Here is a 121896-nt window from a genome sequence, read left to right as displayed (position 1 = left end):
CCCAGCGCTTGCCTGGGAGCCGCAGTCCTACCTGGTCCCCACGAGGGCGGCGGGCGGTGTCGCCGAGGCTGGCTCCCCGGCTGCCTTATCGCGGCCTGGCCGGGGGATGCGGTGGAAGCCTTTGCCTGGTACAACCGGCCTCTGCAACACAGCCCAGGAATTCTGCCTTGAATAATTTTTAACTTCTGCCTGGGAGAAAACCAAGGTTGTGTGCAGTGCCTGTCTACACAGGATGCCAGGGGGCTTTCGCTCAGGAGCAAAGCCCTCAACAACAACAGGGAAGCCTGCCTTGGCTAAAAAAGAGAAGGAAGAAGGGAAGAAGTGGCTACAGGGCTCGGGGAGCCTACTGGCGCCCAGGCGAGCAGCCGGCCGGTCTCGCCTCATTCTCTGGACGTGAAGCCGCCTTGGCGGCAGCTCTCCCGCCCACAGCGCCCACCTCCCTGGCCTCTAAACCCGCACCGGTTCTGTGATTTCTTCCAACAGCCTCATATTTCAAACTGCTGGAGCCGAGCCGTGCCACCCCTGCACCCTGCACGCTCGCTTCCAGCCCGGGGTTAGCTCTGTGCGCGTCCAAGATTGGACCCGTGACCCTGCAGCAGCACGTGGCAGGGGCCGCTCGAGCTCCTGTGGGCCCTGTGGCCACTACGGGGGTGGGGCAGTCTGGCCGCCCCCCTGCCCCCCCAGGATGGCCTTCACACAGTGAGCTGGGAGACCAGGGCTTTCCTTTAAAAAGACCTCGATTTTCTCCAGCTCTGGGACAGGAGTGACTGATGCTCAAGGTGGCCCAGGCAAGGCCCACTGACCCCGTGAGGGAGGGCACTGGACTCCCCAGGACACGAGATCACCAGCACCAGAGGACGGGGTTCCAGGTGGCCCAGCTCTGCGCCGCCACGTGGGCCCTGGGCTCAGAGCCCCAGGACCCGCCCTAGGGAGCCCTGCACGTTGGAGGCTGAGCTTGGTGGGGGGCTGGGGGTGAGGCTCCCGTGCAGCAGCCAGAGGTGAGGTGAGCAGGGAGGCCAGACACGAGGGGCCTGGGAAGGTGGGGCAGGAGAGGGGCTCCCGCCACCCCGCCCGACTGGGGTCCCCACATTCCTCCGGTAGCGTGTGACCCCTGCACACCGCAGGCTCTACTCAGGGACAGCGGGCAATCAGGAGGGTGCATTGGGCAACCACAGGCCCATGCTGGGAATAAACCCCAGGGACACACGTGCTGGGGAGGCCCTTCAGGGCCTGCCTGCTGATGTGGTGGTCACCCAGGGGGCAGTGAGGAAAGAGGGGACCTGGGCAAGGCCGCACGGCCAGGACCCCTGACCGCCGGTGCAGCCGGTCGGGTGCGCGTGGCTGGGGCTCCTCGGGCAAGAGGGCTTCGGTCCTTCCGACCTCAGACGAGGGGTGCCGGTCCCGCCCCCCCCGCCCCATCCTGCCTGTAGGGGGCTCCCCACGGGCTGCACTGGTTGTTTTGGGTGCCGGCACTGCTGACCCCACATTCCTCCCATCCCCCCATTCACTCAGCATCGGATTTCAGGAGGCACCTGTGTAGCCCTGAGCTTCCAGAACCTGTGAGTTGCCCTCCTCAGGCTGCCCCCCCATACATGCCTGCCACCCCCATACAGCTCTCTGGGGATGCCCTCACCCAGCTGGCCACATCCCCAGCCGGGCTGCCCCCCCACACCTGCCCACCCTGTCTACACTCACCCATGGGCCCCATGCCCGCACACACTCCAGCGCTCCATGTCAGGCAGGCTGATGGTGAGACGGCCCCTCCTCGTGACTCACGTGTGTTTCTCTAACTGCTAATGGGCTTGAAGGTGTCCCCACACGAGGTCTTCTGAAACATGATCATTTTCTCACTTTTTTGCTAGGATTCCTCTCCTTTCCTGTTAAATTGCAGAGTTCCTTGTATATCCCAGATAACAGTCCCTACGGATGGGCACATTCAATGATCTTCTCCAGTTCTGCCTATCCATTGATCAGAAATCCTGGTTTTTATAATCAAATGCATCCCTTGTTTGCCCGAGGGTTCGTGAGTTTGAGGTTGTGTCTAAGGCCTCCTTCCCCGTCTCTCCCAGGCCACCGGGTGTCACTGATGGGTTCTCCCTGGACCACCTGTCTTGCACGTGCTCTATACCGTAAGCCTGCTTCCCATCCCCATCCCGGTTACTCCATCTGGCCCTGTCATCGCACACTAAACACACATGACTGTAAGGTCTGTGCCTGCAACCCGTCCCGTCCCTCTGCCTACATGTCGTTTCTGCCTGGTTTGTGTGACTGTCACCTTGCCATGTGCCCCAACATCTGGAAGAGCTAGCTCTCCTCTTCCCTCTTTTTTTAAATGTTTACCTCATTATTCACGACTTTTTCTCCCATGAATTTTAGAGTAAATTTGTCTAGTCCCTGTGAAACTCCAACTGTAATTTTGACTAGGATCGCATGGACCTTACAGATTAATTAGGAAGAGGCAATGTCTGTGTAACGTTGCTCTTGCGCCCAGGAAGGCAGAAGACCTCTCCACTGACCCAGATCAGCACCCGCAGCCTTTACCTCAGTTTACAGTTCTCTCCATTCAGGTTGTGTATATTCTTGCCTGAGTTGATTCCTAGATACTCTATTTTCTTCCTTGCTATTGTGAATTCTCTTTCTCCTAATGGGTTATTGCTGGTATAGAGCAATATTATTGATTTTTTCATTAAAAAAATTGAGGTGCAATTTACCTGACATAAAGTTAACCATTTTAAAGCGCACGTTCCAGTGGCCGTCAGCACATTCACGATGTTGTGCATCCGCACCCCCTCTACGTGCAGCTGCTGAACACTGTCACCGCCGCAAGGGAGCCCCGCACCCGTTACACAGCGACTCCCTGTTCTCCTTGGCAACCTCCAGTCTGCTTTCCGTTTCTACGGAGTTGCCTATTTTGGGTATTTCATAGAAATGGACTCATACAACGTGCGACTTTTGCCACTTGTCTGGCTTCATTCCTATACTATTGTTTTTTTATTTTGATAAAATACACCTAACATAAAATTCACTATTTAACCTTTTTAAGTGCAGCTCAGGGATATTGAGTACGTTCACGTTGTTATGCAACCGTCACCACCATCCACCTCCAGAACCTTTTCATCTTCCCAAATTGAAACTCTGTCCCCACTAAAAACTCACTCCCCCCCTCCCCCAGCCTTTGGTACCCACCCTCCTACTTCCAGTCTTCGAGTTTCACTCCTCCAGGGACCTCATATGAGTGGAATCATAATTGTTTGTCCCTTTGTGACTGGTTTATCTCACTCAGCCTAATGTTCTAATCAATACTATTGATTTTTTGTAGATTGGTCATTTATTCAGCAATCTTATTGGACTCTTATGCTACAGTTTTCCCATCTGTTCTACTGTTTTTTCTAGATAGATGATTGTATCTTCTGCAACTAATGTTGATTTTTCATCTTTTCTTATAATCATATGCCTCATTTATTTTTCTTTCTTTATCATGTTGGCCATGATCTCCAGTCCTATGTTAGGCAGTATCCACTATATGGGCGCACCCTTGACCTCATCCAGATCTTAAAGAGAATGCATTGGAAGTTTCTCCAGTTAGTGTAAAGTTTGCTATGATGTTTTGATGTGTGAACTTTATCGTGTTAGTGAACTTCACTTTATTTATTCATTTATTTGTTTTTAAATTTATTTGGCTCCGCCGGGTCTTAGTTGCAGCGCGTGCAATCTAGTTCCCTGACCAGGGATCAAACCCGGGCCTCCTGCATTGGGAGCGTGGAGTCTTAACTGCTGGACCACCAGGGAAGTCCCGAACTTCACTTTTTTTTTTTTTTTTCCGAACTTCACTTTTAATGCAAGTTTTTTAAAAGGTGATTTTAAAAATCACTATTAGGTTTTGAAATTTATTTAAAGTTTTTCTGAATCAAATAAGGTAACCACATTTTCTCCTTTAATCTATTGAATTCCTGTTACAAGCCCATCTGGTCATGATGTACTAGTTTTACTACACTGTTGCATTTCATTAGTTGCAGAGAGGATCTTGATGTTAAGAGACAAACCCTACAAGCCCCTTCACTGCAAGTCCGCACAGCAGGGCACACCTCACAGTGCCGCTTGACCTTCCTCAGCCCTGACCTCCCTTAGCCTTTGCTCATCTGTGGGAAGGTGTGCAAGGCACAGGAGTCAGGGGTGGCCCAAGACACAGCACACTGAGCACCAAGCTTCCAAACACGAGGAAGACTGCCTGCTGCCCACATTCTCTGTGCTGGGCGCCAGGGTCCAGCAGCGGACACAGTGGGCAGGTCCCTTCCCTGACATCCGGCTGCATCCTGAGGCCCCTTTGGAGCTAGAGGGACCATTGGTGGAGTCCTCACAGGGACTCAGGTGTTAGCTTGTAGGACGTGAATTCTACTGGCATTTAAGATGCTCACGCAGTTCTCAGACAGAGAATCCAGGCAAGGGGAGTAGAGACAGCATATCAGAAGACAAATCATCATATGCAGGGAAGAAGGAACACGTCTCATCATTTCCAATGGAAAACATGACAGGAAAAGAGCTTACTGTCCCAACATATAAGATATATGAGGGAATTCCCTGGCGGTCCAGTGTTTAGGGCTCCTTGCTCCCACGGCAGGGGGCGCGGGTTCAATCCCCGGTTGGGGAACTAAGATCCCACAAGGCATGTGGCTCGGCCAAAAAAAAAAAGATGTTTGAAGAACTGACACATTAGAATCCTCTGGCCTCAAGGTAACATCTTTTCACAAGGGAATCACCTCCAGGAAGCTGTGCTTAGGCAAGCATCTAGCACCAAGAATCAGAGAAACATGAGAAACAGCATCGAGAGGTGAATTTGGTTCAGACTCGTAACATTGCTGGGGGAGCCAGGGCACCACCAGAGAAACAGGTGAAGAGCACAAACCCAAGGGGTGCAGATGCAGGAGCTTGGGGGGTGTGCTTGCTCCTTTCACCCAGTTTGGGGGAAATTTATGTCCGGGGGAGCAGGAACTGGAAGGACCATTGGTGGAGCATGCGGTATCAGATCTGCGGGGAAACCACGCGTGTACGGGAGCTGGCGAAGGATGAGGCGCCCTCACCCGGGAAGGAGTGACAAGTGGCAGCAGCAGACAAAGACCAAGAGGGGCCCCGCTGCCCGGGGGCAGGTCTGAGTTTGGGGGTGCCCAGCAGGTCCAGGCCAGGGAGGGTGGGAGGGAGGCCACGGTGCTGGAACCATGACCACGACCCCCAACAGCGGGGGTCAGTGGTGTCCCTGGAACAAAGCACTGGGTCAGGGGGAGGGTCTGACCCCAGACAGGGGAGCCCGGGCCGCCCTGCACCAGGGCTGGTGTCAGAGCTGGACCCCATCAGCCTCCACGTGGTGACAGCCTCCCCACGTCCAGCTTTCTGTCCTGTGCCTCTGGGGCGATCACCTCTGCTTGCAGGGACAGCTCAGATGCCCAGAGTAGAAAAGGGCAGCGCTGACCATGAGGCTCTTTCAGCCCTTGGGGGCACCGGGAGACGGCTTCCCGTGTCCACCAGTGTGTGTGGTGGCAGGGCACTGATGGGTGGCCGGCAGGACCTCCTCGGAGCGTGTGCACATGTGTGCGTGTGCCCGTGTTGCCCCACCCACCACCGGGAAGTGACTGAGGACCAGGTCCAGCCCTGCTGAGGACACAGCCTGGCCCTCGGCTGGGAAGGTGCGCCTGGAGAGGCATGTCCAGGTCCAGGCCGTCAGAAGTTTAGGGGGCCTGGGGTCGGCCCAGGGTCAGAACCCTTAGAGTCCGAAGTCTGGCGAGCTCCCAGGCCCGTACCAGCCAGCGGGGCGCCCCCCTCCACCAGGCACCAGCCCGCTCGAGTCCCAGGGCCCAGGCAGGGGCCTGCAAGGCCAGAGTGGCAGCCGAGGGCTCTGGTGATGGAGAAGGCCTTGCCCGCGAGGCCCTGCGAGCTGGTTTCTGCAACTTCGGAAGGCCAACAGCCAGGCTCTCTCCCCAGGGTGAGAGGGATGCAGTGACGCAGCATCAGCTCCGCAGTGTTTCCTTCTGGGGTGAAATGTGGACTCGAGAAGCCCATGGGCTGGAACCTGCGACCACCCCCAGCTCTCTCTGAAGAGCGGTGAGCGCCGGGCCCTCCAGCCCGTGCAGGCGCTGGGCAGTGCAGCAGCCGGAGGCCAGGCCTTGGGACTGCAAGACAGAGCCGAGGCCGTGGGAGATGAGAAGAGAGCCAGCCGTGCCCAGCACTTCGCTGCCGCCAGAAACGCTCGACAAGTGCTGTTCTCCATGGCTCCCGCTGCGCGGTCCGCCCCAGGGTGGGGGGCTCGGTGGGCCCCTGGGTGGGAGGCACCGGCTCTTAAAAGTGGTTGGCAATTCCCGTGTTTAAGCAAGGGGCCCTTGGCAGTGAGCCAGGCAGTGGGAGGCAACTGCGGGGTGCCCACGGGCCCACTCACACAGAAAGAGCTGGGGAGCCGCACCGCGGGCAGGAGATCACCGGCACGCGGCAGGGTTTTCCCTGGCGACCAAGCCAGTACTCATGGGGGAAGATGCGCTGGACTGTGGGAAGGAGCCGCCAGCAGCACCACCCCACACGGAAGGCGCTGGCATCTCCGTACGCTTCCTTACAAACGTTTTCCTATGCACTGATGTAGGTAAATCCAAGTAAATAAATACTGGGTTAAAAACCCAATCACGCTCGTTCCATCCAAGGCCATGTTGTGTCTTCTCACTCTGCCTTATGACGCCTCCCTGACGGGGCGTGGCGGCCGCACAGCCTAATGTCAGCACACTAGGCTTCATTGCGTTTCGCGGACACTGTGTCTCACAAATTGAAGGTGTGTGGCAACCCTGCGTTGTCAGGTGACAGCATTTCTTAGCAATAAAGTATTTTTAAATTACGGTGTGCACGTTGGTTCTCTTAGACATAATGCTATTGCACACTTAATAAACTACAGTGCAGTGTAAATATAACTTATATGCTCTGGGAAAGCAAACACGTGATTCACTTTATTGTGACATTCGCCATGTTGGGTGGTCTGGAACGGAACCCACAGAGGTCGGCCTGTATTATCTGTGCATAACAAGTTGGTTTTGGGGGCACTGGGTGAGCGCCCTGCTGCCTGTTTCTGATCAGAATTCCAGGGATGAGCTCAGAGAGCCAGTGGCCTGGTAGGTGACTGCCCCACTGGTGTCCCCGGCTCACGTCCACTCTGCAGATGAGCCACAGGGAGGCCTCCTGGCTCCTCCCAGATCCAGTCAGAAGTAGGTGGAGAACCGGCCCCCAGGCTCTGCAGGCTGGCCGCATCCTGGGCCACATGGAAGGCCAGGCACTGTGGTCCCTTTGGTGTTGCTCCCCGGGGACACTGGGACCACGCTGCAGGCCAACACTCCAGGGTGGCCGGAGAGGGGGGCTTTCCCCAGTCAGAACTGTGGGGCCTCCCCGGCCCCCCTGGCCTGTGTCCCCCTCCTCCCCTCCCACCGCCCCCCTTGCTGTCCATCCTCACCAGCTGCACGCGTGTGCTCATGCCCTGGGGGCTGAGGGGCCCTGCCAGGATCTGCCACGGCCATGCTTCACATTTCTGCCTGGGACCCTGGGGCTCTCTTTCAGCTGGCGGCCAGCCCTTGACTGGGACAAGGCCCATCACTCCCTGGATGGCTCAGCTCTATGTGGACCGGGCTCTGTGGTGTGTGGCCCCTCTATGCACCTGACCGCAGGCCCAGCGCCCAGAGAGCAGAGGGGAACAGGGTCTGCCTGGGTGGCACCTGCACCTGCCCAGGAGATTCCTGGGGGTCGGTGAGGGGACCGAGGCTAGACCGAGGACACAGCCCCCGCCCAGCTTCTCCCTCCAGGGCACCCCGAGGGCCTGGGCAGGAGGTGTCCTGGCTGGAATCCAGGCGGAAGCCAGCTCTGGGCCCAGCCCTGCCCACGCTGCCGCTGTGGTCGGGAGAGACAGGCCACAGCCCCCTTCCTGGCCTTCGAGCCTGCCCGGCTGAGGCCCCTGCAGGACACGCCATACCCACCATGGCCCCTCCACGGTGAGCAAGGGCTGGAGGTGGTGCCGTCAGGAGCGGCCTGCAGCAGTCCCACTGCTGTACCCGAGCTCCGGGGCAAGGGCACCGTTCCACCCCCAGGCTGGGAGCTCTGCGACCTTCGGGCGTGTCTCCAGGCCTCGGCCCCCGCAGGGTACAGGCGCTTCCGGTCCCGCTACTGGGGCCTCAGTACACTGCGGCCGGGCACTGGGACACGTCCTGTGCGGGCTGCCCACGCCCCCTGCACTGGGGATGGACGTCCAAAGCCCTTCAAGCGTGGCCTCCTGCTGGGTGGGGCGTTGCTGTGGAGTGGCCCGAAGTCCCCAAGGTGCAGCCAGCTCGCCTCCCACGGCCCAGGCCCCCACGCCGATGACCCCTCTCCTCCCCGCCAGCCGGCCACTGCGGTTTACTCCTGTGCCTCTGCGGCTGTGAGAACCTTCCGTGGCCTTCGTCCCGGTGAGCCCTTAATTGCCAGATAAATATTTGCCCAGGGCGGGGCTTGGTGCTCAGGGTTAAGTGTTACATGGGCTGAAAGGCGGAGGCCCCCGTGGCCGCCCTGGAGGGCCCGGGGGGCGTGGGGATGCTGGCCCGGCCGCGTTCCCAGCCACCCTGTCCAGATGGGAAGGCAGAGCTGACCCTGGCCCGGGGCAAAGGCCAGCCCAGGGACCGAGGAGGACAGAGGCAGGGGAAATCCTGGGAATGCGAGGTGCAAGGGAAGGCTCTGTCCACCCAGAGGTCAGCCAGGACGTGGCTGGTCCTGAGCAACGGGGGACAAGGCAGGAAAAGGCACTTCCAGACCAACCCCGCGTCAGTCAGGTGCTGCTGCGTAACAGGTGGCCCCAGCACGGTGCCTGGAAACAGCAGTGTCTCTGCCTTTCTGTGGCTGGGAACCCAGAGTGGCTGGTGTGGCACAAGGCTCCACGGGGAGGGTCCCGCCGCTGTCTGCGAGGGTGGCCGCAGCCGCCTGATGACCAGCCCTGGACGTGCCGCCTCCCTCTTCCTCACACTGCGTCCACTGAGCAGTGAGTCGGGAGTCGGAGGGGAGGGCTGCTCGGGGCCGTGGGATCCCGGGGCACTGGTCGGGATCAGTGCATCTGGTTTGTGTCCTGGAAGCCGCTTGCCCCTTGTGGGCGTTTGCTGTTTCTGCTGATGGGCTGGCGGTTGGTCGGTTAAGACTATAAAGTGGGAGGAGCTTTGAAAAGACACACATTTGGAGCCAACCTAACTCCTAGGAACGCCAGGCCGCGCGCAGCCGGCCCTGCGGCGGTTCCTGCCATCCTGGGAATCGTGGGGACACGTGTCCTCCACCAGGCTTTCCAAGCATTCAATCTGCTTTTCACGGGCACATGTGTGCACTCATCTTATGCGTTTGTCACTCTTTGCAGCAGCTCCGACGCAGTCCCAAGTCCCCACAGCAAGCCAGGGTCTGGGCTGATTTAGTGTCAGCTGGGCTGGGCCACGGGGAGCCCAGGTATGCGTCCAGACCTCGTCCCAGGCGTTTTTCCATGAGATTAACACAATCGGTGGGCAGAGGAAAGCAGATGGCCCTCCTGTGAGGGTGGGCCTTGTCTGATATGTCAAGGGCCTGAATGGAACAAGGAGGCCGGTCCTCCCCACTAAGGGGATGCCTCCAGCCTCTGGCCCAGAGCGACCCTGCGCTCTCGGGGCCTCCAGCTGGCCGACTGCACACCCCGGGGCTCTCGGCCTCCATGCCCGCCCTCATAATGAATCTCTGTCTGTCCACGTGCGTCCTGCTCGTCTCTTTCTGGAGACCCTGACTCGCGTGTCTGGGTGAATGGGTAGCTGTGGCCACGCGGGCTTCGGTGGGTGGGGGCAGCCTGGGTGTGGGTCAGGGAGGAGGTGTGCCACTGGGGGTCCCAGCGTCCAGGCCCAGGAACCGACCGGGACCCTCCCATGGCGAGGGCGAGGGGCTGTGTGATCGGATGGAAGGGGGGGTCTGAGGTCTGAGATGAGGTACAGGAACACGGCTGCAGGGGAAGGAACAGCCCCTCCAAGTCCCAGGGACGACACAGAAAATGAGGGCGGGGACCTGTGTGCTGGGCAGGCCTGAGAGCCCGAGTTTGCTGGGGCTGTCCCAGCGCTGCTCCCAGTTTTGGGGACCCCAGGCAGCCATGGGTGGGGGGTCTTCGGGTTCCTGGAACAGGGAGGCACTGGGTGGCGCTGGTCGAGGCGGGGTCCCCTTCTTCTCCCCCAGGGAACGGGGCTTCAGTGCCAGCCCAGGAGCGCACCCACACACCTTTCTGCGCCTCCAGGAAAGGGTCCAGGCCCAGGCTGGCTCCCTGCCATCCGAGGGCCTGGGGCAGCTGAGGCGCTGGCCGCCGCCTGCTGCACAAGGGCGCCACCTGCAGGCTGGCTTGGGAACGCGCCATCCCCAGGGCCCCAGCCAGGGATGGTTGAGCCCCAGAGGCAGCCAGACCCAGGTCATCCCAGCCCAGCTCAGAGGTTTGCTAACAACAAGCAGGGGACTGGCCTCCCTGCTGGGCTGTGTCCCTGGAGCTCTGAGAAGATGCCAGCAAAGGTTAAACGTGCTCTTGGTCTTTCAGCCGTGAGCGAGGTGCACGTGGGGTCCAGAGGTCCGCTTGGCAAGCACGGCGTCCCGGAAGCCGGCACCCCCAAGGTGCTGTCCCCACCCAGCCCTTCACCAGGTGACCGGTGACTACACAGTCCCCAGGCGGTGAGGACCCTGGAATGTAAGCTCCGGGTGGAGTGTCTGGGCACCCAGCACGGCTTCCTGCTGCTCTTCAGATGACAGCCCCACCCAAAGGTCTGCGTGACATTTGCAGGCAGCCCACAACCCGGGGAAACCGGCCAGGTTGGGGAGGGCCGGGCGGGGGTTAGGGTTGTAAAGAGCAATTAAGGCCGCCTTCTAATTGCGGGCAATGAATTAGCTGATGATTGACCTCCCCCAGCATAAGGAAGAATTTATGCTTGAAAGAGCATAAGAGCTTGGGAAGCTCTGCTTGGGAAGAGCTAAGGACCTTCACCTGCTCTTCCCTGGGCTGTGCAGGTGCCCAGCGGGCGTGGGGAGTGGGGACAGGCCCGGGGGGCTCCGTGGGGCTGGGGGTCCTGAGCCTGCCCATGCCCGCCCAGGTCACATCACCTTCTGAGTACCTGCAGAGAACACTCTCTTACCGTGGGGGCGGGGGAGGGCAGCCCCCAGGGAACCCAGTGCAGAGCGGATAATTGCCTGCCCCGCCCTTCCAGGAGCGGGAAGCAGTGGGAGGCGAGCCTGGACACGCCTGCTCCCTGGGCGCCCGGGGTACCTCCTTCCTGGGTTGATGCAACAGAAATGCCCACAGGCGCTCTGGGCGACCCTGGCACAGCCAGAGGGTCCCCCCTTTCTGCAGCGGCAGGATGTGGAGTGGCTGGGAACCCTTTGTCTGAGCAGCCATCTTACAGGAAAAGCTGAGCATGAGAAAGGCCACCGGGTTTCAGGAGACGGGACAGAAACAAAGACCCTGAGACGGCCAAGTCCAGACGGGGGCAGAGAATCTACCCCGTTTCCCCGACGGGAACGTCTTCCCAAAACCGTGGCGTTGCTCACCGTGTGCTTAGTTGTCATCTGGTCCCATGTGTGATCCCGGGAACACCCCGCAGTCAGGTGCAGAGTGGCCCCCGCAGGAGCCTTCCAGCTGCCCCCACCCACTGTCGTCTGTTCTCCACCTCCATAACTCTGTCATTTCAGGAATAAGGGTGCTTTTGAGACTGGCTTTTTTTCACCCAGCCAATGCCCGCAGCCCCCCTGGTGCAGGTGGTGCCCCACAGCTGGCTGACCTGCTCTGCCACCTGGGACACCTGGGTGGTTGCCAGGTTTGGGTTTTACAAACAAAGCCGCTGTGGACATCAGTTTTCGTCTCTCTGGAATAAATGCCCAGGAGTGCCACCGCCAGCATATGCGGTAGGTGATGTTCAGTTTATGAGAAACTGTCAGACAGCCTCCCAGGACCTGTTCCCTTTCACCCCCCACCAGCAATGCAACAGTGATCCGGGTCCTCTGCAGCCTTGACAGCACTCGGTGTTGTCACTATTTTTAATTTTAGCCATTCTGATGGGTGAGTGGTGGTACCTCATGTGGTTTTTTGTTTTTTGTGGTTTTTTTTGCGGTACACGGGCCTCTCACTGTTGTGGCCTCTCCCGCTGCGGAGCACAGGCTCCGGACGTGCAGGCTCAGCGGCCATGGCTCACGGGCCCAGCCGCTCCGCGGCATGTGGGATCCTCCCGGACCGGGGCACGAACCCATGTCCCCTGCATCTGCAGGCGGACTCCCAACCGCTGCGCCACCAGGGAAGGGAAGCCCCTCACGTGGTTTTAACTTGCGTTTCCCTGATGGCAAATGATGCTGAGCATCTTTACATCCGCTTACCTGCCATCTGTAGACCTTGTTCAATGAAATGTCCCTTCATGTCTCTTGCCCACCTTCTAATATTTTAAACTATTTACAAAGGTAATACATTCTATTTGTTTTTCTTTGTTTTTGGCCTCGCCACTTGGCTTGTGGGATCTTAGCTCCCCGGCCAGGTACTGAAGCTGGGCCCCGGCAGTGAAAATGCTGAGTCCTAACCACTGGACTGCTCGGGAATTCCCGACATTCTATTTCCTTTTCAACTTTATCTGAATCAACAAAATCCTCCAGATACCTGGAGGTATATAACTGCGAGATACCTATCTTAATTAAACTTATTGCAGGTTATTCCAAAACTTCTCTGAAATTTTCAACACTTACTTATATCAGTTTAGTAGGATTTCATCTTAAAGCAACAAGTGTAAATAATGTCCTCCCCTGAACGATGATTTGGTGGCAAAGCTCACCATCTCAACAGGAGATGCACGACAAACACGAAACATGTACTGATTCCACTTCAACACACAAAAGTATCAGCGCCTGACTTTTTGTTTCTCCTAGCCCTCCCCACAGTGAATCAACCCCCCACCCTCAGCTGGGAAATCCCCACTCAGGGAAAGTCTGCACACAGGCCCAGGCGGAAACCTCGACCGCGGAGATTTCTGCGGGACGCTGACTCACTCCAGGCGCTGACCCTGGCAGGTTTTGCTGGCAGCCGGCCTGCTTCCCACGTTGCTCCCTGTGGCCTGAAGGGGGCCTCCCCCCACGGGACTGCTCTAAGGGATTTGGCATTTCTGTGGTCCTTAAGACAGTAAATTTATTTTCCATCTTAGCCTGGAAATTCTTCAACCGGATGGGCTCCTAAGAGACGTCCTCATACTCCCCACCAACCTGATGGAACTGGGGCTGTGCAGCTCTTGGGGATCCTCAGAAGGCCCCAGAACAGCTCTCTCAGCCTCGTCTGGACCATACGGGGCCACCGCCCAGCAGCCACTCACCTGACACAGACTCTTCCTCACGTCCATGACGTGTCCCGCCCCTGCCCCCCACTGCTCCCCACGCCTTGCCAGGCCTCTCCCTGCCCTTGGAGGGGGCCAGGTAAGCCCCTGCCCGCCTTACAGAGCAGGGGCTGGCACTCAGGGAGCTGGCTGAGCCCTGACACTCCACACCACTGACGACATGGCCCTGGATGCCACTGCCGGGAGACAGGCCTGTGCGGGGGGGCGCTGGGGGCGAGTCCAACACGGCGCTGCCCAGAGCAAACACCTGACAGCTAACACTGGAAGCTGACCCAGGAAGCCAGCATAACTTTCACGTGTATTGCTGGGGAGGCGGGGAACCACAACACACACTCAGAGGGCTGTTTTCTCTGAGGAGCAGGAACTGGGAGTTTGGAAGGAAAGGGTGGAGCTGGAGATAAAAACAAAAACAGAAACAGACTTCTGCTCGTAGCCAGATGGCGTCACTGGGCCGATCACCCCTCCCCCAACCAGCTAAAACCCAGGCAAGATCCAGGAGACGACCGCCCACAAGGTATTGGACATCGGGTGACCAAGGACAGTGACCCCCAAGATGCAGGGCCCAGGGCCCCCCGAATCAGGAGATGGAGCTGATGGCCCAGAGGGCCCAGTGCGGCTGGAGTGCCCAGGACGGAGCCGCAGAGGGGCAGGCAGGGTGGGCAGGCGCAGGCGAGCACACGTGCACACTCGGACCCGCGGGGGCTGCGAGGGCTCTCAGATGGGCTGGCCTCAGGAGTGAGGAACAGTGAATGCTGCCCAGAATCTCCACAAAGCTCAAAAGAAAGATCCAAAAGGGTCAAACTCTTTCCAAGTAACTTTTGCGCATCCCAGAACAAAGCTCAACTACTGATGGAATACAAAATGCCCAGCACCAAGGTCAGTTCACATCTGGCAAGCAGCCGAAGATCGCCAAAGCCTGCTCCACATAAGTAGATAACTTCGCTAAAGAAATTGAAATGATGGTTAAAACCTTCTCACAAAGAGAATTCCAGGCCCAGATGGCTTCACTGGTAAAAAGTCTACCACACATTTAAGGAAGAGTCAAGACCAATTCTCTGCTACTTGGTCCGGAAAATTCAAGAGGAGGCTAACCCTAACCCTTCTATGAGGCCAACATGACCCTGATAACAAACAAAGGCCTTACAGGAAAACCACAGGCCGGTGTCCCTTGCAACACAGATGCAAAAATTCCTAGCAAATTAATTCTTAACTTGGAGAACCTTAGCAAATTGACACAGCAATATATAGAAAGGGTAACATATCATGACCAGATGGAACATAAGGTTGGTTTAACATTAGAGAATCAATGTAATTCACCACATGAACGGACTCTTCTCAATAGATTTTTTTTTTTGCGGTACGCGGGCCTCTCACTGTTGTGGCCTCTCCCGTTGCGGGGCACAGGCTCCGGATGCGCAGGCTCAGCAGCCATGGCTCACGGGCCCAGCGGCTCCGCGGCACGTGGGATCTTCCCGGACTGGGGCACAAACCTGTGTCCCCTGCATCGGCAGGCGGACTCTCAACCACTGCGCCACCAGGGAAGCCCTCTCAACAGATTTTTAAAAAAGCTTTTGACAAAACCCAACATCCATTCCCGGTTAAAACCAAAACCAAAACCAAACAAACAGAAAAACCAAGTAGAAGTAGAAGAAACTTCCTCAGCTTAGTGAGATGGGGGTTCCCTGTGGGCCCACGGGTGTGAAGTATGGATGACACTTCCAAGCAGAGGTGTCGAGGGGACAGCGGGTTACAGGAGCCTTCAAGAAACTCCTACAAGGAAAGATAAAAGTTGCACATCATTTTATTGTTCATTTCAGAAACTTTAGGGGGAAAAAATGTAAACACGAGGCTTTCAATGGACCCCACGAAAAGATGCCTCAGATCCCTCGCCTTGCTGTGCCCCCGGCCTGGGGACCCTCGCCCGATCCGAAGCAAGCATCCTCCCCACCGCACGCCTGCCCTGACCCAGACTCCAGCCGCCGATGCGGACTCTGCAGGGAGCCAGTCGAGAACGCACGTGCTTTGTCCATCTGCAGGCTTCTTTGGCGGCATTTTCAGGAAACCCACATTTGACAGGACTGAGAATCGCCGGAGCGAGAAGGTCACCCCTTGATAGTAAATGATCTGTTATTAACGGATGGCCTGACCTTAGGGGCACGTGGGGCTGAAGCAGGCGGCGAAGAACACTGTTTCCCCTGCCTTCAGAAAACCACCAAGAAAGTGGAAGTGGACTAAAGTCCAACGGAGCAATGATTCTGCAACAGGCACGGCGGGCGGGTGCGGGGCCCCTAGGCGGCAGAGATGCTGCTCTGCTGCCCAAGGATGTTTCTCAAACATCCCAGTGCAGGAACCGTGCAGGTTCCTCCCGACCGCACGGGCCCACGAGAGCTGTCACATTCCCAGGCACAATTTCGTCCTTGAGAGACTTTAACATCGCCATCGAGAGTCACACCATTGGGCTTCCCTGGTGGCGCAGTGGTTAAGAATCCGCCTGCCAATGCATGGGACACGGGTTCGAGCCCTGGTCCAGGAAGATCCCACATGCCGCGGAGCAACTAAGCCGGTGTGCCACAACTACTGAGCCTGCGCTCTACAGCCCGTGAGCCACAACTACTGAAGCCTGCACGCCTAGAGTCCCCCCCCACCCCCTCACCGCCACATCTCTGACAGACAGAAAAGCAGTGCCACGAGATCGCTCTTGGAGCCGACATCAGCTCCTCCCACGGAGGCCCCCGAGGGCCACCCTGGGATCAAGCCCCCGCCTCCAACTAAAGAAACTCAGCTACCGCTGTCCTTGGGAAGAGAAGACACAAATGTGACTTGTCCTTCTGCCCCAGTTCTCTTACTTGGAGAGTAGCCTCACATCGCAAGATGCTTTATTTCTGTTGAAAACTCTGGACATTCAAACTTGGGATGAACGTCCTGAGGCAGCTCCCAAGGGGAAGAGAACCCGTGGAATTCGGGCCGGATGGCCAGCTGGTGCAGAAGCCAACTGGGAGTCCAGGGGCCAGGCGTAGGCTGGTGCCAGCTGTCCTACAGCACTCCGTACACTGTAGACCCTGACCCTAACCTGCCCCGACTCTCACTCCGATGCCCCCACCGAGGCCGACGGGGTCCTGGCCCTTTGATCGCACACATGCGACCCCACGTGCTGAGAAGCGAGGAGAGTGCAGGACACAGAGCAGAGGCAGAGCCTGAGACCACAAGGCAGACGTCCTCCGGTGTCATCCTGTCGGGACAAACCAGCCTGGGACGCCAACAGTCCTGTCACCTAGACCCCATGGTCTTTGGGACTGACTGGGGAGCATTCCCAGCGCCTGGGAGGCACCACAAGGCCATGGGGTGGGAGCTTTCGTAGTCCGACCAGCTTCACCAGTTCAAAGAAACCCGAGACCACGCGTCTTTCCCAGCCACCCCTCTTCATACTGAATGAGGAAGTTTGGGAGAGACGCGAAAAGCCCGTGTTACAGGCGTCCATGCGGACTGCAGTCTTCGGCGTGGGTGCCCGTTCCGATGCAGGCCTCTCTGCTCAGGCCCACCGGCCCAGACACTGCTCTCCGAGTAGCCGCCCTTAAGGAAAGTCGGCCCCCGCCCAACGGCACAGAAAGCACGACAAGGGGGGTGGTCGGTCTTACTCTCTTTTCTCCAAGCTCCTCGTCACAGCCTTCCCCAGAGGCAGCCTTGGTGCGGACCAGGCCCCGGGGATCCCACGTACCCCGACCCCACCCCGTGAGAAGGGCTCCGCCTGAGGTCCCGAAAGTGGCAGAGCTGGGCGAGGGGCAGTCCAGGAACAGCGTCCTTCCTGGGGAACCGCGCACAGAGGATGCAAACCCCACAGAGGCCTTTTCCCGGCCCCCCCCCCGTCCACCGCGCCCGAGCGCGGGCCGGGCCCCCGGGCGCCGGGAGCCCCCAGGCCGATTCCAGAGGCGCAGCCGGAACCCTGTTCGCAGCGCGGCGCCGCCCTCCGGGACGCGGCTGTGTAACCCCGTGCTGTCTCCGGAATCGCTGCCCCGCCGGACACCGACGGGCAGCCTCGCCGACCGTCCACGAACAGCTGTCCGCCCGGCCAGCACAGGCCTCCCGTCGCTTCCGCTGCCCTATTCAGGGCCCTAGACTACACTTCCCAGGCCGCTCCGCGCGCGCTTGCAGATGTCGCGAGAACCCCGGCCTGGCACCTACATGGCGGGGGCGGGCTCTCGCGTGGACCGCCGGGAGGTGTAGTTTTGGGCTGGGAGCCACGCTCCCTGGTACCCAGGCTCGGGCTGCAGAGAGACTACAAGTCCCAGGGAGCGCAGCGCGACCGCCTGGAGGGCGGGGGGTACGAAAGAGGAACCCGAAGGGCGCGGGGGTGAGTGAGGGGCCGGGGGCGGGCGCGCGGGGAGAGGGCGGGGGGCTACCCTCGGGGTGCGGACCCCGGGCCGGGCGGTAATGGCGGGGCGGGGCGGAGGGCGCGGGGTCCGGCCGCCCTGCTCCTCCGCGCCCCCCGCCGACCCGGCCGCGCGGGAGGGCCCGCAGGTGGATATCGCCCCCACAGTGTCCAGTGTGGTCCAGCAGGGTCTGTGTGCGTCGTCACCAGGACGATTTAATTGACGCTTTAGTTTCGGTTTAATTGAGACCGGGGTTCGGACGCGCGTATCACAGCGTTTCAAGGAGCAGCGTTCGAGCCAACGCAGCTCCTCGGTGCCCGAGCGCCAGGGTGGCCCTTTTGTCCTGTTTCCCGGGCCCCTGCGGGGCCGGGGGCAGAGCTGGGCCCCGTGCTTCTCTGCTCCTCCCCGCGCCTCCGCAGCAGGCTGTGTTAGCCAGAGTCTGAACGGCCACGGTGATCTCAGGAGCTCCTAGAAGGAAATCAAACCTGGGTTTTCCGGAAAGTTTCTCTTCCTGGCTCACGCTCACCCCACCTGGCCCTGGGCGCTCCTCCCAAAGGCGGAGCAGCCGCGGCTCGAGGGTGCTCAGCCCCGCACCCCTAGGGCGCCGCCCGCCCCTCCCTGCATCGCCCTGTGCCTCGAGGTAAGCTGTGACTTGTCGCGTAATTCACTTGAAGAACGACCTCTGGTCACCACAGCACTGGGAATCCCGCGTCCCCAAGGCCAAGGACCCCCCCAGGTGGGCTCCAAGGGTCCAACCGGCAGCTCCGTCTCGGGGCTTTTGAGGCCCCCGAGCCGTAAGTGTCAGCAGCCGGGAGTGTGTCCTTTACGTCGGTCAGATCGTTCACTGCGCTGATCTTCCTTGAGCGTGGGGGGATTTTCAGAATGGGAAGCAGCAGAATGAGAAGGTCCGCGGTTCTCATATTGCCCGTTGGCGCCCTTTGCTCGCCGAGAGGCTGACTGGAGGTACCCGCACGGAGGCTCTGGAGGTGCCGCGGGCCCTCCTGCGTTGTGCTCGACGGTGGGAGAAGGAAAGGGCAGCACACGTGAACTGTGAAGTTGGTGACCACCTGCCCCTCACCCCTCTCCAGCCACAGCTGCCCGCAAGGCTGGAAGATCGCGTCCGCCCCCTGCCGTGGTCACCCGGGCAGGGCCTCCTGTCGGAGAGCTGTTTATGTGGTTTTCTGGCCCAGCACCCAACAGCTATTGAGGGACCTGAATAATTCCACCCCCCGCCCCCCGCCGTTACCTGACGTGTTACTTGTTCAGAATCACAGTGACTTCTTTGAAACCAGTGCTTCTAAGGATAAATGAGAGTCATGAAAGAACACATGGTACAATTTAAATTCTCACCAAACTTTTCATTACCTTGTAGAAATTTTTGGACCCAATTCCTTAGATTTTTGGCTCCAAGAAGATTTTCAAAATAGAAAATGAATTGCATTTATTCAGTTCGTGATTACATGTAATCCACATAAGTGAAGTGCATAGGTTCGATTTGCCCAGTTTTGGCAAATGTATAGCTGTGTAACTTGCACACTGGCATGATAGAGCACATTTCTGTCATCCCTAAAGGTTCCCTCATGTTGTGTCCCCCGAATCCTTGTGTCGAAGCCCCAGCGTGATGTTGTCTGCAGGTGGGGCCTTGGGGAGGTGATCAGGGTGAGGGGGGCCCATGAGGGGATCGGTGCCCTGATAACAAGAGGAAGACAGAGACCCCCCTCCCTGCTCACACACCAGGCAAGGCCAGGAGGACCGCGAGAAGGCGGCCGTCTGCAGGCCGGCAAGGGCCCTCACCAGAGACCGGATCTGCTGGCACCTGGACCTTGGGCCTCCCCGCCCCGGTTCTGTGAGGAACAGTGTCTGTCTAAGCTGCCCTGGGCTGACTGAGACCTCGTAAGCCTTCCCAGCCCTGCCCCCCAGGAGCCGGCATAGTTCTGATTTCTGCCACGTTCCTTCATGGTGCTGTGTTAGACTCCATGGTCTGTGGAGCTCCCTGGCTGTCTGCAGCGCAATGCCTGACCTGGGACGGCACTTGGGTGCGTTCCTGGCATTGTCTTGGGTGATGGGGTCATGCACATTCTTGCACTTGTGTTCTGTGGGCGTGAGACTGCCATGTGAGGCCTGGTGGGCAGGGCGGTGTTCACTAGTGTCTTCCATCTGCATCTCCTTGAGCAGTGATGCTGGGCATGCGTCCGTCTGCGACACCCGCTCGAAGCATCTGATCAAGTTTTTTGCCTTTTTTAATTTTTAAAAATTTTTAAATATTTATTTTTTAAATTTATTTTTGGCTGTGTCTCAGTTGCGGCACATGGGATCTTCCTTGCAGCATGCGGGATCCTCTGCTGTGGCACGTGGGCTTCTCTCTAGTTGTGGCACGCAGGCTCCATGGCACATGGGCTCTGTAGTTGCAGCACACGGGCTTTCTAGTTGTGGTCCATGTGCTCAGTAGTTGCCCCGCACCATGTGGGATCTTAGTTTCCCGACCAGGGATCAAACCCTCTTCCCATGCATTGGAAGGTGAATTCTTAACCACTGGACCACCAGGAAAGCACCCTGCCCTTTTAAAAATTATCAAGTTGTAGAGACTTCCCTGGTGGCACAGTGGTAAAGAACCCGCCTGCCAGTGCAGGGGACATGGGTTTGATCCCTGGTCTGGGAAGATCCCACATGCCGCGGAGCAGCTAAGACCATGTGCCACAACTACTGAGCCTGCGTGCCATAACTACTGAAGCCCACGAGCCTAGAGCCCGTGCTCCTCAAGAGAAGCCACCACAATGAGAAGCCTGCACACCACAACGAAGAGTAGCCCCCGCTCGTCGCAACTAGAGAAAGCCCACGCGCAGCAACGAAGACCCAATGCAGCCAAAAATAAATGAATAAAACAAAATTATAAAAATTATCAAGTTGTAATTTCCTCTAGGTCTTCTGGATACAAGCCATGTCAGATATATATATATACGTATATATATAGAGAGAGAGTATTACCTCCCATTGTTTGACTTGCCTATTCGCATTATTAATAGCGTCTTTTTAAAATTAAACTCTTTTGGAGTGGTTTTAGGTTAACAGAAAGATGCAGACCGAGGCACACTGTGGAAACTAGTACACGACGGTGCTCCGCTACTGTTCCCCGCGCTCCAGGCTGCAGGTCACGCGCTGCCCCAGGGTCCTCGTTCTGCCCGGGGTCCCATCTGGGAGGCTACTTTTTCGTGACCTTGACGGTTTTGGGGAGGACCACTCAGGTGTTTTGTAGCGTGTCCCTGATTTGGGCTTTGTCTGCTATGTTTTCTTCTGGTTAGACAGGGGTTGTGGTTTATGGAAAGAAGACCCCAGAGGTGAGGTGGCGCTCTCGTGACATCACATCAGGGCACCTGACGTCCGCACGACATCACGGGGGCTGTCGGCCTGGTCACCTGGCTCAGGGGGGATCTGCCAAGGAGTGTCACTCCTTGTCCTGTCCTCCCGTCTCTTTGGCAGCCACTCAGGGGGGCGGCCCACCCTCCCGGGGGTGGGAGCGAAGCTCTGGGGAAGACCCACCGTGTGGTCTGGACTCCCGTAAGGAGGATGGACGCGTGGGTGTCGTCTGCACTTTGGTGGGGACGCAGCTCCGCGCTGTCGGTTTGGCTGCCCACCTCGTTCCAGCCTTGGCCGCCAGGACCTTGTCGTTGCCCACCCCTCCCACCCCCCGCCCCTTGTGAGCGCTTCCTTCCTTTCTTGCACTGCCAGCCACGCCAGCTTCCCTTCATCTTGTTGTGTTCCCGCCTCAGCCCTAGAATCACCCAGTTCTCTGGGGAGCGCTGGTTCGTTTCATGGGAGAGTGGGATTTAGAAACGAGGACCTGGCAGCGGGTGTGGGCGTTGCTGCTGGGGTGTCCTTGCCTGTAGTCCTCTTAGCAGATAGGTAACTATGTATCTGTTCACCTGTGTGTCTGTAACCTGTAGTCTGTTAGAAAAGTGCTTATATGTAACCTTCTCACTGCCATCACCATCATTTTCTTATTTGTCCCACCCCAGTGTACGTAGAAAGCAGTTTCAGAATTGTTCTCCCATATACCTCCCCACTCTGAGAAACAAATTTATCACCTTGAGTGCCATGTTTATATTTGGTTTCTTCTTATCGTTGGTCTTACAGTTCCTAGTCAAAACACTGTCTTCCTGTCCCCTTCAGTGTGTTGGTGTCACACGTTGATACAGTTAGAGTCAGTGGTCACAGTCTGCTTTCCATCCTGCCATCCCTGGCATTCTGGTGGGTGGTGCTGATTTGTTTGCATGTATTAAGTCTGCTCTCTGTGATATATCGTTCTATGGATTTTGGCAAATGCATGGAGTTTATATCCACCATAATGGTGTATTTGCATGAGCAGAAGTTTTTAATATTGATGAAGTTTAGTTTATCAATTGTGTTTCTTTTTTGGTTCATGCTTTCTGTGTCCTATTTAAAAGTCTTTGCCTAACCAAAAGCCCCTAAGATAGTCTCTTGTAGTTGCTTGTAGAAGGTTTATAGATGCAGTTTTGTGTTTAGCTCCGTGAGCCGTCTCTAATTAATTTTTCATGTGATTTTCACTTTTTATTCCATGTAAGTAACCAGCTGTCCCAGCACCATTTCTTGAAAAAAACTTTCTTTTCTCCATTGAATTGCTTTGGCATCTTATCAAAAATCATTTGACTGTGTTTGTGAGGATCTATTTCTGGGTTCTCTATTCTGTTACATTGGTCTATCTGTTCATCAATCCACACTGTCTTGTGACTTTATAATAAATCTTCAGGTACGGCAGTGTAAGTCCTCCATGCTTGTGCTTTTATTCTTTTTAATTTTTTTAATTTTAATTTTTTTTACTTTTTGGCCGCACCCCGTGGCATGTGGGGTCTTAGTGCCCCGACCAGGGATCGAACCTGCACCCCCTGCATTGGAAGCTTGGAGTCTTAACCACTGGACCACCAGGGAAGTCCCACTTGTTCTTCTTTTTAAAATTGCTCTGGCTATTCTAGGTTCTTTGTATTTTCATATACATTTCAGAATCAGGTTGTCAGTTCCTCAAAAAAAAAAAAAAACCTGCTATAATTTTGATTGTGATTATCTTAAATATTGGGTCAATTTGGGGAGAAATTAATCTTAGGAATATTGAGTCCTCTAATCCATTCACGTGGATGAGTGGAGATACATATATGCGTGTGTGCTCATGTTGATACATCTGTACCATTATTGTATGTCTCTCCGTTATGTGGACCTTGAACAACTCTCAGCAGTTTTATCTTTTTCTGTGTACAGGTCTCACACATCTTTTATTAAGTTTATCCCCACGGACAGACTGTTTTGAGTGCCGTTGTAAATGATATTTATTTAAGTCTCATTTTCCAATTACATGTTGCTAGTATATAGGAATGACAGTGGCTCTTGCATATTGACTTTATGTTCTTGTAACATTGCTGACTTCACCTACAAATTAGAGTGGGTTTTTAAGATTTCCTAGGATTTTCCATGTGAACAGCCGTGCCGTGTGGACAGAGGCGCGACCACTCCTCTTTCTAACCTTGTGGCTTTTGCTTTGTTTTCTGTCGTCACTGGCTTGAGCCACAGGACAGTGTTGACTAGACCTGCTAAGGCTGGGTGGACTTGGCCTCTTCACTGCTGCTATGGCATCAGCTGTGGGGTTTTTGGAGATGCCCTGCCTTGCGCTGAGGGTGTCTCCTGTTTGCAGTTTGCTGAGAGTTATCGTGAATGGGCCTGAAATTTTGTCAAATGCTCGTTTTGCATCTGCTGAAATGGTGACATGGTTTTTTTCCTCTTTAATCTATTAAAGTGGTTGATTGCATTGACTGGTTTTTGTATGTTAGGTCAATCTTTTTTTTTCCCCCGAAGTTACAAAGAGTTTTAAAAAAATGTTTATTTTGTATTTTTAAATTTTATTTTTGGCTGCGTTGGGTCTTAGTTGCCCCGCGGCACGTGGGATCTTAGTTCCCCAACCAGGGATTGAATCCGTGTCCCCTGCGTCGGAAGGCAGATTCTTCTCCACTGGACCACCAGGGAAGTCCTACGTTAAGTCAATCTTATGTTCCTGGAAGAAACTCATTTGGGCGTGTTCTGTCACCTTTCTGTGTTTTACTGAATGCGGTTTGCTAATGTTTTGTTAGAGTTTGGGGTCTGTATTCATGAGGGATGTCAGTCTGCATTTTTTCCCTCGTAATGTCCTTGTCTGGATTTCTGTCAGGGTTATGCTGGCCTATGTTTGAGTCTTGCTTGCTGGCCTTATAAACGAGCTAGGACAGGTTCCCTTCCCCTTTGTTTTCTGAAGGACTTGGTTTAGTATTGGTATTAGTTCTTCCTTAGTTTTTTGGTAGACTTCACTAGTGAAGCTGTCTGGGTTCACTGTTTTCTTTGTGGGAAGTTTTACAAATATTAATTCAGTTTCTTTCCTTTCATCTTAATTCAAATTATTTCCTTTCATCTGCCTAATACGGTTGAATTCACTCTCGTTTTTCTGTCTTCTTAAGACGGAAGCACAGATCAGTGATTTCACACTTGTCTTCATTTCTTATACAACCATTAAAAACTATAATTTTTTTTCTAAGCGCTGCTTTAGTTTCCTACACAAAGTCTGATAGATCGCACTTTATCTTTCTGTTAAAAATATTTTAAAATTTCCTATGTTTGATCCATGAGTTATTTAGAAGTCTGTTGTTTAATTTACAAGTATTTGGAGATTTTCTAAATATCTTTTGTTACTGATTTCTAATATAATTCCATTTAGTCAGAGAATATTCTCTGTATGATTTTCACCCTTTGAATTTGTTGATACTTGTTTTATGGTCAAACATATGGTTTGTTAGTGAATATTTTGTTTGCACTTAAGAAGAGTGTGTATTACACTTTTTTTGAGTGTCATATTCTGTGATTGTCAGGTGAGTCAAATATTGCCCAAATCTTTTTTTTTTTTTTTTTTTGGCGGTACGCGGGCCTCTCATGGTTGTGGCCTCTCCCGTTGCGGAGCACAGGATCCGGACGCGCAGGCTCAGCGGCCATGGCTCACGGGCCCAGCCGCTCCGCGGCATGTGGGATCTTCCCGGACCGGGGCACGAACCCGCGTCCCCTGCATCGGTAGGCGGACTCCCAACCACCGCGCTACCAGGGAAGCCCTGCCCCAATCTTTTATATCCTTACTCTTTTTTTTTTTTTGTCTACTTGTTCAATCAGTTATTGAAAGAGGGGTATTCAAGTTTCCAGTCACATTTGTGGATTTGTCTTTTTCCTTTTAGTTCTCTCAACTTCATGTATTTGCAAGGTTTTATTCAGTGCATACAAATCAATCCAAGACGATTGGTTTATCTTCCTGATGAATTTACGCTGTTATTGTTGTGAAAGATCGAAGTCTACTTTGTCTGCTATCAGTATATCTGCATGAGTGTTCTTATACTCAGTAATTGCATAGTCTATCTTTTCCATCCTGTGCTTTCAGTGTTCTGTGTCTTTATGTATAAAGCTTGTCTGTTATAAAGTGCATATCATTTGGTCTTGCTTTTTATCCAATCTGACAGTCTCTACTTTTCAAAAAAATAACTATAATAACTACCATTTATTGAGGCACTTTATAGGCATTACGTAATTTCATTTCTTCCAGATTTTTTTTATTGTAGTAAAATATACATAACATGAAATTTACCATTTTAACCATTTTATAATATATAGCCTGTAGCATTAAGTGTACTTATGATGTTGTACAACACTTACCACCACCCGCCTCTGGAACTTTCTCATCTTCTCAAACTGAAACTCTGTCCCCACTAAACGCTAACTGCCGTCCCCTTCCCAGCCCTGGCACCCACCCTCCTACTTTTTGTCTCTATGGATTTGACGACCCTGGGGACCTCGTGTAAGTGGAATCATACATTATTTGTCCTCTTGTGCCTGGCTTATTTCACTTAGTATGATGTCACCCATGTTGTAGCAGGTGTCAGAATCCCTCCTTTTTAAGGCTGAATAACATTCCATTGTATGGATGGACCACATTTTGCTTATTCACTCATTGGTCAGTGGGTATTTGGGTTGCTTCCACTTTTTTCTTTCTTGGCTGTTGTGAATAATGCTGCTGTGGACACTGGTGTACAAATATCTCTTAAAGACCCTGTTTTTGGTTCTTCTGAGTATATAATCAGAAGTGGAATTGCTGAATCATATGGTAATGCTGCACCGCTTTACATTTCCACCAGCAGCAGACAAGGGTTCAAATTTCTCCACGTTCATTGTTTCTGGGTTGGTTCTTTTTAAAATATTTATTCATTTATTTTATTTATTTGGCTGTGCTGGGTCTTAGTTGTGGCATGTGGGATCTAGTTCCCTGACCAGGGATCGAACCCAGGCCCCCTGCATTGGGAGCATGGAGCCTTAGCTACTGGACCACTAGTGAAGTCCCAGTTGTTTCTGTGTTTTTGATAGTAGCCATCCTCATGGGTGTGGAGTAGTATATTTGCTGCATTTCTCTAATGATTAGTGATGCTAATCTCTGCTTTTTGATGGAGTATTTAGTCTGTTTACATTTAGTGCGGTTATTAGAGTGTTTGGGTTTAAATCTACCATCTTGATGTTTGATTTCTATTTTTCCATCTGTTTCTCTGTTTCTCCTTTCCTCCCTTTTTTCTTTTTTTGGTGAATCAAGTTTTTAAAATTCTGTTTTATGTCCTTTATTGACTTCTTAGTTCTGCCCTTTTGTGTTATTTTATAGTGGTTCCTATAGAGATTAAATATGTGTGTTTAATTTATCATGGTCTACCTTAAAAGTTAACCCTGTACTTCACAAACAGTACAGAGGGTCCCAGTGACCACCTTCTACTTCTAGTGCTCTTGGCTGCATATATTTTAGTTCTTGTGCTAGAAAATTCTACAACACAGTTTTCATCTTTACTTTAGCTAATAGTCTTTAAAAATAGTTAGAGGTGTATTACATTTAATTGTTAAAGTCTTGGATGCCTTTGTTTACTAAATTGAGAATTTCTGAGTCCAGTGGTTAGGACTTTGTGCTCTCACTGCCGAGGGCCCGGGTTCAATCCCTGGTCAGGGAGCTAAAATCCCACAAGCCTCCCAGTGCAGCCAAAAAAAAAAGAAAGAGAGAATTGCTGTAGAACTGCGCCGTACTTGGCTTGACATGCTAAATGTATTAGTTGAACGTTGTAAAACAAGCAGTACCCACTGGCCCCTGTAGAAAACTCTCAGACCCCAGGTCAGTGTGGGGGGTAAGTAGAGGCTCTGGAGCCAGGGGCCTGGCCAGTCCTCACCCTGCCGTGTACTCACTGTGCCATGTACTTGCTGTGTGATCTTGTGCAAGCCTGTTTTCTCCTCTTACAAGGGGTCCAGGGACTTCCCTGGTGGCGCAGTGGTTAAGAATCCACCTGCCAATGCAGGGGACACGGGTTCAAGCCCTGGTCCGGGAAGATCCCACATGCTGCGGAGCAACTAAGCCCGTGCACCACAACTACTGAGCCTGCGCTCTAGAGCCTGTGAGCCACAACTACTGAGCCTGTGTGCCACAACTACTGAAGCCCACGTGCCTACAGCCTGTGCTCCGCAACAAGGGAAGCCACCACAATGAGAAGCCCTCGCACCGCAACGAAGAGTAGCCTCCTCTCGCTGCAACTAGAGAAAGCCCGCGCGCAGCAACAAAGACCCAACTCAGCCAAAAATAAATAATAAAATAAAATAAATTAATTTTAAAAAAAGGGGGTCGATAATAGGCATTGCTAGGAGGGTAAAATGAGTTAATATGAATGAATAACTCAGAGTGGTGCTTGGCACACAGCAAGTGCTATATAATTGCTGTTCTTGCTGTTGTTACACAGTGAGCAGGTTCACATCCCTTGGAGATCCAGGATCTGCAGCAAAAAGAGACTTTTTCATCCTTCGCAAACCAACACGGGCATGAAAGTCCAGCCCTAGCTGTGTATGTGACAAACCTCTAAGGTGTGAAATTACTTTTCATAGGAGAATAAACCTCAGATTATTAATTTGTTCATTCTTTGGAGAATGTTTTAGAGATGAAAAGGGCTACTAAAATAATGTTAAGTATAACTTATTATCTTTTTTTTTTTTTTTTTTTTTTGCGGTACGTGGGCCTCTCACTGCTGTGGCCTCTCCCGCTGCGGAGCACAGGCTCCGGACACGCAGGCTCAGCGGCCATGGCTCACGGGCCCAGCCGCTCCGCGGCATGTGGGATCCTCCCGGACCGGGGCACGAACCCGCGTCCCCTGCATCGGCAGGCGGACTCTCAACCACTGCGCCACCAGGGAAGCCCTAACTTATTATCTTAAATTTATCTTTTTGCAACTGGATTCATGTTGTTAACCGAGAAGAGCGTTTTAGCATCCATCCCCATTTGCTTCCCTGAGGCCGACTCCTGCCCAGTGGAGACGAGGCTCTGGTGGCACTGCAGTTCTCTCCAAGTGCCCTGTTGCTGACCTCTGTGCCTACCATGGGGTTTCTGAATAGAAAAGCCATGCAGTGGAGTCATTTCTGGCATAGAAGAATCAGCTCCAACAAATGACTCCCGTAGATGGCAATCATCAGCCCTGGACAAGGTAGAAAAGCAGCTACCTGAGGACTCTGGAAGGGGGGACGGCAGGCAGATCCTGAGGGCAGCTTAGACTTAGAGGCATGGCCGGCACACAGTGTGTCTCTTGTTTGCACATCTTGCCTCTGGGGGCTGCACAGTCACTGCAGGGGTGGTGTGGTGGCTAAAACTCTGGGTGGAAAGACCGTGCGCTTCCTCGTTAGACTAAGGGGAGGAGCTGGTATCCACAGCTGCTGGGGAGAAATCCTGGAACGAGGAATTCTGCGACTAAACTCTGCTCAGATTTCTGTCCAAGCCTTGAACCGTGCACACACACAGGGCATGGGGAGAAGCCACCTGGAGTGAGAGCGAGGCCACCGCTTCCCACAAAATCAACAGCAACACAGTTTGCAGTTTGAATCTCATGAGATTAATCGCCTGCTAAAGCAAAACCATAAACTCTCTTCAGACTCTGGGATTCAGAGTCTCTGCAACGTAACATTGCAACATACATGTTACAATCTGAAAGTACTCAACACACAAAGAGCCAGGGGGTGTGAGCCATCCTCAGGGAAAAGACAGTCAACAGACGCCAGTCGTGTTATGACCCAGGTGTTGGATAGTCAAACAAGCACCTCACAGCTGGCTTAGTAACTGTGTTCAGTGAGGTAAAGGAAAATACACTCATAATGAACAAAAACGTAGGAAATCTCGCTAGAGGCGTAGAAAATATTTTTCAAAACAAGCCAGTTGGAAACTTTAGAACTGGAAAGTAAACACCTGAAATAAAAAATTCACCGAATGGGCATAATAGAGTGGAAATGACAGGAAGTAGTCAGACTTCAAAGACAAATTAGTAGAAATCATCTGGTCTGAAGAAACACTGGGGAAATGATTGAGGGAAAAGCATGAAGAGCCCTAGGGACTCATGGGGCAGTGTGAAGTGTCTCAGGCAGGGTAACTATGGAGCCCAGAGGGGAGGCGAGAGACACAGTGGGGCAGGAGAAGTACTTGAAGAACAATGATCAGACTCTTTCCAAATATGGTGAAAAACGTAAATTTATGGATTTCAGAAGCTCAGTGAGTCCCAAACAGGATGAATATGACTAAAACCATAAACAGGCACATCATTTTCAAATTACTGAAAACTTTAAGATTAACTTTAAAAATCTTGACAGCAACCAGAGAAAAACAAGACTACATACACACAGCATCACAAAGACTAGGAACTTATCATCAGAAGGCAAGTGGAGCTGCATCTATAAAGTTCTGGAAGAAAGATAGTCAACCCTCCAGGAGTGTGTGTTAAATACAGATGTTTTCAGAAGAAGGAAGACTGATGGAATTTGTTGCCATCATCTGTGTACTGCCAGACATGCTGAAGAAAGTCTTTCCAGGCTGAAGGAAAATGATACCAGAGTGAAACTCAGGTCTTTATGAGTGAGTGATGAGCATCAAAAAGGGTAAATATCTGGGGGGAACGTTTTCTTTAAAATACGTATTTAAAGAAAAAATCAGAACATGTCTTGGGTTTGTAATGCATACAGATGAAATACGTATGATAACTGTAGCATAAGGAACAGTGAAGGGGATCTGTGGACCTGCAGGTTCTGCCTTTACATGAAGTGCTGCAGGATTGATCCTAAGTAAGCTGTGAAACAGTGGGGATGTGTGTTGCAGTCCTAGAGGAATAACCATAAAAATAATGCAGAGACTCATAACTGAAGAACCAAAAGATAAATTGACAGGGGATTTTTAAAAATATTCAAATAATATAAGAGAAAACAGGAAAGAGAGAACAGAGAAATAAAACACCAGAGAGACAGCAGAAAACAAATAATAAAATGGTAGCCTTAAATCCAACCATAGCATCATTATACATTTGCCAATGCCCAGCATCAAGAGTGATCCTGATGTAAATATGGACTTGAGGCAACAGTGACGTGTCAGTGTAGGTTCATCAGAGTACCTATCTGGGGCCGGATGTTGACAGTGGGGGAGGCTCTGCTTGTGTGGGGGCAGGGGGTGTATGGGAATTCTCTTACTTCCTGCTCAGTTTAGCTGTGAACCCAAAACTGCTCTAAAAAAATTAAGTCTTTTATGTATTAAAACCAAGGAACAAGTAGAAAAATAATAAAATGGTAGACCTAAGTCTAACCACAGTAATAATTAAATTAAATGTTAATGGACTAAACTCTCCACTTAAAAGGTAGAGATTATCAGAATGTGTAAATAAGCAAGACCCTACTACATGCTGTCTATGGGAGGTTCACTTTAAAATTATTTATTTATTAATTTTTGGGTCTGTGTTGGGTCTTCGTTTCTGTGCGAGGGCTTTCTCTAGTTGCGGCGAGCGAGGGCCACTCTTCATCGTGGTGCGCGGGGCTCTCACTGTCGCGGCCTCTCTTGTTGCGGAGCACAGGCTCCAGACGCGCAGGCTCAGTAGTTGTGGCTCACGGGCCCAGTTGCTCCGCGGCACATGGGATCTTCCCAGACCAGGGCTCGAACCCTTGTCCCCTGCATTGGCAGGCAGATTCTCAAGAACTGCGCCACCAGGGAAGCCCGAGATTCACTTTAAATATCAAAAACACAGGTTGAAAATAAGTGAATGCAAAATGTGTACGTATACAAATAGCGTAAGAAGGCTGGAGTGGCTATATTAATATCAGATAAGGTAGATTCACAATATGGAGTATTACTAAAGAGAACGAGGAAATTCTAGTAATAAAGAGGTTGTTTCATCAGGAAAACATCAATTATGAATGCACCCAATAAAGCGAGTAATAAGCAATCATAGTAGGCAATTTTAGCATCTTTCTCTCACCAGTTATTAGAACAAAAGACCTAAAGAAATCAGTAAAGACAGAGGATCTGAACAGTGCTCCCAAGCGTCTTGAGCTGATTGATATTTGTGGAAGCCACATCCATCAGGAGCAGAACACAAATTCCTTCTAAGTGCATATTCTCTAACAAAGACCAGCTGCTGTGCCCTGAAACAAGTTTCTAAGCAAAGTAGTGTACAGCTGTGTTTATTTGCATAGGACACGATTATATAGAAGACACTAAGAAATCTGTGAAAACTGCTAGAACTATTAAGTGAATTTAGCAAAATCTCAGAACTCAAGGTTAATATGCAAATTTTACTTGTATTTTTGTATACTAACAGCAAACCGTTACGAAATGCAATTAGAGGCCACCGCAGCCCCTGGGAGTCTGGAAAGGGGGAACTGCGAGCCAGTGAACGGCTCAGTCCCCGGGCAGCAGGGGCCGGTGGAGGTGGGGCGCTGCTGCTGCGAGGGGCTGGCGGAGGTCCGCACCAGCCACGCTGAAGGAGGAGGCTGAAGGAAGAAGGAGGAGGGACCACCAGAAGCGGGACACGTGGACAAAGTTCAAGAGGAGGACAAGACATAGTAGAATCAGACTGCCGCTGTCTGAGAGCTGGGGCTACAGAGCTTGCAATTACCCTGGAAAACCTCTGAAATGTTGCGCCCTTCACCACTTCCTCCTACGGACTCCAGAGGCAACACACCTTATTAAGCACGAGCGTTGGAAGATCACTGTGTATATTTGGCAGGAGCACAGACTGAGGTGTTTCTGTTCCTTTGACCTTGAGTTACCGTTGCTTTCCATTGTGGTCTCTTTCCCCTCAGTGTTCCTCTCCGTTCTTCACTTCTAGCCCCACCGCCTTACCAAGTGTGATCGACTCACGCAGGTGAATTAGACCATCTTTTCGCACGCTGTTTTCCTCCCTGTCTGCCAGTATTACTCTGAACTTGACCGTTTTAACCTGAACCGTTCACGTGGGTTTGCAGTTCCCACTCTGCTTTTCAAACTTTCTGATGTCGCGTCACCATGACAGTCAGCATTGGCTCAGGTTACCCTGTGGACATACCTCTGTTAGGACAGTTAGCACATCCGGGGCTGCCCAGCCCGAGAGGTGCAGAGCAGGCGCAGAGAAGTAATCCCGACGGAGAAAACGTTAAAGAGCTTGGCCTGTGGTTGACTTAATTACCACTTCAAGCGTGGGGAAGGTCCTTATACAGAAGTCCTGGCCGGTGATAATCTGGCCTCAAGGAAAACAGAGGAGCAGGTGGCTTACGTTGCAGACCGCTTTGTGGTTAGAACAGGGAGACATTTGATGGCGTGGGTTTTTAGCAAGAGGATGAAGTCCTTTAGTAAAGGGTAGAGTGCTTCAGCCAGGGGCTAGTGAATAAAACGCTGACTCCTGATGGCCATAAACGCCGGCACCTAACGCCTGTGGCCCTGCTCCCCGTCTCCAAAATGGTTTGGTGAGTTTCAGATTTGGCCATTTTTAAGTTTATGGGATAGATTAGGCATGACCCCTCTTGAAAGTTTCCCTGCAAGGTATATGGCAGGATATGTCTTCCCATGTAACAAAATACCATTAAAAGTCGTAACTGCTGCTGTGCAACTTCTGCCTTTTAGTAGAAACTTCTATTCCTTGAACGACGTGTATTGGTGCATCTTTCTTTGCTTTTTATCTCTTTCAAATAGAATGTTTCATGTTTGACTTGCTTATCTGTATGTCTCCTGGGAATCAGTTTCTGCCCAGTACTTCCTGCTGGTTTATTTCATAGGACACTTTTAAGGAGTGAGGTTGCAGATGGGTTCACAGGTGACTTGACCTTGGAAAACTGTGGGGATTGACAGAGGGAACTCGTCTTTGAGCACCTGTTCTCAGAGCAACATTCAGATCTGTAGAAACATACCTAGGCTCATTGGATGAACATTTAGAATTCTAGTAAATTGCTCAGAGATTCCTAAAGTCCACTTTAGAGGATCAGACCGTGCGACTGTGTTGTTATTATTTTAATTTGTGTAGTGTCCAAAGTTACTTTTTAAAAAGATTAATTTGTTTATTTTTGGCTGTGTTGGGTCTTCATTGCTGCGTGTGGGCTTTCTCTAGTTGCGGCGAGAAGGGGCTACTCTTTGTTGTGATGCGTGGGCTTCTTACTGCGGTGGCTTCTCTTGTTGCAGAGCACGGGCTCTAGGCGTGTGGGCTTCAGTAGTTGCAGCATGCGGGCTCAGCAGTTGCGGCTCACGGGCTTAGTTGCTCCGCGGCATGTGGGATCTTCCCAGACCAGGGCTCGAACCCGTGTCCCCTGCATTGGCAGGCAGATTCTTAACTACTGCGCCACCAGGGAAGTCCCCAAAGTTATGTTTTTAAAAGTGTTCGTGCTTTTTGTAAAGTGATTTGTTCCAAGCACATTAAAGGTCATTCAAGTGTTGTTCAAAAAAAAGAAAGAAAAAAGAAATTAGAGAGTTAATTATATTTACAGTAATACCCAAAGACAAAATATTTAGTAATATGTTTAACAAAAGATGTGTAAGAGCGCCTCTTCACTGAAAGCCACAGAACATTGCTGAGAGAAATTAAAGACAACTTGAAGGAGCTTCCCTGGTGGTCCAGTGGCTAAGACTCTGTGCTCCCAGTGCAGGGGGCCCGGGTTCAATTCCTGGTCAGGGAACTCGTCCCACATGCCGCAACTAAAAAAAGATCCCGCGTGCCACAACTAAGACCCGGCGCAGCCAAATAAATATTTTAAAAAATAAACAAAGACAACTTGAAGAAATGGAGAGAGAGCATGTTTGTAGATTAGAAGACTCAATATTGTTAAAATGTCAGTTATCCCAGTCAAGATTCCAGAAGGCTTTTTGTAGTAATTGACAAGATGATTCTAAAACATGGAAATGCAGGTGACCTGGAATTGCCAAAGCAATTACACAAAGCAGGGCTTCACTCTGCCTGACTTCAGACTTTCTGTAAAGCTTCAGTAGTTGAGACTGTGTGGTACTGGTGACACACAGATGAACGGAACAGAATAGGAAGTCCAGAAGTAGACCCACACACAGACAATTGATTTTCAACAAGGATGTCAAGAGAATTTAATATGAAAAGGAAAAGCCTTTTTAACACGTGGTGCTACAACTGGATATGCATAGGGAAGAAAAGTGAACTTGACCTTTACTCCACACCATGACGCAAAAGCAACTCAGAGAAACACAGGAAATCCTTGTGACCCTGAGGTCAAGGCAGAGATTTCTTAGGACGCAAAAAGCAAGAACCATAAAAGAAAAAATGGATGCATTCGATTTTACCAAAATGAAAACATTTGCTCTTCTGAAGATACCCGTTAGAAAATGAAAAGACAAGTCACAAAATGGGAGAAAATATTTACAGTACATACATCTGACAAAATACATGAAGAGTTAGCACGTAATAATAGACAGATGGCCCAGCCGAACAGCGTGGCCCAAAGATGTGAACAGACACATTATGAGAGATGTAAGATGTGTGAATGGCTGACAAGCAGGACAGAGGTGCTGACTGTCGCTAGTTACCAGGGAAACGCAGGTTGGAACAGCAGGAGAACCGCTGCCCGGCCGCCGGTGCGAGGCCACTAGCTGGCAGGGCCAGAGCAGGTGAGCCAGCCACTGCACACGGAGCCGCTGCCCGAGAATAGCAGGGCAGCTTCCCAGAGAGTCCCCTTGACCTGGTGCTTCCAAGTATTTACCCAAGAGGAAGGAAAGCAAGCGACTGTGCAGGAACGGGCCCAAGAACGTCCCCAGCAGCGTTAGCCCCCACAATGTGGAAACAGCCACATGGCCATCGGCAGGCAGCGGGCAAGGGAAGTGTCCTCGCAGTGGATGCCACTCAGCCACGAGAGGGCAAAGTACGGAGGAACCTGAAGATCGCTGTGGCCACGCTGAAGCGCAGGAGCCCGACGCAAGGTGCGCGGACAGTGTGGTCCGTTCTCCTGAACTTCCAGAAGACGCCGTCCACATGCAGCGGCAGGGCTTGGCCGGGCAGGCGGGGGCCGTGGAGGGGCCGCACGGTGTGGACACCGTACTCAGTCGTGTCCACTGAGTAGCAGACAGAGGTGTCGACTGAGACCTGATTCCTGAATCAAAGGTATCAATGCGGCTGTGACACCAGTAGTTGCCACCTGAGGGGATTTCACATTCTAGAAAGGGGATGGTGCCGCAGGAAAGAGCAGGTGTTCTTTTTGTTTTTGCGGTACGTGGGCCTCTCACCATTGTGGCCTCTCCCGTCGCGGAGCACAGGCTCCGGACGCGCAGGCTCAGCGGCCATGGCTCACGGGCCCAGCCGCTCCGCAGCATGTGGGATCCTCCCGGACCGGGGCACGAACCCGTGTCCCCTGCATCGGCAGGCGGACTCCCAACCACTGCGCCACCAGGGAAGCCCAAGAGCAGGTGTTTTTAATGGGGGGACTTGACGTGGGGGGCGGCGTCTGCTCCATCAGCCTGGACTAAAGGCAGCACAGAGCGAATGGCAGGACAGACCCCAGCCCGGGACCCCCAGGCCCTGGGCCAGTGGGCGGAGGGGCTTCTCGCCCCCCAGCCCCAAGCGCGCCCTCTGTGGAACCTGAACCAGCCCCCCTCACGCGCAGCTCCACCCTGCAGCTGTTTTTGTTAAGAAAAAAGTGTTTTTAGAGGTGACTTTTATGTGTTTGGGACAGATTATAATTGTAGTTCCCACCTTTCAGAATAAAAAACCCGACTCACGATTTACTTCCGGGGTTGTGCAGGCCGGTGTGTTTCCCCGGTTACGTTAGAAGTGTGGCACCGTGAGCGCTGAATCGCGTGGGCTGTCGCGTTTCGTGTGGTTTTAGCGTTAGGACGTTTACTTGCAGTCTGTTTGCTCTCTGGATCCATCACCCGCCAGAGGCACCTGCACCCAGTACTGCCTGTGTCACGGCTTTTAGTGCCCCAGCTGGGTGTTTTCCACACACCTTCCCGTGATGACAACAGGCCCAACGGCACAAAACTGTTAAGACCGAGGGGTCCTGACCAGCCTGGCCGCCCCAGAGGCACCCTTGCCATTCCGTCTCTGGGTGAAAATACTGGAAATCGAATTCGGGTCTTATGAGGACAGGATGAGATGGCGGGTGGGAGGGCCGTCCGAGCTCTGGGGTAGGACTGGCTCACCCAAACCCTCTCTGCTCAGTCCTTCTTCCTGGAAGCAGCAGCGAACGGTGGGAAACTGGCGGAGGAGGGAGTGAGTCCATCAGATCCTGATCCGGGTGGGCCGAGCCGTGGGGGTTCCTGACGAAAAGTCCAGTTGGACCCCGAGCCCCGGGCGTGGTTTGGCTGCGCTTGGCCAGCAGCACGGCCTCACCTATCCACCTCGATTTGCAGGCCCCGGACCGAGGGTCTGCCGGCCTCCAGGAGGGCCAGGTAAGCATCCTGCGCCCTGGCCCCCGCCCGGTGCCCTGCCCTGCCAGGCGTCGCCTGTGGCCACACGGCACCCCTCTCTCTCGCAGACCCTGAGCTCCGGGACATGGCGCTCCAGCGCGCCGTCCTCCTGGCCAGCCTCCTGGTGGAAGTTGCCAGTAGATCCTCAGGAAGTGCGGTGAGCACCCAGCACGTGGCTCGTGGGCTCTTCACCCAGGGGCTCGCCCTTCCACCTCTAGGTGCCACCCTTGTCCCGGCCCCCGAGATGCTGGCCGTGCCCACTGCCAGGGTCAGAGGGGCCTGTGCCTCTGGGCGGGCAGCAGATGCACAGCCCCGCCCCTGGCACCCGCTCCACTCTGCCTGCTAGAACCTCCTTTCCCTCTGCCCAACTAGACCTCTTTCTGGAGCTGAAATAGGGTCTCCACAGAGCTGCCCCCACTGGCACTGGCCACAGCTAGTGGGGCGGACAGAGACGCCCACTTCAGGCTCAGACTCGGCCAGGTCATGGCTCTCCCAAGCCGGTGACACAGGTGTGCCAGGCTGTGGTTTCTGGAGGTGCCCGGCCATGTGTGCACACACCCAGCTGCTCGTCCTCCAGGATGGTGAGCCTTCCAGCCACTCTGCCCCTGCCGGGTTGGGTGGGACAGGACGGCCAGGCTTCCCCCTCGGGCTTGGCCTCGGCCCCCTGGAGTCCAGGATGCGCCCACCATTCCTCAGCCGCCCTGAGGTGCCCCTTGCAAATCACAGCGTGCTAGTCCTGGGAAACCAGCTCGGCTGGGCTGAGCGCACGGAGCGGAGCTGCCCGGACGCCTCCCGAGGCCCCTGCCGCCGCCTGGTCTGTGAGTGCAGTGCCCGCAGCGCCCACTCCTGCGCGTGGACCTGGCCTTTCCTCTGTGGGGGCCGAGCTGGACCCCCAATGGAGGTGCCTGTAGACTTGCAGAAGCATCGCAGGAGCGTCCAGGAATGTGGGCTGTTTGGTCGGGAGCGCGGGCAGACGCGCTGTGAGGGCTGCACAGGCCTCTCACTAGGGAGGCCGAGGGGGCCTGGAGTTACCTTCCTGTTTCACCACTGCCCAGAAACATATGTGCTTCCTTTCTTAGCAGCTTCGTCTTTTGATTTTCAAAGCCACCAGCTGCAAGTGGCGACTAATATAAATAACTCCACGGTTGAAATGCCTGCCCTGTGCCCACCTGTGGCCCACAAGGCGAGAGGTGGCGGCTCTTCCCATGACCCAGGAGACCCCCGTGAGAAAAGAAGGGGCTGCAGGGAGGCCCCAAGGGGAGGGTGGGCGGGCAGTGGAGGAGAGGACCACCCCCTGCCCACCAGGCTGCTCCAGCCCACCCCCAACAGAATCTCTGGGTGGGCCCCAAGGGATCCCCCGAGGGATTCCTGCCTTTGGGAGTCCAGGTGCCACGGACTGTGCCCTGGCAGGTCCCAGCCCAACACTTCGGTTGTTGGTTCAGTCACCAAACGCTCGCCGGACACCAAGTGCTGTCCCAGGGAGCGTCTGTGCGGTGTGGCCGTGCGTCCTCACCTTGCTCTGGGTCAGCGAGGCACAGTCACCGGACGCTGACTACAAGAGGCCAGAGCCCCAGGTGCTGGGGTGAGCTTGCCGGGAGCCCCTCTGCGGATATCGCCCTGGGCCTGGCCCGCACAAGCTGCCCGGCCGCAGGGTCTGGAAACTCACCACTATCTCCCCTCTAGGGCCAGCAGCCCAAGTGTTGTGTGGACGTGGTGGACACCAACGCCACCTGCCCAGGCACTAACCTGTGTGGCCCAGGTGAGCTTTGGCATGAGCAAGCCTAGATGGCCTCGGGAAGGAGGGGCCGGAGGGGTGGGCAGAGGCAGCGAGCGTGATGGGGCCTCGTCCTGGGAGGTGGGGGCAGGACCCCAGGAGGACACGGTGGCTCCAGGCCTGCGGGGTGGGGGCAGGTAAGACTGCCTCTTCCCTCGCAGGGAGTTTCAGCTGCCCGGAGGTAAGCTGACATAAGACAGGAGCAGCAAAGTACAGAAACGTGTACAGGTTTTACAGGACATGGGAGGAAGTGGAGTCCCAAGTAAGTGGCAGAATCAGCGCTTACACATCAGGTTGAACAAGGAGGCGATTGTGGGCAAGTGGCTAAAACACTGGGGCAGCCGAAGGGAGACGGGGATGACTGTAACATGGTCGCCCGACTCCCGTCTTCTCCCGGTTGGGGGGCGGGGGGCAGCTCCCATATGGGGTTTGTCTCCTCCCCACTTGAGACTTTACCTTCAGAAAGTTTCACATATTAAAAGCCAAGTTGGTAGCTGTGGAGAGATTTGGGTTAGAAGTTGTGGGATAGGAGGTCGGCAAAGGGGAGGGGAAACAGATGGAACGAGCAGAAAGGAACCAGATGAGCACCAGCTCCCGTGTCTCACTGACCCTCAGTCCTGGGACAGCCCGTCCCGTCACACTCAGCTCAGGAAGAGGATTGTGGGTGGGCTCCCACCGGTGAGACCTCCGTGTGTGGGCAGTAGGTGGGGCGGGGACAGCGTGGAGACCCTCGACGCAGCCCTAGTCTCAGGAACTTGCCCAGTGGCCCGCCGTTGCCGCAACCTGTCGAGGTGACTGCCTGAAGTTCACATCAGTTTGCAGGGCTTTGGGAAACGGCAGTTCTGGTCCTTGTGATACCAGGTCAGAAGGGTGGGAGAGAAGCGGAAACGTTAGTGTGGAGAGTCAGAGCCAGACAGTGGGGGAGACTGGGAGATTTCAGCACCCGGTCCAGTTTACAGGCGGCTGGGCCTCGAGGCCCGGGTCAGGACTGGAATCTGCTCCATCAGGCAGATCAGAGTTTCCTACTGAAAGGTCACTTCTCTCCGCAGCCAGCCCGCTTTCTACCAAAGAGAGTCACAGTGACACTAACTGTCTTACAAATAAGCCTAGCCTCACTAAACTTGGCCTGATTGTTGAAGGAAATTTAGCCACAACAGCGACTGACCACCAGGCGCTTTTGAAGTCTGCTTTGCTGGCCTTTTCCCAGGGCCTCTTGAGTCCAGGAGGCCGAGCCAAGGACTCAGCTCCAGACTTTGCCTGCAGTACCTCTAGGTTTGCGTGAACTCCTCTCTTCCTGAGGTCCCTGGTCCTGCCGGGCGGTGACCTTCCTTACTCACTGGGCAAGGCAGGGAACCCAGTGAGCCAGGCCCTGCGCTGCTTTTCAAGGGGCTTTAAGGCTCAGCAAAGTCAGCCTTCGCTCCTTAGATCTGGCTACTGGGCCTGGCCCCCAGCTGTGCTTTGTTCCTGCACACACAGTGCAGGGCCTCCTTGTGGCCGGCAGCCCTGGCGGCTTCACCAAGGAGCCCAGGCACCTTGGGGCTGGCGGAGGGAGCTCTCGGGAGAATCGTTGCCTTGGCGACAGGTCTGTACCCAGGACCCCATGTTCCTAGGCCTCCTCGATCAGCCCCCGCAGAGGTCAGCCCCTCCCAAGAAATGCCGAGTGAAGGGAAAGAGCCCAGCTACTTCAGAAGAGAAGCCCTGGTCTTACGAGAAACGAAGGCCTGTTCCTGATACTTGTGTGATTCCACGTTGGGTCTGACGTGGCCTCCTGGCACGGCGCTCAGCCCGTGCGCCCCCGTCACTCTTCAGACCCTGCCATCTGCTTGGCGTCACAGCAGGAAGGCCTTCCTCTGAGGGGACCCGTTTGTGTGCAGACTGCGTGCTGGTCAAGTCTGTGCCGGCCTCCAGCACCTGCAACCAATATTTCTCCAGTACGTTCTCTCAGCCCGTGCTACGTGCCGGGGTGTTGAGAAGAAATAAAGGTGTAAGACGCAATCTCTGCCCTTAAAGGGTGCAGTGGGCCAGGTGGACTGCCTGCAGACCGCCGGCTGGCAAGCGCTGGACAGCTCCCAGCCCCAGGTCGGGCCGCAGGCTGTGGGGAGGCCGCTGGCCGCGGCGTTGGGCAGGGCAGGAACGCGGGTCGAGTGTGCTTGGGCCGCCCGGGGGCGGGGGGCGGGCGGCAGCACACTGGCGCAGACGCCCCTTGTCCCTCGTGGCGGCTGAGTGGGAGTGCGCTGCAGCCCCTGGTGGATGTGGGAGGTGGGGCTCGCCTCTCGTCCCCTCCAGCGTGTATACTCGGCACCTGTCAGTGTCGGGTCCCCATCCGGGCCTCTGCAGCCCTTTCCGAGGCACCTGGCAAGGGGCCGGTGGGAATGCCCGTGCGAGAGAGGGCTGGCTGCGGTTCCCGCGGAGGCGGTTCTTGTTCTGAAGTCCATCCAAGCTCCAGAGTGGGTGAACTAGCGTCCTGGAATGAATGTGGTTTTACAACTCAAAGCATAGCGCTCCCCGAAGGCAGCCGGCTGGCGTGGGCTTGCTTTGAGCCGAGCCTCCTGTCTCCCGGCACAGGCTGCTACGGGCACCGGGCCGAGGACGGGACCGTCAGCTGCATCCGCTGCAGGAACGGGACTCACAACAGCTCCGAGTGCAGAGGCTGTATGTCCCCCCCGCCCCTCCCCCTGCCTGCTGCTCACCAAGGGTCCACACCTCCATGTTCTGGAGGAAAGGGTGGGAATTCTCGCTGTTGTCCCCACACCTGGGCCACTGTCCCTCGGTGGACACCTCCCAGGAGCCCTCTCCCCGAGTCCGCTTGCCCCCCAGGACAACCTCCATGTCTCATTTCCGGCCCATTTGGGCTGCATCTCTGGCTCCCCAGGGGTCCTCTGCGGGGCCCCTGTGCCTGGTCCAGGACCTCACGTGGGTCTGGGCGGCCTGTGGAGCCAGCCGCACTGACTGGTCTGTTCCCCCCGCAGTCACTGCCCGGGGCGCGCACTTCCCCATGAACAGGAGCACGGGGATGCCTGGGCGGCCGAGTTTTGGTAAGTCTCTCGGCTCACCGGACCAGTCCCGGGGGGACACAAGGGCACCATCAGAGCCATTCCCAGCGCAGACCCAATCGCCGATGCTGGCCACGGCAGGGCCACGTCCACAGTCAAGGGCAGGCTCCGCCCCAGACAAGAGCTCTGTACCGGGACCCAGCCCTGGTCACGGAGCAGGACCCCGGACGGCATGGAAGCTCGGCCGGCTTTGAAGTCAGGGTCTGGGCTTGACTTAAAAGGGTGGGTGCTGGGCTTCCCTGGTGGTGCAGTGGTTGAGAGTCCACCTGCCGATGCAGGGGACACGGGTTCGTGCCCTGGTCCGGGAAGATTCCACATGCCGTGGAGCGGCTGGGCCCGTGAGCCATGGCCGCTGAGCCTGCGCGTCCGGAGCCTGTGCTCCGCAACGGGAGAGGCCGCCAACAGTGAGAGGCCCGTGTACCGCAAAAAATAAATAAACAAAAGGGTGGGTGCGGCTGGGGTCGCTTGGCGTGGACCCCCATGTGCCTCTGAATGGGCTGCATGTCTTAACCCTTTGCCTGGCTCAGAGGCCCCTCGGCCCCTTGGTCCCTGGGAGCTCAGGATGTGCAGTTCTCCAAGGTGGGAGGGCATCTGAAGTCCCCTTGCACCGTCCCCGGTGGCTCTTCTAGGACATAGGTCTTGGAGGGAACTGAGACGCTGTAGGCAGGCAGACATGCCCTCCATACCACCTGGTCCTCAGGTGCAGACCCGGGAGACGCCCTGGTACCCCGCCTGTTCCTGCTGCGAGGCGTCCTGTCGTACCTGAGACGCTGGCCGAGCCACAGGGAGTGGCCAGGCTGCGGGAGTGTGGTGCCCAGGCCACCAGTGACCACTGCAGTCACGGTGCGGGACCTACCCCAGTGGTGTAGCCACTGGGTTGCGATGGGGGTCATGACCCCCCAGATCCTGGTCCTTCAGCAGAGGACACGTTGACCTAGACCAACGGCTCAGGCCTTCCCTGCGAGTCTCAGGACCGGAAGCAAGTGGCCTTGTGCTGGCGTGGGCCGACCAGCAGTGTTTGGGGCAGGGTGGGCCCAGACAGCCCCAGCTTCTTGCGATGTGGGCCTGGGCCTTGCAGCAGAGGGTGGCAGATGAGGCCCCTGCAGTCCAGTGTTGAGCCCGCTTCCAGTTGGCAAGTTTGGGGTCGTGTAGCTGGAACCCGTCCCTCCTGAGGCTCTAGCGTGGCCGGCCTGGTGCCTGTGTCAGGGTCAGAAAGGCGCTTCCCACGGGCACCTAAACGCAGAGCCTCCAGCTGGGCATCCGCCCGCCGGCCCGCCTGGACCTGTGGAGGTGAAGACAGCAGGCATCTTGGTGCTGGGAGGGCCACCCCGGGTGACAGCTGACCAGCTCCAGAGAGGCAAGGTGGGGTGTATCCACACGCCAGGGCCACGGGGGCCCCAGAGTCTGCACTGAGTGTCAAGGGAGGAGATGGGGGGCTCGGGGGCCAGGATCACTGAACGTCTTGACAGCCCACGCCCCGGAGAACCTGAGGCCTGGGCAGTTCGAGTGCAGGGGGGACCCACACCCCTGTGTGTGAACCCCTTGGCCCCTGCGGGAGCCCAGGTGTGCACCCCTGGCAGCCCTCACCTCGCTTGCAGGGGGCCCCCAGGTGGCAGCCTCCCTCTTCCTGGGAACGTTTCTCATCAGCTCGGGCCTCATCCTCTCCGTGGCTGCATTCTTCTACCTCAAGCGGGCCAGTAAGCTGCCTGACGTCTTCTATGGAAGAAACAAAGGTACCCCTCCTGCCGGGGTGTGCCCGGGGGCACGGAGCGGGGCTGGGGCCGAGATGCAGGTGTCCGGTGCAAGGCCGCATCTGCGGCACCCTGGAGGGGACTGGGTTGTCACGTGGCTCTCGGGCCTGAGGATAAGAGGGGCGGTCACGTCCTGGGAGTGCTCTGGGTGGATGTCGTGGGGTCTCAGTGTGGAGGGTGACGGGGGCAGACACTCTGCAGGCCGGCTTGTCTGCTCTGGTGGGAAGCTGGGGGTGGGGGCGGCTGGCCCCAGAGCGCTGGCGGGACACCACCGGAGTGTGGTGGGAGATGGGGCCGGGCAGGCTGAGGGCACCGCTGGGCACGGGAGTGAGCCTGGAGCCAGGGACCCTCTGCAGGCTTGTGGAACCCTCAGGCTGATGGACCCCCACCTCAGGCCTGTGGACCCCTGCCCAAGCTGAGGGCCCAGCAGCAGAGGCTGAGGGTCCCTCCCAGACTGAGAGACCCCTGTCCCGAGGCTGAGGGACCCCCGCCCAGGCTGAGGGCCCCCCAGGCTGAGGCAGCTGTGTGGCCTCCAGGTGACACCTGTGCTCTCCTCTACAGCCCCCAGCCTGCAGCCTGGCGAAGCTGTAAGTACCTGATAGGTGGGCTGAGGCCCCGTGTGTGTGCGTCTGGGTGTCTGTGTGTCTGGGCTGGGGGCCATCCCGTCTCCAGTTCTCACTGTGCCTTTTCCCCTTTTCAAGGCCGCGATGATTCCCCCACCTCCGTCCTCAGGTGCGTCAGTGCTTTCCTGTCCCTCGCCCTGTCGGGATGCCTCGTCTCTCGTGGGAATTTCAAAACGCCAGGCCCATGGCCGCTGCAGGGGTGCTGGCCAAGCCCCTCTTCATCATCCACAGCTTTCGTGCCTTTTTCCTTTTATTCCTGAGATGCTGTGTCTGTCGAGGGGGGCGGGGTGTTCCCAACACGGGTCAGGGGTCAGCCCTGCCACCCTCAGCCCTCCACCAGGTCCCAGCTCTGCCTGAGCAGGGAGCCAGTGGCTGGCACGGAGCCCTCCCGTGGTCCCTCCTGAGCAGTAGCTGTGTCACAGTTGACCCTGTGAGCACAGAGGTCACGTCACACAGGCCACCTGCCTCTTCCCCAGACCGTGTTCCTGCCACCGTGTGGAGGTCTGGAGTGGGGACAGGTGAGGACATCCTCCTCCTTGGGGACAGAGAAGTCCCTCGGTCAAGGCGAGATCTGCCCTGTCCAGTGAGACACTTGTCTGATCTCTCCAAAGCAGCGCCATGTCCAAGCACAAGGTGCCTGCGTCAGTCTCCTGGGGCGGCCGGGGGCTTGGGAGAACAGAAATGTCTTCTCTCACGGTTCTGGAGGCCACCTGCTCCCTCCGGAGGCTCTGGGGTGGGTCCTTCCTGCCTCTCCCAGCCTCTGGGGCTCCAGGCGTCCCTGGGCTTTTGGGGCCGCATCCCTCCAGCCGCTGCTGCATCTTCCGCTGGCTTCTCCCCTCTGTGTCTCCCTCCCCCTCCCGAGGCCACTGGTCGCTGGATTTAGGGCCCATCAGATAATCACATCTGCAGAGACCATTTTTCCAAGTAAGGTTGCACCCGCAGGTTCTGGGCCTTAGGGTGTGGACATGCGTTTGTAGTTGGGGGGGTACCATCCACCCTGCAGCGCATCACATGACCTGTGCCTTTGTGTTTCGGGAGAGCCGGGCCCTCTCCCGGGCCGAGGGGCGCCAGGTGTCCGGGAGCTGGAGCCCGGTGGGCTTCCTCCCTGGCGGCTGCTCCAGCCCCCCTCCCGTGAGCCCCAGGGAGGCCCACGACCCCAGGCCCTCCCTGCCGCCCCAGGCCCCACTCTGATCCCGCCTGTCTCTGACCCTGTTTCAGTGCGGAAGCCGCGCTACGTCCGGCGCGAGCGGCCCTCGGACAGGGACGTGGGCCCCACTGCTGTCTCTTCCGTGGAGGCCCGGGTGAGCAACGTCTGATCCCGCGGCCCATCCACAGCCCCGCGTGCTGCTGAGGGGGGGCCCACACGAAGGCTGGGCGCTGCCCAGCGAGGCCTCAGGACAGGCCTGCACACGGCCCTGGCTCGTCCCTCTCTAGCCACAGATGTGGAGTGAGAGCCGCCTGCCCCGCAGGCCTTCCTCAGCGCACACAGCCGCTCAGCGTGACTGACCCGGGGCAGCACTCCAGCCTCTGGCCCTGAGCCGGGCCGGGGAACCAGGCCGCGTGGGGTCCAGGCTCCTCGGGAGAGACGACCTGCAGGACCCGGGTGCCCCTCCACCTTGGAGCCCATGGTGGGCAGACCCCCCGCACCCCCTCTGAGAGCAGTGAGGCCGAGGCCTTTGGGGGGTCCGGCCGCATCCACACACAGGCAGTTTGGGGCCTGCAAACCGGCCCCTGGGCTCAGGCGCCCGCAGGGCTGTCCTGCATGGCCACAGCTGCCCACTTGCAGGCGCTGCGGGAGTGAGTCGCCTGGCCTCCTGCTGACTCTTACCTGTGCTTAAGCAGAAAGCACTTTGCATAGAAGTCCCAGAGGCACGCTGCCGCCGTCTGCACCCCGCCTGGGCCCCAGGCACTGGAGGTCCTCATCCACCTTGGGATGGACACTGGCCCGAAGCTGCTGGAGGTCGAGACCCCCCAGGGACGTGTCAACCCGGGGCCACGTTTACCTGTGACTGCCGCCTGGACTGGCTGTCTCGCTGGACCTGCCGAGGGCCGCCCTGGCCAGCAGTCCTGTCCCGCTGCCCCTGCCCCGAGGCAGCAGCCCGTGTTCCCTGCCTCGGCCGGTTGCGGAGGGACGGCTCTGGGTTCCTGTGGAAATGGGGGAGCGTCGGGGTGCCCACTGAGCACGGGCAGGGTGCTGCCTGGCCTCCCCAGAGCCTCCACGGGGACTGACGTTTTCTCCTCCGGTGTCTGGTCCACGTCCGCGGGGCCCACGGCAGGGCCTGTGTGGCCAGCCTCCTGCTTTCTGCACTGGGATTCCCACTGCGGTGTTTGTGGTTTATGGACACAAGCTCGGTCGCCAGGACATGAACGATGACTGACCGGCAGCTGAGAGGGGCGGCCACCTGAAATCAGCGTCAATAAACCACTCAGGCCCTTCTCGCCGGCCCAAGGTTCACCAGCTCCTCAGCAGGGGTGGAGCCTTGCTGCCGAGCCCTGCCTCGCACTGGGGAGGGCAGGGAGCCCTCAGGATCTTAGCCTCGGGAGAAGGGGGCTTGTCCCAAGCTGCCTCAGAGAGCAGGAGTCCCTGGTGGCCCCCAGCCGTCAGGACTGAGATGGGAAAGAGTGTGGGTGCCCCCAGGGGGGCTTTTCTGTAAAGTGACCGGGCCCATGGGGGACATGCAGTCACAGGTGACTGCAGGCCCCCGTGCGGCCAGGGCACCCATGGGGCCTCTCAGGGAGGTCACCGTGGTGCCCGGCTCACAGCCCCCAGGAGGAAGCTACACGTGGGTACAGAGTGCAGGCTGGCGGCACCTTGGGGAGGTGGGATCCCGTGGGTGGGTGGCCCTTGGAGGGACCTTTGCCGACTGGCAGCGGGCTTCATCCCGGGCGTCCCAGCCAGAGCCGCCAGGACACAGCTGGGGCAGGGCAGAGAGCCTGGCCCACCCCGTCAGGCTTGCAGCCATCGGGGCACCCGGGGGGCGTCTGCTTGGCCCTGGGTGCTGTGTCAGCACAGCCAGGGCTGCGGGGAGGCTCTGCCCTCTGTTCTGGGGGGCGGCTGCCCGGGAACCTCCTGCCTCCAGGCTGACAGCCTTAAGGGGCTGTGGGTCGCCCATGGGGTTCCTGTGGGCGCAAGATGACCCTCGGCCTCCCCGGGGCCCCCTAGAGCCCCTCTTCTCTAATGTCCTGTCCCCTGCCTTGCCTGCAGCCGCCAGCCTCAGCCCTGCCCCATCCCCGGCAGCAAAACTCAACTCTGCATTTCAGCCTGCAGCCCTCTGGTCCCCACACGTGAGATGCTTCCCCTGACTTCCCAGGCCTGTGTGGCCTGGCCCGTTGGGCTCTCAGCCGCCGGAGACCCCTGGGCCTGGGTGCGACTGTCTCAGGCCCCCAAATAGTTGGGGGGGCATCACTGGACTCGTGAGCCCGTGACCCTGATGGGCATCCTGGCCAGAAAGCGGTGGGCAGGGTTGGGGGGCACCCGAGATGGGGGTGGGGCAGCTGGCAGGTGCAGGGCGTCTGGGCCGGGCACCACGCACAGCCGCCTCCCCAGTTTCTCTCCGTCACCCATTCCTCACCCGGACTCCAGGCCCTCACATAAGAAGCCAAGATAAGGCCGATTTGTGGGCTAATCAGTTCGGGCCAAAGCAGGCAGGTGGGGCGCCCGTCGTCCCCCCAGCCCCACTGTGTCAACCGCCACGGGGACCCCTGCCCCGGGAGGTGAGCCCGGCCCGGGGGCCACGCTGCAGCTCGCTGGTCCATTCATCCGCTCACTCAGCGCCGGAGGAGCACCCAGAGCTGTCAGAAGTCAGAGGTCAGCCAGAGGCCGTACCCACTGCAGAGGTGGGAGGTGGCAGCACGGCAGGGCGAGCAGGGCCTGAGGGGGTGACCCGAGGGCAGAGGGCCTGGCAGGGGCCTGGGCGCCGGGCCCCAGTAGGAGCCGGCTTCCAAGGCCAGGCCGACTTTGGGGACCAAGCTCACTGCTGGGTGCTGGAGAGACAGGGCCGGAGGAGTCCCCTCATGGCCAGAGGGCCTCACCAAGCCTGTCGGGAGCCCAGAGTGTGTGGGGGTGGGGGGGCCGGGCGCAAGTGCGCCCCCCGAGCCCCGGCTTCAGCCCAGCCTCTGGCCTGTGGGGGACACCAGACTCTACACCCGTGTGGGGACCTCTCCCCACACTGGCCATTTCATGTGCCCCCGGCAGCCCTCAGGGATCTGAAGCTGGTCCTCACCCCACCCCTTGGGGGGCAGGCCTCTCTCCTGCCCCTCTGGCCAAGGACAGCTTCTGTGTCCAGCCCAGGACTCCCAGGTGTCCTGAGGACTCCGGGACCCCACATCTGAGAGCCGCAACTGGACAGGGGCGGTCGCCGTGGGCCTCGTTCTCTGCCCGGTCCGGCAAGTGAGTCCCAGCCCCAGGGTCACGTGCCGGCCGCCGTGCTCCCCTCACGCGTGCACACACCTGCACGCGCACGCAGACACCTGCACACGTGCGCTCGCACACCTAGCCGGGTTGGGTTGGTGAACAGCTCACCCACTCAGGCGAAGCCCACGCTCACACCTGGAGCAGCTGCTCTTCCCTCGTGAATGTGGAGAGCAAGCAGGTGTGTGGGGACCAGGTGGGCCCCAAGTGTGCTGAGATCCCGTGCGGTGAGCCCTGGCCACCACCGCAGATGGCACATCCCTCAGGTGTTCCTGTCCCCTTGCCTCTGGGCACTGACTGTCCACTGAGGAGCCCGGAGGTTCCCAGGAGGCCTTGGGAAGGTGTTCTCAGAGAACCGAGGATGCCTCCTGGAGGCAGCATGTGACCGACCCCGAGTCCCATCTCGCACGGACTGGCCCGCCCCTCACAGAGACTCCTCACCCCCTCGTCAAGCCCCTGGCTGAGGCTCCTCCCCCTTCCTGGAGCACACGGGAGCCCCAGCCCCTTCCTAAGCCCAGGTCCCCTCCGCCCCTGCAGCCACCCCACAGCTCAGCCTCCTTGTGGCTGCAGGCCTGGCTGCCCCCCCAGCCCGCTGTGGCTCCTCCTGGGGTCTGGCCCAGGCAGCCTGCTCTGGGCACCCACCTCCTAACGCTGAGGGAGGGTCTTCCTCTTGCTGACCTCTGACTTCTGTTGGCTGTCAGTGCCCCTCCTAGTGCTACTGGGGCTGGGCAGCCTCCGGGGGTCCTGGACTACCCGCTGAGGAGTCAGGGGGCCCCTGCCCGGTGGGTGGGGATGAGGTGGGCCGTCCCCCACCAGGGTGGACCGCTGCTCCCAGCCTCGCCAAGCCCAGCATCCCCTCCCCACAGGCTCGTGACTGGGGTCCCATCTCAGGAGGGCTGGGCCCCAAGTCTAGATCAGGTGTACACTGAGGTGTGCTGCGTACGGCTGCGGGGTGGGGGCAGGGAAGCCACGGGGCGTGGGGGAGAGCCTGCTGTGACCCTGGGGCCAGGATCAGGTGTCAGATGGGGGAGCCCCTGGCTAGGACCCGGGCCCCTCCAGCCCAGCCCTCACCCCCTGCATCCTGCCCTCCAGCCAGGCCTCTGCACAGGCTGGCCCTGTGGTCTGCTGGGACCCCGTACCTACTGGCTGAAACCGCTCCCCGTCCCCCGGGAGACTTGCAGCTCCCCTGGCTGGGTGGGCGCTGCCTTGGAGTCCCTGCCCTACATGTGTAATTGAGGTGTCCCAGCAGACGCTCCCCTGAAACAAGTTCGTGTGGCCAGCCCAGCGCCTGGCCCGCCCTCACCCCTGGCTCAGCCCTTGGGTGCTCCCAGCCCTGACCCCTCACCCCACTCTCTGGACCCAGAGCAGGGAGCTCCCCCCCGGCCCCCAAAGGCTGTAGGTGGGGAGGGATGGGCGGGGGCAGCAGAAGCCCAAGTTTGGGGTGGGCAGCCACACGGATGAGGCAGGTGTTGGGGCGAGCGGCAGGGGCTGCTCGGGGAGCATATCAGTGAGCTGATCGTGAGTGGGGGGCTCCTGGCAGGGACCCTCCGGGGGGCCCACCCAGGAGCTCAGGTGCAGCCACCTGGAACAGGGTTGGTGAGCAGATCTGTTTCCGGAGGGGCTGCTCCGGCATCTCAGGGGCCACGGGGGTAGGGGAGAGGTTTCACCCAGGCATCCAGCCACCTCCCCAGACCTGCCCAGACTACAGAGCCCTACCGACCCCCAGCCCCACCCCAGGCTCCACCCCAGACCTCTCACTTCTGACTCCCCGCCCTCGGCTGACTGCCCAGCCTGCCAGGGACAGGACAGAAGGCCAGCCAATCCCGGAAGCGGGCCGCGCCCCCGGCCAGCATGATCCCAGCAAGTATATAAATACACCTGCCGGGAGCCCACGCCCAGAGAACTCACACCCGCCTCAGACAGCGCTCCACACCTGGAGGAGTGCACACACCCGCCCCCCGGCCCCCCGCCCCCCCCCCCCCCCGGCGGCCCTGGAGAGGAACAGCAGCCAGGCCGGGAGGGGAAGGACCCAGCGCTGCCAGGACGAGTGACCTCGCGGCCGCAGCCTGGCCGTGACAGCCAAGAGGGTCGTGCCTGGGCCCCGCTGACCCCAGCTACCAGGTAAGGCTGGCTCAGCTGGCACTCACCTCTCACCTGTACGGGCTCAGGGTGGGGCACCTCCTCAGAGGGGTGGGGCCTCCGTGCCAAGGAACCGGTTATGTGGGGTGAACTGGCTGGGGGAGGACAGCCTGCAGTACCCCCAGACCCTGCTGAGGCTGCCGCCTGGCCTGTGGCAACTGCTGTCACCAAACGTAATGACGCTTCATGCTGCGATGCCGGGGCACTGGTGACATCACAGTGATGTCACCGTGACTCACGGCGGTCACCGGCAGGAGGCAGCAACCCCTGAGCCTTCGTGACACGTCACTGCGAAGTCATCCCACCATCCCTCCTGGACTGACCAGCAAGTCAGGGTCAGGTCACCCCTGGGGGGCCTCCTGGGCTCCATGGGGTTACGTGGCCAGCGTCTTCCCAAGGCCCTGGCCTCCTCTGTCCGTCGTGAAGGTGAAGGGCGAGTCAGCCCCTTACCCGCCCTCCTCCAAGCAGGAGCCACGTGGTTGTCTGGGAAGGAGACCTGGGCCCCGTGAAGGGGCAGCAGGCAAGAGGGAGAACATCCCACTGCCTCCTGATGGCAGCTGTGGCTGGTGTGACGCTCCCAGGTGGCGGGCCGGCCTAGGGAGGATGGCTGGGGCTCATCCAGCACCCCGCCCCCCGCTCCCCTGGCCACAGGCTGAGGGTCACTTCCAGGCCCTGAGGGCCAGCACCAGGCAGCCCTGCAGGTTCAGGCCGTGGCTGGGGGACAAACCTCCTCCTCGGGCCACGGCCACCACCCTTGCTCGGGCCCTCCAGTCTCCCGCAGCGCAGCCAGCTCAGGCCGGCTCTAGATCCAGAGTCCCAGCCCTCACCCAGCCAGGCCTGGCACCCACCCTCACACAACTGCCCGCAGATCGGGTGCGTGCCAACCAAATCGGCCGCCCACACTGGGACCTGTGTTCAAACCCACTTCACCTGACCCAGAGCCACACTCCTCCTGTGAGAGCCTGGGCCCCGCTGGCTGTCACCCCAGCCTCCGAGCCGCCTCTTCTGCACCGTGGCTGTTCTGTGTCATGTGCCCAGGGCCCACCCTGGCAGAGCCCCGATGTAAATAGTAACTGTTGTGGGCCATCGTCATCATCACCTTTATTTCTGCCCAGTGGCACGTCCAGGTAGGCCAGGGCTGGTGGGAGGGGTCTACAGAGCAGTGGTCCACATGGCCCAGGCAGACTGGGACACCCCAGGATGCTGAGCCCTGACTCAGCAGGTGAGGGGCTGGGGAGCGCAGGGTTACAACTTGAGCAGAAAGACCTTGAGCCAGGGACAGGTGGGACTTGGTGGGGGTGCCTGCAGATGGGCAGTGTCCTTCCCGGAATCTCTGGGTGATGCAAGAGAGGGACGGGGAGACAGCGACAGACAGACCTTGCAGGAAAGGGGCAATCGAGGTCACTCACAGGGGTCTCTGTTTGTCCCACAGCCCAGAACCATGTCATCAGGCCCGCAGGTGTGGCACACGGCCCCGCCGCCTGCCGGCAGGAGCAGCCCCACCGCCACAGTGCCCAGGCCCCGCGGCTCGGCCGGCAGCCCCAGGTCCCCCCGCAGCCCTGGATCAGAGAAGACGGCCTCCCCGCTGGAATGCTCCATCTGCTTCTCGGGCTACGACAACATCTTCAGGACACCCAAGGAGCTCTCCTGCACCCATGTCTTCTGCCTGGAGTGCCTTGCGCGGATGGCAGCCGCCCGGCCCGCAGGCCAGCCGGGTAGCGAGGTCGTGCCCTGCCCGTTCTGCCGGCGGCCCACAGCCGTGCCCATTGCCGGGGCCCCCGCGCTGCACACCAGCCGCCAGCTGCAGGCTCGGATGCCAGCACACCTGCGGCGGGAGGAGCCCGTGTGGCTGGAGGGCACCAAGCTGTGCTGCCGCCCGCCACCCTCTGCGCCTGGCCCTGCGGCGCCCGGCTTTGTGTACGTGGACGTGAGCCCGAGCAAGCCTGCCACGCCCGCAGCACCCGTGCCCACCCCGGGCCCTGCCCGCCGTCCGGGCTGCCTGGCCCGCTGCTGGGCCCGCCGCAGGGACTGGAGGCGCGCAGCAGTCATCGCCGTGCTGCTGCTCGCACTCTTCTGCGTGGTGCTCTGGCCCGTGCAGTGCGCGCTCAGGACCGGGAGCCTGCACTGCCTCCCCCGGCCACCCCCTGCCACTGCCCCCGCCGCCGCCACCTTCTCGCTCGGGTCCCTGGCTGACAACTAGGGTTACCGCCCCCACCCCCGGGATCCCAGAGGAGCCCCCTGGGATCTCTGAGGAACCCACACCCGGTTCGGCACACCTGCCCCCGCTCTCTGGGGCTGGTTCCTGTGGGGTGGACAAAATGGTCCCCCGAGCTCCCAGAGATCCCAGATCCCTGTGGGCCCCAGAGGCCGCCCCCCTAACTTCCATCTTGCAGATGGGAAGACCGAGGTCCAGGAGAGAGCTTGGCGAGGCCCCTTCCCCATACACACTGTGAATCGCACGCAAGACCAGCCCCTTGCTGAAAAGGGAGCGGGCTCGCCATCTTTCTTTTATTTTCACATTTCGCCCACGGCTCCTCCCTTCCCCAGGCAGGGCTGGCCCCTTCCCTCGGGTGGCCAGGGGGACAGAGGGCAGTGGCGGGGAGCCCAGCCCACCCTCCTGAACTGTACATTTTTAAATAAACTATTTTGTACTCGCAGTTGGTAAGGGGTCCTCACTCTCTGTGTCCTCTTTCCTGCACCATTAAGCCCCTCCCTCCAGAAAAACCCCCAGTCTGCCCCTTCTGCAAAGACCCTCAATCCAGAGGACACCCCCACTGGACTGCACTCCCAGCAGCACCTAGGGTGGATGGCCGCAGGTTCTAGGGCGTCCGACTGCTGTCCCCTCTGGGCTGTGGATGGGCTGCGGCGATTCTGGACTTGGCTGCCCCCGGGGGCCGTGAGGCTCTCCCAGGGAGATGGAGAGGGCCTGGGGCACCTGAGGCAGGCGGGACTGCTGTGGGGCCTTGGCCTGGTCCAGGGCCCTCCCCCCCAGCCCCCACCACGGTCACACCAGGCCGCCTCCCCCAGAAGTCACGGCCCCACAGTCCCGCCTGGAGCCCTGACTGGAGGGCCGCAGGACCCCGTGGCCCCCGGGAACCGAAGTCCAAGTGTGCACGGAAGAGGGGCTGGTGACAACCAGCGTGTTCTGAAGACCCACAGACCTCAGGCTCCTCCAGCAGACCTTCCCGGGCCGGGCCAGGCCTGGCTGGTGAAGCGAGTGTCGCGAGGGCGGGTGGGAGTCCTGCCAGCCCCCACCCCTCCCCCCCCCCGGTTCTGCCCTCAGCCCCAGGAATCCTGCACTGCCAGCTTGGCATGGCAGAGAGGCCAGGCCGGTCTGGCTCGCACAGGTCCAGCCTCCTCATCCCTCACCCCAAAGCCCAGGATTTCCTGCTCTTACCAGCTGGGCCTCTGGCTCAGGGACACCCTGGGGAAGCTGGGCCCAGTCATGGGGACCCACATGCTCTCTTTCTCCAGGCCCCAACAAAGACGCAGAACTGAGAAGAAGGCATTTTACTGAGACCACAAAGCCACAGGGACATCCATGATGGGAGGGTGCAGCCGTGGACCACAGGCCAGTGACGTCACACCATCACAAACCAGCCAGGCACACATGGAGCCTCGCCCTCGTCTCCGTGGTCACACGAGCACGCCACATATTCTCTCATTCAACAAACACGTGTCCACTCGTGACAGCAACGTGACGGTCTGGCCTAGGCCTGGACACGGCAGGGACGGAGCCACTGCCTGGCCCACATCCTAGACCACGGCTGTGGGCAGGGCTGAGAAGCAGCTTGGAAGGGGTGGGGAGCATGCAGGATGCAGGGGAGAGGGGCACAAACGCCGGTGACCACGGACTGGCACTCACTTGCTGGTCACTCGTGTTCCACATACAGGCTGACACTCAAACGTGTGGCACACAAAAGGTCACACATCGTCACTGCGCCGTGCAGGTGGTCACTGGTGGCCTCCCACACTGAGACAAACCGCAGCCCTGCAGCCCTGCCTCCCCTCCTCCAGGAGGGGCAGGGACACCGGATCTCCTAACCTTCCCTCACCATTTCTGGACGTGCAGACCTGGTCAGGGAGGGTCTGAGCGGCAGACCCGGGACCCCCGCCCCCCAACCCCGCAACGCTCTGGGCTGGGCGCCGGTCTGCACAATCCTAAACACAGTCCTTTGGAGGAACGCGAGGGCCGGCCTTGCTGGGCTCCCGCCTTCTCGCACGGCTCCAGCCCCAATCGGGGCGCGCGCACTCGGGGCCCTCACGGCCAGAGGCGCAGCAGGTTCTCGTACACGTGGCCGGAGGCCTCCGGGGTGCTGCGGGCGGAGACGGGCTTCGGCTGGGGGCCACCTGCGATCCCGCCCCCTCGCCCCGGGCCCCGCCCCCACGCCCGGGCCACGCCCCCGAGGCCTCCCTGCCGGGACTCCGCCCCACCCCCACCCCCGGTCCCTGACGCCCCACTCACGCCGCCGGCGCCCGGGACGGCGCGGTTCCGGGGCTACAGCCGGGGTCGGCGGGCGAGGCGCCCGCCTTCAGGGAGTCGCGCTCCTCGGGCGACTCGCGCTGAGGGGAGGGGCCGCTGGTCACCATGGTGATGCCCCCGCAGGTTCCGCCCCGGCCCGGCCCTGCCCCCACCTGCTCGCGCAGGCGTAGCTGCTCGCCCCGGATGTACCGCTGCAGCGCCAGGTACACGAACTTGTACTGCGCCTCGGTCTGCACCATCCCCGAGCGCTGCCGCCGCACATGCTGGATCGTCTTGGGGACGTCGATGTCGCAGTCCAGCCCTGGGGACGAGCGAGCTCAGGGCGGGGCGGTGAGGCAGGGAGGAGGTGGGAGGGCCAGATGAAATAGGCGGGGCCGGCAACTGCAGGGGGCGGGGCTAGATGGAAGGGGAGGGGCCGGTACCGGGGCGGGGCTAGATGGGAGGGGGCGGGGCTCGATTGCGGGGCGGGGCCTGCCTGAGGTGGCTCACCCTGCCTGCGAATGACGTCCACCAGGATGTCAATCACAATGATTGTGCCGGTGCGTCCGATGCCGGCGCTGTGGGGACGGACCAGGAGGCCTGTGGCCAGTTGACGGGACAAAGCCGTGGCCCCTTCCCCGGTGGCACCTGTGCCGCTGGCCCCGCCCCGTCCCTGGTCGCACCTGCAGTGCACTACCATGGGTCCGGCCCCCGGCATGCCGCTCTGGGCCCGGTTCACCTCGTCCAGGAAGCCAAGGACGCCGGTGGGCTCGGCCGGGACTCCGTGGTCCGGCCAGCCGAAGTACTGGCAGTGCGCCACTGTGCGCGGTGACTCCTCCTGGGCAGGGCGGGCTGGTGAGCGCCAGCCGGGGGGTCTGGGCGGGTCCCAGGCGCTCCGCGCAGTGTCGAGGCTGACGCTGCTGTGACCCTCGGTGGGGAGGGGCCCAGGGACTGAACCGGGAGGAGGCAGGCTGTGGCGCGGTGGGGTTTGCCAGAAGGAGTGACCAGCGGGGCCCGGACAGAGCAAGAGGGAGTGGGAGGAAAAGATGGGATTCAGGGCTTGGGGGACCCCCCAGATGGCCCCAGGAGGCTCAGGTGCCTGGGGAAAGGAAGAAAGATGGTCTGGGGGAGAGAGCAGCTTTCTGGGAAGTGAATTCGATTTGGGAAAGGCCAAATGCAGAGGCTGGCAGGACCCCCAGGTGCTTAGACAAAGGGAACTGGCCAGGAGGGATCTGTGCCTGGGAAAGGAATGGGCACCACCAGCGTACAAAGGAGGCCGAAGGTGCTGAGACGGCCCAGGGAGGGCTGGAGGGAGAGGTGCATGTGGGTGTGAGGCCGCCCTGGAGCCAGGCAACTGTGGCTGAGAACGTGCCCGACTGGAAACACTGCCCAGCAGAGCCCAGTCCAAGACTGTGCCCACTGGATTGAGGGACGTGCAAGCCACCAGGGCCAGCCCAGGGCCTCCTCACCCCAGCGCAGACCTGGGGACTTCCCGACCACTCTGACCCTGGCCCCACAGGTCTCGTTGCCCTCCAGGCTCACCTGGTCTGCCCGCCACACCTGCAGCTCCCTCACACAATAGCCCTGGGCCTGGTGCTCAGCAACGTTGCACACACGCAGGCGGCCATACGCTTGGCTGCCGTGCAGCTCTGGCCAGTATCGGAAACACTTGTTCTGGGAGGGTGGGGGCATGGCATCAGCCATACTGGAAGACCACCAGCACCCTTGCCCCTCTGCCCCGTGGGACACACACGGGGTCTCTTCAGTGCCCTCCCTGCTCCCCCAGCATCCCTAAGACTGAAGAAGCAAGGCTGGGCCAGCACCAGCACCGGTCCAGTGGGGCATGCGGCAGGCAGAGGGGAGGGACACGAGCCTGAGCCCCTACCCGGCCTCGCTCCACCTCTCTGGTGGTCATGACGATGACACGCGTGTTCTCCTGGTGCACCATGGCCCAGAAGGCAGCTGCCGTAGTTGGCAGACAGCCCTGGGTGGCGATGTACACCTTGCCTGGTCCGTGGCCTGGCTTCTCCTCTGGGTCACTCTGAAAGGAGGTGGGGTCAACTGCCTGCTGTTTCCAGGAATTAAAGTGCCAGAGGACCAATGCAAGTTGATGCAAATGATATGCAAAGTAGCCCAGTGGCTCACACGCAGTCCGCCGAGGGTGGGAGGGTCTTAGGACCAATATTTTGTCCAGCAGGCTCTGAGGACCCCTCTGAGGACCCCTTGTGGACTGCCGCACCCTGAATATCCCCCTGAATATCTATTGTCTTGCCAAGGTCCACAGATCACTTCAGAGCTCCAGGCTCATTATTATGGGGGATGGGGTGACTGGTGTTTGATCCACGCGGGGCCACGCGTGCAGCTGGCCACCCACACCTCATGCACACTCACCCTGATGTAGTTGGCGTTGATGTAGTCGGCTCCAGGCGCGCTGTCCTCCACATCACGCAGGATGACACGGGTGGTATCAACTGGGAAGGGAAGATGCCGCTTAGGTCTCCAGGGCAGAGGGGATGCTCGTGGACCCCACCTGCTTCCTGGCCCGCTGACCCGTGGTGAGCAGAGACAAAGGACGAAGGGGCAAGAGGGGGCATCACACCACTGGTGGGGAATGACCCCTGCCTTCACCCTCCAGGACCCCTCTGCCAGATGGGCCCCTGAATGTGGTGAATGGAGCCCTGGCCCCCCATGTGGCCCCAGGCCCCGGCCTCACAGGGGAGGATGTTCTTGTATCGGTTCTTGGGCTTGTTCTCCAGCCGCTGGCCCTCTTTCCGGGGATACAGGAGCCGGCATTCCTGCTGCTGCAGCATCTGGGGGAAGTGGGGCTTTAGCCCGTGGCCCCAACCCTTCCCGGGAGCCCTCAACACCCACCCACACCCCCTGACCCACACCCCTCTGCTGGCCCTTGCCACAGCCCCAGAGGATGGGAGTTGGGGCGGGGGGGGGGGGCGGGGCGGAGCGGGCAGCAGTCCGGCACCTCGAACTCCTCCCAGAAGCCCTGCTTGGCCTTCTCGCTGGCATCCATGGCCTCGTTGAGCTCCCGCACACGGCTCTCAATGCTTGTGGCGCTGATTCTCGTGGTCTTGAGGGGCTGGCAGGGAGAGGCCCGCGTCCAAGCTTAGCAGGGTCCAGCGGACCCCACAGTGCCCCGGCGCCCACACCCTTGCCCTCGGCCACCCGGCGCCAGCCTGGTGTCCTTTTTCCCGGGTGGGGCTGTGCCAGAATCCCTTGCCCCCCCAGGTGGAGAAGTCCACTCAGAGCCCAAGGTTCAGGTGCCCAGGGGCATACCTGCTGGAGGCGCACTACAGTCCCGGACCTCTCCACCAGAGGGTTCTTCCTGTAGCATTCCACCAGATCTCCCAGGGTGTCAAACCTCTCGCCGCCTCCCACATCGTACTTCCCATCTGGCTGTGGGGACGGCAGTGAGCGGCCGGTGGTGCCCCCTCCCCTGGGTCACCCCCCAACCCCGGCCACTGCCTCCTACCTGGAAGTGTATCATGACATGGGTGACGCGTGCCTGGCGGTCCGCCCTGTCCAGCTGCTGTGTGAGCACTGACAGCACGAAGTCCCCAGGTTTGCTCTGACTCTCCCGAACCAGGAAGCTGCCCGGACGCCCCTTCTGCATCAGCAGCTTCTCGGCCTCCTTGCCAGACAGGTGCCCGTGGTACCACCTGGCCCAGAACGGCACAGGTGAGACCAGGGGCCCCAGCCTGTCCAGGTGAGGGACACAGACCCACATGTAGCCTAAGGCTCTGAGACACAGATACCGAGAGAGGCACAGACCCACCCAGACCTCGGGGGCCCAGGCAGCACCCGCACCCAGGCCAGCCTCCGTCAGCCCTGCCCACCTCTCCGACCCTCCTCCGACCCAGAAAGCAGCAGGAGGCAGGACAGGCGGGCCCTGCAGTGCCCCAGGGTGACCACCAGGTGGCAGCCTCGTCCTCAGCAAGGAGGAGCAGGATGGTCTCCCCAGGCCAGCCGCACCCTGCTTCCACGGCAGATGCAGCTGGCTCAGACCTCCGCAGTGCACATGGGGAAACCGAGGCTGGGGGAACCTGCTCTCCCCAAGTCACCAGCCAGGAAGGCAGGGGGCAGGCTGGCTGCAGCCCTCCCACCCCGCACTCACCCCTGTGGCTGGTGCCTGGGACCTGGAAGAAACGAGGCCAGAACCCCGGGGGAGGGGGTGCAGTACGCTCCCTCAGTTTTGCCACAGTTGTGCCCAAGCCTGACCCTGAGTCCTGGGGGCAGAGGACACCCAGAGGCCATGCCCAGCGGCCCCTGCCCCCTCGGTCACTCGCACGCACACCTGAGCAGACACAGAAGCCTGGCTAGATGCAGACCCAGCTGCTTACCGTTCCGACGTGGGGTCCTGGCAGCTCAGCGGGTGCCAGAGCTCCACGGGGGCCCCGCCACGCTCTCGGAGCAGCGCCCCGCGCTGGCCTGTGTAGTGCTGCACCAGCTCGGCCAGCGTCGCGAACTTCTCCCCTCCGTACAGGTCATAGTAGTCGCCTGTGTTCTGGATCTTGATGTGGGTCACCTCGTCGTGGCGCCTGGAAGGGCCGGTGCGCCAGCCGCCGTTGGGGGTTGCTGCTCCCATCACCACCCTCAGCTTCCCGAACAGTGCCTGGGGTTTTCCTGCCCTGAGATCTCGGCCTCTGCTGTCCCCCTGCCACGAACAGCACGGCCAAGGCCAGGCCCCTCCCCTCTGCAGCTCCCCGTGTCCAGCCAGTGTCCGGGCCCCACCCTGGGTGGCGGGCACCCCACCCCCACTGCCCATGGGGCAGCCAAGATCGGGCTTGTCGACCACAGGCCTGACTCTCCCTTGGCCTGGAGGCCGAGGCTGGGGCAGCCTCTCCGGACAGACTCTGCCTCATTCCAGACCACCTGCCCAGGGGCTCCAGAGGATGGGGGACTGGGGCCCCGAGACTGCTTCCCCAGGTGTCCCAGTGTGGCCTGGGAGGCCCCAGGAGAGAATGTCTGTGTCTCCAAGGTGAGGGAGGTCCATCCTGAGGGCTAACCTCATCCCGCCTGCTGCCCAGGTTTAGTAGAAAACCCGGAAGGATCTGGAGCCCTTTGGGCAGACCCCTCCCCAGACGCCAGACTGACCCGCCTCACCCAGGGTGGATGGACACGGATCCGGCTGTCCACTCTGCTGGTCGTGACTCCTCCTGCCCATGCTCCCCACACATTGGCCCTTTCAGGTCTCCGGCGAGACCCCCAGTGTGCGGCATCCCCAGGAGATGGGGGCACGATCCCAGCCATTGAGGCCCCTCAGAGGGTGGGAGGGAGGCCCTGCCGAAGCCCACCTCACGGAGCCCTCCCTGAAGGCCTCTCTAAGTGGCCCCCTCCTGCCCAGAGGCCACCTGGCCAGGATTGCCAGACTCCCCCCCAAGATCTCGCCCCCAGCAAGGGTCCTCACTGCCCACCCCCTCTGGAAGGACTGGGGAGCCTGATCCCCAGCTGTGCCCCCAGCTGAGGGTGTTCCGACCCCTTGAAGTCTTGCGGGACCTCGGGGCCTGTCCACACCCGGCAGCACCACCCACCCACCTGACGGATAGCGTGAAACCCCCCGGGCGGCTCTTGCTGGGTCTTGCCAGGAAGCTCCCGTGCCGGCCCTTGGACAGGAGCAGCCGCTCCGCCTCAGCCCCGCCGGTGTTGGGATGAAACCACCTGGAACGAGGACAGCAAGTTGGTGACGAGAGAGCCAGGAACACTGGGCAGTCCTGACCACACCCACAATGCCTGCTGGGGCTGCCCTGCGCTCACCACCGTCCTTGAGCCGTGACCACAGGGTCTGGGGTCCGTGGGGAAGGAGGGGGCGTTGGGGGGGACCGGGGACACAGGTGGGCAGACACTGAACCACAGTGGCAGGTGGGGAGGGCAGACCCCCTCCAGAGCCCCCACAAGGACACCAGCAGGAACCTCAGCTCAAGCCCTCGGCCGTCTCTCCCACCGCCCACCGGGCGCCCCAGCTCAGCCGAAGGCACTCGGGACCCCCCACGGCCACCCAGGGCTCCCTTCCTCCCCTTACAGCCCAGCAGCAGACCCTGGTGGCCCACCCCCCCCACCTTCACCGCCCCTCCCGGTCCTGGCCACCACCCTCTCCCGAGGGACCCCAGCATGGCACGCCAGTCACTGGGTCAGCACCCCCGGAACGAGAGCACAGCCCACAGGCCCGTCACCCCCGAGAGCGCCCCCCACCCCGTTGCCGCCTGCCAGTCCCGGCCCCTCACCCCACCAGGCCGTGCGCCTCAGGGCCTCTGCGCCAGCTGTTCTCCGCTCCCGGCCCACATCGAGTGACAGGGGACCCTCTCCCCTCACTCTGCGCCACCTATCCTGCCTTATTTTTCTTCCCAGTATTGGCACCTTCTTGACATGTGCTACATATTTACTGGCTTGTAGTCTATCTCCTTGATTTTAAGCCCCACAAGGGTAGTGTGTACGGCAGGGTTGAAAACAGAGCCTGGGCATTAACAAACATCCTTGAATTCAGAAGTGAGCGACCTATGAATGGGTGGTGGGTGCTGGGCGAGCCCAGAGAGTCACCATCTGTTCTGCTGGGGGTCCAGGCTGAGAGGGACTCAACCCCACCCCCGCCACTGCCGCCGCTCTGGGACTGACCTTCACAGCCTCCCGCACGAGATGGGGGGACAGGGCAGGGGGACCTCATCAGGACTGCACATGAGCCCACGGCTGAGATCATGACTGCTGTTAACTTTACCCCGGTGGCTTCTGTCTCCGTGTGTCTCCCCCATTAGGGCAGGAATTTCTGGGGCTGGGATTAAATCATGCTCGTGCGGTGGCCCCAGAGCGTCTCAGAGCAGGGTCCCTGCACGATCCCCCAGAGGGACACTGTGACACAGTATCTGGCCTTCCATTGGCAACACTGTGTCTCCCAAAGGTCACTGCAGGAAGGGCTTGGGATCTCTGGTTCAGAGGTGTGTCCCTGGTTCACCGTGCAGGTGACACACGGTGTTGGGGGTAGTCCTGCCCCATCCTGCATCCAGTGGGAAACCAGGGCCCCCAACTCCAGTTCTGCTGCCTTGCGACCCCCCCAGGCCCCGCCCAGTTGTTCGCAGTCATAACCCGGGCACAAATGGGGTGGGGCTGCTGTGCCCTGGGCAGACCCTGCCCCGCCCCACAGTTGACCCACTGAGATCTTTCTGGAATGGGAATCAGATCACATCTCTTGCGTAAAGCCGGCCTGCACGCCTCCTCCGGTCCTCCTGCCGCTCCCTTGCCTCTCCTTGGCCCCTTCGTCCCTGCCGTCAGCTCCTTCCTGAACCCTCCAAGGAGTCACTGTGCTCAGTCTACATCGCGCTGTCTGACGCACAGCCCATGGCAGGTGTGGGGTGTGCAGGTGAATGGATTAAAATTCAGCAGAATCATAATCCCAGTTCCTGGGTCACAGTGGCCACGTTTCACTGCTGAAAGCCACGTGTGGCCACTGGAGGCTGTCGACTGCGGGTGGGAAAGAAATATTTCCACCATCACAGAAAGTTGTGGCCTGTGCTGGTCCACACTGCCCATCTTCGCCTGAGTCACCACAGACCTGTTTCCCTGGGCTCTCAGGGTCTCCCCCAGCCTCCCAGGGCCAGTGGTCAGGCCTCCTTCCAGAAGCACGTACTCCACACGGGAGTTCTCTACACTCCCCTGGTTTCCCACCTCAGCCGGCCTGGGTCCTCTCCCTTCTTCTGACCCCGCGGTGCTGGAGCCCCACCACCTGTGCCCTACACGTGTCTCCATGTCCACGCACTGTCTACATCTCCAGCCCCACCTGGGCTCTGAGCTTCAAGCTCATAGACACAACTCTTTCCAGTATCTCTGTCTGAAAGGTAACAGCATCTCTATCTTAACGTTTGCAAAATTCGAAACTCCTGAGAGGGCCCCGTTCTATGCAGTCCTCGCTCAGTGAAGGGGGTCACCGCCCGCCCATCACTCAGGTCCCTGCCCTCAACTCCCCAGCACTCTCCCAACGCTGTGCCCTCTTATCCTGACTTCCAAACACCCCAGAACCAACCACTTCTCCCACCACCCTGGGACCAGTGCCCACCGGCTCTTGCCTGGACGGCAGTATCGACTCCAGGTCTCCAGGCCTCATGCTTCACCCTCAGCAGAGCCATGGCAGACAGAGGGGTTCTCAGAAAATGCACATCAGAGCCGTTTAAACCTTGCCAGTGGTCCTGCGTGGCTCTCAGGATGCTCACACACACCTCAAGGACCCCCCACTAGAAAGCCCCTCCCCCTGTTGGCCATCTCTCTGTTCACTGACGTCACTCCGCATCTGGCCGCCTCCAGCCGGCCCTACGGGGCACGGCTCACGCTCCCTCCCTGACCATCCCGCGGCCCCTGCCATCAACGCTGCAGCTGCATCACTGGCCCACCTTCCACGTGTGGCACCTGCAACAGCAGACGGGCACGTACAGGCTTCTGCGTTTACCTGTCTCCCGTGTCTTCATCACCAGACATGAGCCCCGGGGGAGGACAGGCTCCGTTCTGACCTCCATGGCTCCCCAGGGTCCATGTACTGGTTCAGAGAGGCCCAGAAGCTCAGGTGACCTGCACAGGGCCACCCAGAGCGCCTATCCAGCTCACCCCGGGGGGAAGGAGGGCTACCACCAGCCAGGCGCTTCCGGGGCACTTTCTGGGCCTGGGGTCTCAAGCTCCCTCCCGCGCTGGCTCTAGAGGAGTGGGACCTGGGGGCTATTTGGTCGAGTGGTTTAGCAGATGAAGCTGCCAGGGAAGGCTTCCAGGGGGAGGAGCTGCCACATGATGACCTCCGGGGCCAATCACAGGACAGCAGGCGAGGCCACCAGGAAAAGGGCGAAGGCCTCGTGCCGTCAGAGACGCGGCAGTGTGTGTGTGGGGGACACTGGAACCCAAAGGAAGGCCTCCGACCCCCCCACCCTGGGGCCACCCACTCTGCTGAACCACATCCTGTGCCCAGATGCCGCCTCCCCCAGTCCCAGCAGCCTCAGACGCCAGTCCAAGATGGGCGATGCCCAGAGTGTGGGACCAGGGGCAGAGGGTGGAGGCCCAGCATCAAAGCCACAGAGCAAGGTGAAGGGCATATTGTTTGTCCTTTCTGGGACTCTCGCTCATACTCTCCGTCCCTCTCTCCTCCCCGAAAGCTGCCCCGGGTCTATTGGGTGGAAATCTCCAGGGGTGGGGTATCCTGAGAGGCCACAGCAGCTCACACCACAGCAGCTGCAACCCCAGGCCAAGGTAGGCCTCACTCCCCCGACCAGGCCTAGCGGTGGAGCCAGGTGTCCGCAGGCTGGCGCAGCCGGCGGCCCCAGGCTGAGGGGCGGGACGAGGTGGGGAGGCTGCAGTCCCGTCTCCAGTCTCCACACCAGTGTCACTTCTGTGCCAAAGGGCTCCCTGCTCGGTGGCAGGTCGGTGACTCAGCTCTGCCCTGGTCACATGGTCAGGCAGGCCTGGGAGAGGGGCAGGTGAGGTGGGCAGGGCACGCTGGGCTCCCCATGGGTCTAACAGCCTGGGCCTGCCAAGGCCAAGCTGAGCCCAGTCAGTGCCCCGGAGTCCGAGAACAGCCCAGCCTGAACCCACTGGCCACTGTCTGGTCCAGCTTGCTGTGTGGCCTTGGTGTCCCAGCTGTGGATGGTACAGCTCCAACCCTGGGACCCTGGGAGACCCACGAATGGCCTGTCGACACGCTTACACACACGGTACAGGGGCTGGACACACCTGCAGGGAAGACATTGTCATGATGGTGGGAGATACACAGACAAGTGGGGAGGGTCCCAGGCTGGGACTCCAGGGCTGGGGACCCCAGAGCACAGTCAGTGTTCTTCTCCATCTCCTTGCCCCCAGCCCCTCCTGGTCCCAGAGGAACCTCAACCAAGGCCTGTCCTGTCTATGCAGAACCGAACTAACCAGAGACACGCTTTCCTCTCCAATCTGGAACAGAGGGGAGCTCGAGGGTGTTCAGCAGCTCCCTATAGGACCCGGCTCCTTCCCGAGCACCAATATCAACACATCAAGCAGCAGCAGTAGGCAGGACTTGCGCCCAGCCCTGCCCACAGCACCGGAGTCCTGGGGCGAGTGGTGCCGATGACGGTGCCCGTTGACCCACAAACCACAGGGCGAAGGGGAGGCGCCACAGGGTGGGGGCAGGTGTAGGGGGATGGGCTTCACTTGGGACTTGGTTGGGCCTGCCCAGGCCCGATAGGGGCGTGGGCAGGGACCCGGGGGCCAGAGGAGGGACCGTCCAGAAGGCCATCACAGGGCGGGGCAGGGAGGGTTGGCGAGGGCAGGCAGAGCCGCACCGGGGCTTTCCCAGGCTGGCCCAGGGTTACATGCACATGACGCGGACATGACCTTTTCTGAGCACCAGAACTTGCCTGGGGGACAAGAAGGAGTGAGGCCAGTGGAGCCCGAGGGTTGGTTCCAGGCAGAGCCCAAAACATCCTCCTGCCTGAGCTCCAACTGGATGTTAAACCTGGGAATCGCAGGGCTCTGGGGCTGACAGGTTCCTGGAGACCCAACCCACTTGCACTATCCCGAGCCTAAGAGGGCCCTCGACCCTGCCGGAGGCCACCGTGCCAGGCTCACCACACCCCTTGTAAGGATTCTGGAGCCCTCACCGCTGACGCACTGCCCTGGCCCCGCAGATCAGATCTTGTCCGGCCCCCTCACTGATCTAGGGAGTCACTCGGGGTCTTAGGGCGACCCTCCCTGTGACCTCCAGCCTCACCAAACCCCAGAGGGGCTGTTCCGGATGTGCCAGGAAGTGGCGACAGGCGTCTCACAACTGTGGCTCGCCACAGATGTCCACATCCAGCTGGGGTCTGAGCTCACAGGAGTGTGTGCACACCCGGGGGGGGGGGCAGTCTGGTGGAAAGGGCAGGAAAGGCAAGTCCCGTCTTCCCTCTTCATGGAGGCCAGAAGCTGGCTTGACTTGAGCCCCGTCCCGGCTCTCACACACACCCCTGCCAGGGAGCTCACCCCTAAACTTGGTCCTTAGGAGGGTCGGGTCGGGGTAGGGGATGAGCCTGTCAAGGGAGGGCTGATCCTTGCAGGTCAAGGGGCCACAACTAGAGGGGGAGACCAGAGCCTCCAGGATGGCCCCAGTTACAGGACTGGGGAAACGGGGGGCCCCACCAGGTGTAACACATCTCTGGTGGCCCAAAGGGAGCCTGGAACAAAGCAAGGAGTCCAGGGGAGTGAGAGAGGGTCTGTTACTGACCTGACACGTGCTGCCCACTCTAGGCTCCAGCCACTGCCACCCAAGAGCACCATCCATTCCCTAGAGTCAGGGTACCTCTGAACCCCCACCCAGACCCAGCCCCCGATCGGAAAGAGTCCTATCCACCCGCAGGGGTGAGGCTGGGCCTCGATGGCCCGGGACGCGTGGAAGGGGGCAGGTGTCAGAAGGTCGGGCCTGAGCGCCACCGGTCGGGAGCAGGAGACGTCCCGGGGAGCATCTCGCCCGCACCCCCTGTCCCCGCCCATCGGCCGGAACCGCACGTGGTGGGGTCCCGGCTTCTGGCCACCGGGAGGCCGGGCTCACCTGCGCGAGGTCATGTCTGCTGGGCTCAGGGTGCTCCGGCCGCACGGAGGAGGCCCCGCCTACCTCGAGGATCCGCCCACCGGAGCTCCGCCCACCTTAGAGGTCCCGCCCCTCCCGAGCTCCCTTAAAAGGAGCCGCGCCCTCAGGTCTCGCTACGGTACTGGGAGGTTGCACCAGTTCCCCAGGGCGCCGGGCTTCAGGACGAGGGGCTCACGCCACATCACGGGCTCGGAGGGCGAAGGCGCCAGGCGGCCCTGGTCCGAGAGGCGTGTTAAGTGATTAATTATGTGTCCTGTTCGTCTGGGTGCTTTCCTTCCAAGAACCTTTCGAGCTCCGCCTCCGTCCTGGGGGAGGAGGGGCTGCACTCCCCGCACCCTGGGTGGAGGGGCTCGGAGCTAGAGAAGCGGGTGGAACAGGTCCCACCGGCCCCGCGTCCCGGAGGGGGACCACAGAGGGGCGGAGGTGGGAGCCCACGTGATAACCAGCTCTTCCCTCTTAGCCGTCCCAGCTTGGGCTGCCGGCTCCCCTTCTCCCCACCTCTGCCACCCGCCTAGTCGCCACACTTCCTAAGTGATGCTGACACCCACTTGACCTCAGGGCCTTTGCTCCTGCTACAAGTGCCCCCACCAGGCCGGCTTTCCCTAGGGCCCGCTGGCCAATCGCCTGGGCTCCTAACCTGGGGATCCCGTTAGGACCGTCAGGGCCTGCCCAGCGCCACGCCGCGCCCCCCCCGCCCCCGCCCACCTTTCCAGGAGTGGTACAGCACCAGCTTGGAACCTTCTGCTGCTCGCAAGCCCTGATCCCAAATCACCACCACCAGTGCCGAGCGCAGGCTGGAGTGCCCCTCGCCCTCCTTGGCTTTTCCCCTTCCTCACCGTCCTGGCAACCTGGAGGGTCCTGCACCCTCAGCACTGGTTGCCCCGAGAGCCCCTCCTTCTGGAAGCATCAGCTCCCAGAGCACCCTCTCCTGGTCCCCCCACCGTGGGGGTCTCTTCTCCCCTCACTCAGCCGAGCCCACCCTCCCTCACGTGCCCGGCCTCAGCCCAGCTTCCCCTCTGCTTGGTAGCCCACGGCCTCCTGGACTCCACTCAGGCGGCCTCAGCCCCTCAACCCAGCCACTCCAGACGCAGCAGGGGGCCTGCCCAGGTGCCCCTGCTCCTCAGTCAGTGCCTCCCCCTCCCTGTGTCCAGCCCACACCGGCCCACCAGGGTCCCCTTCCCTCAGGCCTCACCTCCACCCCATCCTGGCTCCCCCAGAGGCCCTCCTTGCCCTTAGTACCGCCAGCCCGCTCTCCTCGCAGCCCCTCTTCCCATCCTGTGCTCACAGACACCCGGACGTAGGCTGATACATGTGCAGACGCATACACACATGCACACGTGGCGGGGGCTGCAGCCTGCCCACAAGGCCCGCCATCCCTAAGGAGGCGACCTGGGGTGCAGGCCTCACGGGCCCACCCGGCCAGCCCCTTGCACAACAGTGTGCGCACTCGCCGCTCAGGGTCTCCTCGCCAAAAGCAGCCCCCACCCCAGCACAGGACCCCCTCCTCCATCCAGAGCCACCTAAGAGAGCCTGAAGCCTGCATGCCACCATGAAGCTCAGCGAGGAGCTCCCGGGACAGGAACTGGCCGGGTGGGCGAGCGCAGGGCCAGGCGGGGTTGAGCGCTGTGGTGTTGGTGTGGACAGACGCAAGCACCTCTTGCAAGTGTTCAGACTTTATTTCACGGTGATTGACACAAACACAAATTGGAGTTAGTAACAGGACTTCTGAGGCTCCTGCAGCCTCTGAGCCTGACAGCCTGGCTGGGCTGGGGGAGGGGCTGGGGGAGGGGCTGCCACCCCCGCCAGGACAGGTGAGGGCGGCTGGGGGGACGGGACCAGATGAGACCTAACATTGCAGTTTAAGGCGTCTCTGGCTTTGCAGCCGTCTCTGCCACCCCGCACCTGCCCCTTGGTGTTGCCTAGATGCCCAGCCCGCCCCCGGTCACTCCTGGATAAGGACAACCCCTCCTCACACCACAACTGGACAGCTTTGCTGTGCGGCGTCCTCAGCTGCCCTCGGGCCAGGACAGGAAAGACAACAGCCCTGCCACCCCAGCTGTCAAATAAAATCAGTACATAAAGACTCTGCGGTTGGTGGCCAGGCCTGGACGTGCATCCTCAGGAGGGGATGCTGGCCCCCCCCGGCAGGCAGGCAGTGATGTCCACCACATCACAAGTGGCCCCACGCCCTCTCAGGGCTCCTCGTGGGGCCTTGGGGGGAGGAGGGGGGACACAGCCATGTCCAGGGTGGCTGGGTGGATGGGCAGGGCCAGCTGCGGGCCAGGGTGCCCTGAACAGGCCTGCGCCCGGCCTCTGCTCTCCAGTGCCCTGGGACAGGTGGACTCAGCTGGAGGGAGGGGCACAGCATGGCGTCAACAGTGACATTGTTTCACAGGACTGGCACAGGAGGCCTGGGCTCGGCGGGCCCTGGTGAGGCTGGTCCCGCCCAGCATAGGCAGGGAGGAGGGGCGGCTCAGATGGGAACCCAGAGAGGCCCCGTGGGGCTTGCACAGAGGAAGGGCACCCTAAACCCTACAGTGCCTACCTGCTCTGGGGACACAGGCCTCGCCAGATGGAACATGGGCAATGTATGTACGCGGGGCCTCCGACAGGCTGGGGAACACAGGGGCCAGCACGAGTGGATACTTGGGGAAGGCACAGCCTGAGAGGCCAGGACACGGTGTCCCAAGGCAGAGGGGCACGTCCCAAGGCTGCTGAGTGCGCCAAGCCCTCCATGTGCAGCATTCCTCCCCCAACCCCTTGGAGTCCCTTGGCACCAAGTCTGTCTCTGCAGCGCGCCTGCCTGGACGGGAGGGAGGCCGGGCCAGCAGTCCCTCCGGCTGACACATAGGCAAGAAAATCATATCAAAAAAGCAACAAGTTTACAAAAATAGAAAATAATTACAGCAGGGTGGGTCGTGGCTGCATTGTGGCTCACGGGGCAGGACAGGGCCGAAGGTCCGGCTTGGTGACGGCATCCTCCAGCAGGTTCAGCGGGCGCCGACCCACCACCACGTCCCGCAGGCAGCCCACGAAGCCCGTGCCGTAGGCCTTGGGCAGGGCCTGGCCCACAGGCAGCTTCTCTAGGCCACCTGCAGGAAGACAGAGGAAAGGTCACCGGGCTCAGTGACAGGCAGGCCGGACACTGGCGGGCAGAGGGCCCCACTGCATCTGAATGACCAGGTGAGTTACCTGCAGCCCGCCAGTGCCCGGGGGTGACCAGGGGACCAGCAGACGAGCTCCAGCCTCCTGGCCCCACACCACCCAGGGCACAGCAGGGGCTAAGACAGGAGGGGAGAGGGCCCCACCCCAGCCAGCCCATCTGCTGTCCTGGATAGCACTGACACGGGTGCCACTCTTCGTTGTCAGCTCCAGGGGATGGGACCTGTCCCTCAGAGACCCTTCGCTGTCCCTCCCCTGGCTTCCCCCCCACCAATCACTCACCCAACCACAGGGCTCCATCTGTGTCCAGCTGCGTGGCACCCAGTGGGGAGGAACCAGTCACAGGGGCCTCATTGCCCACCTGAAGGGAGCCTTCCCTCTGTTCCCTGGGGGCGTGGTGGGTGGGGTGAGGCCATCAGGTGGCTCCAGGTCCTGGTCCCTCCATCCCTTTCGCCCCAACACCACACCCTGGGGACCGTCACCAAGTGTCACCCCTGGGGGCCAGGATGGAGTGGCACTGACCCCAGGAGAGCACGAGATGGCCAAGGGCAGGGGGACCTCCTGTGGGTCAAGCTTTGCTGGAGGGGACGGCCAAGGCTCAGACCAGAGGGACATGTCCCCAGCCGGCGTCTGGGTAGAGCGGGGAAACCCCTTTCAGATCAGGGGTTCCCTGGCCATCACTGCTTCTCCTGTACCCTCTCATCCCTCCTCCCGCGCTGGCAGTGACCTCAGGTCGGGCCACCAGCCCTCCTCGCCCTCCTCCCCCTAACAAACTCCTACCCTAGCCACGAGTGGCCAGGCATGCCCTGGCCGGGCAAGTCCAGGCAGCGCCCGCTGCTATTCTCGGTGGCCCCAGGCTCCCTGCTGACCTGTGTGCCCTGACCCGCAACCAGCGGTTGGTGCTGACTGGTACGGTGGAGCGCAGCACCACGGGCTGGGAGCCCAGGTCGTAAGCCAGTTGCAGGCGCCCGTCCACGATGGCCAGTGCGATGTAGTCGGCCCGCTCCGTGGCTTTGCCGCTCCACAGCACCAACCCCTGCGTGGCCTCGGTGCGCAGGCTCAGCTCAAAGTAGTTGCTCTGTAGCGCCTTCTCGCTGGTGGGCAGAGGGCTGGTCAGGACCTCTTGGGAGGGTGGTGGGGACGGGGTAGGGGTGGTAGGAAGGTGAGGGGCATGACTACAGAGGCCATGAGGGCTAGTGGTGCCACCGGGGCAGCTGGATGGGCAGCTGGTGGACACCACCAGTGGGACAGATGGGCCGAGAGATGGATGGTGGGAGGTGGGGCCAGACGGGCAATCAGAGGAGTGAGGTGGACAGACACAGGAACAGCTCGGCAGAGAGATGCTCAGAGAGACGGGAAGGCAACAGGCAGACGGCAGGGGCCAGGGGCCGCTGCTCACCTGGGAAGGGCCCTGGAATCCGGAGTTTCAGGGCTTAGATGCAGGAAGAGAGGGAGGCAGGTGAGCAGGGGCACAGACAGGCTGTAGTGTGGGGTGGGGCGGGACCCAGCAGCAGCCCCTCCCCACACCCCGTCTCCACCAGTGGAAGGCAGGCGAAGCAAGCATCCACGGAAGACACACAGGACCCTGGGGTGTCGGCTCCACCCACCACAGAGCCCTGGCCATGACACATGCAACACACATGGGCAGACACAGAGCTGGTAGGCACGGCCCAGGCCAGGTGCAGAGGAAACAGCTGGGGCACGGGCGACACGGAACGAAGACCGAGGGCCCCTGGTCGGGAGAGACCCCCGGATGGCCCCCCGTACACGTGGGTGTGCGCACACATGGGAGCACATGGACTCGTGTGCACACTGAGACACACGTGCTCGTGTATGCACACAGACACGTGGGCACGAATGTGCACGTTTGCAAGTGTGCGCACGCGCGCACGCTGTGCCGGTGCCACGCGGCGAGGGGAGTAGTTGCAGGGGGCATTCCACGCATCTGGGAAGGGGCGGCTCCCCACTTTCAAGCGGGGAAACGGAGCCCCGGCAGCACCAACAGCTCCCCCGAAGCCCCGTCCTCCTCCACTGGGGATGGAAAGTTCTGCCCTCGCCCACCCTTGGGATGTGCTGCCCGGTGGGTGGGGAGCAGAGGATGGTGACAGTGAGGGTGGAGGCGGAGCTACTTACGCTGGGATCTCATTGGTCAGTTCGCTTGGAATCAAAGAGACAGAGACAGTGAGAAGGAAGGAGGGTGGAGGAGGGGCGGAGGTGGGCACAGAGCCGGGGGCCGGAGTGGAGGGTCCCGCAGCTAGCCCTGTGCAGCTGCGCAGACAGGACCAGAGAGCGGAGGGCGGAGGGGCGCCTGGCTCCGGAGGGCACACTACCTCTCCGCCACGGCGTTGAGGTACTCGATGTAGGTCCGTCCGTCAAAGGCCAGCGTGTCCAAGTCCCCGGCCGACTTCTCAATCAGGCCTGAGAGACAGCGGGGTGAGTGCGGTCTCGGGCAGGCTCCCCCCGCCCCGTCCAGCCTTGGCCCTGTGCCAGAAGCGCTCACCCTTCTCGCAGTGCAGCCCTGAGAAGCCCCCAGGACACAGGCACTCGTAGGAGGCCTCCCGAGGGAGACAGGAGGCCCCGTTGAGGCAAGGGTGACCCCCGGCCTGGGTACAAGGGTGGTCTGCAAAGGACGAGACACCCACCGCCCGCACCACGTGCTCCCGGGTCAGCAGCTGGCGGCCGTTCAGGGAGACCTGGGGACGGGAGCGAGAGCCTCTGTCCAGCCTGCCCGGGCGGCCCCCATCCCAGGAGGACAGAAGCCCCTCTGGGATGGGCCCTTCCTCGAGACTGTGCCAGGGCGCCGCCCCCGCCCCACGCACCAGCTGGATAGCACCATCCAGGCCAGAGGACACGGCGGCTGCCCGGGCCAGCTTGCTGAAGTCAGGGGCCCCCCCCACGTAGAGCGGCTCCTTCAGGTTGAGGACGGTGTGCGGCACCTGGGGGGAGGTGCAGCGGGCTGAGGGGTGTGGAGCCCACCCACCGGGCAGGAACAGCTCGAGCCCCAGACCAGGGCCCGCCCGCGGTGATGACCCACCCCGCGCCCTCCAGCCTGCTGGAAGCAGCGTTCATCACAGACACGGCCACACGGGCTTAGTGGGGGCGGAGCTACGCTAGGGGCGGAGGCGGCAGAAGAGGAAGGAGGCAGGATGAGAGGAGACGGTACCTTGCGGGATTTCTGGCATCCGGAGAGCGGAGAGCGGAGAGCGGAGAGCGGAGAGCGAGCGGGGTGGGGTTGCAGAGCGAGGGCCAGGGAGCAGTGAGAGCAGAGAGGAGACACAGACAGAGGCCCAGGGCAGAGGAGAGAAAACAGTCCAGTGAGCTCAGGCTATGGGGCGGGGCCGCGCGCCTCCCGGGAGGGGGAGGGCGGCGGCGAGCAGGGGGGCAGCCCTGGAGACACTCGCTCAGCTCACCGGGGACTCCCCCAGCACACGGGGCCCATCGTTGACCCGCATGGCTCCTTTGCGTCCGTTTCGCTCCAGAGAGACCCTGGTCCAGGCGCCCAGGGCCACTGGCTCCTTGCTCCTGGAGGGGGGGTGGGGCGCCGTGAGCGCACTGGGCTTCTGCCGGCCTGCCCGGCAGGGGCCTGAGGCCAGCCCCCTGCACCCCGCGCGGCCCACCTGATGACCGCTGCCCCCTTGCCCAAGTCGTAGCGGAACTCCAGGACACGGTCGTGAAGTGCCAGCGACACGAAGTCGCCCTTGCCGTCTGTCTTCTGTCCGTTGTAGAGGAGCAGGCCGCTGGGACCCCGGGCCAGGAACACCACCTCCAGCGCCATCTTCTCCCTGGGGTCACATGAGGGCAGGCAGGGGTGTCTCGATGCCCCCTCACCCCATGGCTGGATGGGGTTGGGGGCCGCTTCCCCTCGTCGACCCCTCTGCCCAACTGACCCCAGGTCCCGCTCAAAGGTGTGCAGGCCTTTCAGCTCCAGGTAGGAGAAGCTGCTGAAGTCGGCCAGGAGAGGCTGGCTGTTCTCGCGCTCTGCGACTGCGAGGACAGGAGACGATCACACAGGGTGCCGGGCCCCGAGCCCAGAGCCCCAGAGCCCCCACCGCCCTCCCTGCCCTGAGCACCGCTGTCCCCACCTGTCTGGCAGAGGCCGCCCTCCCGGCCCCGAGGGCACTCGCACTTGGCCTCGCCCTGGGGCAGCACGCGGCAGGGGGCTGCCCCGTGGCAGGGGTTCGGCTGACAAGGGTCCTTCTCGTCAGCACAGGTCGGGCCTGGAGGGAGGCAGGTTGGGGTCCCGGGAGGCCTGAGTCCCAAGCACAGACACACAAGTCCCCCCAGCACCCGGCCCAGGGCCCGCCCTCACCAAAGCGGCCGGGTGGGCACCGACAGTGGAACATGCCGGCCTCCAGGGCCTGGCACGGGGCCCCGCCGAGGCAGGGGTTAGGCACACAGGGGTGGTCCCCGCACTCGCCCACTCCAGAGCTTCGGGTCGCAGACCCCTGCCAGTCACTCAGCTCCAGCTGCTGGTTGTTGACGTCCAGCAAGCGGATGCAGCCCCTAAGCCCGACACCGACAGAGGTCCGCTCGAGCACCCTGCCACCGAGATGAGAGGGTCAGGGGCCACAGGCCAGAGACCAGAGCTGTCTGTCCTCTCTCGCAACCAGCTGTGCCACTGGCGTCCCTCAGTCAGCCGGGGTCGTGAGTCAGGGCTGCTACCCGTCCCCGACCCCTCTTTTGGTCCTCACAAGATGGACAGTCAACCCACAGAATCAGGAGGCGGGTTGGGCTGAGTCAAGGGTCGGGACTGAGGGTCAGGGCCAGCCCAGCCCCTCCCTGGTGATGACACGGCAGCTTGGTCCTCAGCATCGGGACAGAATCAGGATCACGGTCAAGGGCTGGGGCTGAGGCCAGCGTCACAGCCGTGGTCCACACCCACACTTCCAACCCCTTTGCTATCCACAGGGAGCTTGGACCTCCTGGATGCCACCCCAAGAGTCAGGGATCAGGGCCAAGGTCGGGGGTCTGCGGTCGGGGCCACACCACCCTCCTCCATGCTCACACGGAAGCCTGGTCCTCCGGGACGCCACCCACAAAAAGGTCCATGTCCAGGTTGAGACCGTCAGTGCCACTGGGGCTCTGGCCCAGGACAGGGGTCTCACCGTCCACCGAGAGAGTGCCCTGGCGCCAGTGCCGAGACAGCTCCAGGTGATGCCACCGGCCGGGCTGCACGGGCACTGAGCTGGTCAGCACCGCGGGCCCCGAACCTGTGTCGAACCTGGGGGGCGGGAACAGGCGCTTGGGACAGCCAAACGGAGCCAGGACCACGGGCTGGCCCTGCCCTCCAACCCCCACCCTCATCCCTGACCCCCCCAACCGCCCGCCACCCACCTGAGCTGCACGCGGCCCCCCAGCAGCGCCAGTGCCAGGAAGTCCTTGCCCCGGGCATTGCCGTTATACAGCAGCAGACCCTGGGGCTCCAGCGCCCGGAATTCAAGCGCCAGACGCAGGGTGTGGTAGGCACGGAGGGTGGGGAAGGCCAGGAAGGAGTGGCCCCCGAAGGCCGGCACGGAGGGGCGTGGTGCTGCAGGAGACGGGGGGGCAGTGGAGGGCACAGAGGACCCGGCTGCCCGGGCTCTGACTGCCGGTCCGGAACCCCCAACCCTGTCCCCAGCGCTGGGCCAGGGAGTCCAACCGGCCGCTCACCCCAGCCTGGCCCCCCTGCCCGGCCCCCCACTCCCGGCGGCCCGGCCCTCCCCAACCTGGCCCCCTCTGCCTCCCTGCCCCTCCCCCGCGTGGATGACCTTACCCTGCTCGCAGACAGCGCCCCCCCTGCCCGCTGTGCAGCGGCAGGTGAAGTCTCCACCTGAGCCCTGGTCCTGGCAGGTCCCCCCGTGGAGGCAGGGCTGGGAGTCACAGGGCCTTGGGGGCTGCAGGATGCCTGGCGGCGAGGGCCGGTGTGCAGGCATACGGCTAGGGGCAGGGGTGGAGGGTTGGCGCGCGGTGAAGGGCACTGTGATCCTGCTGACGGGCCGGCTTGTGTGACTGGGATAGAGGGCCCGAGGGGTCACAGCTGAAGGTGGCAGGTGGGCCACAGTGGTGGCTCTGGCCGTGGCTGCAGCAGGGGTGGCTCCCGTGAAGAACGCAGGAAACCAGTCTGGGGGTAGGGGAAGCTGTCAGGATCCGCAAGGAGCAGGGATCCCAAGCGCAGTGCGCGGCGTGGGGGACGGAGGGTGGGGACAAGCTGTGGCTGGCGGCCGGACCAGGCTCTCACCGAAGTCCATGAACCGCACGTGTTCCTGCAGAGGCCGCCTCACGCCCAGTGACCGGCGCCTGGATGCCTGGATCTGCCGGACCAGGGCCTGGCACACATCGGGTGCCCTGAAGGCTGTGGCTGGTGGAGGAGGGACCCTGAGCATGGTGGAGGCCAGGGCAGCCCCCCACTTCCCGGAGGGCCTGGGGTGGGGGCTCACTGGGGTCGAAGTGCACGTCCACGATGGCTCGGACGGAGTCGCCGGGCCCCAAGTCCCGCAGGCGGACACTTCGAAAGTCCTTCTTAAGGTCCGAGTTCCGGAAGAGATCATCCAGCTGCGGGTGGAGAGTGAGTTAGGGCTCCGGGGAGCTGCCCAGGCTGGACTGTTGGGCCCTCCTTCCGCCCCCACAGCGCTTCTCTGGGTCTGTCCTGGGAAAAAGGCCAGTGGCCGGGTAGGGGCTGCCACCCTGGCCACGGCCCCACACTTACCGCGCTCTCGATGCTCCTGGCCGTCTCCCCAAACAGCTCGGACTTGGGGTCGGCCATCTCCGGCGTGTAGAACAGCTCCTGCCCCTCGACCCCCTCGAGCTCCAGCACACCCTGGAACACCCTGGTGGCTGCGGGGGAGGGAGCAGTGAGGTCCTGCCCGGCACCTGCCTGGCCTCTGGGCCAGCCGTGGGCACAGGCCCCAGCAGTGAGCCACGCGGGGTGCAGGGCGGGTGGCGGTTAGTCAGATGGTCATGAGGTTAGTGCGGACCCCGGGGCAGGGCTGGCATCGGTTACCAGACAGACTCCTCGGAGCAGTGCCCCAGGCCGGCTTGCACAGGAAAAACAGGTTAGCCACGGGGTCCTGGGCACCCACGCGTGTGCGGGGGCCGAGAACACACGTTACGTGTGCATGTACTGAACCCCCAAGACCGCTTGCACATGTGTGCTCAAATCAGAAGATCACAAAGCCTGGGTGCCCACCTGCTGGACAGGCCTGCGGCCGGGAGGAGAGACAGCATCTCTGGATGTGTCCAGGCCATTCCACACGCTCCACCCAGGCCCCCGGCCACCCACTCACCAGGACAGTTGGAGCCCTCTGCGTCCAGTGAGGGTGTCTTGCCATCTGAGCAGCAGCCCATAGGCGAGTTGTAGCAGGACGCCCTCTCCATGGGTGGCCCGGGGGTCCCAGCGCTGTCTCTCTCAGGGGGCTCGAGTCCTGGGGAGGTGCCGTCTGAGCCCAGCCCCAGATGCAGCCCTCCTGGGCCCTGCCCCCACGTCCCGGAGCCTGTGCTCACCTCCTGAGCCAGCCGCACTGGCCTCCAAGTCACCACTCAGCTCCTCGTCGCCGCTCCCATCGGCGCTGCCAGATTCGCCAAAGGCAGATGTGGCGAGGCTGGCTGCCGGGGAGGGGGCCGTGGGAGGCATGGTCAGCACAGGCCTTGCAGCGGTCCTGGGGACGCTGGCAGTGGTCCAAGGTTGCGATGCGGGTCGAGCGGTGCTGCTGGGAGCCGGGGGGAGGGCGCCGGGTGGAGGCAGCAGCACCTTGCTCAGGTCAAGCCCTGAGGGGGCCACAGAGGCAGATGTCGGACGGGGGCCGGAAGTGATGTCTTCTGTAAGGAGAGGAGATTCCAGGTGGCGGGGCCGGTGGTCAGAGCAGGGTCAGGCCTTCCTGGTCAGTCTGGGGCAGTGGGTGAGGCCTTACCCTGGCAAGGGCCGAGGCTCTGGATAGAGATGTCCAAGCCCTGGCGGCAGGCGATGGTCCTCAGCTGGCACTCGTCGCCGTAGGTGACTCCATCTGACCCACAGACCTGGGGCACAGGACACGGATGCTGGGGGGAGGCCCCTCCGCACCCCTCCACCCTCCACACTACCCATCCCTCACCTTGGTAGCATTGGCCCCTGGACAGGCGGGTGTTGGGCATACGCAGTGGGCGGAGCCAGCCTCCTCCACGCAGGACGCCCCGAACTCACAAGGCATCTCAGCACAGGTCTTGGGTGCCGGGGAGTCTGGGGCACAGACACGGGAGAGCCCACTGGCTCAGGAAACCCCGTCCCTATGACGGCCTCATCCCCAGCACAGGGGGCCAGGGGCAGTGCCAGGTCTGGCCCTCACCTGTCTCACAGCCAGCAGGGCCCAGGGCACGGCCGTCTGGACACTGCCCGCACCTGGGTCCGGCCACCCCGGGCTTACAGGAACACAGCCCGGTCATCTGTTCACAGTCGTCCCGCACGGCCCCCTGGGGGTCACAGCTGCAGGCTGGGAGGCAGGAGAAGAGGCTGAGACCTGTGTCCGGCTTCCCCGCGGGCTCCAGGGCCTGGCCCAGCCCCTGCCAGGGGGGATGAGGAAAGCAGGGACAGGGTGGGCAGGCAGCAGTGCTCAGCTGGGGACCGATCGTGGGCCCCGTCACTCACGGGTACAGCCACTCCGGCCATCGGTGACAATGCCACGGAAGTTCCAGAAGCCGGGCTCGCAGCGGTCACACTTGAGGCCCCCCACGCCCGGGCGGCAGGAGCACTGGCCTGTGGCCGGTTCACAGGTGCCACCGTAGGAACCGTGGGGGTTGCACTGGCACGAGCCTGCAAGGCCAGGGCAAGGCAGGGTCACCGCAGCTGCGTGGCTCTGCCTGGCTGCGGGTCAGGGCCAGGCTCGGGTACTCACTAGGGCAGCCGGCCAGGCCCACGCCCCGGGCAGCAGTGATGTTGTCCAGGCAGCAGCCGTAGGGGCTCTGAGCGCAGTGCAGGGGAACCGCAGGCAGCAGCGGGGCCAAGGTGGGGGCTGCAGGGAGGGGCAGGGGTTGAGATGCCAGGCAGGGCCAGACGCTCCACCTGGGCACGGCCCCTCTGCCTCAACCGCCCCCGCCCTCACCACTCAGCCCTCCAGGTGCCGGCTCCCACCAGGGCCCATGGGTCTGCAGCTCGGGTCACAGGCGGGAACCCCATACCGCACATGAGAACAATGACGTGTCCGCACACCGAGTACCAGCAACATGTGAAACGCCCACAGATCGTGGGCGTGAAGCCCCGTGCACACACGTACAACCAGAGCCACACGCTCGGATTAGCAGGCCTCTGCAAGGTGGCACGCACACGTACACCACATTCCCCCGCGCACAGACGCACACAGGAGCGCTTGTGCGCGCACAAAGATACGACGATTGCCGGCCACCATCAGTCTCCTCCCAGAAGAAAGAGTGCCCGGAGGGTGGGCCTCGCTGGTTCCCTGATGCCCCCTTGCACACAGTAGGTGCTCAGTGCACACTTGCTGCCTGGCAGGTACACACGTCCACGCACCACAGCTGCACAAACGCGGATATACACTGACAGCACACACTGCAAACACGATACACGTGTTCACACACGCCCACCACAGCATACACGCAACAACTTCGAACAAGACATGGAGCCCCACAAGCCTCACACCCGTGGGCACACGTACCTTTGAACAGGCACATGTGTGCCCACACACAGCCGGACACGCCCGCACGCCCACTCACCACTGCAGGCTCCCTGGGCCACGACGTACAGCTCTGGCCGCGATTCACACCTGGCCTTCTTCAGCTCACACTCGGTGCGGTAGGTGACCCCGTCCGAGCCGCACACCTGCAGGAAGGGTGTCAGGGCAGGTGTGGGCGGTCACGGCTCCTGCCTCACTGCCCAGTGGGAGTCAGGGGAGGGGGGGCCTCACCGGGCTCCTCAGGACGCTCTGGCAGCTGAAGTCGCAGACGCACGGCCCGTCCTCTGAGTCCTCATCCCAGATGCCGCCTCGCTGCCGGCACAGCTCCTGCCCACACTCACCGTGCTCTCCAGAGCCCGAGCCTCCCGAGCCGCACTCGGCTGTGGGGAGGAGGCCAGGTCATCTCGGGGTCCCGGCCGAGGCTGGCGCCCAGCAGCCCACACCAGCTGGCCCCGAACCTACCCTGCTCACACGGCCCCGCCCGGGCCTCCTCTATCTGCATCTGCTGCTGGCAGGCCGCCTCGCGGAGCTCGCAGGAGCTGCGGTAGGTCACGCCGTCGCTGCCACACACGGGGCCGGGCGGAGGGCGCTCGCACCGGGGACACACGCACCGCCCCGCCGAGCACACGGCCCCGAAGGCGCACACTGTGTCTCCGCAGGTCTCTGCAGAAGGCGGGGCCGGGCGGGGGTCAGCTGATACTGGGTGGAGGAGGCACGGGACCACAGCCCGCCGGGCGCCCCCAGCCCCACTCACGGCAGGGTCCAGCCAAGGCCACGGGACCACAGCCCGCCAGGCGCCCCCAGCCCCACTCACGGCAGGGTCCAGCCGAGGCCACGTGCAGGCTGATCTGGCGTGTGCAGGCGTGCACGTGCAGCTCACACTCGCTGGCATACGTGCGCCCGTCAGAGCCACACACGGGCTGGGCCGAGGCCACGCACTCGGAGGGGCACACGCAGCGCCCGGTCTCAGCCTCACACAGGGCTCCAAAGCGGCACTGCCCACAGCGGTCTGGGGAGGACGCTCCATCACCACAGTGGCGAGGGCGGCCACCCCCCAGCTAGACCCACTCACCCACCACTGACCACAGGGTCCTCGGCGAGCCACCCGGATCTCCCGCCCAAGGGCGCAGGCCGTAGCCTCCAGCTCGCACGTGCTGCCGTACGTGACGCCGTCGCTGCCACACACAGGATCGTAGATGCCTGAACACGCTCGCTGACACGCACACTCGGCTTCCCCATTCTTCACAGCACACATCGCCCCGAATGGACACTGCACCCCGCGGCACGGGGACGGGGGCTGGTCTGGGGAGAATGTGGGCACTCAGCAGGGTCCCCACCTGCTCTCCCAGGCGACGCGCAAAGCCCCCAGCCCCACGCAGCAGACCCTTTCCCAGGGTGGGGATGGTGTGGGAAGAGTGGACCAGGAGGAGGGCGGGATGCGCAGGACACAGCAGAGAAAGGGACAGACGCGGACACACGTGGGCAGGGACACAGACTCAGACGGCCCCAGGTCCCGGCGTGAGTGTGGGGTGGGGCTGCCCTCTAGACGCAGGAGCGTCTGGACTGGTCTCAGGGGCTGGTGGGAGGGCCAGCTTTACCAGCCCACCCAGGCCACTGACCCTTGACCACCAGCAGCCCTGGGACACCCATGCGTGGGGGCGGGGGTGCTCTCTCTGTGGGGGGAGGAGTCTGCAACCCAGAGCCACACCCAGGGCCACACGGGGGAGGAGGTGTCTGTCCACTTGCTCTGAGGACCGCAAGGCCAGGCAGCAGCGAGCCACCCCCCCCTGCCGCGCGGGGGGCAGACCTCGGGCTGTGGGCTCCTGGCGGCAGGCGCGGTACCTCATCCTGCCAGCAGGTCAGGCTGGAAGACACAAGAGGTGGACCCAAGAGGGAAGGGAGAGCAGAGGAGAGGAAACAGACGCAGAAAGAGAGACCGGAAAGATGGGCAGACCGGCCGACGGGGACGGAGGTAGAGGTGGGCAGAGCCCCAGTCCACTCAGGACGCGCTGTCTCTGCCCATTCCTGGTCCCTCGAAGCCCGACTGAGACGCTGCCTCTAAGGGGGCTGTGTGTCCCAAGAGTGTGGCACCCGGAGGACTTGAGGGCTGTCGGGCAGGTCCCAGGGAGCCTGCCCACGGACCCCTGCCTCTGCCGCACATCCTCCCAGGTGCTGCAGGCACGTCCCTGACAGATGCCACCTCCCCAGAGCCCGCTGACGGGCAACAGCCCTGCCAAGGCTCCCCAGAGTGACCAGCTGTCGCCCACAAGCCCAGGGAGGAGAAGCATGACTCAGGATGGAGATGGCATGTGATGACAGGCAGCGGGGACTGCCGGCCCAGCCTGCTCGCAGCACGGAGCCCACCCACGGTGCTCACCACACGGGCCCTGGCGTTTGGCGGGGATGCTGCGCTGCTGCTGACACTCGGCCTGCTGGCGCCAGCAGTCATTGTCATATGTGTGCCCGTCGTGGGCGCACACGGGTTTGTAGGCCCCATCGCAGATGACACGGTCGCAGGAACAGCGGGGGCGGCCTCGGCGGGACAGGCACACGGCACTGAACTTGCACGCCTCTGGGCACTGGTCTGGGGGGGCAAGGAGATCAGAAGAGCCAGAGTACCACGCCAGCCCCCACGCTGGGATGTGCAGGGGACCCACGGGCACACGAGGTGATGAGTGGGGACCCACGAGGCATGCAGGGGAGGGTGGGCACAGGCGGGGCCCTGGGTCATGCAGAGTGCCAGGACGGGGCCCTCCCCCAGGAGCCGCCCACCTCGAGGCTGGCACTGGCCAGAGCGCACTTTCTGGAGGAGGAGGCCTCGGGTGGCCCCGGTTCGGCCCATGATGCAGTCGTTACCGTAGGTAACCCCATCATCCCCACACACGGGCGCCTGCCTCGGAGGGCAGCTCTCTGGCCGCGGGAGCATCTCGGGGCGCCGCGTGCGTGGGTCCACACGGCAGATGAGGCTCAGGTCGTTGAGGGCGCCCTGGCAGGGGTCTGGGGGCGGGAAGGCGGAGGTCAGGGCACTGCCGCAGTGTGCACACACTGACTGAGGTCATGCTACACGCGCAGGGGTAGCGCTCACCGCAAGGGCCGTCGAACTTCTTGAACACGTTTTCCTGGTGGGCGCAGGCTTGGCGCAAGAGCTGGCACTCGCTGGGGTAGTCAGTGCCGTCGCTGCCACACACGGGGCCCTCGGGGGCCCCGAGGCACGTGGCAGGGCACAGGCACGTGGCTGTCAGTCCATCTGCGGAGCGCGCACAGGTGCTGCCAAAGCTGCAGGTTACATTGGAGCAGGGGTCCCTGGTCCCTGTGGGCGGAGCAGGGTGGGGTCACACTGGCCGGCGGCCGGCCCTCCGCGCACCCCCTCACCGCAGGCCCCGCCCCCGCGCCCCCCCAACTGCAGGCCCCACCCCCGTCACCACCGTCCCCGCCCCTCTGCATCCCCCTCACCAAGGCCCCGCCCCGCACTCACCGCAGGGCCCCCGGCGCAGCAGGCGGATGCGCCTCTGCTGGCTGCACTGCGCCCGCTGCAGCTCGCACTCGTTGCTGTAGGTGGAGGCATCCGAGCCGCACACGGGCGCCACCACGCTGGGGCAGGCGCTCTTCTTGCACACGCAGGAGGCTCGGCCCGGCTCCTCCGCGCTGGGCTCGCAGACGGCGCCGAAGCCACACAGCATTCCTCGGCACGCTGCGGGTGGGGCGGAAGACGCGACGGGGTGGGTAGGGGCCCGGCCCCTGCCGCCTCCAGGCCCACGGTCATCATGCACACAGTCCAACGTCCGCACACCTGCCAGGATCTTGCACGGACGGTCACACATGCACATGCGTGCCCACCCATGTTCGTACTGGCGCTCACAGGAACCCCGGGTGCGCCCATCACAGCCAGGGCCTCGTGCCCTCCCCCTCTCAACAACCTCCCTCCCCCCCGCAGAGCCTTCTCTGCCCCCGCCCCCCTCAGCCCCGCAACTGTGGAAGGGGCATTGCATCTGCTCCTGACCCACTCCCCACACAGAGGACAGACAGACAGCCCCCAGGCCGACTCTATCACAGGGAATCAGCATCCCCACCTCAAAATCAAAGCCCCTCTTCCGACTGTGACCTACTCCTCAGAACCCCGGACCGCCCCGCCCCCTCCCTGGGAGCTGCTCCAGTGTCCCCGCCCACACCTGGCCCCTGCCACCTCCCCAGGGACCAGCTCCTCTGCCTTTCATGGACCGGCCTGAGGTCATACAGCTGCAGGACAGGGGGTGGGGTTATCTGAGGTCAGGTCACATGCTCCACCCTCGGCCCAGAACCCAGTGCCCTGCCGGCCCCCACCCCTCTCTTTTCACTTCTTCCCCTTCCTGCTTCTCTGGAGGCCTCCCCTCTCCTCAGGCCTGTCCCCACTTGGGTTCTTGTCTGCCCACTCCCCCACCTGCCACGTCCCCACAGCCAGCCTCCCCCAGGTCCGTGCTCTGCTGTGGCTCGTGGCCTCCCTGCTGCAATCTCTCGCTGGGGCCCCGCGGGTACCCACACACCTCATCCTTCCTCACCTATCCTCCTGGGCCCCCACCTCAGGAAATGTCGCCGCCCCCACCCCCTCCCCAGGCCCCGCTGCCCCACCTCACACTCAGCATGCCCTCCTCAGGGACCCTAGCACACCGGGCCCTGCGGACCCGACCGTTTTCTTCTTTAAACATTGTAGTTCTCAACTTTGCAGTGTCGCCAGCGCACACGCGCTCACTGAGTTGCAGAGCCGTCAGGACAGGCCCTCCTGGGCACAGTGTCAGGGCAGCGGGCAGGCTGACTCCTCAGGACTCCCACCCAGGGTGACACCCCCATAGGCGGGGCAGGCCCATTACCGGCTGCGGCTGTCTGGATGCAATAAATGTTTAATTGGGTCCACTTATCATTAATAAGTTATGGGGGTCGGGGGGCGCCCCCCATCACCTCCCAGCAGGCTCAGGCAGGGGGGCAGGAGGAAGCAGCCTCAACTCCGAGGGGTCTGGAGCAGCACAGGCAGCTGGCGCTGTCACCATAGCAACAGCCCACCCCAGGCTCCCGCGAGTCTGTCTGGGAATCCCTGCCCCCACCCCCCACGGGCTGAGTGAACGGGGGCTGGAGGCAAGGGCGGGGCCAGCATGGATACCCCAGGCTGAACTCCCTGCAGACCCCCCCCCCCCGTCCTCCCCCGACCTCATCTGGGCACCCACGCAGATGCTTCATCAGATCCTGGAGCCAGGCTGCCCCACCTGCATTCACCCGCCAAGTGACGGTGGGCAAGTTACAGCCTCGCCCTACCTCAGCATCTCCTCCAGTGAATGGGGACAATAGAACCTACCCTCCAGGGTTGTTGTGAGGCTAAATGGGCCAATACCTGCAAAGGCTTGGAGAGGCCCAGCACTCCACTCTGGGCCGGGTGGGGGGTCAGCCACTGCGATGACTAGAGCAGTAAGAGCTGCTAGCATATGGGGCATCCCTTGTCCTGGTTCAACACTTTGTCTACTCATAGCCCCTCTCCTCACTTTCCGTCTCCCGCGGTCTCCTTCTCTCTCCCCTTAGCACTTCCTCTCACTTTCAGCCCTCACTTGCCCAAGGCCCTGGGGACCCCCAGGCCAAACCCAGGGGCACTTGCCCCGTCTGGCTGGCTGCTCTATCTGGCTTCAATTGGACCTGCTGATCAAGGTCTTTCCCAGGGTCCTGACCCCATGGCCGAGGACCTGGTCACCGCACTGCCCCTCGGGCTCAAGCCTCTCTCTCCCTCTGGTCACCCTGGTCCAGCCGGACACCACCCAAGGTCCTGACCCCTGGGCCAAGGACACCTACTCCTCTATGACCAGTAGGTTCCTCGTCCTCCAAGACTTGCACCCTCATCATGCAGGCTGCCCCTCCTTAGCGCAGGTGGAGCGCCCAGAGACCTGCAAGCTTCCCGGCCCTTGAGCGTCACCTCTGGGGCCCTGCCATGCTTGCCCTCCTGAAGGAGCCTCACTCCTTCCTTGCCCAAGGCTCCCTCACAGTGTGCGATGCCGGAGGCGGTGGTGGCTTTTTATAGCCTCCGCCGGTTGGAGTGGGTATATTTAACTCTCTCCCCAGACCTGGGTAGGTTGGAGGATGGAGCGCGTGCCCTGAGCCCTGCCTGTGACCAAGAATGTGCTGTGTGTGCGCCTGGGAGGGATGACGATGGTCATGTGGGGTAGCTGTCCCGAAATGTGTGATAGGATCCGAGGGCAGGTGCGGGGCCCGTGTGGAAGGCTGTGGGGCGCGCCAATGCATGTGTGAAGGAAAAGAGACACAGCAGGCCTTGGGGCTTGAGGAGAGAAGGCTGAGGACGCTGGGAGAGAGGAAGGTGTTTAAACCCAGCCAGCTCCAGGCCTCTTGTCCACAGCCTATGAGAGGCTCAGTCCTGGGCCCAAACCCCCAGCCCAGTGCAGACCTGCGCCCTCCCATGGCCCATCCCATGTATGGACAGCCCTCTGTGTACTTCCAGGGACCTGGGCCGTGCCTGCCCAGCAGGGGGCCCAGGCACTGAAAGCAGACCTGGGAGCAGCCCCCTCTCCCAAGAGGACCCCAGGCCACCCCTTTCCCCTGCCCTCCGGAGGCACTGACAGCTTCCTCTCTTCCCCGCTCACATTAGCTTAATTACAGCAGCCCCCCAGGGAGGCCGGGCCCCAGCCCACAGAGCAGGTCAAGGAGGCCAGGCCCAGCCTGCTCAGTCCAGGAACAGACCCGCCCATCCCTCCTCAGACAGCTGCTGCTGGTCCTGCTGAGGCCCTCTCCCCGAGCCCCTGGCCCCCCACGCCCTCTGTACACATCTTCTGACCCATCTCTCAACCCGTGGGCTCCAGCACTAAGTCAGTCCCAACTTTGAGGCCAAGGTGGGGCCAGGCCCAGGGACTGCGGACCCCAGGTTCCCTTTGCTGTCCACCACTGTGGACTCCCCAGGAAGGATCCAGGTTCCCTCATCCAGCCTCCTCCTGCTCCAGACACAGCTACATGTCTGATGTACACGCCCCAAGAATGACCCCCTGACCACCAAGAGTGCCACCGCCCCTCCAGGCACAGATTGCCAAGCTCAGTCTGTCACCAATTGAACCCTCACTCACCATCCGGAGGCGTTGGGGGCACTGGCGTGAAGTGGGTCCCAGGTTTGTCTGGAAAAAAACAAATCTCCAAGTCAGGCAACCCCCGCCCCCACTCCCCAGCCCAAGCCAGTCCTTCCATAGCCTGTCCCATTGTCCAGCCTGGAGGGGTCACCCCTGCCTGCACACATCCCTTCCCTGGCTTTCCTCTGCCCCTCTGGCTGTATCATCATGGTCTGACACCTGTCAGGGAGGCCCAGTGGCAGGGGTGTGGGCAGCCACCTATTCCCGAGATGAGCCCCAGGTCCTGCCAAAGCCTCCATTCCCAGCGTAGCCAGCTGCCCCCAACCCCCCCCCCAACGAAAGTTGTCTCTGCAGCTCAGGATGTGGGCCGGCCCCTGCCCCCCCCCCAGCCCACAGACAGCCTTCGGGGGGCCCAGGCATCCAGAGAACGACCCAGGTGTTCCCAGAAGATGCAGCGGCCCATCTGAGCCACGTCACAGCTGGTGGCCTCTCTGTGACCCTGCCTGTCCCCTAATCTTTGGTGGCTGAGGCAGGGGACCTCAGCGAGCAGACAGGCAGGGTCACCTGGGCCCAGGAGGCTGCCACACCCACAGACGTACAGTTGTTCAGGAAGAGTAGCACCGCGAAGCCGAGCGTGGCGGTGGCCAGGAGGATCAGGCAGACGTTACAGGGGATCATGAAATATCGCACCAGCAGGGAGAGCCCGCGCCGCTGCCGGGGGTCCCGCTCCAGCGGCAGTGGAGGCATGGCCCGGGATCCGCAGCCCCCACTCTTGAGGCGTGGGGGTCCTCACGGGGTGCCCTTGGGCCTCTTCGGTGCCACTCGCCCCATTCTTGGACCCCTGGGCCAGTTGACAGCAGCTATATTCTCAAAGTTCAGCGCCAGTCACAGCTGGGGAGTGGGGGGGCGCCAGGCCCCCTCCACAGCCCTTGAGGCTCATAAAGGGAGGTGTGCAGAATTCTCCCGGAGTAGAAATCCCAAGTTTGGGCTCGGAGGGAGGTGGACGAGGAACCGAGGGCCAGCACCACCCCTGCCGTCCACACCGGCCAGGGCCTGGGCCGGAGGCGCCAGCAGCTCTCCGCGGGGCTCGGGCTTCCCGGAGCCAGCCTCGGGGAGTCCCGCAGCCCCGGATCGTGCCCGCGCGGCCGCCCAGGAGAAGTCGGTCCGAGTGGGAAGGGCGGCGAGCGGCCCCTCGCCCGGGACTCGGCGGGTCCCGGCTGCTCGGTCCCCGGCAGAGGCGGGAGCGGCGACGGCTGCGAGCGGGAGGGGCGAGCGCGCCTCCGGAGAGAGAGAAGAAAGAGCCGGCCGCGGAGGGCCGCGCCCGCTCCCCGCGCCCAGGCCGGGGCCGAGGCGGTGAGTGAGGGGCGAGGGGCGCCGCGGAGGGAGGGCGGGGAGCTGAGACAAAGGAAGACGCCTCCGGGGACCCCAGCGTCCGCGGGGAGTCGCGGCTCGCGCCGCAAGGAGCATCGGGCGGATGAGGACGGGAGGGCGACGGCACAAAAGACAACGCAGAGGCTGCGGGCGCTGGGGGTCGGCTGGGGGCACCGGGGCTGGAAGGGCGCGGCGGCCGGGGAGGGCGCAGAGGTGGGGCGCTGGGGCTGCGGAGGGTGCAGGTCGGGATGGGGGCTGGGGTCGGGGCCGGAGATGAGGGGGAGCGGAGGCTGGCGCTGGAGAGAAGGCACGTGTGAGGTCGGGGTGGGGGGCTGCGGAGTGGGGTCGAGTAGGTGGGCGGGACAGGGTCCCCTCCCGCTCCCACCCGGCTGGGCTGGGCTGGGCTGTGCGTGTGAGCGGCGGCGCGGCGGAGTGTCCGAGGGTCTGTCTGTGTCCCCGCAGGGGGGATCGACCTGCACGAAGGACCCGGTTTCTGGGCTGCGGTCTGCGTGCTACCGCGTGTGCGTGTCAATGTCTCTGCCCCCGCTGGCGCGACCCCGGCACTGTGGGGGTAGCGTCTCCAGGTACATACACACAGATGGGGAGTAGGCTGGGCTCAATTCAGAGGGTGCGCCACCCCTCCCTAGGACCTGACAGCAGCACCTCAAACCATCCGCACACCCCCAACTCGCGTCCGCGAGGTGACAGGATCATGCAAATGAGTCCCATGTAAATGAGCGTTATGCAAATAGTCGCGGGGCTCCAGGTCCAGACCGCAAGCCTGGAGCGCCCCCCAGAGGCCTTCCGGGAACGTCGAGACCCTGACGTCACAGCGGGCCAGGGCGCGCGGCCCACCTGGGACTCCCGTCCTCCCCATCACGTGTGCAGCTGCCTCACAAACATGTCCCTGGAGTCCTCCCACACACACCTCGCTCACTCCCTGCTCGTCAAGCACCTGCCAGCCAGCACCCAGTTCTTCAGGTCCATCTCCTTGGACTCCTTTCAGTCCTGCGCCCAGACACACTAGTACCAAATCCTAACAGGGTCAGCCCACCCTGTCCGGTCCCCAATCATCCACAGCAGGGGTCTTCAAACCTCTTGGAGCCCTGGAACCTGAGGGTCTACTGAAACCTTGCAGGAAAAGTCAATACACAAAGTGGTCCCCCCCACCCCGGGCCGCGATGGACACAGAGTAGCAATCTGTCAGCCCACCTGGAGACCCTGCCCCTGGCTGGCCTCACTGTCTCCTCAGGGGAGCCTCCCACCCCCTCACCTCACCTCACCACACCCTGGCACTGCCCACACCACACTGAGAGTGGCAATGCCCCGGACTTGGAGCACCCAGGGCAGGGTCTGACTTTTTATCTCCTCCGGGCAGAGCTTGGCCCACAGCCCAGAACTTGGTGTGGTGAGCCCAGGCAGTGACACATTTCCCATTGACTTCTCACTGCAGCCCCCAGGACTGCAGTTGGGATCCCTCCACTCAGGGAGGGGCCCACAGACAGTGCCAGGGTTTAAACCACAGACGTACGCACTGAGCACACACCCGCACAGGAGCCCTGTCTGCTGCTGCCACTGCAGCTTGGGACATCATGGGTGGGCCCTGTTGGAGGAGGGGAGGCAAGGGGACCAGAGTGTGGGAGGGGCAAGCCCTGGGATCAGGGGGAGCCCGTGCTGGCAGGGCAGGCCTCCCCCAGGCAGAGACCCTGGACTCTGCCAGCAAATGGGCTGGACTTAGGGCTCACGTGGTGGTGGTGGCGGTGCGCAAGGCCTGTCAGGTCTGGCCTGGGGAAAGGGGACCCGCATGCAGCCCGGTCCCTCCCAGCCTCAGCCCGAGCCTGAGCCCCCACAGGGCTTGGATGCCTTCAGAGAGACAAAGGGCCATTGAGGCCTCAGAGCCAGCTGGGGGAGGGGAGCTTAGGCTACCCGGGCTATTTTGGGATCTTCAGACTCAAAATCATTCAGCCCTGACCAGGCCACGCAGGCTCAGACCCCAGGAACAGAGGGTGCTCCGAGCCAAGAATCGGCCCCCCTCTGGGTTTACACACAGCAACATGCTACTGCTCACATGTGTACACACGCACTCGATGTCCCAGGTCTCACGTACGCAGACACATGTACACCCACTCACTCAAGTCTGCACAGGCACTGGGTGTCACACACTCACCTGCGTGCATACACACTGCACGCCCTCATGCAATGCAAAACTTGCCCCTCAGTCACACAGCACACACTGGGCGTGCCCCCAAGTACACGGTGTGGTTGCGCCCCTCCAGGTGCTTCCCTGAGAAGGAAGATGGGGAATAGAGTCTAGAGAGGATGGGAAGTCCTACCTACTGGCCCCCCGCCGACCCCTTTCTTACGCAGATGACCCCTCCCTCACTCCGGAGGGGCCGGGCCCAGCTCCCCCGGAAAGGAGGGGGTGGGGGTGGGGCGGCACCGCCCTCCCGGCGGCGAGCACACACCGCGCGTGCGCACACACCTTTAATGTCGGGCCTCGCGGCCGGCGGCGCCTCGGCTGGTCCCGCGCAGCGCGCGGTCCGCCTGTCCCCACCGCCGGGACCTCAAGGGTATCCCGCTTGTGTGTGAAGCGCATCGAACAGTCGAGCGCCGGCCGCCAGGCGGCCCGGAGTCACAGGTGTCTGGCCGCCCCGGTGGGGGAGGGGAAGAGGACGGGGCAGGGCGGCCCCTTCCCCCAGCCCCGGCCTCCTGGTGTCTGGTCTCAGGCTACGGCCGTCCCCTCCCCCTCGGCCTCAGCAGACAATGGGCGTTTCACGGCGGGACGTCGCTGCTGGACCCGGGCCCGCCGCTGGGAAGGAGGCGGCGTCCAGCCCGGGCCCCGATCGCCGCCTCAGGTGAGGCCGAGGCCGGGAGGCGCCCAGGTTTGAGTCCGCTGGCTGTGTGCCCACCCACCAGCCCCGCGGGCAGGGCCCACACTCTGCCGGTTAGCCGGCGCCGCCGGGCGGTGGGATTGAGTGAGAGTTTGGGGACGGGGCTCAGCAGGGCCAGCTCGTAGGGTGGCGACCGCTGGCGGCTTGGACGGCAGCTGCGGCCGCTGACCCCTGGCTTCCCTCCTCCCTCATTACTCAGCCTTCACCCTGCCCGGGGCCCAGCCTCCCTCAGCAGCCCGTCTGAGCTCCTCCGGGGGTAGGCGCAGTGCAGGAGGTGTGTCCCGAGTCGGGTCGGATTTCTGCACCCTGGGGGGTTACCCTGTGACAGAGAGAGCACTAGAGGTCGGAGGGTCGGGGGGTGGGGGTGGGGGGGTTATCTGTACAGAGACCCGAAGGATGGGGAGAGGGGTTTGCACCTCCGGACAGAGGCAACTACAGAGGCCCAGGGGAGAACGGGCTCAGGAGGCTGCAGGAGGCCAGGAGGGGCCAGGCTGGTGAGGCCTTAGGGCGACAGGGGCCATGGGCAGGTCCTCCGGCCTGGGGAACGCTGGGAGGAGGGAGCCCAGTCCAGGGCCTGGACACCTGCCAAGACATAGACTGAAGCCACCAGGGGGCGCCAGACGAACAGAGGAGGGGGGCGGTAGGCACCTGCAGAAAAGGGGGCCGCGGTGGAGCTGATCCATGCCTTCGGTCCCTCCCCTCCAGGACAGCCCCAAATCCACCTCTTTTGGCCAGGCCCTGCCCATCTCCGGGAGGAAAGAGAAAGCTGGAAGAGCCAGGGTGGCACCCACGTGTGGTCAGTGCCTGGTGAGTGGAGACCCTGTGTCCTGCTGAGGGCCACGCCAGGCAGTGAGGGATGCACAGTCCAGCACAACGGTCTGAGTTGGGGGACGGTGCTTCCTGGAGGTACTGACCGGCTGGATGTCAAGATGAAGAGGAGTGACAGACAGACACACCTACTGGAACCAGAAAGTCAGGGGACAAAGGGGCAGAGAGACCGGCCAGACAGGAGAGAGCCGCAAAGACGGAAGACCAGGAGATTGCAGACGCAGCCAGGGTGCAGGCGGAGTTTCTCCCGTGGGGGAGGGTGACCGGGACCAGCAGCCAAGGCGCAGCGTCAGGTGGGAAGGCTCCTGCTCAGAGAGGAGGGTCCCCCTCTTCCAGCCCGTGGGCTGTAGCTCTCTGGCCCGCACCACGCCCACAGCTGCCTTGTCCCACCACGCAGCCAAGCCACAGGGACTGCCTGCTGTTCCCTGCATCTCAGACCTTGTTGTGCTGCCTTTCCTGCCCGGAATACCCTTCCCCCTTGGCCTTCGCTCCTCAACACACAGCCACACCTGGCCTCCTTGGAAAGCCCGTCCAGAACCTCGAAGGGCCCTGTGCAGGTGGCAGCGGCAGCCCTTCCAGCGGCCCTGTGAGGATCTGCTGCTGGGCCGTGGTGGACGGGTGGCTGAGGAAGGAACCCACGGATGGATTCTCAAATGGACCCTAGCGACCCTCACCGCCTCCCCTCCAGGGAGAGAAGTGGACGTACATTGCTCCCCACTGGTGGGTCAGGGACAGGCCACAGTCTGGCCCAGATGCTGTGCTCTTATTTCGCCCTAATGTACACGGGAAGCCCGCGTCTGTGGCCAGAGGGACAGGCTGCCTGCTTCTGCCGGGGCCAGCGCGGGGCGGCCCAGAGGTAGCTGCCAATGGGAGGGGCAGGGAAGCTTCAGGCCCACCTCAGGCCAGAGGCAGACCAGCCTCTCCTGACTTGCCACACCTAACCCCTAACAGTGCCAGACTCAGGGTCTGGCAGGTACGAGATGGGACAGGGAATCCAAGTGGCCCCAGAGACTCTTCCTGTCCCTACCACAGTCCTTCCATCTCTGGCATTGAAAAACCCAGAGGCAGAGCCCACAGGAGGCGGGGCCCAGACCTCGGCCGGGAACGGGGTGGGTGGGAGGAGGGCATAGCTGGACACTGGGGCAGCAGGCAGGAGATGGGAGCCATATGAGGGCAGAGGGCTGGAGCCCTGTTCCCAGGCCCCCAGGGACACAAGCCAAGGTTGCCTGCTACCAGCCTGCTGGCAGAGGACCTGCAGGGTCCCCTCCCCAGGCTGATCCAAGGGTGGCGGGAACCACAGCCCAGCTGGGGTTTCAATCAGAATCGTGTGCCGGTTGGTACACCTGAGGCTGCAGGCACACGTGCACACGTGCAGGCCACACAGCTGTTAACAGCAGGCTGCCTGGGAGGACACAGAGCCGGCCCCTCCCATGCCTCTATGCCCTGGTGGGGAGGGGAGTGGGAGGGGCCATCTTCCCCTTCCCAGGTCCAGCTGTAAGCAGCCCCTGGCAGGGGGCCTTCCTCAGAGGAAGTTCTCAGGATCTGCTCTGGGGGGAGAGGCCCCTTCTAGGGGAGCTTCCCTCCCCACTGGAAACTCCACCAGAGGCCTAGTCACCCCTGCCCGGCTCCCAGCCGCAGCCTGGGACTGGACCGTGATCCCTCCTGAGCCCCAGTGTAGCCCGTGGGGGCACAGTGCCCTCTGATGAGCTGCATCAGTGTCACCAGAGTGCTTGTCACTAGGGTGCTGTCTCATTTCTGAGATCCCTGTTGCTCTTCAATGAGAGGCGGGCACTCTCTGGGACTCTGGGGTGTCAGGGGTTACTGGGGCTATTTCAGTGATTGTGCCTGCAGCCCCCAGCCCGGCTGGGCCTTGGGGGCCTGTGTGGGGAGCCATGGTTCACCTATCTCAATGGTGGGGGGGCGGCTGGGGCCAGCAGAGCAGGACAGGAGACGGAGCCCAGCTTTCATCCCCCCCCCGCCCCCCGCCCCAGGCCTCTAGGCAAGGGTAGAACTTGTGGGGGGAGGGAGGGCAGTTGGCCTGGAGCCTGCAGGTGGAGGCAAAGGGCTGGGGCAGGTGCAGGGGCAGGAGAGAGGCCTGTTTCTGCAGCTGTTTTCCACCTTCCTGTGGTGATGGGGGTGGGGGCAGGCTTTGCTTCTCAGGGGGCTGGGGAGAATTAACCATTTAGGAAGGAAGCAAAGCAGGCTGGAGGAGGCTGAGCTGGCCTGACTGTAGCAGGGTGATGGTGAGAGTGACCTCTGGCTAGATCCACGGCCCTGAAGTCTGGGCCCACTCCCCTGCTAACCTTACCTGGCAGCCCCATGCCACCCTCTACACTCCCCCCACCTCAGCCTGTAGGACTGGCGGGGCAGGGGGCTGTAGCCCCACACCTGGGCCAGCTAGCCCTGACCAGGTGAATCTAATTTCTCCTCTGTGCACGTGGGTCCCAGCACCCCCAGAGATGCTGTAAGGGCACAGGCAGGCCCCACCGGAATCCACTCTGTCCAGCACCCTGGGGGAGGCCAGTATAGACAGCAGGAGAGGGGAGGACAGTTTCAAAACAACTTTTTTTTTTGCATTTCCAATCTGCAGGGGAGAATGGAGACCAGGGCTGTTCTCTGGGTGTGGAGCAGGGGGATGGGGTGGGGTCTGGAAAAAGCCAAGAGCTGTCTCCGCTAGCTCAGTCTGGCGCAGTGAAGGGACTGGATCCAAAGGCCTTTGGTTTCAGGAGCAGCCCCCCACCCAAGCCCCCTGGGGCTGCCCCAGGGAGGACACCAGCCAGCCCACCGTGGGCCCAGGGGAAGACAAAGCCGGCACAGGTCCATTCTAGCGCTGACTGTCTACCACGGACCCCCAGGTGGGAAGAGGACAGGCGGGCGGGGTGGGGGGGGCGGTCACACCCCACCTGAGCTGATGCCCCACCCCCGGCTGCTGGAAGGAAGGAGAAAGCCTGGGCGGGCAGCCTCCAGCCTGGGCCTGCCTGGGGGAGGGGCCGAGGGCGCTAGGCGGGTCTGGAGGGGTGGGGTGAGAACCTACAGTCTGGAAGAGGGAAACAGGGACAGGAAGCAGCCACCTCCCACCTCAGGGAGGAATGTGGCGGGAGTAGGACAGGCTCAGAGGACTTGGGGGTACAGAAGCTAAGTGCCAGACAGCAGAGGGAGCCCGCCCAGGAAACTCCCTCTGGACTTCTACCTGCCCCCGCCCTGCTTCAGGGAGAGCCAGTCCCTGTCTGGGGGTGTCTGCAGTCCACATCCAGCTCCGAGGCCATAGCGCCTGCACCAGTGCCAGGCTGGCCCGGGACCCAGCACCTCTCCAGCCTGAGCTACATAGGACTGCCTTCGCAAAGGCCCTAGAAGGCTGGCCTGGCAGGGAGGAAGGGAGGGAGGGTGCTCACTGGAATCAGGCTGGCCAGGCTAGGCCATGGCCGCCAGGACCCCGGGCTTCAGGGCTGGGCAGGGCTGAGCTGGGCCACAGCCAGACTCACCGACCCTGTCCCTGTGCCAGACCTGGAGAGGGCAGACAACACTTCCTTTCTCTGCTCCTGGCTCCTAGTGGGCAGGGAAAGGCCTGGGGAAGGGCCCCAGGCCTGCATCCCTCCTAGGGGCTTCAGGGGGCCCCAGGACCAGTCTTCATAAGGTGGGGGAGGGGAGGGTGGTGGGAGTGTATGGGTGCTGCCCAGACCAGGGCAAAGTGGCTGAAGGCTGGAGGAGATGCCTGCTCCGCTTCCAGCCTGGGCAGGCTCATGGTGCGCGGGCGGCTGGCACTGGAAGAGGCCAGGCCACTTCCCTGACAAAGCAGGGGGCGAGGGGCTCCTTCCTGAAGAGGCTGCTCTGAAGCAGAGCATCGTCTCCCTCACCCACAGGTGGCGCAGAGGGAGGGACACATACCTGTCTCAGTTATGCTCGGAATGTGGCTCCCCAGGCGGAGGATTGGGGAGGAGCTTCCTGGGGGCTGGAGGCTGGGGAAGGGGCCCAGAGCCAGGAAGACCCTGCAGGCCCTGGGGGAGAAACTGAGGAAGGTAGTCCCAGTAGAGCTGGGGCCCAGGTGGGGATGAGCTGGGGGCATCCAGGGAGGTGGGCCTGGCAGGATGTGCCCCTGACCTTTGCGGCTGTGGGCCTTTTGGGGGCCGGGGAGAGGTGTGTTAGAGACAGGGGTCTTGGGTGGTCTTGGGGTCACCTCCACAAATCAGTGGCCTTCACTCTGGGCCCTGTGGGGCAGGGGCAGCTGTGGGCTCCCAGGAACAAAACAGGGTCAGAATCAGACAGGGAGGGGTCATCTTAGTTCAAGCCCTGCCCATCCCTAACCCTAACCCCCCACTAGGGTGAAGCCTTGTCTCCCTGGAGAGCCTGGAGTGGGGTTTGAGGCCCTTATCTCCCACAGAGTGGAAGGCGGGCCCTCCTCCCAGCCGCAACTTGCTGGGGCAGGTGGGGAGAGGACTGTCTCTTCCCCAAGCCCGGCCCCAGCTCCAGGGGGCCTTTTGCCTCAGGCCTTCGGGAGGCTCAAGGGGGAGGCACCCCCATCTAACTGGGGTCCCTGGGATGCACCCACCCTGCCCGCAGCCCCTGCTCCTCAAGGTGCCCCGGTTTGCTTCCAAAGAAGGGATCCGTGTCATGGGCTCAAAACTTCCAGGGCTCCCTGGCCCCTTGCAGTGGACCCCAAGCTTCTCACTCTGGGTCCCTCCCCTTCCTGGGGGCTTCCCCTCCACCCTGGCTCTACCACAAGGCTCCAAGCTACAGTCAAGGCTACTTCCTTTCCTTTTCTCTCCATGAACCTCCTTCCCCAAGACCCTCCTCCTGGCAGGCCCACCCCAGAAGACTCTGGTGGCCTCGGCCCCTTCTGGGTGCTCACCCCATTGCTACACACTGGCCTGTGGGTCCCAGCACCACCCTCCCCCACCGGCCCAACTGGAGCTGGGGGCCTAGCCCGGTCCCTATCCTGGGCAGCCGGCACACAGAAGGTGAAGTCTCGCTGGGAGCTCTCCCTGTGGGCCCTCCTTTCCAGGTGTCCCTCTGCCCAGCCTGATGTATCCGGAACCAGGGCCTGGCCTGGGTAGAGCAGGATCTGGCAAGACGGCAAATCTTGTTCTGCCTGGGGTGGCCCTCCTGCCACATGCCCTCTGACCCCACAGAAGGGCTCAGTTACCGAGTCGTGGACCCTCAGGCTGGACCCGTCCAGCTGCAGAGTTAGTGATGTGCCTTCTTGATCTTGCAGAAATGGGGGCTCTCTGTGCCCTGACCCTCTCCTTAGCCCCCAACTCATCTTTCAAAACTGGGCATCACACCCCACAGCCTGCCCCATCTCCATGCCACCCTCCCATCTCTTCCCTAGACCACAAGCTTCCAGAGCAGGGCCAGGGTCTCCAGTCCTCACCTGGTGGGAGGGCCATGCTGGGACCTCCTCAGCTAAGCTGGTGATGCAAGGGACCAGTGACACAGCCCCGCCGGCCTCGCTGTATGACGTTGCAGGCTGGGACCCTGGACACAGCCCCAGGAGCAATGGACTACAGGCCGCGCAGGATGCTACAGGGCTCCCCACTTCAGGTCCTGCCCCTCGCCCTGCACAGTCCACCACCCAGGACCCCGCAAAAGCCAAGCCAGCACCACAGCAGTAAGTTGGGTGGAAGATGGAACTTCCCTGCTGGCCAACAGAGCAAATCAGAGGGACAGGGTCACCTTCCCAGGACAGGAAGTCAAGGACCCTTCCCACTGCCCTGGGAGGAAGCATTCTCTCCTCTCTCCGCCCTCTCCGGTACATCCCTTCCCAGGCAGCCATGAGGGGACAGACAGGATGTGAGGGCGACAGGCAGTTCCTATGTTCTCCCTGCTACGTTCCTCAGCCATGGATCTCAGCCCCCAGCTGGGATTCGCCTGGGCTGAGGTGGGTGGGTGAGCCCTGGTCGTGTGATTCCTGCTCACCTCTCGGAGGCTGGGGTGAGGGAGGGATGCTCTTGGGCCATTCAGAACGGACGCATGGGGAGGGCAGACAAGGAGAGGTTCTGTACCTCTGTGAGGGGATCCCACACCCACTCAAACTCTGGAAGCAGCCCACTCCACATAACTGCCCCTCCCAGAAATGACAGGCCTCTTGGAAAACATGGTGGGGTAGCCCCACCTCCAGCACAACCCTTAAGCCCCACCCCGACGGGTTTGCTCAACATCTGGGCCCTGTCTAAACAGATGTTTGGGCTTCTGCAGAACACAAACAACTGATGTTCATTCACCTGGTCCCAGCCTCTCTCCTAGAACAGGGAACTCCAGGAAGGGGCGTGCAGAACTACGGAGGGGGAGGGGAAGAGAGAGGAGGCCTGTCCCTTTGCAGGGCTGGGACTCGCTTGGCTCCAAGACAAAAAGTGGTGGCATCTCCAGGGCCAGGGTGGGGAGCGCTGCTTATATCAGAGATTGGAGCTGAGACGGCTGGGAAGCCAGGGAGCTGGGACTCAGAAAAGGAGGTTGCACGAGATGCCAAGTGCTCTCGCCGCCAGCAAACTCTCTCCTGCCCCCACGGTGCCTCCCCTGCTCTGCCCCTTCACGCACCTTCCACGCAGTGTTCCACCTCCTCCAGGTTCCGCAGGGTGATGCGCATGAGGCTGGAGTTGAGCATCAGCTCATTCTTGTGGGCCGGCCACAGGTACGGCGGGGCTGGGTTCACAAAGAAGATCCTGGTGTCCCCAGTGGACACCTGGTTGTCACAGATGAGGGGGTCTCCGAAGCCGCCAATCACCACCTTGTTGCCTCCGTCCAGCAGGCTCTCCTGGGCCACCACATCTTTGCCCTTCAAGTACCGCCAGACCCGAACCTGGGGTGGACACGGGGGGTGCGCAGGTGTCAGTGGTCCTCTTCCCACTGGGGAGGGGTGGCCGCAGAGGCTGACACCTGGGCTGCTTCCTCTCTTCCCACCTCACTTGCTCAGGCCAGATGTCCAGAGTAGATAGACCCAAACCCTGGGCAGATGTGTGGAGATCCTTGGGTCAGCCCCCCAGGAGGAAGCTGCAGGGAGGCACACGCACGATGGATGCCACTGCCCACCCGTGTGTGTCGCACACTAGGACACCTGGCCTGCAAACAGAAGCAGCCCCCCAACCCCCAGCCACCCCAATTCCAACAACGTCCTTCTCGGCTCAGGCTGGTTACGGGAAGGGGACCCAGCCGGCTGGGGTGCCTGCCTTCCGTGCCCCACTCTCCCTATCGTCCCACCCACTGCTCCGGCCATTCTGTATGGGCAGAGCCAGGAGCAGCTAAGGTGGATGATGAAGTTTCAGGGTGATGAGCTCTGAGCTCAGGGCTCTGGGCCAGCTGGGCTCCATGCAGCCCTGTGGGTGGGCAAAGACACCATGCCCCCCGGCAGGTGAAACGCCCTCCTCCTGCAAGGCTCCTACAGTGCGTGCGGTCAAGGCAGCCTGTGAACCTCAAAATCAAGCCTGGGCAGCACAGGGCAGCCCCACCCTCCCCACTCTGCTCTTGGGGCCCTGAGGGTACCTGCTCTGACAAACCAGGCCCTGGGACGCCCACGGCCTGCTGGGGGTGGGGGGAGGAGGGCTGCAGTCAGAACAGGCGGTCCTAAAGGAAAAGGTCCATGGGGATACGTGCCCATGCATGCTGCACCTGGGAAGACACCCCTTTCCTCGGGAGCTCTGGGGAGCCAGGACTTCCAGAATGGGGAGTGAAAGACAATGGTGGCCCGTCCACCTGCCTGCCCCTGCTGGGAGCCTCGGGTCTGAGAAATCTGCAGGGACTCCCTCCACCCTCCAGTGGCCATGGGGAGGTGGGGGAGCCTTGGCCAACTCCCGCCCCCCCACCCCTAGACACACAGTAGGCTCTAGAAGGACGACAGCTAGCAGGGGAGGGCTGGGTGGCTTTCATCGCCTCCCCCCACCCCAGCCACACCCAGGAGCAGCGGGGAGGAAGTCGGGAAAATCCTGCAGGGACTTGGCAAAGTGCCCTGGCGGTGGTGGAGGGGAGGGGGCCCGGCGGGGGATCCCAGCTGTAGCCCGCACAGGCCAGGCTGAAAGAAGCTGCCACCCCTCCCCATCTCCACGGAAGAGGAATGATCCGATTTCTGGTCGGGGAGGTGGTTTTAGGGGCCAGAGAGGGGCAGGGCCCTGGGTCCCTTGAGCCCTCCCTAGGAACAGATTGTGGGAAAAACCCCACTAGACCTATCCCAGGGGGCTCCCAGATCCAACTGAAGGAGAGGCCAGGCAAGTTCTCCCTCCCTGTGGCCGGGGGAGATTCAGGTCTCTCAGGAGCAGGATGGGGCACCTGCCCTGCACCCCGACACTTGAAGCTCAGCAACGGCCCCGCCCACTTCTCTGCTCCGGCCCCCAAACCCATCACTGCAGCATGCCCCACCAGGAGCCCTGGGGTTGGGAGATAAGATGTGCACCCCTCCACTCTCTCCTGACCACCCCTTCTCGCCTCTGGGGGGGGGGGCGACAGCACTGACCACAGGCCAAAACCCCACCTCCACCCCAAGCAGAAAGCGTCACCTCCCCTCGTCCCTGTTCGTTTTCTTTGGCCGGTGGGTAGGGGGTGCGGTAGCGGAACATTCTCCTTCGGGGGAGGCGCACTTGTTTCCCGTAAGGGAGGGGGCTTGGGTTGAAGGGGCAGACACGATCAGGTCTCCGGGGCCTGGGCACCGCGAGGCGGGATGGCAGCGGCACCGCAAGAACTTTCCCTCCAGCGCTCGCGAGTTTTCCCAGACCCGGCGCCCCACGCGGGGGTTGGCGGTCGCCAAGGGAGCGGGCGCGGGCGCTGCGGAGCGTCTGGGGCTCGTTCCCACGGCCCGGGGCGGGGGTCTCAGCGGGGCGGCCGGCGTCGCGATGGCAGGACCTCCGGGCTAGGGGGCCGGGATCGCGGGGGAGAGGCCCCCAACCCAGGCTTCCAGGACGGTCCGAAGGGGGCTCAGGGTCCCGGGGGTCACGCGGGGGCCCACCTTGCACGAGTACGTGTGCTGCACCGGGTCCACGTTGAGGATCTCCTCCACGGTGCCGGTGAGCACCACGTTCGCCTCCTCCTCCCGCCTCTCCAGCGCGCGTTCGGGGCACGTCCCGTCGGCGCCGGGCAGGGCGCGCGCGGCCACCACCAGGAGCAGCAGCAGTGGCTGCAGAGGAGCCTGGCCGGACGGCCGCAGGCTGGCCATGGCGCGGGCGGAGGACGGCGGAAGGCGGCCGGAGCAAGCTCACGGGCCGGGCCGCGCCAGGGACTGGACTGGACAGGACGGGACGCAGCTCCTGGGAGGCGGCGGGAGCGCGGGCGGCGCGGGGGCGGGCCGGGGGCGGGACCGGGGGCAGCACCACCCCCTTCCCTCTTCCCCCCCCCCCCCCCCCGCCCCGGCCCGCCCGCGCCCGCCCCCGGCGCGCCCGGCGCCCTGCGACCCGCGGCGGCCGCGAACAAAGCGCCGGGACGGCGGCGCCGGGCGGAGGCCTGGCTGGGGGAGGGAGAGGGCCAGTCTGGGTCGGGCCAATGTGGGTGATGGGCCTGGCCCGGCCGAGGGGCGGGGGCAGGGCGGGATCGAGGGTGCTCTCCCTGCTGCGGCGCACCCCCACGGACGCCCCTCCCCCGCCTGCGCGGACGTTCCCCACCCCCGCCAGGAAATGCGGCTGAAATCGGGTTAATGCATAATCTGGAAGCGACGTGACGGGACTTCCAAGGGGCTCCAGGCTGCGCCGGGGCTGGGGCGGCGGGGGCTCCCCGGCCGCGGGGAGGGGCTGCCAGATCCGGGGCCCCGCCGCCCCTCGAGCCCTGCTGGGCTGTGCCCCTCCCCCGGCAGGAGGAACCTGACGGGGGACCCCAGCCCCTCGCTGGAACTGGGGACGGAAGTTCGGCCGGCCCGGGACCCCCCGGCCTGCCGGGACCAATGCGGGCCGGGGGCTGCGGCGATTGGTCGCAACGGAGCGCAGACCCGCCCACCTCCCGGTCCCGGGTCAGCTCCGGCCCCTCTGCAGGGCTGCGGGCTCCCCCTGCTGTCCGAGGCGGCGATTGCGTCTGCGGTGGACGGCCAGCCACGCCCCCTCCCCAGCTCCCCCAAGGCGCTTCTCCAGACATTCCCACAGGGTCCAGGCGGGTAAACCGAGACCCAGAGGGTCCAGATTAGACCCCGACCTAGCTGAAGATGGTGGGGGTGGGGAGGGAGAGGAGATCCCTCTGTCCCTCCAGGGCCGGGTCTGCCGCACATCCCCTCACCCACGCCAGCCACGGACCTCTGAGCTGGAGGCAATGAAGGGTGAGCAGCAGCAGAGGCCCCTCGGGGGACCCTACGTCGCCTAGACCCTGGTGGGGGCGGTTCAAGAAAGGAGGGTGGCACCGAGGGGGTGTGCTTACACTTGTTAAGTTACAGTATGACAAAGAGGTGAGGTTGGGGGCCCAGGAAATTGAGGTTGGAGCCAGGAGCCCTCCCCCCCCACACCTGCATGTCTACACATATTTGTCACAGGCAAGCCAGACCTGGGGGGTCCCCCAGCTCAGATACGGACCCCCACAGACCAGAAAGGGGGCTTCTGGGTCTGCAGCCAAATGCCACTGAAGAGTCTGAAGGCTGAGGACTGAGTGTCCCCAGAGTCATGGACTTTGGCCCAGAGAGGTGTACGTTCTATGCTCCCCCGCACCCCCCCCACCCGTGTCTAAGGCTGACTCAGCCTGGCTCCCGAGTGGCTCATGTGGAAAACTGGCACAGAAAAATGCATCCGGTGTGGAAGTGGCTGTAGTTTTGCCAAATTAGGTGCCCCCTATCTGGGACAAACTCTTCCACGTGGATGGGAGGAACCCCTATCCCAGGTACCCCCTCACCTACTGGCTGTGGCCCCTTCATGAACTGAACCCTGAAGGAGGGCGTATTTGCTGATTCAGCAGCTCGCCCTGATGGTGATGTGAGTGCCCAAGGCCCTGTCACCACTTTTCCCCAGACCAATGCAGGCTGGACAGTGTAGGCTGATGGTTCCTGGAGGGTCAAGAGGCCCCCAGACCCCAGCTGGTGTGGGGAAGCCTCCCTCACAACTGGCCCAGGCAGGCCCTACGGACTCACCGCCTCCAGGGACACTCGCCTTGTGGCCTTTGGGACCTCGCCAGGCCTTCCCCTCCCTGTGCTACCTGCTGACCCAGATGTGAGGAGTGGGGACCAGTTGTGCAGGCAGGGGCTGACCATGGCTCCATGTGAAGACAGCGATAGGCTCCAGCAGATATGCCTCTTTTTATTTCTCTAGAAGTTAATTTCCCAAAGATGTGGGGACACACCTTCAGTTTCTCTGGGGGCAGGCGGAGGTCACCATTTTGATCCCACTAGGCTTGTCCCTTAACTTGGCCACCCTAGCCTGCTGATTCCCCCAGCGACCCTGGGTCCCCTCTTACCACTCCCTCCTCCACCCCTCCCCCAATCTCACCAGAAGGGTGCAGAATGCTGCTACAGAGGGTGCTACAACTGTATTCCTGGTGCTCAGTGGGGCGCCCTCCCCGCGGCCCTCCTGGCCCTGCCCCGCCCCCCCGCAGGCGCAGATTCATGAACACGGTGCACATGGTGGTGAGGCCGTACTCCCCCAGCTGGTGCGCGTCCTCCATGGGCTTCCCCTCGAAGCTCAGCCAGAACTGGTCGGCTTGCACGTGCTCCTTTTGGCACACTTGCAGCTTGAGCTCGGCCACCCTCTGCGTCAGCTGGACCACGTAGGTGCTGCTGCGACCCTTGTTATTCCTCACCAGGATGCTCAGGGGGTCTTTGCAGCTCTGCACCATCAGCAGGACGGTGCTGTCGGGGCCCAGGCCCTGGCAGACCAGGGGCACCCCATCCTGCAGCACCTTGCGAGTGTCCTGGTGGACCAGGAACTGCTGGAAGGCGGGCACGCCGATCTGCTGGGTGATCTGCTGCTTCAGCTCGGATGACAGCATGGAGTCCCTCAGGGGCACCAGGATCTCCTGGCCCCCGAGCATCTTCACCTTCAGGTTCCTACCCTGTGGGCATCACACAGGCTCAGAGACCCTGGCACCAGTTCTGGGAGCACTGCACGCGTGACACTGGCAGTGGGGCAAGCTGCTAGACCCCGTGATGCTGCCCCCTCCTCTCCAGCCTCCCCTCCCACCAGGAGGGGGACGCCAGGTGCTGGAGAGTGCATGCGGGCATTTCTAGAAGAATAGTCACCACCCACAACCATCATGTTGCCTCCCTTCACCTGCTAAGACGCCCCCCTGTGCTGATCCCAAGGGATCTCAGGGTTGCCCACTGGGCAGAACCCACCTCTGAGGACCCAGACCCTGCTGTCAGAAGGAGCCCTGTCCCTCCCCTCACGCTTAAGAACCTGGGGGTTCTGAGCAGCTCTGCCTGCCTTGCACATGTAGGTGTTCCGCCCCTGGGAGATGCCACCGGGGGAGGGGTACGAGCCCACCTGCCCCACTTGTCTAACCCGCCTCACCATGGCTGTGGGCCCTGGCGCCAGGTCCTCTGCAAGCACTGGTTGGCTGCCTCTCCGCTCTCAGCTCTTCTCCAGCCGTGGCAGCTCAGCCTTTTTAAAGCCTGAGCGACCACGTCAGAGGGCGGTGTCGGGGAGCCAGCCACACAGTAGCCGAATTCAGCTTCAGTTTCGGTTTCCTTTTCCCGAGGCGGGCCCTGGAGTGAATAGCAGAAACAAAACAGAATGACAATGACAAGAAACTGAGGCAGGGGTGGGCTGGGGCTTTCCACCTGGCCAGCGGGGCCTGGGGACTGTGACAGCATCCCGCCTCCAGGGGTGTGTGTTCAGAAACCCCCTGCATGTCCAACACCTCGGGTCCTTTGCAAGACGCACACACATCATAACATGAGCGAACAATTGGAAACTTTCACTTTCCATTTACCAATCTGCAAAATTAGTAAACTCGGAAATCATTGCCAGGGTTAATTCAGAAATAACATAAAATAGTGACAATCTAAACTACCCAGAGATAACCTCCATTTGTTTATGACAATATTTGTTCAGATTGTTTTTTAATTAATCAATCAATCAATCAATCAATTAATGGCTGCTTGGGTCTTCGTTGTTGTGCACGGGCTTTCTCTAGTTGCAGTGGGGGGGGGCTACTCTTTGTTGCTGTGCGTAGGCTTCTCATTGCAGTGGCTTCTCTTGTTGCGGAGCACGGGCTCTAGGCGTGCGGGCTAGTTGCGGCATGCAGGCTTAGTTGCTCCGCGACACGTGGGATCTTCCCGGACCAGGGGTTGAACCCGCGTCCCCTGCATTGGCAGGCGGATTCTTAACCACTGCGCCACCACGGAAGTCCCTGTTCTCATTGTTTCAATGAAAGATATGTATCTTATTTTCTACAAAAATGAACTCCTGGACACTATTGACAAAGTGAAAAAAAAAACTATACACAAAATGGTAGAAAATATTTGCAAATCACATGTCCGATAAGGGTCTAGTATCCATAATATATAAGGAACTTTTACAACTCAACAACAAAAAGATAAACAACTCAGTTAAAAGTTGGGCAAAAGACTTAAATAGACATTTTAAAATAGAAAATATATAAATGGCCAACAACCACATGAAAAGATGGTCAACATCATTGGTCACTAGGGAAATGCACATTAAAACCACAGTGAGGGACTTCCCTGGTGGTGCGGTGGTTAAGAATCCACCTGCCAATGCAGGGGACACGGGTTCAAGCCCTGGTCCGGGAAGATCCCACATGCCGCGGAGCAACTAAGCCCGTGTGCCACAACTACTGAGCCTGTGCTCTAGAGCCCGTGAGCCACAACTGCTGAGCCTGCATGCCACAACTACTGAAGCCTGTGCGCCTAGAGCCCGTGCTCCGCAACAAGAGAAGCCACTGCAATAGAAGCCCCCTCACCGCAACGAAGAGTAGCCCCTGCTCGCCGCAACTAGAGAAAGCCTACGCGCAGCAACCAAGACCCAACACAGCCAAAGATAAATAAATAAATAAATAAATTTATTAAAAAAAAAAAAAACACAGTGAGATACTATGTCACACCTGTTAGCACAACTATAATAATTAAAAAGGGAATAATAACAAGTGTTGGTGAAGATGTAGAAAAAATGGAACTGTCATACATTGCTGATGGGAATGTGAAATGGTGAAGTCACTGTGGAAAACAGTCTAGTCATTCCTCAAAAGGTTAAACAGAATTTTCACGTGACCCAGCAATTCCACTCCTAGGGATATGCTCGAGAGAACTCCAAACAGGTGTTCAGAGAAATGCTTGCACACAAATGTTAACAGTAGCTCTATTCACAGGAGATGAATGGTAGAAACTGGGGGAGCAAACACCATCAGCACGTGGATGCATAGACAAAGTGTGGTCCATCCTTGTAATGGAATATTAGCCATAAAAAGGAATGAAGCACTGACGCAGGCTACAATGTGAATGAACCTTGAAAACATGATGCTCAGTGAAAGAAGCCAGACACAAAAAGTCACATATTGTGTGATTCTACTGATACGAAATGTCCACAAGGGACTTCCCTGGTGGTGCAGTGGTTAAGAATCCACCTGCCAATGCGGGGGACATGGGGTTGAGCCCTGTTCCGCGGAAGACCCCACATGCCGAGGGGCAACTAAGCCCGTGTGCCACAACTACTGAGCCCACGTGCCTAGAGCCAGTGCTCCGCAACAAGAGGAGCCACCACAATGAGAAGCCCGCGCACCGCAACAAAGAGTAGCCCCTGCTCGCCGCAACTAGAGAGAAAGCCTGCGCGCAGCAACAACGACCCAACGCAGCCAAAAAAAAAGTTAAAGAAGAAAATAATTAGGGCTTCCCTGGTGGTGCAGTGGTTGAGAGTCCGCCTGCCGATGCAGGGGACACGGGTTCGTGTCCCGGTCCGGGAAGATCCCACGTGCCGCGGAGCGGCTGGGCCGGTGAGCCATGGCCGCTGACCCTGCGCGTCCGGAGCCTGTGCTCCGCAACAGGAGAGGCCGCAACAGTGACAGGCCCGTGTACCACAAAAAAAAAAAAAAAAGTGATTGCCAGGGGCTGGGGGCCAGGGGGCATGGGGAGTGACTGCTTCATGGAGACAAGGCCTCCTTTGGGAATGATAAAATGTTTTGGAACTAGATAGAGGTGATGGTTGTACTAAATATACTAAATGCCATTGAATTATATACCTTAAAATGGTTAAGTATGTTACATGAACTTCACCTCAATAAAAAAGAAAACTGAAAAAAAAGAAACCCTCATGCTACTCTCACCATTTTCTAAAGTGCTTCATTCACAAGTATCTCACAAACATTTTTCCATATGAATAGATGCTTTTACGCAAGTTGTTTTCATGGCTGTATATGTTGCCCATAGTATAATGAGTCCATCATAGAATACAGTGTAAGTTCGTTAACCAGTCCCATATTGTTGAATATGTAGGTTATTCCCAAGTTTTTACTATCACAAACAGCATATCACAGGCATATGTTAGCTAAAAGTAAAAATAAATACTTAGGGAATTCCCTGGTGGTCCACTGGTTAGTACTTCAGGCTTCCACTGCAGGGGGCATGGGTTCAGTCCCTGGTCAGGGAATTAAGATCTCACATGCTGCATGGCACAGCGAAAATAAATAAGTAAGTAAATAAATAAAATTAAAATAAATACTTAAAAATAAATACTTTAAAATACATTAAAAATCAAATAAATAAGGCTTCCCTGGTGGCGCAGTGGTTGAGAGTCCGCCTGCCGATGCAGGGAACACGGGTTCGTGCCCCGGTCCAGGAGGATCCCACATGCCGCGGAGCGGCTGGGCCCGTGAGCCATGGCCGCTGAGCCTGCGCGTCCGGAGCCTGTGCTCCGCAACGGGAGAGGCCACAACAGGGAGAGGCCCGCGTACCGCAAAAAAAAAAAAAAAAAAAATCAAATAAATAAAAAATTAAATAAGTAAAAGACTGGAAAAAAACAAATTGTTTTGCATATGAATTAATCATTCCACCTCCCCTCCCCCAAAATAATCTCATATGGCACCAAAGTTGTTAACATGCACAAAAGTTTAAAAACTTGTTTCTTTATATTATTTTAAGTTTCTATCTCGACGCATTCCTTGCATAAATAATATTAGTATTATAAAAAGAAAACCAGAAACATAACAAAGAATACAGAATGTGAAAATCTCTCAATCTCCTTCAGATGACCATTATTTTGTTTTTGTTTTTGGCCATGCGGTGCGGCATGCGGGATCTTAGTTCCCTGACCAGGGATCGAACCCATGCCCCTGCATTGGGAGCGCGGAGTCTTAACCACTGGACCACCGGGGAAGCCCCCAGATGACCATTATTAGACATGGCAAAGATACAACAATTTAAAAGTTTTAAAAAGAAATTAAAAATTTAAAAAGAGAAAACAAAAACATGGCATACGTCTCCTAATTTCTTAATACTGACATACAGTAATAGAGTCTTTATTTTTTTTTAGTTACTTCATTGAATGTCACCTGCTTTTTTTTTTTTTTTTTTGGCGGTACACGGGCCTCTCACTGCTGTGGCCGCTCCTGTTGCAGAGCACAGGCTCCGGACGCGCAGGCTCAGCGGCCATGGCTCAGGGGCCATGGCTCAGGGGCCCATCCACAGTATGGGATCTTCCCGGACCGGGGCACGAACCCGTGTCCCCTGCATTGCAGGCGGACTCTCAACCACTGCGCCACCAGGGAAGCCCTGTCACCTGCTTTTGACAAGAGGAACTAAACACAAAGGCTTTAGGCAGACAAAGTGATAGCACCTGGAAGCACGTGTCTCCCTGTCTTGGTGGCTTTTAAGTCACCACAAACTGGTGGCTTAAAACAACAGAAATGGATTCCCTCAACGTTCTACAGAGCAGAGGTCTGAAATCCAGGGGGACTAAATGACCAGGGTTGTCAGCCTGGTTAAAAATAATCTGATTTTATGTGGCTTACAGAAGACACGAATCATCTGAAATATAAGGATATGGGAAACTGAAAGTAAAAGGATGAAAATAAACCTACCAGGTAAATGTTAACTAAAAGGAAGCCAATGTGGCTACATTAACAATTTTATTAACAGATTAACAAAGAAATCTTACTGTAAGGAACGGCACCAAGAAACAGAGGAGAGCTTAAGCAAGCTGTATTTGGGAACGCTCCCGGGCGAGGTTCACTGATCCGAGTGAAAGGGGCCAGGGAAGTCGCGCCCGGGCGAGGGTTTGGGCAGAATTTATAGGGGAAGAAGGGAAAGGGGTGTGGTGAATCTGGGAGGGCGCAGGGTATTCCTTATTTGGTGGTCTTTTCGGGTATCCTGGGGGACCGCTAGTCCCGCCCCTCGAAAGGCGGGAAGGCTGGGCCGGGTGGAAAGTCCCCAGGTCAGTTCCTGGAACCGGGTGGTCCTGAAAGTCTCCAGGTCAGTTTCTGGAACTGGGTGGTCTGGAAAGTTTCGGTCTGATGCAACCTGTGAGTCTGATTGCGTTCCCCTGCCTCGGGCCAGTCAAAGCATTATTAGATACAGAAGGTTGCATAGCAATATAAGGTTGAGTTCATTGGTAAAAAAAAAGATTTTAAATTTGTATGCACCTAATAACATGACCACAAAATATATAAATTCTAGTCACAAACCTGCCTGAATATCCTATTTATGAAATTACAACAGCCACTTATAAAGGGGTCTTTGGTTAATATTCGGTTTCATTTACAAACTACCTTAAACTTCCAAACATGGCTCCTCGAGCCTCTCCTTGCGGTCTGAAACCCCTGCCTGTGTGGTCTCCTGGGGGTGGGGGGCCGAGCCCACCCAGACCGGGTCCCAGCGCCCCGCCTGCCGGCCTGGGGTTCCGCCGACGCTTCCCAGCGGGGCACTCGCGGGCTTTCTCTCCTGCGCGCAGCCCGCCGGGGGGGATGGGGGCGGGGTGGGGACTCCAGGACCCCCGCGGCCTCATCCCCCTCAGGGCTGGTCCCAGCCACCCCGGCGCCGTGGCAGTCAGCGCTCCCAGGGCTTTGTGCTCTGGGTGGGTCCCCACCGCCCGCTCCTGCCCGACGCCCGCGGCTTCCCAACGCTCCCCGCCCCACACGCTCCTCCGGGGCTGCGCCTCTGGGGCCTGGCCTCGGGGGCGACAGCCCACAGACACACCCAGTGTAGCCGCCTCCCGCCCCGCCCCGGGCGCCCCCGCAGACCGCTGAGAGGTCGGTTTCGCGCCGGGGGTGGGATTGGGGGGTTCCAGAGAGCGAGGCTAGAGCCAGACTAGGTTGGCCTCAGAAAGGAGAAAAGGCGTCTACACCGTGACCCCGGGCTGGGACCCCGGGAACTGGTGTTGGGTAAGGGGCCAGCCGGCGACCCCACCCACTAGGTACGCCTAGGACCGAGGTGACCCTTCCGAGCTGCCAGTCGGCCCACTCCGCTGCTCCGAAAAGCCCAGCACGACTCTCCCAGGCCCCGCGCCCACCTGCCCCTGCTCCTCCTCCCTCGGGCCTGTGGTCCCTTTCCACCCTGGGCATGACACTTCCTCTCCGGACCTTGCAGATCTGCCTTCTTTCCTGGAACCCACCGCAAAGAAGCCGTCCGGACCACCCAGTCGAAAGAGGGGTTTCCTCTCCCCCAGCAACCTACCCATTTCTTTCTGTCTCTGGCAACTGCGACATAACATTGCTTGTTTGCCGTCGCCCCCCGCGTCGGATTAGAACCCGCGAGATGCTTCCTCAGCCCCAAGGGCAGGCCGGGTCTACCGTGGGCCTCAGGAGACATCTGTGCGATGCCGACAAGACGGCCGCCAGGCCACAGTGGGCTGGAACCCTCAGTACTCAGAAGACCAGAGTGCTGGCGCAAGGGAATTCAGAATGAAAACATCAAACGCGAAAATAAGCTTAGCCCTCTTTTTTCCCCACAACGCCACTTTGAACTAAAAAACAAAATTTTAACAAGTGTCCCTCATTTTTTGTGAGCCCTACTTTGCTGGTGCTTGGCTCACTGATGGGTAATCTGGAAGAGAGTGACATCACCAGCGACCATGACATCACCCCATCTGGCTTGTGTCATCATCGACCTTAACCCTGAGACGTCACCAGCGTGACCAGTGACACCTTACATTCTGTTCCATGACGTCATCCTGCCTGACTGATGACGTCACTCCGCCCGCCTTGTGGCATCACGTTCACTGGTCCCGTGATGCCACTCTGCCTGTCTACGACCTTGGCCGGCCAGCCTGTCTCCTGCCCAGTGGCTGGTGTTCCACGTCCGCTGTGTCACGGGCCTCGTGCAGGTGCTGCAGCCGGCGGGGGTCAGATTCGCAGGCCGCGCGGAGGCCCGAGGGCCCGGCTGGGTCCGCGGAGAGCAGAGGCGTGCGGGCCGAGGCTCGCCGGCTCCTCGGGGGCGCCTCACCCGGTTCCCCTCGCGAGTTCTCCTTTCAGATTTCCCGCGGCCCCAGCTCGCCCGGAAGGTGAGCCTCGCGCCTCCGCCCTCCCGGAGAGGTCCCCTCCCGGCGCACCGCTCGGAACGGGGGAGCGGGCGCGGCGACTTCCCCGCCTCGGCCCGGCGCCGCCAGAGGCGGGCGCGGGCGGGGTGCCCCGGCTCGCCTTTGTCGCCCGCGGGGTCGGTGGGCCGGGAGCGGACGCGTGACTGACAGCCGGCGGGGGCTGCGGCCGGGGGCGGGCTGCCCGGCGCCGGCGGCTCATTGGCTGGCGCGAGTGTGGGAAAGAACGCGGAGCCGGATTCACACGCCCCGCGGCGGCGCTTCCTTAAATAGCCAGGCGGCTGGCAGCGCGCGCTCGGTCCCGGAGCCTGGAACCCGCGTGAGAGGGGCTCGGGAAGCCGTGGGTCCGGCCCGCCCTCGGCCCCGCGCGGCGCGGGGGCGCACCATGCCTGCCGACACCCCGGGGAAGCTGAGGGCCTCGCCGCGGGCGGGAGCGCCGGCCGGTGCCCGCCGGACCCCGGACCAGCCCCGGAGCGCGGCCGAGCACCGGAAGGTGGGGACCCGGCCGGACGCGGTTGGCAGGAGCGGGGGGGAGAGGGGAGCTGACGCCCGGGGGACTCAGCCGCTGCCGGCCCCGCAGTCCTCCAAGCCCGTCATGGAGAAGCGGCGCCGAGCGCGCATCAACGAGAGCCTCGCTCAGCTCCAGAGCCTCCTCCTGGACGCCCTCAGGAAAGAGGTGAGTCGGGGGCGGGAGGGCGAGATCGGGGAGCCTGGAATCCCGGCTCTCCTGGGCTGCCAGCCGCCCACACCGGCCCCGCCCCCAGAGCTCCCGCCGCTCGAAGCTGGAGAAGGCGGACATCCTGGAGCTGACCGTGAAGCACCTGCAGAGCCTGCGGCGCGTGCAGGTGACAGGTGAGCGCGGGCGTCGGCGGCGAGGGCTCTGGGGCCGGAGCCGCCGCCACCGCGGGCCCCGACCGCCTGTCCCCTGCCGCCCCCGCAGCCGCCCTCCGCGCCGACCCGGCAGTCCTGGGCAAGTACCGCGCCGGCTTCCACGAGTGTCTGGCCGAGGTGAATCGCTTCCTGGCTGGCTGCGAGGGCGTCCCGGCCGACGTGCGGTCCCGTCTGCTCGGCCATCTGGCGACCTGCCTGGCCCGGCTGGGGCCCTTGCGCCGCCCGCTTCCACCGGCCCCCGCCGCCGAAGTTCTGGCGCCCGCGGTTTACGCGGGCCGCTCGCCGCCGCCAGCCTTCGACGGCCCCTGCCCCTTGCCGCGCTCCAGGGCGGTCTTGGCGCCGCCCTTCCTGCCGGGCCGGACGGGGGAGCCCCTCGCCGCCCCCGGAGCCGCGGCTCAGGGCCGGGGCGCACCCTGGAGGCCGTGGCTGCGGTGAGGTCGCGGCCCCAGAACCCGCTGAGACTGTGCCAGAAAATATTTATTTCCAGAGGCCGCGTCGGGAGCTTTGTTTTGTCGTCTTCGTGAAGGGTCCAGTCCGGCAGAGGCCCGGCAGCGGGGTCGGCTGATGTCTTCGCGCGAGCGGGCAGGGCGGGCCGCGGGGGTTCTGCTCCCACCTGGGCCCGCAGGTGCCCGGCGCGGACGTTCGGCCGGCCTTGCGTTTGCCTGTATCTAACTGCACTGGAGCCGCGACCCGCCTTGGAGTGGGGGGGAGGGTGTGTGAGAGGTCCCTCGGGAGGCTCAGGCAGGACGGGGCCAGTCATCACTTTTTCCAGAATGTCTCTCCGTGCTGGGAAGCGGTCCCGCAGCATCACTGGGCATGTTGTTTCCCACTCTCACTCGCGAGGACCCTGGAAGGTGGAGACATGTATTTTCACACTGTTGTCTTGGTGCTGAGCTGTGGTGAGGGCTGACTGTCCCTGAAGCTTCGGTTCTGGCCTGTTCCACCTCCTGCCTTCTTGTGGCTGAGCACAAAGCTGCCTGTGCCCACCCGTGCGTTGAGCCTGCCCCAGGCCAGTGTCTGCCCGGGAGAGGGCTGCCAGCAGGAGCGGGCATCTGAGTCCCAGGGGCAGGGAACGGGGGCCAGCCCGACAAAGGGCACTTGGTGCTGGGGCTCTTCTCCTGCCAGAGCCCAGCCCTGCTGTGTGCCCCATCCTGCCCTGAGAGGGGAGGTACCCCTTCAGTACAAAGGAACTGGCGTTGGTCCGGCCTACGCATCCGTCCTGAGCACCGGCTGTGTGTTCATCCTACAATACAGCGATCCTAGGCGGCGTTGGGCATGGCCCCCCACCCCCGACCCCGAGAGTCGCTGTCCTGTGGTCCCAGGCCTCCCCAGGCTGCTGCTGGGGGCTGTGCTCCGGGTGCGGTGAGGGGGTGGTCCAAGGCACGCAGCTGGGACTGCAGTGTCTCATCCTGAGCCCTGCTGAGGCTGAGGCAAGATCTGTTTCCCAACCACAGCCAAGTTCACCTGATGGTTGTTGGCCGCCTGCCTGGCCAAGGACCATCGCGGAGGAGGAGGGTGAATCACTGCCGGGGCTGGCCTGCCCCTCCTCCAGTGGCCCCATCAGCTCCCGTGTCCGTGTCATGCGCAGGGTTCACCTGCCCTCCTGGACTCAGCCGTGCACACCCGGCAGGGCCTGCCACGTCCCACCAAGCCGGTTCCTCCCCGGCCTCTGGCTGCCTGGCGCGTCTTCCTGAGTGTCCAGGGCCCAGGCCAGTGGTCCTGGACAGTTGCAGCCATGCAGGCCAGGTGCCGCACCCTCTGCACACAGGCCCTGGGGAGGCTGGGAGAGCCGGGTCTCCAGCAGGACTGTGGGGGAGTTGCTCCTGACCAGCCTGGGAGGCCCTCCCAGCAGGAGAATTGTAGAGGGTCCATTTCAGAAGCCAGAAGTTCAGCTTGGCTGGGGGAGGGGAACTGCTCAGGGAGGGCCTCAGTGCAGGAGGGGTGGGCCGGGGTGGGGGGGTGGGGGTTGCTTTGGGATATGAAGCTGGGTGGGTGGGTTCGTGGGTAGGGGGAGCACCCCACCTGGTGGCCAGAGAGAGAAGGGCTGCCTGGGAAGGTCACCTGGAACTTGGGTCATCACACTCTCCCTTCTTCAGGGAGAGGGTGGCGACAGCGCCAGACCAGACCCCCCCCACCTCCGTCCCAGGGCCTTGCCCCCTCCCTTACTTCCACAACTTTTTTTTTTTTTTTTTTGCGGTACACGGCCTCTCACTGTTGTGGCCTCTCCCGTGGCCATGGCTCACGGGCCCAGCCGCTCTGTGGCATGTGGGATCTTCCCGGACCGGGGCACGAACCCGCATCCCCTGCATCGGCAGGTGGACTCTCATCCGCTGCGCCACCAGGGAAGCCCATCCCTTACTTCCTTACTTCCTGCTCCTGGCCATCTGTTCTCAAGACGCTATTGCCAAAGGGATCTTTGTGCCGAGCACCCTGTTAGCCCTCCAGGGACCTCTCAGGCTCAGAGGGAACCACACTGTTCCTCAGACAGGCAAGCTCCTCCCGTCTCTATCCCTTTGTACTCACCCCCGCCCCGCCCCATTCTCTCCCCACTTTCCCACCTGAGGCAGCCACCCCAGGCTCCGAGGGCTCTGGAGGCCAGGGCCGTGTCTGTGTCACTCACTCCTGTCCCCAGCACCTGCCTGGAACAGGAAGACGCTCAGGTCGGGCTCAGGCCATGCAGACCTCGTTAATTAGCTTGGATGAAGGAGGAGCCAGGAGGTTTGCGGAGGGTGTCGCCCTTGGTTAGATTAGGGGGGTGTGAGGGAGCACAGCGGGGGCTGAGGCTGGGCCCCTCCCCAGGCCACCCCTCCGCAGTATCCTTGTCTGTGGGAGGAGGCCACACCCCTCTCCCCACTCAGCCTGGACACCTGCGCCATCCGCGGAGAGCTGGGTTGGGGGGGGTGTCTCCCCCTCACACCAGGGGCTCTTCCTACTGCCACCCTCCCCCCTCCTCCGCCCGTTTCCTGCCCCCTCCCATGCCTCACAGGGGCTCTGGGTAATTCCTCTGTCCCCCTCCACCCCTTGGGCTTGGCTTTTGTCTTGCAGGCCTTTCCTGCAGAATAATAGAGGAAGCATCTTCTCCGGTGGCTGTGTTGGGGGTGTGTGGGAGGAATCAGAACTTCCTCCTCCTGGGGGGAGGGTGTGGCCAGAAGGCCTGCTGATCATTTCTCCTCCACTGGCAGGTGGAGCCTCATTCATCTGTGGCCTCCTTCCAGCCCAGTTGGACCCTGGCAGGGACCAAGGGTCAATAAATGGTTGCTGAATTCATGTGCAAGGTCAGGTGATCTGCCTGCCTCTGTGGGTGTCTCAGCCCTGTGGAGCCCTGTGACGCTGGCCCCCTCTGTCTCGCCTGTGGGGTCAGGGCTTGGGGACCAGACAATGACAGCAAGTCATAGGTGTTTGAAATATGGAGAAAGAATTAGTCCTCATGGTGACAGAAGTCCTCCTGGCCAGGCCCATGAAACTCCAGTCACTTGGGAATTTGGGGTGGGGCAGGGCCTGGGGCTGCTTGGAGCCCTGGCTTGTGAGAGGTGAGGCCTTAGCACCCCCACCAGAACTCCTGCGGTTGCCCGAGTGTCTCTAGGCCCCAGCAGCCTCTTCCTCTCCCCTGGCACGCACTGGCATGCCCTGGCTCCAGGGCCTGCTCCCTTTTCCCGAGGAAGAAGCTGAGCCCAGAGGGTCCTGCAGCTGTGCCTGGCTCCTCTCTGCTCCATGGAGCCCTGGGGGGCATACCCATCCTAGGATGCACCCTTGCGCAAGGAAGGAGGCCCCCAAGAGCCCCCACCTGGTATTTAGCCTTGTGAATGTACTGAGGTTGACCTGCGTGACCAGTAAGGTCCTGTAGAAGACGAGGTTGCAGGGGCATCCTGGCCTACCTCTTTGTCTCATATTCTCCACTCTGAGGGAGGCCAGCTGTTCTTTGCTATGGAGAGGCCAACAGAGTGTGGTGTTTAGAAGCAGATCCTCCAGCCCTGTCGAGCCTTCAGATGAGACCCCAGCCACTGCCGGCATCTCAAGGGCAACCCTGAGAGACTGAGAGCCAGAATCACCCAGCTGAGCAGCTCCTTGACTCCTATCCCTCAGAAACTGTGCGACATAATAAACGTCTGTTGTTTTAAACTGCTGAATTGTAGGTTAATTTGTCATGCAGCTATAAATAACAATAATGTTTTATGTAAAATTAAAATAAATATAAATAACAATAGCAATAAACAACTAATGTGCCCACCGCCACCCAGGGCCACCACCACGTGCCCACTTGATGGGGTTGTGGAAGAGGTCAGGCGGGGCGGGAGCCGGAAACAGCCGTTGAAGCTGTGAAGAGCAGAGTGGGTTGGCCTGATGTCTGCCGGGAAGTCGCTTCCCCGGGAGCTCCAGCTGGGGGTGCAGGGACAGCCGAGGCCCGTCCCTGTGGCTTCTGGGCAGGGCAGGGGCCCATTCTGTTCTGGTAACTGACAGGGCATGGCGTAGGGGATTCATGGGCCCCAGACTTCAGACAAGGACAGGTGCGGGAGATGCTCCGTGCTGAGACCCACAGAACCCAGCCTGCCCCAGGGCCACACTGGCCTGCCCTCAGTGGGCACCTCAGCCCTTTTTGCAGCCTGGTATCTATGGTGACCAAGAAGCAGCTGGCTGCTCTGCTTCCAAGGTGTCTCTTCCTGGTGGACTGCCTGACCCTGACACCCATCTGGTGGCTTTGGGCTCCCGCGTCAGAGAAGGAATCCCCATGTCTGTGTGGGGAGGTGGGGGCCCACTTCCTGCCTTCCCATCCTTACCCACGAGTGGGCCAGAGGCCACGCCCTTCCCCTCGCCCATGGTCCCCCCAGCACCCCTTGCCTTGTCTAGCACAGTGGGGTAGGGCTCAGCAGCTCTGGGTGTGGGGAGGCAACTCTGTCCTCTCCTGGTCCCTACGCCCACCCCCCAACATATGAGCTGACCACGGCCTGGGCCATACACGCACATGCAGGGGCCGGGGGCTGGCCAAGCTCCAGCCGGAGCATCCCCAGCTCCTGGCCCTCCTTTTTCATGGCCTCTCAAGGCCCCAGGCCTGTGGGGCCCTGGGCTTGGGCTTCCGCTGCCAGCCTAAGGTCAGAAAAGTGTTAGGCAAGACCTGGCCAAGCTTCTTCCTCTACTTGGATCGGGAGACCGGCTCTGGACGAAATGCCAGGTGGGACAGGGCATCACCTGGCTGTGTGTACATGGGACTTTCTTCTCTCTGTGTCCCTAGGAGTTTGCTTTGTTGAATTAAGAGGTGAGGGTAACATCCCAGGACTGAGCTGACCGGTCTACCCACTTGGAGTCTGCAATCTTTGGTCGGACTTTTCCAGAGCAGAGACCAGGTCCAATGGACTAAATGTTTGTGTCCACAACCCTTACTTCCTACCCCCCTTCCCTGCTAATTCATATGTTGAAACCTGCCCCCCAAGGTGGTGGCCTTAAGAGGGGCCTCTGGGAGGGGATGGGGTCATGGAATGAGATTAGTGCCCTTACAGAGGGACGAGACGGGAGAGCTTTCGCCCACTCTGTCGGCCATGTGAGGACACAGCCGGAAGGCAGGCTTCGCGCCTGGAAGAGGTCCTCACGGGAACCTGCCTGTGCTGCTACCAGCCTCTGGGTCCATGATGAATACATTTCTTTCTTTTCTTTTTTTTTAATAAATTTATTTGTTTTTATTTTGGGCTGCATCAGGTCTTCGTTGCTGCGTGTGTGGGCTTTCTCTAGTTGCCGCGAGCGGGGGCTACTCTTCATTGCGGTGCACAGGCTTCTCATTGTCGTGTCTTCTCTCGTTGCAGAGCACAGTCTCTAGGCACGTGGGCCTCAGTAGTTGTGGCTCGCGGGCTCTAGAGCGCAGGCTCAGTAGTTGTGGCTCACGGGCTTCAGTAGTTGTGGCTCGTGGGCTCTAGAGCGCAGGCTCAGTAGTTGGGGCGCACGTGCTTAGTTGCTCCGCGGCATGTGGGTGCTTCCTGGACCAGGGCTCGAACCCGTGTCCCCTGCATTGGCAGGTGGATTCTTAACCACTGAGCCACCAGGGAAGCCCAGGGACTCTATTCTTTAAGAAGTTACATTGCTGGCATCAGAAGAAAAAACTTGATCTTTCCGATGGAACAGGCGCCCCCCCTTGGAGGAGCTCCGGTTCGCGTGTGATGCAGATGCACATGGCGGGTCAGGGAAGGAGGAGGCGCAAACAAACACACGGAGAGAATCTTATGTTTAATTTTCTCTTGTCCTGCCGTAAAATATGGGGTTTTTTGGGCCCGTGCTGCAAGGCTTGCAGGATCTTAGTTCCCCGACCAGGGATCGAACCCGGGCCCCAGCAGTGAGAGTGCCGAGTCTAACCACTGGACCGCCAGGGAATTCCCAAAATATAAATTTTATTTCATCAAGTGTCCCAGTCCCAAAGGGTGCGTAGAGCTCGGTGGCTGTGCTGACAGGGCCCGCAGCTGTGACCGGTGCAGCTGTGATGCTGCTGCAGGTTTCTCAGACGTAGCTGAGAAACTTGGTGACCTAGTGGTTAGGATTCCGAGCTTTCACTGCCATGGCGTGGAACAGTGATGTGGCCTTGAGGGAAGTCGGGAGGAGGGAAGGGGAAAGGGAGACAGTTACCACTTGTTCCTGGAGCACACCTGCCTCTGGGCTCTCAGTAACCAGCCCACCAGAACTAGTCTCCACCTGGGCAGGTAACTGAGGAGAACAAACGCACAGAGCCAGAGACCCACCATCTCATGGTCAGGACACAGTCAATAAATCGAGTCGGACACAGAGGCCTCTCAGAGCCGGCCAGGGCCCTCCCCACAGAGACTCAGGCCTCTTCAGTCTGCTCTGTGTTTGGAGTACCTGCAGGTCCACACCCTGCCCCCACATTCCACGCGGGGTGCCTGTGCAGGACAGCCTCGACCTCCCCACCAGTGGTTCAGGGATGCGCCTGACACAGTCCGGGACTGAACCCTACCTCTGCTGTCACTGTGACCTTGCATGTTGTCACTGTGTGTCACAAAATCTCAAGTGTAAAACGGGATTAGTAATAGTACCTGCCTGTGGAGCTGGGTGGTTGAGAGGATTAAATAAAATAAATAATCTGCATTATGACAGCTTCCAGCCAAGACTGAGTAGCAGGGACCAGATTTACCCTTCTGTCTAAAACAATTAAAAAACTGGTTAAAATATATGAAACTGCAGCATGAAAAAGAGTGGTCCCTGGGCTTCCCTGGTGGCACAGTGGTTAAGAATCCACCTGCTGGGGCTTCCCTGGTGGTGCAGTGGTTGGGAATCTGCCTGCCAATGCAGGGGACACGGGTTCGAGCCCTGGTCCGGGAAGATCCCACATGCCGCGGAGCAGCTGAGCCCGTGAGCCACAACTACTGAGTCTGCGCGTCTGGAGCCTGTGCTCCGCAACGGGAGAGGCCGTGACAGTGAGAGGCCCGTGCACCGCGATGAAGAGTGGCCCCCTCTTGCCGCAATTGGAGAAAGCCCTCGCACAGAAACGAAGACCCAACACAGCCAAAATAAATTTAAAAAAAAACAAACAAAGAAAGAAAAAAAGAATCCACCTGCCAATGCAGGGGACACGGGTTTGAGCCCTGGTCCGGGAAGATCCCACATGCCACGGAGCAACTAAACCCGTGCTCCACAACTACTGAGTCTGCGCTCTAAAGCCCGTGAGCCACAACTACTGAAGCCCGCGAGCCACAACTACTGAAGCCCGCGAGCCACAACTACTGAAGCCCACGTGCCTAGAGCCCGTGCTCCGCAACAAGAGAAGCCACCGCAATGAGAAGGTGTGCACACCTCAACGAAGAGTAGCCCCCGCTCGCCGTAACTGGAGAAAGCCCACCTCAACGAAGAGTAGCCCCCGCTCGCCGTAACTGGAGAAAGCCCACGCGCAGAAACAAAGACCAAACACAGCCAAAAATACATGTTAAAAAAAAAAAAAAAAAGCCTAGCTCTTTAACAAAAAGGAAAAAATGGTCCCTGAGAAGTGGAAAAGAAATGAAGTGAGCCCTACACTGCCCCAGCTGACTGCTTGCAGACGGTTTCCAGGCCACGGTGCAGGGCAGGAAGCCAGGGAGACTCCCTGAGCTAGGGAGGTGGAGCTGACAGTCCGGGGCGCCAATGCAGCTGGAGTTCACAGGACAGGGTGTCAGAAGGAAGAGAGGTGGTGCCAGAGACAGAACTCCAGAGAGCTGCAGGGGTTCCCTCTCAGACCTGATTAGAACATCCTTGTGCGGAAACTCCTCCAGGCCAGGGAAAGGACCACCCAAAGAATTAGGTGGCAACCCCTGAGTTCACACAGGGCCAGACACAGTTCCAGTCTCCACTAGCCAGAATGGAAACGTCATAACTACAGGGCGGGTGGCAGAGTGCCCAGCAGGGTCTTGTCCAACAGTGAGGAATGATCAGCATAGGTTAGGCACTGCTCTAGGCCTGCCCAACAGAGTTTACAAACAAGACCCGAAGGGGTCAAACTGCTTCCAAGTGACAGCCACGCCCAGAACAGAGCTCAGGAGTGTTTGTAGTAGCATAAACATACCCAGCACCCAACAGGTTAAAATTCACAATGTCTGGCATCCAGTAAAAGTTTACCAGGCATGCAGAGAAGCAGGAAGATCTGACCCATAATGAGAACGTTCGATCAATTGAAAGCACACTAGAAATGTCACAGGTGATAGACAAGGACACTAAAACAGTTGTTATAGCTGCACTTCACATGACTGAGAAGCTAGAAGAAAGACTGAATGTCTTGGAGACATTGAAGGTACAAAAACCCCAATTGAACTTTTGCAAAATTATGATGTCTGATGTAAGAAATACATTGGGTGGGAGTAATGCAGACTAGAGATTAGACATTGAAGAGAAAACTATTAGTAAACTGCAAACATAAAAATAAAAACTATTGAAAATAAAACAGAGATTTAGAAAGTGGGGACTGGGGGAAAAAAGAGCATTAGTGAACTGTGGTCAACGTCAAGGGCCTGACATACATGTAATTGGTGTCTCAGAGGAGGGGGGAAGGTGAGAAACATTTGCAGAAATAATGACTGGAAGTTTTACAATCTTTTTTTTTTTTTTTTTTTTTTTTTTGCGGTACGCGGGCCTCTCACTGCTGTGGCCTCTCCGGTTGCGGAGCACAGGCTCCAGATGCACAGGCTCAGTGGCCATGGCTCACGGGCCCAGCCGCTCCGCGGCATGTGGGATCTTCCAGGACCAGGGCACGAACCCGTGTCCCCCGCATCAGCAGGCAGACTTTTAACCACTGTGCCACCAGGGAAGCCCTACAATCTTGACATAAATGATAAACCCACAGATCCAAGAAGCTCAAGGAAACTCAAGCGCAAGAAGTTGCTTATTTATTTATTTATTTTTATTTATTTACTTGGTTGCCCCGGGTCTTAGTTGCAGCAGGTGGGCCCCTTAGTTGCAGCTTGTGAGCTCCTTAGTTGCATCTCGCTGGCTCCTTAGTTGTGGCATGTGAACTCTTAGTTGCGGCATGCATGTGGGATCTAGTTCCCAGGGATTGAACCCAGGCACCCTGCATTGGGAGCACAGAGTCTTAACCACTGCGCCACCAGGGAAGTCCCAAGCACGAGAAGTTTGAAGAAAATTGCATCAAGGAACATCATAATCAAATTGCTAAAACACAGCAATAAAAAAATGATTTCTGCTCTCACAACTTCTAGTCAGAGGTGTGGGCATAATGAAGATGAAGATTCACCAAACAAGCTCTATACGTTGGTTACCTGTGTACCTGTCACCACTTTCAAAAATCTACAGACAGTTAATGTGGATGAGAACTATCTGCTGATTGTCCAGTAAAATTATAGAACTGCCAAAACAAAAACAAAACCAAAGCCAACAAACAAAAAGCAAAAGGTGTGGGAAGTTCTAGCCAGGCCAACTAGGCAAGAAAATGAAATAAAATGCATCCATATTGGAAAAAAGAGGTAAAACTATCTATGTTCAAATGACATGATCTTATATAGAGAGAATTCCATGGAATGCACTAAGAAAAACTGTTAGAACTAATGAATGAGTTAAGCAAGGTTGCAGGGTACAAGATCAATATTTTAAAATCAGTTATATTTCTATACGTTTTCAACAAACAATCTGAAAATGAAATAAGAAATCTATTCAATTTATAATAACATCAAAAAGACTAAAACATTTATGAATAAATTTAATAAAGGAAGTACAAAACTTATACTTTGAAAACTATACAATATTGTTGAAAGAAATTGAAGAAGACCTAAATAAATGGAAAGATATTCCACATTCGTGGATTGGAAGATTTAACATTGTTAAGGTGACAGTACTTCCCAAATTGATCTATAGATTCAACACAATCTCTTCAAAGTTCCAGTTAACATGTTTG

The 121896-nt window shown here is 60.4% G+C and overlaps 6 protein-coding genes across 26 annotated transcripts; 3 read left to right on the top strand and 3 right to left on the bottom strand.

Moving 5' to 3' along the window:
• Positions 1 to 17699: 17699 nt before the first annotated feature.
• On the top strand, positions 17700 to 45684 carry LOC307194978 (uncharacterized protein C1orf159). Of its 14 annotated transcripts, XM_079938544.1 has the most exons (9): positions 17700 to 17730; positions 36465 to 36503; positions 36590 to 36678; positions 38205 to 38280; positions 40861 to 40947; positions 41265 to 41330; positions 42947 to 43081; positions 43661 to 43686; positions 43801 to 45073. In XM_079938544.1, exons 3-9 carry the CDS (start codon positions 36607 to 36609, stop codon positions 44077 to 44079), a joined length of 741 nt encoding a protein of 246 aa, XP_079794670.1. In that variant the 5' UTR covers positions 17700 to 17730; positions 36465 to 36503; positions 36590 to 36606; the 3' UTR covers positions 44080 to 45073. The 14 variants fall into 14 exon arrangements, 9 of the variants coding, with proteins under 9 accessions (XP_079794670.1, XP_079794667.1, XP_079794665.1 ...); XR_013830683.1 differs by lacking the exons at positions 41265 to 41330; positions 42947 to 43081; positions 43661 to 43686; positions 43801 to 45073 and adding exons at positions 36928 to 37711; positions 37964 to 38103 and having other exon boundaries at positions 40861 to 40899; XM_079938539.1 differs by lacking the exons at positions 17700 to 17730; positions 36465 to 36503; positions 36590 to 36678 and adding an exon at positions 38457 to 38557 and having other exon boundaries at positions 38224 to 38280.
• Positions 45685 to 50126: 4442 nt separating this feature from the next.
• On the top strand, positions 50127 to 52836 carry RNF223 (ring finger protein 223). Its single transcript, XM_079938633.1, has 2 exons — positions 50127 to 50254; positions 51705 to 52836. The coding sequence occupies exon 2, from the start codon at positions 51714 to 51716 to the stop codon at positions 52470 to 52472; it is 759 nt and encodes a 252-aa protein (XP_079794759.1). The 5' UTR covers positions 50127 to 50254; positions 51705 to 51713; the 3' UTR covers positions 52473 to 52836.
• Positions 52837 to 53654: 818 nt separating this feature from the next.
• On the bottom strand, positions 53655 to 66313 carry LOC307194975 (tyrosine-protein phosphatase non-receptor type 11-like). Its single transcript, XM_079938520.1, has 15 exons — positions 66265 to 66313; positions 60282 to 60404; positions 59087 to 59284; positions 58219 to 58405; positions 58023 to 58142; positions 57712 to 57825; positions 57448 to 57544; positions 57126 to 57205; positions 56620 to 56775; positions 56277 to 56408; positions 55418 to 55572; positions 55245 to 55312; positions 54908 to 55056; positions 54738 to 54835; positions 53655 to 54588 (listed from the first exon to the last, which is right to left on the bottom strand). The coding sequence occupies exons 1-15, from the start codon at positions 66276 to 66278 to the stop codon at positions 54534 to 54536; spliced, it is 1746 nt and encodes a 581-aa protein (XP_079794646.1). The 5' UTR covers positions 66279 to 66313; the 3' UTR covers positions 53655 to 54533.
• A 1661-nt stretch (positions 66314 to 67974) lies between these two features.
• On the bottom strand, positions 67975 to 100510 carry AGRN (agrin). Its single transcript, XM_079938645.1, has 36 exons — positions 100205 to 100510; positions 97810 to 98071; positions 86189 to 86236; positions 82579 to 82794; positions 82189 to 82413; positions 81876 to 82100; positions 81481 to 81687; positions 80187 to 80405; positions 79918 to 80112; positions 79566 to 79766; positions 79335 to 79483; positions 79144 to 79249; positions 78309 to 78425; positions 78062 to 78226; positions 77763 to 77906; positions 77532 to 77656; positions 77352 to 77457; positions 76945 to 77259; positions 76728 to 76865; positions 76151 to 76278; positions 75882 to 75996; positions 75683 to 75802; positions 75218 to 75565; positions 74800 to 74992; positions 74471 to 74686; positions 73775 to 74004; positions 73548 to 73682; positions 73353 to 73449; positions 73083 to 73247; positions 72876 to 72987; positions 72285 to 72401; positions 71966 to 72158; positions 71796 to 71883; positions 70335 to 70559; positions 69748 to 69851; positions 67975 to 69395 (listed from the first exon to the last, which is right to left on the bottom strand). Exons 1-36 carry the CDS (start codon positions 100409 to 100411, stop codon positions 69238 to 69240), a joined length of 6114 nt encoding a protein of 2037 aa, XP_079794771.1. The 5' UTR covers positions 100412 to 100510; the 3' UTR covers positions 67975 to 69237.
• Positions 100511 to 101913: 1403 nt separating this feature from the next.
• On the bottom strand, positions 101914 to 111732 carry ISG15 (ISG15 ubiquitin like modifier). 3 transcript variants are annotated; one of them, XM_079915477.1, is made up of 3 exons: positions 111618 to 111732; positions 103668 to 103861; positions 101914 to 103209 (listed from the first exon to the last, which is right to left on the bottom strand). In XM_079915477.1, exons 2-3 carry the CDS (start codon positions 103668 to 103670, stop codon positions 102574 to 102576), a joined length of 639 nt encoding a protein of 212 aa, XP_079771603.1. In that variant the 5' UTR covers positions 103671 to 103861; positions 111618 to 111732; the 3' UTR covers positions 101914 to 102573. The 3 variants fall into 3 exon arrangements, with proteins under 3 accessions (XP_079771603.1, XP_079771604.1, XP_079771602.1); XM_079915478.1 differs by lacking the exon at positions 111618 to 111732 and adding an exon at positions 110119 to 110139; XM_079915476.1 differs by lacking the exon at positions 111618 to 111732 and adding an exon at positions 108267 to 108369.
• Positions 109686 to 115647, top strand: HES4 (hes family bHLH transcription factor 4). 6 transcript variants are annotated; one of them, XM_079914926.1, is made up of 5 exons: positions 109686 to 110429; positions 110913 to 111132; positions 111220 to 111315; positions 111404 to 111491; positions 111580 to 115647. In XM_079914926.1, the coding sequence occupies exons 1-5, from the start codon at positions 110266 to 110268 to the stop codon at positions 111963 to 111965; spliced, it is 954 nt and encodes a 317-aa protein (XP_079771052.1). In that variant the 5' UTR covers positions 109686 to 110265; the 3' UTR covers positions 111966 to 115647. The 6 variants fall into 6 exon arrangements, with proteins under 6 accessions (XP_079771052.1, XP_079771050.1, XP_079771049.1 ...); XM_079914924.1 differs by having other exon boundaries at positions 111404 to 115647; XM_079914923.1 differs by having other exon boundaries at positions 111220 to 111491.
• Positions 115648 to 121896: the final 6249 nt, after the last annotated feature.

The sequence above is a fragment of the Stenella coeruleoalba genome (assembly GCF_951394435.1).
Source record: "Stenella coeruleoalba genome assembly, chromosome: 1".
In the NCBI taxonomy this organism is placed as follows: Eukaryota; Metazoa; Chordata; class Mammalia; order Artiodactyla; family Delphinidae; genus Stenella; species Stenella coeruleoalba.
This window is presented reverse-complemented; position numbering and strand designations above follow the sequence as displayed.

What these genes read in the sequence shown, in the direction of transcription:
- LOC307194975 (XM_079938520.1), bottom strand. An exon ending in ATGTCATGATACACTTCCAG is followed by an intron (nt 58,143 to 58,218) that starts GTAGGAGGCAGT and finishes CCGTCCCCACAG; the next exon opens with CCAGATGGGAAGTACGATGT. An exon ending in TCAACGCCAACTACATCAGG is followed by an intron (nt 56,776 to 57,125) that starts GTGAGTGTGCAT and finishes ACCTCCTTTCAG; the next exon opens with AGTGACCCAGAGGAGAAGCC.
- RNF223 (XM_079938633.1), top strand. Translation starts at nt 51,714, where the DNA reads ATGTCATCAGGCCCGCAGGTGTGGCACACGGCCCCGCCGCCTGCCGGC.
- AGRN (XM_079938645.1), bottom strand. Translation starts at nt 100,411, where the DNA reads ATGGCCAGCCTGCGGCCGTCCGGCCAGGCTCCTCTGCAGCCACTGCTG. An exon ending in CAGTGCGGCTGGCTCAGGAG is followed by an intron (nt 76,866 to 76,944) that starts GTGAGCACAGGC and finishes GCACCTCCCCAG; the next exon opens with GACTCGAGCCCCCTGAGAGA. An exon ending in TGGATGGTGCTATCCAGCTG is followed by an intron (nt 72,159 to 72,284) that starts GTGCGTGGGGCG and finishes TCCCGTCCCCAG; the next exon opens with GTCTCCCTGAACGGCCGCCA.
- LOC307194978 (XM_079938541.1), top strand. Translation starts at nt 36,607, where the DNA reads ATGGCGCTCCAGCGCGCCGTCCTCCTGGCCAGCCTCCTGGTGGAAGTT. An exon ending in GTAGATCCTCAGGAAGTGCG is followed by an intron (nt 36,679 to 36,927) that starts GTGAGCACCCAG and finishes GGGTCTCCACAG; the next exon opens with AGCTGCCCCCACTGGCACTG.
- HES4 (XM_079914922.1), top strand. Translation starts at nt 110,266, where the DNA reads ATGACGTCATCCTGCCTGACTGATGACGTCACTCCGCCCGCCTTGTGG. An exon ending in GTGTCACGGGCCTCGTGCAG is followed by an intron (nt 110,430 to 110,912) that starts GTGCTGCAGCCG and finishes TTCCTTAAATAG; the next exon opens with CCAGGCGGCTGGCAGCGCGC. An exon ending in TGGACGCCCTCAGGAAAGAG is followed by an intron (nt 111,316 to 111,403) that starts GTGAGTCGGGGG and finishes CCCCGCCCCCAG; the next exon opens with AGCTCCCGCCGCTCGAAGCT.